The sequence below is a fragment of the Pezoporus wallicus genome, unplaced genomic scaffold, assembly GCF_028554395.1.
Source record: "Pezoporus wallicus isolate ANWC-B61680 ecotype Strahan unplaced genomic scaffold, APGP_CSIRO_Pwel_v1 contig_6846, whole genome shotgun sequence".
NCBI classification, from domain to species: domain Eukaryota; kingdom Metazoa; phylum Chordata; class Aves; order Psittaciformes; family Psittacidae; genus Pezoporus; species Pezoporus wallicus.
In genome coordinates, this window is record NW_026636461.1 from 1,983,136 (window position 1) to 2,127,314 (window position 144,179).

Below are 144,179 nucleotides of genomic sequence, written 5' to 3' on the forward strand. Positions count from 1 at the left end.
AATTTTGCTGATAATTCCTGTGTCAAAGTTAAAGTTTAAAATACATAATTTATAGTTTCAAAAAAGTAACTTTGGGAACACTTCAAAAGTTAAAAAAATAAAGTTTTTAATTTTTCTTAAATAAGATTTATTTTTTGGAAGGGTAAAACTTGTTTTTATTTCACCATGGAACTAAAAACTAATTTTAAAATAGCTTCTCCCAAGAAGTGATAATTCTACTTCTCAGCATCTTGCTCATAAGTAGCCAGCTGAGCAAAAATAATGTTTTAATTCTTTGCACATTTTTGGCCAAGACATTTTTCTTCTAACCTGACATCATGATGTAGGTTATATCTGAAATTCGTTTTACTAATTTGCACTGAGTCAAAGCAGTGGAATCTGTCAACTAAAAAGTAAAAGGTCCTCCATGCACATCTCATTTAAGATCACGTTAACTCCTTTGTTTTGCAGCTTTGCCGCATTGCATATAGCATTCATCAGCAAATTCACTGTAGTTCTGTGTGTACTCTGTAATGGGAAATTTGGCCCTAGGGAAAATCATAAGGGGTAATTAAACTAACAAAGAAACGTTGGGGTAGCTGCTATCTTTAAAAAGTGGGTTGTTTTTTTTTTTTCTTGTTTCAATCTTTCTGTTGGAACTAACATTGAAGCTGGAGGCTTCCACCTTAAAATAGGAGTATTTGGATCATTTCACATAGCTGATCTCTGTTCAAGTAACAATTTGAAACACTTTAAGGTTAGGTCTATTAAAAGACTAAGGCAGATTTTAGACCTTGCTGACTAATTTGGGTGTCCAAGACAAGCTTTTAAGAACCTTAAGAATATGTTTTCTGTATCTCAGTGCTTGAGGGGCCAAAATAGACAGGCGTCTGTCTGTGATGCTTCTTAAAACCCTGGCCCTTTCTGTGCATGTATTTAGCTACATCTTGATGTTGTCTAACATTTAAACAGCAGCTTAATGCCCAAACTCTGTCACCTCAGAGTAATCTGTAGCCTTATGACTAAATATATTCAGAAGCCTCCAGTTGGTGTTATATACTCTATACAAGACATCTAATTTAAATTGACTCAGGGTGGTGGGCCTTAGTGAGAGACAAAGTGTCTGAAAGATGTGACTTGCATTTCTCACCATTGCCTGAGTCCTTGTGCGAGTATAACCTGTAAAATAGCTTGATGAAAACATAAAACCGATCTTTTCCTGGAGCTGGAACCCTTCTTTTTCCAGAAGGGAGACAAATAGAACTGAAATGCACTATTTTCTGAACAAAATTAATTAGATTGCACAATTTTGAATAACTTAAAGATATCAGATTTTGTTATAATGAAATGAGAGTCAATAACTGCAGAAATTCTGAAAGTACCCTTACTTTTTATATCAGTGGCCATTTCAAGGGGAAAATGACAGGGTAAAATTTTTTTACATCACAGCATAAAAATACCAGGACTATCAACTGTAACCCAAGGCTGCCCTTTGACCCAGCTGTAATGCACATTTAGAAGATATATGGTCAGGTCTAAGAAACTACAAGAGACAGGAGGGTTACTGAAGAGGTAAACGTTATGACACAGACAAGAACCAAGCTTCCTGGCACTTTTGACAGCCATAGGCATTCATGAGGATTTGGCAAATTGGTAGTCACTTTAAAATAGCCCATGTCAGTGAATAATACCACATGATTGTGGACCATGGGCTTTTGAGACTATTAGCAGGGACCATGGGCCCTGCTAATAAAAGCAGGGCACTGTTAAAAAAAATACAATCAGACTAGGAAGGGATTCCAAAAAGTAACTGGAGAGACCTCAGAACATGTATTCCCTTAAGTGCATGCAGGGATTAAGCTGCTGTGGGAGCTTGCATCTGTGGTTCCTGTGAAGATCTGTAGCTCAGATATGCTCTGAAGTCAGGGAGATGCGAGATGCTCTGAGACAGCTCCATGCTCTCTGAAGAAGTTCACACAAGGAGCCTTTCACAAAATGACTTCAGGGTCTAAGCCATTCTTCAGTATTACCTTCTCTAGCACTGAACAATCCTGTATTGCACATTTCAAGCACTCTCAAACTTTCTGTTGCTTTCCTTTCCTTCCCTTTCAGTCAAACAATGCAATACAGTGTATTCAGATGTTAATAGGACCATTTATGTATTTCTTGAAATAGGAACAGACTGCTTTAAAAGTTTTTACTTTTATATATAGACAGGAGTATAGAGATATTTATACTTTTGTTATGTTTTCTGCCTTCCCTTTGTATTGTCTTGCAAACATGTCACGAACTTGATCCTTCATTTCTGAAAACAATAGGAGCTGGATGCTGACTTCAGGGGAAGCAAACGAAAGACCCATCTCTCTATTGTTGCAGCTTTCTTAAAAAAAAGAGTTGAGACTTTCAAAACTTGTGTTTGAAATGAATATGTATACTGCAAATGAAATCAGAGCAGAAGGACATATTTCAGAGACAAAACTGTCCTTGCTATCCTGTCCAGTGTTTGTAATGCAAGGTAAGGCAAGGCAGCAGGAAGAGAGGTATGACAGAGCCCAGCTGAGTGTGGGAACAAAAATATGCAAGAGATTAAAAGCTCATAGCTATTCAACTCTACCTCCACCTCACCATTATCTTGTCTGTAGATGCTCAGCAGCAAAACAACTGGCAATAAACCACTGTGTGTTTGGGAACTGAATGGCTGGTTAGGAAATTGGTCCTACTGCTGCAGAGACTGGACAATCTATTTCTACCAGTTTACACTCTTCTGTTGGACTTGGTCTTTTTATCTCTCAGGAGATGCAAAGCCAGTCAGTTCAAAGTTAACAGCTGTTCAAATTGCCATACACTTTTAGAGGAGATGCGAAAATGAATGTGTGCCATGATTTTGGCAAGACTATGATGAAGGTTTAACTCATTTTGACAAAGAGATCCTCCCCCTAAACTTCTTTTACATGCTAAGACTTGGTAATATGGGAAAAACACTGCTGATAGCGGTAGAATTACTATCCTGTCATCTTAACAAAGGAGTTTTGGAAATGCGTTCCCTTCTTGAGAAAGGGATTCTCCAGCATGAGGGCTTGTCCCAGAAAACTTACAAAAGACATTTATAACAAGAAAGTACATAGCCAATAATGTTCTAAGCTCTGTAATATTAATATTAAAATTAATTATTCTATATTATTTAATAAATTATCATTCCTAAGTGAAGAAGCTTTTTTCAGCAGTTAGAAAATCAGGTGACACAGGCCTTATAACAATGTCTCTAATTAAAACTGTCTGAAACTCATGTACAGGTATACATCTGTATTATACCTAAAACCATACACCTCTGTCTATAAACACCAAGTATAATTTCAAATAAATTTTGCTTAATTAAAATGCCATTCAGGCTAAGAAAATGTCTATTACTTTTGCTACAGGAGCAAGCTCTTTTTCTTTCTTTGTGTTTGTCTGAGTTGGAATAAAGTGAACTACGACACCCCAAATCACTTGCTCTGCAAATACATGGTTTATAGGACCCATAGAAACCACACACAGGTAAATTTTGGGTTTAATCTGCTGAAAATCTAATGCCACGAAGCATCAAAAAAAAAAGAACAGCCTAGCCATGTTATGGTAAAGGAAGCAGTGATCTTCATAATACAGCTCCACAATGCAAATAACTGAATGATTTTCAGCCAAAGTATATTTAAACAAACAAACAAACAAGCCAAGCTCAAACTCTCAGTCCGTCAGGTATTTGTTACAAGGAATGTCAGAAGCCATGTCAGCCAAAGCATAAGAAGATTCAAGAGACTTATTTTGGAATGCTGTCAAAAGCAAACATGAAAGTCTGTTCAAAGGCAAACATTATCTGCTCACTGTAATGCATTAGAATACTGGCTATTGAATTTTTTGTTCAAGTTCAATGGTCCTAAAATAAACCCCCAAACTTTCAATACAGATTTCTTGGCCCACATGCATACAAATAACTTTGTATATACATATATATATTTAGTTTTTTTTTCCTTATCCAAGCATTTTGCATGTATATTTTCATTCTTTAAACACTACCATTTAATTGCTAAATTCCTTGAGTGTGATGAATCTGGGTGACGAAAGTTTGCAAAACAAGGGAAACTTCTATAGAAAAACTGTCCACTTTTCCAATGAAAAACATAAATAGTAAGAAAAAGACTTTTAACAACCTCTAATGATAAGTCCCTGTAACACAAATGTTAATGAACAATGAACAGTAGCACTTTTAGGACATTTGAATGAAACTATTGGATAGTACCCACGGATCCTTTTTTTTTTTTTTGCCTTTCTTTATGGTAAGAATAGCTTTTCAATATCTTCTTATTGTGTAGAAGAGATTTATAGTTTGTCTTATGCTTTTCGGTTCCAAAAGAAAACACAAGGCAAAACAAGCTCAAAATTCAAAGAAAAAGTGTAGTGTGTTTTCTCTCCTATATCAAGAAAGGATGAATAACTGTTGTGTACCTAATATGCAGAGACATCTTAGTATAACAAGATACAGCTTAAGTCCTAGAGTCCTTGTTATTTAATCCATTTAGTTCTGCCCAGGGATCACATGAATTTATGGAAACCCCCTGCTACCCTCTTTGTTGACTTCCATCCCTGCTGGGAGATCCCCATCTGCTGGGAAATGAAACTCTGTCCTGAACTTTACCTCATTTAACAGAGTGCCACATGTATATTCAACTTCTTCATTTATTACTTTGACAGAGCAGATGGCAATGGGCTTTTAAAAGACTGTAATGTTGCTTAAAACCAGCTATATTTGTAGAAATAATAGTTTTAGCTGCTTGGATTCTAGTGCTTGATTTTTTAGGAAAAGAGTCTGACACAGACAATTAAATTTTTGAGCCATTAGTACTTACTGATGCATCATAATTTAGCTGTTTTCAGAAAATCATATTGTGACCAAATAATCATTCATTAAGACAGAAAATACTTTCTTAATGGAGATTTGAGACTCATGTTTGGTGGCTGATATGACTGACTAGTTTTCTAATAGCCTTAATCACTGGAGTATTTCTTTACTTGTTCATTTAAGCCCATTAATGAAAATGTATGATGTTAAGTCGAATATCTACTAACCCTTGATGACTGTTTTGACTTCCAGCATTGTCCTATAAATAACTGTGAATGACATGCACTGAAAATCAAAGAGTATTATTTCACTGTGATTAAAGAGAACAGGTTCACCCAAGATTTCCTTTTCATCCAGTAAGACCACTGAGAAATTCATTGTTAGCTTGAGTCAGATGTAACGTACTTCGAAATGTCTTGTCCTTAAAAATCTTACCCTAAATGCATAATGCAGGTTTTAAAAATAAGTCAACCTCAGCCACTGAGTTTGCTTATGGAAGGCACATAATAACATAGTGAACACCAAGCACAATCACAGCATCCTGGGCTTGAAGACTACAAATACCATAAATTACTTGTCCTCAAGATCCAGTCTAATGGTTTGTTCGTCTGTTTATGTTCAGTGACATCTGAAAGGATTTTTAGCCCTGAAGAAGGAAAGGAAACCTTAATAGGCAGTGCTGACTGTGCTTTTCTAACTTAAAATATCAGCTAGCTTGATGCTTCGTAAAATTCAAAGGGCATGTGACACAAATGGGAACTTTGGTTATGTTCATCTTGGCCATGAACCTTCTGATCATAAGTACTATGGCCAAAGGGCACTGGCTGTTCGCGTGACATTTGTGCTCTGTCATGCAATCATGTCAACTTGTACGGCATCTTCAGGGTGAGACCTCATATGAAATGAACAATCTGTGTTCTTTGTTGTAAATTAAACAAAGACCTCTAACACGCACTTCCTTAGTTTTAAATCACGTGTTTTAAGGTATTTCAATCTTGTGCCTATGCAGGTGTCCTGGTGTCAGATACTGAGTTTCATAACAGGTTTTTGCCCTCCTGATCATAAATAACACTGTTTAGAAATGACAATGTCTGTCCCCAAAGGTCTTTTATTATGAATTGTGCAGGCCTCCTCTGCAACTACATTGGTCAGACTTCTGTGATACAAAACCCTGCTTTTATCAGTCATCTGGAGAACATTATACCATGAAGGGTTTGTCTCTCCATTGCATTATATTTAAGATTTTTCTTCATATATTGGAACTTTCTTAAGCTTTAATGTCACGCTCATTTTCCTTGATTTTAGTTTCAGATAATTTTTAAGATTATTGAGTTAAAAAATAAACCTAAGGCTATCTCCTGCATGAAAAGACCCAGGATGACAATCCTGGTGGCAAATTCCTTTGCAACAATTTCTTGCAGTGATGTGGAGGAAAGTAATGCACCGCAGTGAAAGCCAGAGAGCCTCTGTTCTTATTTTATAAACTCACTAAGGAAAACCTAAGGAAAATTGGAGGTGGCCATGGTTATTCCTGCTTTGACTATAACCTCAGGAACACACCCTTTTCAAGGCAGCTCTGAATGCAAAAGGTAGTAGTGATCTCTTGCCTGTAAAAGTGATAGGAAATCAGTGGATAATTAGTGAGTATGTATAACAACCCAGCTGAGAATCTGGACTGCAGTGAGAGGCAGTTCAAGTAGTGTAGGAAGCTGAGAAGTCTGGGGGGAGGAAGACAGCTGAGTCTTGCTGGTACAGGGATGTGCTGGCATTCATGTACACGTGGCTCTTGCTCATGCAATCTAACCATGGTTGGTTTATGATGAAATAAAAGTGCTTGCACTTTCTTGTGTTTCAGAGCCTATGGACTGAACTTTGTTAGGGAAGGCATTATGAATCAGTATGAAGAAATATGGTGGAATCAGGACCTTAATTTTTTTCTAAAGTTGTCTAGGATTAGAATTGTCTCCTTTTTTGTATTATACTTAAAACAAATGTAAAAAATGCAGCACATGTTATTTACACAAAAAGAGAAACTTAATCACTAATGAATGTTAACACCCTGTGAATTTTAAAGAAAAAGAAAAGAAAATCCCCAGTGCACAAGGATTTAACCCCCCCCCCCCCCGTGTCAGTAAGTAAGCTAGCCACTTCCTTTTCTCAATGGTTGCTTGTGTAGGCAGTTTATGGTATTTCTGTAATTCTGACCTTTGTTTAACTACAAGGCTTAGTGTCAATAAAACAAGAAGTCTAAACAAGTAAAGCAATCGTTCTGAGTACAGCTAGTTAAAATTCACGGCTAGCACAGGGAACAGATTGCCACAGGAAAGCCCTCAGCCTGTCCATCTACTGGTACCATACCACCAGCAGAGCTCCTTTCATTAAAGCTTCTCTCCATGGTTGCCTCCAATTCTTTTGCAAATCTTCCTCTCCCCTCACAAATTTATAGCCCATTGAGGACTTTCTGTGGGTGGCTTGAAACATCTGGGTAGCAATCCTTCAGTCTATGTCCTGCACCCTTTCGTTAAACAATGACGCACAGGCTGCAGGCAGCCGCCAGGAAAACCAGGAGGAAGAATGGTGCTGTTTAACATGTATATTCATTACCAGCCCTCAATTAGGGGGTGAGCAAAGGTGGAGAAGCTCAGGATCTTACTTTGTCAGCCTCAGAAAAACATTTCTGCAATTGTTACATCATGTTTCATTAGACTAATTCAGTCCAGGTGATGCTAATTTCTTCCTGGGTGTCAGGCCTATCACTACCAGCTGCCACTTTTACAAGAGGTTTTGCAGTAGTTTCAGGCTGAGCTAGTTGAACTCATATATCCTGGTCCATTGACATGACTGAGGGGAAGATGTCTCAGAGCACACACAACTAATTTACAAGAGTTTTACATTTCAATTAATTTAATGGATTTTAATAGAGAGGCCAAGTTTCCCCCAGAGTTTTAAAAGCATTAGGTAGCTAGGATAAAGCTCCTTATTGAACTCTAAATTAAATATTTTATACAAAATGTCTGTGTTTCTAGGGATTTATCTGATAAGCTATGTCTTTTAGTAGATACTTTTTTTGCTTTGGGATAACCAGGATGTGTGAGAGAAGGAAGAGAGGAAGGAACCTTTTCCCCTTGTATTTATGTTATTCAGTGTGTTACAGTGTTTGTGAATGACGCATGCTAAGGCAGTTACTTATTTTATTGAGATCTGCTGGACTGAACTAATGTTTGTTTAACTTTCTCGTTGGACCAGCCAAGTGCTGCATGTCATGTTCCTCACTGCAAACTGTGAATGCAGGAGATATCACATCTTAGAGATCTTAGTAAATTCTGGGCAAAATTTTGTTCCAGACCTAGGCTTATAGTCCCATTTAGTATGTCATGATTAGGTACTTAAATTCTATAAATGATGTTTTTATTATCATGTTTTATTACAAAGCTGCTATATAAATTTTAGTCATTGATAGAGTTGAGCCTTTTTTTGGAGACTGAAACATGTTGAGTAGCTTATCAAAATATGTTCATGCAGATGGGTTCTCTGATACCCAAGAAGGAGGAATGGCCAAAAGCAGCATCATTCACTGTAACTTGGACTGTATCACGCCTGGCAGAAATTTCTTCCTGGCTTAATAACATATCTATATCAGGGTAATCTGCTTTGTGCTGTTCTGGGACAATAGATCTGTGATCTGAAAAAGATGACTCCAGATCCACCCAAGTGGCAAAGCAGAGGTATGATGATATACCAATCTATTATTACGTGCAGAACAATAAATATGTCAGGAGATGAGGCTGATTCACAGTTGATATTGATGGGACATGAACTTGTGCGATAACATACAAACATGTCTGACCTGTTAAGCTATAACTGTTTTTCTTCAGTGTGTGCTGAAGAGCAATGATAGCTATTAGTCTATTTTTATAGAGAAGACTACTGGCAAGTGCTGTAAGTCTCTCCAGAGAGCCTTGGTACAAAAATGATTGACTGAGACAGGCATTTGAGCACACACACAATTACTGTGTGCCACTGCAGAGAAGATCGTATATGTAATATTAGTTGGGATGGGGAACTGCCTCAGTATTATCAAATACTTAGAACAAATCACTAAGACTCAGTCTACACTGCAGGAAAAGTCCTTTCTTTAGAAAAGAATAAGCAGTTTGCAGTCATTCTCAGAATAGAAAAGCTAGCTAAATTTATTGAGAAAACTGTCTGTCTCTAAAGAAAATGTGCATACACAAATGTTATGCCGTACATTACTTATTGAAGAGTAGGATGAGGTTATTACTGAACAAAATATAAGTAATATTCAAAAACATGATAGAAATCCTGGCTTTTTAAAATACTTTTTGCAGAAATGTGTTTTAGCACTTCACTATTGTAATTATTTTGTCAGAAAAAACATGACAGACATTTATATTAGAAAAAGAAGTATCAATTTGCAGCCAAAACAACTCTTGTAAAAACTTGCTAGTAGTATATTTTTAGTGATAACCGATTAACAAAAAATATTTTTAAGGAAATTAATTTATTTAGTAGCATCTGTATATTACACATTAATTGATCCATCTATGAAGAGAAAGCAGAGTGTATGTTTTAATCCCTTATGGAAATCCTTCAGTAAATCCATGCAGGATACATATTTCATTGATTGGCATCTGTCTACACTTAAAACAAAGGGAAAAACAAAGGCAAAAGGATTCCCTGTGGCACATCCCCTGAGGACTGGGGAATTTCTTTCTTTTATCTATTGTGGGTGTGAACACGACATCTCACCCTTCCAAACATAAGCTTTTGCTCCTGAAATTAGAGATACTTTGCGCTTCTTGTCACATCCCAGCTCTCTGTGAAGAAAAGTCCTCTAAGGAGTTTCTGCTTATCTTGTTTTACTTTGAAACCTGTTCAAAGGAAAGAAAAAAGATCCCACTTAGCCTAGTTAGCCTGAGACTAGATCGTTTGGTTTGCTTATGGAAAGGCTTCCCTTTAAAGATAAGAGCCCTTAGAATGTATCAGATAATTTGAGTTAAACTTTTGGTTGTATGTCTAAGTACTTCCTGGCTGTCTGCTCTAGCATGTGAGCACATCACAGTTACTCTGTTTTGTCATTATAGCATCCCAGTGAGATAAGAAAATGTCTTTATTTTATGCCTGGAGAACAGAATCACAGGGTAGGTGAAGAATCTCGCCTGAAGTCAAATGGAAATTCTGAGAAGTTCTGTGGTTGATCCAGGGTACTAAAACTAGGTCTGATGTCCCAGAGCAGTACTGTCTCCAGAAAACCAGCTTTTCTCTTACTTTTGTCAGCTGTACTAATACCTAGTAAATACTTTCTGTTGAGAATTATGTTCAAATCATGCACAGACCTGAATCAGCAGCGGTGCTTATTAGGTAGAAGTACATTTTAAGATACTACTCACACCACGTATGTGCATATTTTTGTAAGATGTTGAGTGCTGTGCCTCCTTTAATGACGTGACTACATGCTAAGGATTTAGCCTTATGAATAAATTTATGTGGCTTTCAAGGCAAAGTAGAAGAATGTATTCCTTTAAAGTTCAGATTAAAAAAATTAAGTGAGCATGTTTTGTCAGATCTTTTTGAGATAGGAGTATGCAATGATTTATTATGATTCAGCTGGTTCACCTACCCTAAATTGCAATAATATGATAAATTTATCACTGAATTTACACTGTTGTAATTTGACTATTCTGGGATCAAAATGAAAGTGTCTTCTCCAGTGAACAGGAGCAGGATCCTGAGTGATGACCCTCTCTACCCGGAAATGACTGCAATAATGTGATTCTGGACTAAATTTTCCTGTATACTAACAGTAGCTTGTGAGAGCTAGGACTGATTCTACAATGGTGCAGATTTTTGTTCAGTTTACATAGGGCTTGGAAATCTATGACAATCCATTAAGTCAGGTAAGAGAAGGTATCTGAAACAAATTCTTTGTTTCCCCATTACTGCTGCAGCAACGAGAAAGGCAACAACAGGATTTGAACTGAGCTAGGTTACAGTAGAGCAACATCTGGTGCAGAAGTCCATCCCTGCTCAGTGACCTGTGTGAATGACATGGGGAGGAAGAAGGTACAGTCTGTGTTCTGTCCTAGGCTGCAGCTAGGGAGGTCATCAAGTGTCTCGGTATGTAGTGGCTGTGGCTCCTGATGATGCCTTTCCTTGTCACTCTACTTATACTAGGGGTCCGTACAGTAGAATACACCTAAGCGTGCACACCTGTGAAAGTGTAATGCCATTGGAGGATAGGCTCAGAAGCAAAATGAAGTACTGCATTTCTGTTCCAGTTTGTGGAATGATTTTAAATCCTCCTCATCAGCAATGTTTGTGCATATACGCTCCTAAGCATATATAAAAATATACATATATATATGCTCAACTGTACTTGCATTTTTTTTTCTTGCACTGTTCTTCCACAATTAGAAAAACAAATGTCAAATTGATAGAACATCATATTGTCCTACACTGCCTTCGGAGTCTCATTCAGGTAGTTAGATGAAAGTTATTTCAAGTGTAAGTAAAGTATCGTAAACCATCTTCTCCCATTGTTTTTTTCTGTCAGAAGCAAAATGTTTCTTTGTGCTAGTAGAAGTTCCTCTTTTTTTTTTAACTGACTTTTGGCTATCATTGACTCCTAGGCTGACAATGAGCATTGTAAATTTTTGATTAATGAAAGGTTGCTATCCTAGGCTATTTGTCTAACATTAGGCACTGGACTGAGTAGCCACATTGTTTTGTTTCTATCCTTGCCTGACTGCCTGGTTAATTTCTTGATTTTAGGATTTCAGTGTCCAGTGTCTTATGTCTCATGTATAATGGCTCCTGTACATTTCCATTACCTTTCTGTGACAGTTTAGATGACACAAGTTTTAGATGACACACTGAGTTTCCTAACATGGTTCTGAACATGGCTGTCCTGGTTTAACCCCAGCTGGCAGCTAAGCACCACACAAATCCTCAGTCACTTCCCCCCTCAGTGGGATGGGGGAGAGAATTGAAAGGGTAAAAGAGAGAACACCTGTGGGTGAAGATAAAAACAGTTTAATAATGAAAAAGAAATAATAATAATTATTAATATCAACAACAATAATAAGAATACTAGGGAAAAAGAGGAAAAATAACAGAAAAATAGAACCAATGAAAGACAAGTGATGCAAAAGAAAAAAATTGCTCACCACCAACTGACTGATGCCCACACAGTCCAGGAGAGGTACCTTCACCCTTCCCAAGCTTCCCCCCAGTTTTATTTCTGAGCATAATGTCATAGGGTTTGGAATATCCCTTGGGTCAGCTGGGGTCAATTGTTCTGGCTGTGTCCCCTCCCAATCTCCTGTGCACCCCCAGCCTGCTCACTGATGGGGTGAGGGGCAGAAAAGGCCTTGACTCTGTTCAAGCACTCCTCAGCAACAGCTGAACCCTGTGTTTCCAGCACAAACATGAAACATAGCCCCATACCAGCTACTATGAAGATAATTAACTCCATCCCAGCCAAAACCAGTGCAGTGACCTTGTATGCAATCCAGATACTCAGCATGCAAAGCAGAGATGTTATGACTGTTGCATTAATAAGCTTTAACTTTTGACACCATTATACTTTTCTCCACAGTCTCACTCAGATTCTTCAAAAGCACCACTGGCTTCACATAGTTTGTTGTTACATCATCATCTCCCAGCACATTAATTCCCAGGTAAATGAACTAACCCGCTATAGACAGTGAATACCTGTAATGGGTGCTACATAAAGTTTAGCAAAATCAAATACTGTACCAGCAAGGCTGTAATAGTTCTGTGTACCCTCAGGCTTCAGTTCTGAATTACAGCATTTTTTCAGGTTACATATATGACAGTGGTAATTTATTTACTGAATTAACTCTGCTTTGGTTGACTGATTTTTGGTGATGTGGAGAAATTTACAGTGATGTCAGTGAATGCAGGAGATACTTATCATTTCTAAACATGGAACATTTGTGTTAGACTTCATATTTGTAAAACTACAGTTACTGCTTTCACTCTCCCCCTCAACATTCCTACTATCAACATAGATACTTGCCTATTTTTCTATATTGACTTGATAAATTAGACGTGAAAATACAATTGAAATATGCCAATTTTGCAGTAATTAAGGATCTGATTCAGCAAACAAAATAGAAAACAATCTGGAGCTAATACTCAGAATGAGATCACTCTGCAGAGATATTTCTGAGTGAATTTGTTAAGTCTATTTTGTGCCTGCAAACTTTGCATATAATTCAAATATGTGGGATTTTGGAAGGGAAAAAGGTAGAAGGGAGGCTTACCTTGTACAAAAGCAAAATATCATGAGAATTCCATGCCATTAGACACCAGAACCTCTCCTGCAATAGTGATTTATTGTGGGAACGAATAAGAAAGACTGTGTGTATAAATCAGAGTTTTGGCTGAGTTGAGGCTCAACTTCAAAGCCTTCACACTTCCTTCCCTCTATTTTTTACTCTGTTCTACAATTTCTTTTCCCAGTGAAAACTACCTTTCTCCTTCTCAAGGTCTGCCTTCTTGGGTGCTTTTTAAACACTCCCGATTATAGCAGGGGTTTTGACCTTCTGCTTTAGATTCTGTGTAACTATCGATGTCTCACTTGGGAGCATTACAGATACTCTGCTGCACTGGGCTGAGAAGTGCTGAGCTGATTTCAGAGGGTGATCTTCATTGCTTTGAAAATACTAAGGGTCATATGGTAGGGTAGGCATTAAAAAAACCCAAACCAAAACAAAACAAAATGAAACAACTTTAAAATGAGGCAAAATAAATAACATAGCTTCGTGAGATGTCTCTGCCCATGGCAGGGGGGTTGGAACTAAATGATCTCAAGGTCTTTTCCAACCCTAACTATTCTATGATTCTATGATTCTGTGTAGTGCCTGATATGCAGCTGGTTTTGCTTCTGCAGATGAACTTGGCAGAATGCCTGAGCGATAATTACCAAAAATATTTTCCTAACTTTTCTTAAGTTAAATGAACCAACTACTGAAAGAAAATTGTTCACTTGTTATAGAACAACTTCAGAATATTAAAGTGGGTAGTATCACAATAAATACTGATTTTGTTTTTCTTTACCTCTTATTAGACTTCAGTGACTTCAAGGTTAGCCTTGGGGTCTTTTTTTTCGGTGAGGGGAGGAAGTGAGCTGAGAAAGAGGGAAGGTCCTGTGGAGATGGAGGAGTATTTTCTGTCTTTTACCAGTGATTTTTAGCAAAGGACAAGCTAATGAATGTGCAAGCATGCAACCATGACAGCAGGGCAGGAAGAAAAAGCCTCATTACCCACAAAATTGCTGAAATTACTGTTCTCATACGTTTCTACTGAAGAGATGTTGTTTTCACCAGACTGAGTTTCTGTTATTTGTCCTGACTGTGGACTTTTTACAACTTTTGTTCACTTTTCATCTCTCTAATAAACACTTACACAAACAGTTGTACCCATCTTGAAACTCAAAGGTGTGATTGCAAGTCATGGAAACCTACATGTCAAAATTTAAGTTCTGCAGCTGCTAAGCCTGGGTTTTGGCAGCATCTGCAAAACTCACGCAGGATGCTGTGCCAACCTGGGAACCATACTGATGTCAGTCCATCTTTATTAATCATCAGCCTAGCTTGGATAGAAATGTTTCAGGTAAGCCTGCATGAATTTTGACATAATCTCTGAGCTTCACTGTAGGTAGGTACTTTGACACAGATTCTTCCTGTTCACTAACAACTTCCCTTTGGTATGTATGTGGTACCCTGTACTCCAATATAGACTGTAGAATATAGACTTCAAATATTTTTAAATAGTCCATGACTTAGGGGGCTGTCAAAAGTCCTCACATACTGAAGGAACCAATCTAACTTTTCATTTGTTTTTGCAAGGTAGAGGGCAGTTATGGGTAGATGATATTCTATGTGTGCACTTTTACATTTAGTCAAGCCTTTTGTAGAGCAAATGCTGTTTTATCCTTCTAGAGAAGAGTGCATAACTTGGTCTTTCTGAAGACTCTAATTTTGTAGATCCTGCTTTGTTTCTGTGCCATCACAGAATAGATTGAGTTCAGTGATATGGTTCCTAACCAGGGGAAGAATCATAGTAGTATTGAAGGGATTCTGGACCACAGAAATGAAATGGCTTGTTCAAAACCACACAGCAAGGATGTGGATGGGACAGAACAGAGAAGGGTTTTTTTGCACTTTCTTTGCCCTTTATCACTTGTAGGAAATTTCATAAGAAGATGTTTCAGAGAAAATCTGTTCTCTGCCTTTAAAAAAAAAAAAAAAAATCTTACTTATTTGTCTTTTCTGTCTCCACTCTCTCTCCATATTCTCATCCTGCTGCACTGATGTCAGAATTTGGTATACCTTGGTGCTATTCTAGTCTAATAGTTCTTAGACTGCCTTTATGCTATACCTGTGAGCTGAATTAAGCATGCCATCCTCCAGCTCATAATTTAAAACCTTAAATAAAACTCAGTGTAACAGTGATCCCTGCTGTAAGCCACTGGGCAGGTCTCTACAGACTAACACATTGTCATTTATCATTAAACTTTGTTTACTGTATTTGCTCTCCCCTCACTGTTACCATAAAAATCGTATGGTTCAGACACTAGCTGTCAGTAATCAGAGTTAAGACATTTACCTCATTGCTGGTCAGTTCAGTACCTTCATGTTCCTGGAAATGGTTGCCAAAAGAAAAAGTTAACAGTTGCACAGTAATAAGGTCATAAGATTCATAAGAACAGCAATACAGGGGGGGAGGAAAACAATAGCAAAGGCATCTGGGAGATCTGAAATAGTAGACGTTTGCTTGAGAGAATAACATCAGTGGCAATGACATCAAGAGGAAATGGGAACAGTTATGAAAAAAGCAGATCATTAGAAGGAAAAGGAAGTGCTGGGCATGGAAAGAATCCAATATCATGTTCAATTAAACTTGTATTACACATCTAGTCAAGTCAACTCTTCAGAGGTTAAAAAGAAAATTGGCTTGATATCGGTATTTCACATCTGACATATTTTAGCTAAAATAAAAAACTAAAAGAAGGATACAGAAAATCTCTTGTATTACTTGATTGTTTTATAGGTTCTGATTTACAGAGGTTCAGTGGATCTCAAATGGAAGAGTACCACTCTATGTTGCTGCAGGCCTGAGCTGGGGATGTTATCGCTTAATATAGGTAATTTAATATTGTGAACTACATTAAAGATATCTTGAGACAATCGTTTAAGGAGAAGTTTGTGTAATAACATTTATCAATGTATTCTGCAATATTAAAGAAGAGGCGTATTTTGAATTATTAAGCTATATTTCTCTTTTGAGATGGAAATCAAGTGAATTTTCAGTTCAAATAAATCTCCAAAACCTCAAGGGCTTCTTTCTTCCTCCTGTACTTCTCCCAATTCAATTGCATTCTTGATTACCCTCCAAAATCTATTCATTTATGCTGATTGTTAAATATCCTCTCCCCATTTCTACTAACTACATCATTATCAGCCTTACGGCAGCAGGACCATTTATCCTGTCCTTTACTGTGCTCTCATATTACCATCCCTCCTCTCTTCTGAACACTGACCTTCACCTTCTCCACAAGTCCTCTGTCTTTTCTACTGTCAAAACCTCCTTCCCTGTTTATTTCTACCTGATCTGATTTTAACTGGATTTAACCAAACCTCTGCTAGGTGTCAGGTGCTGAACAGTAAACCTGAAAATTTCATTTTAATTAACCTTCAAAAGTTCTTTAGTCCTTTGAAAGTGTATTTTGTGGGGATGATGTGAGAAAGTGAGAATGGTTGTTTGGATTTTTTTTTTTCCAATTTTTGTATATGGCTTTATATAGAATTTGGAATAAAAAATGTTAAGAGGGGAAAATGTGATCAATTTTCTAAGGTAAAGAAGTGAAAGCAGAAGGACTTTCATTTAATTGGACACATTTTTATTATTTTATCTTCTTTCACTTTTCTGTCTTTTTCCCATGTCCACTCAGTCTTTCCACACCATTTTTTTTTTTTTTTTTTTTTCCCTGCCACAGAAAATATGTATGACGTGATGTATCACTTTTTGGTAGGCTATAAGGTTAGGAATCCAGATCTTATCAGGTAAGTGCATTGCACTGCTCCCAGAATTGAACAACAGAGTTTTTCCATGCAGCAAAGGGATTTTGGGTTATCTCTTTGGCATGTGGTGATCAACTTTCTCTTCCAAATAACCATCTGAAGCTTTAACTATTCTTGAAAATTTAAGGATTGTTTTGTTTAGGAATAAAAATGTAGAACAGATGTTTGGGAGTTTTTCTTCTTCCTTCCTTCTGTCTCTGGACATAAAACAGAGGAGCAACTGAGATTTCTGTATATGCAGGGCAGCACAAAATCAGTATGAACCCCTAAACCAGCAAGATGTTGGATATATGTGCAACAGGCTGGTATGACCATGCAGACTCCTGCTTCCTCACGACTCCCAGGGTTGGAGTAGGCAGCTGGATGGTGCAGGAAAGCACAGGGAACAGTTGTGCCACCCTTACAACAAGAATGGAAAAGAAAGAACTTTTATCATCCCCTTCACCTCAAAAAGAATGGGCAGCAGTTTTGCTTTATGTTTTTTAGGCTCTTAACAGTGCATGTGCCCCCCTTTCTGCTTAAATCAAAAAGCCAGGCAAAGGTCATCAGTTTTATGAACTGTATAATGCTAAGAGGGCAGGCCTCTTAGGTGAAAGGAAAAAAAAAGATCGAAAGTGAACAGGTGAAAATAATCAAGATTTAAATTCTCTCTTAATGTGGTAAATTATGTTGGTCAAGCTAGCGCAGCACTGAAATGGGCAGGAATGGAAGCTCACATTTCCCCAGGGTGTGTCTAATGCAACTCTAAAACAACACACATAATCCCAAGCTATTAAAGCACTCGTAAAAGAACACTCCTCAAGTATATTAATACTGTGTGAAGTGTGTGTCTGCTTTATGGGATGCTTTTTCTTAGTCAGACTACCCCAGTGTGGAATATCCTGTTGCTAATGCACCTCTCTCTTTTTCTCTGTTTTGCTGTTCAAGTTTACTAACATTAGTGGATTACCCCCTAGCATTTCTAGATCTACGGGAAAATATTATATTCATTTTTTTTTTTCCATGGCAATAGTGGAAAATGCTATCTGAGTGCTCCTTATTTAAGCATCATCTAAGTGCTGGCAGTTCAGCAATGTACTGCACTTTACGAATGTTTGTGGTAGGAACTTCTGGTAGTTTTTCTAGGTAGGTATACAATATTTAATTGCCATGGTATTTGACAGCATCTTGTAGTTACCAGTGAGATTTGCTTTTGACCCATGCACTGATGTTCCAGGTCTTTCTTTCAGGAACAGTGGAGCTGTGTCTTTAAATTAAACAGAATTGGCAGTGTGTGCATTAAATACAAACAGCAGTCTTTCATGTTAGATCTGAAAGAAAGAGCACAGGTTGGTGGGAATTTTGTGTATCAAGAAAAAAAAAAAAGCCCAACAAAACAAAGCCTGGCCCTCCTGTATAAAATTCCACTTCAAAAAAGAAAACCCAGAAAGTATTTTTTTTTACAATCAAGCGGAAAGTCAAAGAGACTCTTGAACTTTTCCTGTTTTTGTTGTGTCTAATGTCCAGCAATTGGTTAAGACTAATAGCCATTTTCTCAGGGTTACATTAATACTTCAAAGAATTTGACCAAACCACAACTGGGGTTTCCTTTTGAAAATGTTGATGGCAAGTTTGATTAAAACCTTTTACTCCCATAAACAACTTATGCAGTTAAATAACCCTTTTATTTTAGACTTAATTTATTAAAGTCTCATCTCACCCATTGGCTTAGTGAAGCCATTACTTTGCAAACATCTGATAGAAGAGGGAGTCTGAGGTGCTTAAGTGCAAATAAATATCTGTAGAATTTAAACCTTTACCTCTACTTAAGAACAAACTATTATTTTGAGCTGAACATCTGCAAGAAGTTTAAAGGAAGACAGGATTCTTCTATCTTGGTCTATAATGTTTCTATGTATCTACTGGAGCTGGAGATTATTCTTGTATAATGAATGATACATACTCCTAGCATGATGTCTTCTCTGGGGAAGACTGAGGTTTTTAGCCCTGCCTCCAGACTTCCTATTCCTACTCTAGCTCCTAACAGCCTTAATATATAAATATGAGATTCCAGTACTCATCAAGGCATTAAGTTCTGTCTTCTAGCAGATGACTTGTGGACTGTGACAGAAATTATTTTGAAAAGTGCCTGTAAAATTGAATACCACAGTACTAAATCAATCTATTTCTTATAATTTGCATTATTCCAAAAGCACTGGGAAACAGAAAACCACCTGATAATCTTAGCAGAGAATTTTTCCACTGTGCAGAGTTTTACAACAAATAAAATACATCTCTCATCAATAGTTTATCTCCGTACCAGCAGGTTTCATGTTAGGTGGATTGTCTGCCTGCACCACTCAAACAGGATTGCTCTAAATTCATGCAGTTAGCCCTGCACTCTCCACCTGCTCGTCCCCTTCTTTACACCCTCTCTTCTTTAAGGAAGAACATTAGGAACTCACCTATGTGAAAACCAGTACAGTTGAAAGAAAGAAAGAAAGAAAAAGTTAATTTAGCCTAGGACTTAATGGCTGTCTGAATAAACATGGTGTTGCCACAAGGAATAAAACTGTGGGAGTGAGAAGTGGTGACTGCAGTGATGGGAAGTGGGAACTACTTAATTTGGTGGAAATGCTGGCTGAAAATGATAGTTGAATTACAATGTAGCTTTATTCTGGATTGAATATTGGCTGTCCTCCCACAGTCACTGCAAATCTGGTATAATAAAGCCCTGTATAAACATATGCTAGCTAATTTAACAGAACTGCGTTCACGTATCTACTCCTGATAGCAATTGCTATCAGGATCTGCCAATGCACAGGGCTGGTATAGGTGGGTTTGCAGCCTCAGACTTCTTTTGCAGCCAGTGTGCTGAGAGATCAGGAGCTACAACTGTCCACCTGGCAGTAACCTCTGTCTCACGTACTGCATGCGCTGGACATTGGATGAGCTAAGTATCCAGCCTGCAGTTTCGTCTATGCATCTCATGCTGTTGCTCTAGAGCCCCATTGATTCAGACAGTGTGTTAATGACACCTGATACACATATTCAATACAGAACATGGGTATTCAAGTTCAGTTTCCTTGTGCAAATACTGGCCACAGTATTTAAGTCTTTGAGTAAGCTATAGAAAGAGAAATATAAAATCAAAATATGAATCTCCATATAATAATAGAGCTGCCAGAATGATTTTCTAGACATATCTTTCACTCTGATTAGTTCTCTTTTTCATTCTTGTGCCACTACAAGGTTTCTGCAACACTGAGGAAAAAGTGCAGCTTATCTGAACTACAAGCATCTTAGTTAGATCCCTTATAGCTTATAAAACGGACATAAATATATGTCCAGTGGCAAATAGCTTTGGGACATTTAAATCACATTTGCTGCTTGAATTTAAATAAATTCTAGTGACCTAGCACTCTGTTGACCTCTGGAGAGAAAATACCTCTGAATGCACCGTATTCCCAATATTGTGAACAATCACTTCGCTGTTTCTTACAATTTTGCTTTCACCATATTGCTTTGCTTTGATTTCCTCTTATTTTTCATCCTGACATACACACACACTAATGGTTGTTAATATCCTTGCTAGAGACTGAGTCTTGGTTGCATTGCTCTTCAGGTAATAGCTAGGGGTAAGCAGGCATGGGACCATAAAAATACAATCTTTAATCTTAAGGACTTCCTGTTCAGGAAGGGCTAAGTGCAGACCAAATGGCACCGAGCAAACAATGTGACCTGCACTGACTTTTAATGTGAATAAACAATCTGATTAAGAGTTATTCATTGCTAGATATTCTCAGCAATTCTGAAAGAAAAACAGTACCTCTGCTGATGCTGAAATTTCAGTTGTTTCCACTAGAATCAAATAAGCCTTGCTCACTGGGGAGTTAGACTGTTAGATTCCTTTCCTCAGTTAAAGAAACAGAATAGTACCTTTCCACTCCCTAGTACCTACATCTTGCTTTCACACTTAGAGACATGCATCTAGCAGCATGTTGCTTTTTGGCCGTATTATTAGATTTACTCAGAATCGGAATACTACAGTAGCCACCACTGGAAGACCCTTCTTTGGAAGCCCCTTCTCTACATGTCACATCTGAAGAATTGGATCTTTAGGCTTAAAGACATATGTTTCAAAATCACTGAACCTTACCACATATAATGATAGGTGTTTTGTCTGGAAATCGGCTGAAGTCAAGTTAGTGCTGGTTCCCAGTGCTCTGTTGACATGGTGAGCACCAGGCTTCATGCCAAGGGAAAGCTAGTTTGAGTGGCATGGAGAGAAATCTCTACTTTCTTCCTGAAAAATGTACAGGCTACCTTAATTTCTACTACTAAAATTATAAATTCCATCTCTATGACTATTGTATTTTAAGCAGGTTTTTTTTGTATCTAGGATTGCAAAGAAGGAAATAAAAAGTGGGCAAATCTTAATCACAACACAAAATTTATGCCTTACTGACAGTTAAGGACAGGTAGAAAGGTCAAAAAAGAATTTTACCTCATAATTTAATTTTGTAGAGCTGAGATTTTTTTTTCCACTCAATTGCTGGTTAACCTATTGGTTAAAATATTAATTTGCTTGGTATTAGATTAAAACATTCAAATACTGTTTTATTATTCATATTGTCAATGATGTAGGATTTCATATTTGAAATAGAATAGAATTTCTCTTCCCTTTTTTAGCTGGAGTCTCTCCTGACAATGTGACGCGTCATGGAGAGATGGTGTAACTATATTTTTGATACAGATTATTCATATCCACAGCCTCAACCCCATTCCTCTCTTCCTCCTCCTCCTCACCCCCTCCCCCCACTTTTCTTTGTAAATTACATGGTTTGTCAGTTCAAAGCTTGGACTACAGAATTTCTGATATTCCTCTGTGCAAGTGTTATGCCAGCGTTATTCCTCCAGCTATCTTGCCGTCTCTCAGGCTACAAAATAAATAACCAGGATGAACTATTACAGCACTTACTTCCCTGTCTCTAATGGGTTTCATTAGAAAATAAAATCAGCTAGTTTTCAACAGGAAAAGAAAACCCACAACAAGCCCACCTGAGCAAGTAAGGAGTAAACCCCTCAGAACTAAAGTTAGTCAGAAGTCATTAAGGCTGCTGCAGCCTTAACACCAATTTGCAGGTGTACTGCAGGTATGGTTTTGGTCATTCAGGGCTGTACACATACCTTTGAATGAAGGACTGGACTCACAGTTGCTTTAAGTTCCTTTGGCTTTTATGGGATTAAACTGAACCTAATCTCCATATAAATATTTTCCCAAATCTCACTGCTCTCAGCCACTCCATTGTACAGAATTGAGCTCCATATTATTTGACTTTCTTTATTTTGGGGTTTTGTATTTTTTTTTTTTTAAAGTCCTAAACCTGAATACTCTCAGGTAAATACACAGTCCATATGTACTCTAGTCTTAGTGGAAACAGATATAGTTTCTTGGATTTAAGTAGAATCTGTGATTTTTATATTTCATGGGTTTTAAATATTGTCAGACTTACTATATGCTTTCAAATTTGATTAATATCTCAGTGAGGTGGAAGGATATTAGTAGAGAAAAGGATAAGAAGTGCCTTACAGCTTTCAAAATTAGGTTTCCAGTACTGTTATTTAAGGTATTTTTTTAATGTGCATTTAATGTTAGACAAAAACAGCTTCTTACTAAAATAGATTGTCCTTGATCAAGTGTCCTCTGATACACTGAAAGCAGCTTCCTCTCAATCTGGGAAAGCCAAGCCTACACTTATCAGAAAGGAGTAAAGCTCTGTGTTTTCTTGTGGTAGGTTTTTTTTGATTGTTTGGGTTTGGTTTTGTTGTTGCTGTTGTTTCTGTTTTGGGGGTTTTGTTTTTTTTTTCATTTTCTTTCTTTCTTTCTTCCTTTCTTTAGATACCTTCCTGTAAAGAAGAGGTATCTGTAATGCCTCTGATTTGGGAACAAGTATTCACAGAGCAGAAAAGATTTGTTCAAATTTAACAAGATACGTGGGAGTTTTAAAACTTTGAAATTAACTCAGTGGGTAAGTTTTATTTTATGTAACCAGAGGTAGCCTCTGCCATGCAAACCACTGTCCTGGTACTTTAGAGAAACAGGAAGCAATTTTCACAGCTCATTCACACAACCAATGAAATGTGAAATAGGTTGCATGGTTAGGTGAGAATCTTGGATGTTTCTTCTATCTCTGGGTAAGGCAATCTTATTCCCGGGGCATTAGGGTAAGGAGATAAACACAGAGCAAAAGGTATTTATTAAGACCAATGTTACTGTCTGAATAATAGAGGAAAAATGAAGGACTACCCAGTGCTTTATATTCTTATTTACATCCAAGAAGTGTTACTGAACATCTGTATGGATGAACAAAAAACCCCAATTGTTTTGTTTCATCCAGACTCCAAACAGTAGTTTGATGTAAAATCAGTGGATATGTATATAGCACTGCAGATTATAACAGTTAGCACATTCTGTATAGAAGACGCTGTCAGAAGACTATAAATCTTCATGCAAAAGCAGAGATTGTTGCTAGCACTACTATATGAATAAGCTGCTAAGGTGGAAAAATACATCTCTCCTCATCAGAATTTCATTGACTTAAATGAAGCAATCTGAACCATGCACAGAACTATCATAGGATGAAAGCTAATTAAATTTTTTAAATTGTTTTCTCCCGACCTTATAGTCAATTTGGTTAACACTTAATAGTTAAGCCAGGCCATTTGTTTCTTAAGAGTGAAGTTGCCACAGCAAAAAAAAAGTACAACACAATAGTCTGTGCTGGAGTCTTGTGGGCAAGTGCAGTGAGCATGGAAAAGCTCTGATGAGTCTATTGAAAAAGCAGCTGTTTCTGACTTCACTTCTGACCTGATAGTGCACTCCAGTATAGCTGTGTTCAGCACCCTTTCATTCTTTCCTTGGTGCTGCTTGCCATTCAGTGGGACAGAAGAAAGATCTTTACACTGGTTCAAAATTACATCAAGAAGCAGATGCAGCAATTACCTTTAAAAGTAATAGCTAGATGGGCCCTGAATGGTGGCCTGTTTTTATTACTGCTGTCTGTCCAGGGAGCACACTTTCATTGCTAGAAATCAGTGTTACATCTTCAATAGCAGTTGATCATTTTTGCTTCAGGCTTTTGTGTGTCCATATGGTCATGTGTGGGGAATGCAAAGCTGTATTTGGTTTGCATGGCAAGGTTTTGGGGAGGGGGCCTACAGGGGTGGTTTCTGTGAGAAGTTTCTAGAAACTTCCCCTATGTCCAACAGAGGCAACGGCAGCCTGTACTGTAGCCTATGGGAAGAACTCATATTGGAGAAGTTAATGGAGAACTGCCTCCCATGGGAGGGACCCCATCCTTGAGCAGGGGAAGAGTGTGAGGGTCTTCCCTTTGCCTTGAGGGGGAAGGAGCAGCAGCGACAACGTGTGATCAACTGACCACAACTGCCATTCCCCTTCCCCCTGTGCCACTGGATGGCAGGAGGTAGAGAAAATCAGGAGCGAAGTTGAACCTGGGAAGAAAGGGGGGGGGAGGTGTTTTTAAGGTTTGGTTTTGCTTCCATTATCCCACTCTGATTTGATTTGTAATAAATTAAACTAATTTCTCTGATTTGAGTCTGATTTGCCCAGGTGGGTAATTGGTGACTGATCTGTCTCTGTCCTTATCTTGACCCATGAGCTTTCCATCATATTTTCTCTCCCCTGTCTAGCTGAGAAGGGGAGTGACAGAGTGGTTTTGCTGGGCACCTGGCATCCATTCAGGGTCAACCATCACAGTCCTTCTTGTCACCCAGTGTGGGGCATTCATATTATCTTCTGGAGAAATTGCTATGTGTATGGAAGCCCTACTTCCTGGGAAGCAGCTGGACATTGCCTGCTGATGGGAAGTAGAGAAGAAATATTTTGGTTTCCTTTGCTTCTGTGTGTGTGGCATTTGTTTTTCATTATTAACCTGTCTTTTTCTTGACCCCACAAGGTTTTTTCCATCTTAATTTCTCCCCCTCGTGGCCTGCTGAGGAGCTGGGTAATAGGGCGGATTGGTGGGCACCTGGTGTCCAGCCAAGATTAACCCACCACAAAAGAAGTACAAATTTTACTACTGGATTAGCAGTTCTTGTCTCACCTTTAAATTTTACATTATAGTCCTTTGTATGCATACCACAAAAGGAGGAAGCAATGTGACTCTGTGATAAATGATAGCCAAAGAGGAGGAATGCTTCAATCAAATACTGCATCTCTGGACTCAAAATTATTAACATGGTAATTACAGAAGGTACGTACAATTGCTGACACAGATAGCTTGGGAAATAATGTGTACTTACCAAGTATAAAATGTTCCCAAAGAGTTATACTAAGGGTGGTGCAGATTTCTTCACTTGTTAAATTTGTAATATACAATTGGTAGAGCTCAAAATGACAGGGTCAGAAAAATCGGACAGGTATTAATAAGTGTACAACCTCTTTCTTTTTGCAGTATAACAATTACAGTCTTTTGGGTTCTCAGGTATTTGCTGAAGATACAGCATACTCATCTTAAGTGATGATTTCTTTTCAAAGATTTCATAGGTAAAAAATTGCCATGGCCATGATCTGTTTTTCAGATTCAAACATTTTGACAGTTCGTTAGTTTTGCAAGTGGCAATGAGCAGCCAAGGACTGAAAAATTCAGGACTACTGATAATAAATGCAGAATTCTGTGGTAATTAAATCCATTTAATTTCATTAATTTAAGTGAGATTTCTCAGATATACCAAAGGCTGGGTGTGCTGCACTGTAATTAGCTCTGTCAATGGTTATTGATGAGAACAATTATATATCTTATTTATTTTAATACGAAAGTTTTGGGGGGTTATAGAGTTTTTGTGTGGAAGAGAGTTGTTGTGTTTTGAGGTATTATGATAAAATAAATTAATTTGTGTATTTTTAATCAAATCCCCAGTCTCTTTTTTATTCCTCTGAAATTCCAGAAACAAAATTTTTTAAAAATCAAAACAAACTAAACTCTGACGTTTATTCTGACTAATCCTACAAACTGCAAGTCATAAAATACCTACGCCAAAGAAGTGAGCATCATAACAATTTTATTGTTTTCCTTACTCTCAGCTGCAAATCTAAAACTAGTGTTGTATGATGTAGTGACCAGTAAACAGCAACTAGATATTAATAATGTTCTATTTATCTGTGTAGAAACAATAACGACAAATTAGTATTTGTGAAAACACATTATATTTTGTATATTCAAACTGACCACAGGCATAGCATTATGTTACCTGTGACTGCGAAAGATATCTATCCATACCCAGAAAAACATATTTTGCTTTCAGCAAATAGTAGCTTTGGCAATGAACTCTCAGAAAATATTTACTGAGGAACATATGGGATCTCCACAGATATATACCATAGCTTTATATATATACTACCCAAATTGTAGATAACTTTCCTCCTTCAGAAGTGCTGTTCCTTGAATTCAAATCTTCAATCACCACAGTCTGGTGAAACAGTAGTGTAAGAAATTACTGGGAACAAGGTGTGAAGATTCAGATAATGTAAAGCTGTTGGACAAAAAGAAACTTGTGGGGTGTACTTTTCCATGCAGGAGTGTAACATGAATTTGAGACCGAATCAAGTTATCTTTGCAAATAACCCACAGTTTCTAGATGTTAAAATACAATAATTGATTTTGCAGTGTGGGGAAAGACAAATAACTTGATAGTGGTCCACATATTGCATGTCCAGCAAAACATCCTTGTCTCTAAACTGGAGAGATGTAAATCTGATGGATGAACCACTCGGTGAATATAGAATTGGGCATATGGCTGCACGCAGAGAGTTGCAGTCAATGGCTCAATGTCCAAATGGAAACCTGTAATAAGCAGTGTCCCTCAGGGGTCACTGTTGGGACTGATACTGTTCAACATCATTGTTGGCAACATGGACAGTAGGATTCAGTCAGCACTCAGCAAGTTTACTGGTGACACCAAGCTGTGTGGTTTGGCTGGTACGCTGGAGGGAAGGAATGCCATCCAGAGGGACTTTGACACACTTGAAAGGTGGGCCAATGCCAAGCTCATGAAGTTCAACCAAGCCAAGTGCAAGGTCTTACACCTTCATCAGGGCAATTCCAGGCATAGCTGCAGGTTGGGTGGAGAAGTAATTCAGCGCAGCCCTGTGGAGAAGGACTTGGGGGCATTGGTTGTTGGTTGATGGGAAACTGAACATGAGCTTCAGTGTCTACTCACAGCCCAGAAAGCCAACTGCATCCTGGACTGCATCAAAAGAAGCATAAGCAGCAGGTCAAAGGAGGTGATCCTGCCCTTTGCACTGGTGAGACCCTGCTTGGAGTACTGTGTACAGTTCTGGTGTCCTCAACATAAAAAGGATATGGAACTGTTAGAACAAATCCAGAGGAGGGCCACAAGGATGATCAGGGGAGGGGGGCACCTCCCATATGAAGACAGGCTGAGAAAGTTGGGGCTTTTCAGCCTGGAGAAGACTGCATGCAGACCTCATAGCAGCCTTCCAGTGTCTGAAGGGGACCTATACGGATGCTGGACTCTTCATTAGGGACTATAGCAATAGGACAAGGGGTAATGGGTTTAAACTTAAATAGGGGAAGTTAAGGTTAGATATAAGGAAGAAGTTCTTTAGTGTGAGGGTGGTGAGGCACTGGAACAGGTTGCCCAAAGAAGTGGTAAATGCTCCATCCCTGGCAATGTTCAAGGCCAGGTTGAACAGAACCTTGGCTTTAGTGTGAGGCGTCCCTGCCCATGGCAGGGGCATTGGAACTAGATGATCTTAAGGTCCTTTCCAGACCAAACCATTCTATGATTCTATGATTCTTTGTATTTAAAGAGAAGGAACTGGAAACACCAGTCTGTGATCTTCTCTATTGTTGATCATATCCCAAACAAGACATAAGATTTTAGACCAATGACTGCTTTTTTGTACATCTTTGAATTATGTGTGTCCAGAGATATTGGGACTAGGCTGATCTGAAGCAAATCCCCTGAGTAGATGGAGTGGCCTCAGCAACAACAGACTCGAATTACCAATTGTTCTTTTATTGCACCAAATTGATAACTAAGAGACATACCTTTAGTCAGCATTAATTCAGCATTAAATTTACTGTGCAAATATTTTATAGAGTCAAAGAAAGGTATCTGAAGAGTGAGGGAACATCTAAGGTTTCAATGGCTTGGTGTTGCAGTACTGTCTTTGAGTTTCTAAGCGTTAAATTTCAAAATACTTTTCACCTGTAAGTTTCTAAGATTTTGTATTTTTTAATATCTGATGCCAGGCAGTAAGCTTTCTCCAGTTTATTTGGTTTGATGTGTAACTTTATTTTGTAGTGAAAGACTGGACTTGAGCTCTGAGTCTACATGACTGCTTTTGAAGGAGAGGAGGTTGGAAGTAGGTGCAAACTTGCATTATAATTTAACTATAATAAAATAAAGAAGAAATTAGTGATAATGCATAATTTTCAGTGTTTTGAAAATCAGGACCCTGTTGCTTAGCTAGTAGATGTTGGTGAGTACTGATTGTTTTTAATGAAGCTGTATTTGTTTAACCTGCTAGAGGTCTGGTCTGTGTTTTTTTTCTTGTATTGTAATAATGTCTGCTGGCTCAAGCAAGTGCCAGTTGTGTGAGAACAGCTCAAAACAATTGGTTATATAATGTTCCTGCCTTAAAAATCTGTACATCTAGATAAGCAAGAAAGATTTAAAAAGTACAAAACCTAAGCATCTGGATTTTACACCCACTAGAGTACAGGCCGTGGCTTTGCTAAGAAAATTAAATTCCCAGCATAAAAAGGTAATTTTGGAAACTAATAAATCAGATTTTTTTTTCTTGGAGGTTGCTTTCAGTGGAATATTAATTTCTCTGCAACATGCAACTCCATTTCTTTCCTCTCAGAAAATACATTGGCAAGAAGACCCTTTCTTCTCCTGCGGAGTTTGATTGACAGGGTGTTGCCAAGGAGGGGAAAATGATTTTCAAAGTCTGACCTAAGAAAAAACATTTCTTGTGCTCTCATTAGGCTTTTGTTACTTCAGGTGCTACAGGAAAAACAACTCAGCTCAACTGCTCTGGTTCTTAATAAGAGTATTATTAAGATCCCAAAGCATTGTTGATACTGTTCTTCGAAACAGACCAAGGAACTCCATTCATTTATTGATGCACTCTCCATGAAGGGATTATGTTTCACTTTGTTTGAAGGACCTGAGAGCCCTTATTATTTTTGTTTGCAGAAACACTGTGGTGCACATGAAAGAGACAGAAAAAAAACCTTTTTTTTTGGTTGGGGGAGAATGGCTGGCAGTTGATTGCCTCTTTTTTTTTCTTTCTTTTCCATTTGAAAAAGCTTCTTGGATGATTGATTTCTGATTTAGATTACCACATCCTCCCTGTTGTTCCCTGTTCTGTTTACTGAAATTTTCTAGCTGCCTTGTTCGGCTGACATTCAGGATATTGATAAGGTTAAAGATAATGACTGAGTTGCTTTAGTGTCCAGGTAAAACTAAAAGTTTAGCTTATTTTGATAAAGTCTTTCCTCCCTTCCATCCAGTAAAGACAAAAATTTACTTAGGGTGATAAAAAAGAAAAACAAATACAAAAAATATGAAAGAAAAAGAAAACCTCTCTCTTTTAGATTACCTTTCTCTGCAGCTGTTGCAAGTCCTTGCACAACAATACTTATCATGGAAAGCAAATGCAGCAGTTGGTGGGAAGACCATGCTCAGAGCAGAAAACCAACAAGCTAGCCATCACATTTGTCTCTTTGCAAGCAAATATGCAGCTCCTGGGGGGCAGCAAGTATGGACAGCAACTGTGCCCAGGTCTTGCAGCTCTGCAGAGGCTGCTCAGGAAGCTGACCTTGGCAGTCAAATACCGTGTAAAATCTTTGGGAAAGGGGTGAGGAAAGGCTCACAGGAGGTTTATGGGATCTCAGAGATCACAGTAATTCTCCAGATAGGGCCCACTGTGCTTTCAGGAAGCCTGGTTGAGCTACTAAGCTTGAAAAATTGTGTTTTCCTTATATCTGTATGTCTGTGTCATACTTTTTCATCCCATTTTGAAAGTAACCAAACAGAATATTTCTGCCTAATCCCATTCTCTGCACTTAAGACTTGAAAAATACAAATTAGGGCCTCTATTTATTTGGGATTGTTAGAAAACCACTATGATAAGGACAATATTTTTCACACTAGGACTGCTGAAGTACAGTAGTTCAACTCATCTTATACGTAGTTTAAATTGTAATTGCTCTTGTACTTTCACTTATCCTGCCTTCTTTTTCAGTGCGAGTAGGCCCTTGATAAACAGTTAATGACAGCTGAACAGGATTTAACGTAACTGGAGAATGGCATGAGTTGCACAAGAAATCATAACCTTTGCACTGTTCCACCTCTGTGTCTGGCTGAAAGGGGGATTTACATTTTTGCTGCATGCCAGCAAAAGCTGTATGCTGCTAACAACTAGAGAAGGCCAGGATGCTCCTGCATCCCTGTTGTATGTCCCTTTCAAATGTATCCAATAGTTACATCTAGCTGTGGATACCTCTGTGGATAACTTCATGCTTAACTTTGTTTATGGTGTAATTTACCTCTGCAAGTAAAACAATCTGCAAGCATGTTACAGATCTGCACAGTAAAGCAGATCCTTATACTTCGAAAAGTAAAGGAGATATTAATTTTGTCAGCTTTACAAGATCCCCTGCAAAAGTGAGGTGGTGTGTGAATTTTGCAGTCTCTACCACATATCTACAGTGACTGATCAAACCAGAAAGAATATATGTTCTTTCCCAAGGAGATTGAAGCAATTTGACACAACTTATAAGACTTTACTGAAAAATAAAATTTGTGTATTCCACTTTATTAATAGTACAAAATGAAAGCCATTAAAATATTACTCAGCCTGGTTTTTCATTTATTTACTGTAAAATAGTAAATAGTAAAAACTATTTTTACAGACATATTTTCATAGATTATGATAGCTTTCTTCTGCATTTACAGAGGGTAATATAGTATAGGGTCATGACTTTTACTGTAAAGAGTATATTTGCATTTAAAGGAAGTTTTTACAGACAGCTATTAAGCTAAAGGTTATAGAGAAAAAAAATTGTGACTGTTGCTTAAGCTATAATAGGACCACAACAAAGTGGAAGAGGAAAGATATTTTTAGGCACTGAACTGCTGGCTTTCTTCCTGTGTCATGATTCCTGTTGCTCAGACATGATGTTTTAGACTGTGTTACAAAGAGTTTTGACTTCTTTTCACTCCCAGTTTTAAAGTTTTTGCAAGATAAGGTCAGCATATTCCTGCAGTTATCTATTTTGATAGCAGTGTAGAGAAAAATAGTAAGATATAGAAACATTATAACCTAGCTGAGATTTTGGAAGATTCTTATAAACATAGAAAGGTATAATTTGTTCTTCTTTATACTTTGTGCAACTATAAATCCAAATGTGTGATGCTACCTTCAGTTTGGAGAGTGGAGGTCTTTTGTTGTCTTTAAAAGATAATAAGAATAATACAAAATACATTAACAGCGACAAAGTTTCTGCATTTCAGCTCAAGTTCTGCAGTGCTGGGTTTCCTTAGAAATATGTTGAAAGTTTCTAAGTTTTTATTGATATCTAATGGAATTTAGGGTGTTTAAGCAAGCTCTGTCTTTTACACCTCTAAAGACCATTGTAGAGTGATACTGATTCAGAAGTGCTAACATTCTGCTTCAGTTCTTTATTCTTGATGGCAACAAAAATATCAGGGAGACCTGAGGCAAATTAAAGAGCAAATAAGGATTTAAAAACAATACATGAAGTAGGAAATGTCTTTTATGTGAACATTGTAATGAAAAATATCAACTGTCTCAGCTAGATGTCTGGAATCTACTCTTCAAAGCTGTGAAAACCATCTTAGATCCTCTCATATCAACAGTACGAGGCTAATATACACCAGGTGAGAATCTCCTATGAAATACAAAAGAAAAACCCACTACAAAATTAAGTTTTCCACAGAACAATGTGGAATGATAGACAAAACCCTTTGTTTGAATCATATGCTGACTTCCAATGGATAATATGCTGTGCAAATTAACTTCCATATTTATAAGCACTTAAAAGAAGGTTCTCATTACTTGAACAAGAATGAATCCTTTTTCGATCTATCTCTCCCTTTTTTCAAGACCAGTTGTGTTCAGACTTTAGTTTTCAGACATAATTCATTTGATTTGGTTGGTATCCTGTACAGCAGAATTTAATATAATATAATTAAAGAATTATAATTTAATCACAGACTCTTTCATTATGAACAATTTGCCATCTAATGGTTCCAGCTGATGCACTTATCCATGGGTTTTTTTTGCACAGCCAGTATTGATTGTTTGTTGCATTAAGCTTAACTTTCATAGATTTGGTTTTGAATTTTTTTTCTTCATTAAGCCTTAACACAAAGAAAGAATTCATTACAAACACACAAAATAAGTAGGGGAAAAGCCCTATAAATTGTGACCATGTTATACAAACATTCAAATTTCTTATTGAAAAAAGGGGCCGTTATTTCTATTTTCTTTAGAAATAATGTTAGGTCTCTTGATTAAAGTCCTAGTGCAATCAGTTATTCATACAGAAAACTTTGTTTGTTAGTAAGGTGGTGCTTGATAGGCATGTGTAATCAGTCTGATGTTTTTTGCTTCAGATCCACTCAAAAATTTAGATGTGTTGTGCCCACTGACTTTGAGAACCACTGAATACCTTAAAGACAAGAATAGTCCAAAAGACAACTTTTGTAATGAAAGAAATATTATTACCCACAAAAAATATTCTATAACTAATTACTATTTGTAGCATTTTCATTAAGGAAAAAACTATTTTCTATTAAAAAACTGTAATAAGGAACAGTTTTTGGTAGAATATCATTTGTTTTCGATGGGCACTCAGAATATTTGGGTCTCCTGAAGAGGTTTAGTCCTCTTGGGAAGAAAGTTTCATAACTTTTTACATTGGGAAATAAAAAATCCAAACATTTTGCCTCTCATAACTCTATGCTGTATTTTAGCAACAAAGTTAGTGGCTAATACTGGTGCAGTGGTGGCAACACAGAAGAGATTCCTCTATATGTCAAAGCAGGTCTTCAAAAGAAAAACGTGTCTTCTTCCTTTCACATAACAAGCAGTGTACAAATCAGTGAAAGGGGGCTGCGGCCATCATATTTCAGTCTTTTTGCTGCAATGCTTTTTTTAGCTGCACTTAGGAAAACCAGTTTATAGGCTTCCTAAATTAGGTGAAAGAAGGTAGTCTGACCCCATGCACAGAGGATGTGATAGAACAGCATAAACCAAAACTTGAGTAATGGATAAGACTTAGAAAAAGTCCTCTTGCATTTCACATTTAAAAACAGTAAAGTGCACTGTCAAAGAGATGGGTTAGATGGATCACTAGTTTAATCCAGAAACTTCCAAATAGCTTGCACTACCACTCTGCCAGAGCCGATGTTACAAGTTACTACGTCAAATTCACCTACTGATGGCATGGCATAGAACCTGCACATCCTTGCAAATTACTTCTGTTATAAAGACTTTTAAGACTAAATAAGATTGATAACTAGAATGAGTCATAACAAAGTAACAAACTGTATGTCTAAAATTATTTTCCAAATATATATATTATGGCAATTGTTATACAGATGTCTGATGAGTATTTCTGTGAGGATGAGAGAACCTGCAAACACAGGGAAAAATCCTAAAAGGCAGAAAGTGGGAGAATTTGGATGTCTTTGGTCAGCAACTCAGACAGAACCAGGTCATCTGGGACCTACCATGGGGAGACTGTACTTGTAAAAAAGTAATTTTAAAGGATTGGACTAAAGTGCATAGCAAAATAGGAAAATTCTGTAGACCTTTGCAAAATCTGAGGGATTCCTCACAAAATGAATTATAAAAAAAAAAAATAAAAGTCTTACCTCATAAATTTTTTAATTTCTAACCACTTTATGTCTGTAATCTTTACTCCAGCCTTTCAGGGAGGCTAGAAGGTGAAACCAAAGATGTAAAAATTATAATACCTGTGTTTAAGGGACATTTTTGACTCACAGCGCTTATTATATTTCTGCCCTTTTTTTTTTTTTTTAATCCTGCTATGTCTGCCCAAAGGAGAAGCAGTAATCTGCCTGCTTTGTCACAACTGCACTCCAAACACTGCAATGGACCATTCGATTACCAACTATGTGCTCAGGGAAAGAAGAGTTCCTATGTGATGGATCTGAATGAACAGCCTACCCCTCCCCATCTGTATCTTTGATGGGAGGTAGTAAGTGCTGTAGAGTGTGCTTTTGCTGTCCAATACAGGCATAAATAACACAAGTAGTCCCTTAGCCACCCACCCAGCCAACTCAAATGTCCTCTGATGGAAACTAAATGATGAAAGAATTTCTGTAGGAAAAAAATGTCAATAGGTGAATTTGATTCCTTTTAAAGGAACATATTAAAGAAATCCACTCTTGGCCAAATGCAAGAAAAAATTGACTTCTCTCTTGAAGAGTTTATCTATTCATTTGATTGCCTTTTCTAAGTGAGCTGTAATTAGAGCTAGTCCTCTTCTAACCCTTGTGCTAATGAGGCTTTGCTCACTTCTATTAGTGACAATGCATTGTATTTTAATAAGGATCCCCTGGCCTGGCACGGCAGGGCCCAAAGATAAGGGGAAGGAGAGCAAAAGGAAGTGTAAAGAAGTGGGATCAGCAGGAGGTCCCCTTCTTGGCACTGGGCTCCACAGGAAGGCAATGGCTAACTTTGCCTTAGAACTGTCATTTGTATTAACTTCTAACCCATCACCTTCCCTGATAGGCTAGCTTTACTCAATGAAGCGGGATAGATCCTTGGTTTGGCCTCTCTATCCCCTGTTTCAGCAAACTGAATACAACACAAAAAGTTCACAGGGGAAGCATTTGGGAGATGGTGTTAAGGATAGGGTCAAAAAGAGCTTTTAACTCATCTTAACATTACTGTCCTTTTCCATTTCAACTTTTATCTGCCCATCAAGGCTTTTGGTTTGCTCACTCATGCATTGCTAAAAAAAACCCCACAAAACACAATAAACCTCCAAATGGAAATTATATGTTTTGAGATAGATATGCAACACTCTGGTCTGCTCACTTGTTTGTGTTTTTTCTCTCTGTATGTTTTGTTGATGTTTTTTTTCTGCTGATTGACTCCTGGTCAGATTAGAATTCTTTGATTCCACGTTTGTGTATGCTGATGCAAATTGGGGTAATTTCTTTGACATTCGGTAAAGTTAGCAGGCAAAATAGAATCAAGCCTTTTGTATCTTTTGTATAACAGTCTTACATCTCAACCAGAAAAATCTTTTCTAACCAAGCCTTTGTAGAGATACTGGAGGCTGCTAGAACGTGACAGATAAACAGCTCCCTGACTGGCAGAAGGTAGAAAAGCTTTATGCCTTTTTGCTAAGTTCCTATCGATAACTTCCCAGAAGCCCTAAGCAGAATATATTTCTTACTATTGGTCCTTTCAGAGCCTGCCTTGGGATCTCTAGGGACACGATTCTGTTCTGCTTCAAATTCCAGAAGATTGTTCACATGTCAGTGAAGTGAATGCAATACTTTACCATTTTCACTGTTTGTTATCCACCTTCTATGCATATCTGTAAATGCCTTAACCAAAATATAAAGCATGAAGTAATCAAGCCAAAAGCCCTCCATGAAACACTGAGACATGTATCAGATGTTATTTAACCCTTTAAATAACATGGCATGCTCAGTCAGTGTCCTTTCTGGTGGGACATACATTACTGAGCACCTTCCTGAAGCAGATACTGTATGGTGATGGAGTTGAACAAAAGGCATGGCACCTATTTAGTCTACTGATATTGCAGACAAGTAGGATTTATAAAGATACGAGATATGAGTTTGCTTATGTTACAACTCAAGCTCACAGAAAGGTCATTAGTTGAAAGAAAACTGGTATTTTAGTTCTGCCCCTACCTTGTGTGGACATGACAGGGACCAGTATGTCTGTAGGTACATTTATCACAGGCCTCCAAGGTATTCCAGTAAGCTTTGTGAGTTCATCTACACAATGAACCTGCTTTATCTGCCCTGGCATTGGTTGTGTCACCACAGAAACCTATGCTCACTTTAGAAACTGGGATTTTTTGTGTGTGTGTGGATGGTTTCCTTAGGTATGATTTCAGATGGCTGGAACAAAGCTTCTTTAGTGACCAAGTAACTGGGTTGTCTTTCTAAATATCACCTGGCTGCCAGGATCAAAGGCTGTTGCAAAACATGCTCCTTAAGATGAAGCGTATTTTCAATCCTAGAATCTTTTCCTTGCCCATCTGACTAGCAAGCAATTCAGGGCCTTCACCATTACCTAGCACAACCCTTTACTGTTGTCTCAGCATACTGTCCTTCCCTGAGCACCAGTATGAGTCTTCCAAGAGGAGTTTCAGGGTTGGTATTTGTGTAGGGCATGAGAAAAAGCAGACAATCTTGGGCTAGAGAATTTCCACAGGCAAAAAATATGTATTTTACTGGCTCATCCGAACATGTTGAGGTCTTTTGAACTTCTCCTGTTGTCAGTAGCCAGCTCACAGAGTGTTCCTTTTCCTTGGTTGTGCTAGCAACCTGTTGTGCCAGCAACCTGAATCCGGTAGTGTGTGCTCTCTGACTGGAAGGTGGGCATGCTGTAGGATCGTAAATGCCTTAACAGAAGTGTTAGTATGTAACATAGACCTGATGCTGGTGTGCACAGCTCTCCTGTCCATTCTGATACCTCCCCAATTCTCTATCACATTTTCCATCTCCATTCCTCTAGACACCACTAAGTCTATCCTGGAAGACAAACCACTATATCTCTGGCTGTACCATGGCCATTTTTCCCATAGAGTCCAGGTTCCATAAGGAATAGAGGGTGCAATGGATACTGGACAGATGGCAATGTCATGAAGGAGGTTTGTAGAGGAAGAAGGTAAAGAAAAATAGAGAGAAAATGAGACAACAGATTGTACAACAAACTGTATTTTATCCATGGCTGTAATAGAAAACTCTTTTATGTTACTTGCACATAAACAAAACACCAGTATTTCATGTGGTTTTATTTTCTGTTGTTGTTTAATTGTCTTTAAATTATTTTTTCTACTGTATCTAGGCCAGTTACACAGAAGTCAGAAGTAATCAGAAGTGGCAAAATATTATGGCTATATAGTAGCAGTGAATCTATAATAATGCTGCACTCTTCATTACTGTGGACTCTGTTTTTTACATCCTTGCCCCCAGTGATTTTCTTTAACATTGTCTTGCAGCTGAGGAAGACATAAGAATTTCCAAAAATATTTAGATGTTGGTCTAATGGCAGAACAAAGTTTAACTCATTTAACATCTTAGTGAAATTATCAGACCTCACTTAATCTGGCTCATTGGTCACATAGGTGTCTCTTAAGTAAACAGGGAAAGCAAGTGTCTAAAAAGGGGTCAGAATTAGCTATCCAAGCACTGAGATAAATAGAGGACATAGTTAACACACTGAAGCAATTGTTCTGACCACTTACTGATTCACAAAATAATTCTGTATGTACTTTTACTTCACTGACTTGCAAGACTGAATATCTTCTGCAATTGCAGGTGCAATGAAATCTTGCCTTTTGGTGGAAAGCTGGGCAGATAAATTAAAAAGTAAGGAAATAATTATTTATTTCTTTTTATGGCTTTATCAACTGATCTTTCCAACAGGCTAGAAATAGGTTCCTATCCCCTTCATGCCCCTCCACCCTGCTTCCTCCACTCCCATTCCACCAGGCTCTTGAACTATGAACTTAATGCTAGAGCTGGATACCCAAGACATACCAGCTATTTTTTTCTTTGCTATCTGCTTTAGACCATATCTTTTTGCTCTGGTGAGTTATTTAAAGTCCTTGATACAGCTCAGTTTACTACCTTTGTGTTTAGAGATTATATCAATGTTAATGTCCATGTGTGGTGTCTCAGTTACCGACTGGTTGAAAGCACAGTTCAGACATAAAGTCTCACAGTTCAGGATCATAAAGTGACTGTAGAGAATGAGAATTTCATTAACTATAGAAAAAACAGCACAGTCATAGTCAGGCTATAGTCCTCATCCTTTATTGTCTTTGTCCCAAAAAAGAGGACTCATGAGTTGAGGAGAAGACTGCCTGTAGCATTGGCATAGGGGTATCGCAAGGAGGGCTCTTTCCCTACCTCTTGCTGTATTAGGGACATTCCTGTTAGTGAGTGTGACATGCTTAATTCTATCAAGATTTCTATAAAATGTCTTTTTGTTAAGAAAAAATGCTTTCTGATTTCTAGCAAGATAAAATACCCCAACTACTTACATAGGAGCAAGACTAACTAACCCTGATGATTCTTTCTTTACTTTTTGTTACATACCTGAATGCTGATCATGTCCTAAATATTATACAATATTTTCTAAAGATTTTCAGTTCTTTAAAAAAATGGATTTTGTGTTGAAGACAAGATAATGCTTTGTAATTACAAAATATACTTTTATACTCCTGTACTCAAAAGACTTGCCAAAAGATAGAAGTGTTTATCTTTGTGACAACTACTGCCCAAATTGGGAAGAGTGTGTTACTCATATATGTATATTTAGATCAAGAATAATCAACCATTTGCTCTTTTGAAGTCCTTTACACTTTTCATGCTGCTTACAAAATCAGAGATTTCAGTCCCCAGAACTCATATTTTATGAGTACATGAAATCTCAATTCTTTATTCTCATTAGCTAAGTACAGGATAAGAAGTATTTTTAGAAAATAATATCCTAATTAATGTCTGATTGCAAAAGCACAAAAATATGTTACACACAAAAGTCTATTAATTTTAGACTAATATCTCTAAGACTTTTTTCAATTAAAGTGCCACAGCTGTACTTTTGTATTACCATCTGTGTAACATTGTATTAAAAAGTTACAACATATGAAAATGTTAATTATTTACGTGATAAAAAATACAGTGTGACTGTGTTTCTTAGTTTGTTCTTAATCAGTGAGGACATATGTTAATTTTGATGATCCTTCATATACCACTGAGTTTAAAGTACTGTAGAAGATTCTCTAATGAAAAGATTGTGGGGATATATTTTTTTTTTATCCTTTAACTTCTATTTTAGAATTTGCCTCCTCAGTGGCTAATATATGCTATAGTCTAATGTATCTGCTTACCACATTTTCATTTTGGAGTATCACTAAAACCTGAATCTGCTAAATGCATAATTATCAAGTTATGAGAATTTATCATTTTACTTTGTTTTCTGTTGTTGAAATAAACAAGATAATTACTGTTGTTTAATTCAAAAACTGGCAAGCAAGCTGCAAAGTCTTTATTATCAAAGGCTTCTTGCCCTTAGGTCAAAATTGTGTGCTTTCTTAAGTATGTTTTTTGTAACACTTGTTCTTTTTCAGAAAGAAGGAATAAGGTAATAATGAAGATGTCTGAAAAATCATTTATCAGACTACAAGTCTCCTGGTGTGTTGAACAAGGAAGAAATCATGGAGGTAACTTCTGCTCCAATGGATCCCAGATCCAAAATCTTCTTTGTAAACAAAGCCTTTCATTTAGTACAACTGGATCATAAAGTGACAAGTTTTCCCCTAGAATTTAGCCTAAAGCTTCTTCTGGTCAGATTAACTCTGTTGTATTCAGCTGCAGACCTGGATTAACCCCTAAGAAGCTCTGTATTGTTTCTCTTCATTGCATATATCCCTATGTCTCCTATTATCTCTTTTTTACATCAGACAAAGTGATACAAACGTTAATCCATGATAAGCTTTTTTTTTTTTTTTAGTTTTGCATCTCTGTTAAGACTTCTTCTTTGACAGTTGTTTCCCCTTTAATGTAAACAGCCCATCCAAATAGAAAACTTTGTCAATAGACTTTGCTAACCTGAAACACAGAGGAGATAGTTAGCAGAAGTGTCCTTTTTGCAAGGACAAAGATGTCAGTGCTAAATCCATTGTCCCTTATTGTTGTCACTGTTGAGTGCAAATTGAAAACACACACATATATGTATGTGATACATGCATAAGACACACAGTTCTTGTGATAAACCTACTACCAGGCTGTATTTTTTCAGTGAAAAACTGACTGTTGTGAAGTTTTCTCAATGTAAAAGTATTGTTATTGTTACTTTTTAAAAGCTTTTTCAAAGCTGCATTTAAAAACTGCTATTTCTCTGGTGCAACTGACAGGAGGAACTAGACAGGAGCCCTGATGAAAGTGGAATCTAGAGTAAGGAAGAGAATGGCATCACTTACATACCTACCTATCTACCTGCTTACTATGAAAACCAGAAATAATATAACATAGATCATATATTTGATTGGGATATTACAGCTCTGGTCAGTGATGATTTATATAACAACTTGCTCCCATATTGCTAATATTCTATGGTGCTATAATATGACATATTAGCAAATCTATCACTTTTTCAAAAACTAGCAAAGATCCAAGGAGGCTTCACTGGTCTCATCACATGAGTTTTGCTGAGGTCTCTACAAAGCTGTGTTCTACATGGGGTAGGGTTAGGGCTAAACAGAGATAATCCTGTCAGGACTTTAAGATGTTTTGAGAAACTCAAACCAGGGCACAGTACAGAAGATTATCCCCTGGCCTTTCACCTCCAAGGCAAGTAGACATGGTATTGAGAGATGTAGCTTTTAAAAGGCATATATTAAAAGTTTCTAAACTGACTTGTATTAGCCCTACTCTTGCAAATTTTCTTCAACCTTTGGATGGCAACATTATGCACCTGGCACAGACAGCCTGTACTTTTTTACCCCACATAACTTTGTACCATCACTTGTCACAGTGGTTTATTTTTTCTGATATTTTCAAAATGGCTTTGTTTAGCACTGTTTTGCTTTTACATTAAAATTCTTTCACATTTTCTTTTCTTTTTTTTTTTCTTTAAAAGAAAGGAAAAAGGGGGAACTATTTCGTTTTTCAGATTTTGTATTTTAGAAATGAAAATAAACTGTTTGGGAGCACTGGGAGGAGTAGACTTTCCGTTTTTTGCTGATTTTTTTTTTTTTCCCAGAACTCTGGTTTTGACCAAAAGTATTTTGTCAGAAATTTTTAAACTATCAGAAGTTCTTAGTTTGAGTATATTAAAAGTCTTCAGAAAGAATATCTCTAAACATCAATCCCAGGATGGTTCTTCTGAAGTCCAAAATGCAAGATTGTAATGTCTCCTGCTCTTGTCAACTCAAATTCTATATATTGTCATTAGGTCTTTTTTATTATTTCTAAACCACTTCCAGAAACTCTGGAACTCAATAAGTACATGACATAGATGAGTGAACACACAACTTACATAAGCAGGGCATGTTAAACAGGGACAAAATTCCTATTTTCTATCGGACTTGTGAATTCTGCCTTGACTAGTCCTCCAACGTAGTCCACTCTCTTAACCAGTTCTATTCAGGGACATCAGAAGACCTTGGTGTCTTCAATTAGAGTTTATGCATGGAGAAGTCTAACTATGAAGCATATTTCTGTCTGAGGTCTGGAAAGATCATCCTGAATAGCAAGGAGGGTAGACTGGACACATCCAGAAAACAGATAGTGACAAGGTGAAGTTGTTATCATTGACAGACCAGTGGAGAATAAGATGAAGGTAGATCAGTAGGGAGAGGTAAAATTGTACAAGCTTTTGATAGTGCATTGTAACAGTGTTAAGTCTAACATAGTGGAAAGAAAAAACTGTAACACCCTTTCAAGGAGATGGGTGTGCTGCTCAGCTGATAACCTGATCTCAGCATGGACTGAGTTGAGAAATACTTACCTTAGGAAGAACATGGTGCTGCAGACATCAAGGTGTGACATGGTGATTGCTTCAACTGCAAATGGCAGGGTGGAAGAAATCATTATAGAGATGCTGAGAAAAAGAAAAAGTAGCTGTATTTGGCTGACACATGTAATCCTTTCAGGTGTGACATTCTTATAACAAAAATGTGTGAAAAATCGTGTCTTTCCTTCAAAGAAATTTTTTTGTTTGGCAACAAGCTCTCCTGTCATTTTCATGTGAACTACAAAGGAATTAAATAACTATGCAAATTTATGAAGCTGCCTCAAAGGAATGAATGTTTCTGTGCTGCAGCTTGCACCTCTTTACAGAAATTACAGTACTGCTGTACTTAATTTCTTTTCAAGTGTTGTGCTAATCATCTCGATAATAGGGTTTTCCTGAACTGCTTTGATAACAATATCAATGCAGCTGTCAAAATTTAATATGTCAAAAATAAATAAAAATAAATTGATGAAAAGAAACACCCAAAATTAAAGGCTGCCAGATACAATTCTATAGAGACTGCCTCAAAAAATTCCTAACCCTTGGACTGTTAGAAACTGTGATGAAAGGGAAAGGATTTTGTTATCCTAAACACGATATTTTCTACTAGTGGTCAGTATTGGAGACAGAATAACTAAGCCATTGATATGATCCAGTTTTGTTGCTCTTACTTTCTTACTCAAAAATGTGGCATTAAATGCATGTCATAAATCATCCAACAGCTGGTTTGGTCACCTAAAGCAGTATATGTATTGACTGAATTCATTTTGCAATATGCCTGTGTTCTACAGTCTCTTACTTCTGTTATTGATTGCTGTATTTGTAAAATGATCATGTGCGACTGTAAAATTAACATTGATAATTTTACAAGTTGAATATTAAACTAATTTTCCAATGTGTCCAGCACTTTTGACCTGATCCACTTTGATTTATGTTCAACCTGGAGTATGTGCAAGTTATATTGCTTTTCCACAATAGGACTTCTCAAGATCTCAGTGTTCTAAAAGACCTTGCTTTGTTGAACCAGCGGCCCAGGTCGTCTTTGTTTACAAGTCAAATTAAATTGTAAAGATTAAGCATTTTGTTGGATTAGTGACTAGAATGCAACCATTTTACACGATAAATCTTCCAGTTAGCATGGTATGTGTGGTAAACAAGCTTTCAAAACTAGATGTATTAAAGATATAATTATTCCCAAGCTTGTTACTGACATCACCAAACATCCAGATCCTTCTGAATTTCAATGTTGTGAAACATACACATGGAACAGCATTCAGAAATGTCCCACAGGGCTAAAAGCACCATTTTTGGAAATGAAGGTTCCTATCACTAGGTCAGTTACATAAAATTAAAGTCACATACATGTGACTTGGAGAAAATCTATGGAAAATTAAAGGAAATGTATGTTCATCCTCTCAAGTGAATTAATGTTTCTGGAAGATTTCTCTGAGACACTGAGAGCACTTAGTTCCCACTGAAATTACTGCTGAAGAAGGAACAATTTCTTTAATAAATTACTGAATGAAATTCTATTTTAAAGACATACGTTGTGGAGGCCTTTGAAGATCCTTTGGAAATGTGTGAAAATCAACTGTAATAGTTGTTATAGTAAAGGGCATAGAATTGTATATATAATATTATATATATATAATATTATATATATATACTTCTATAGTATAAAAGCACTGATCTTTTTTCTTGTCAATCTCATTAAAATATGGAACATATTGCTCATAATGATGGAGTAGTTCCCAGTGAAGTTTTTTTTATGACACGATGTTTCTTGTAATGTTATTTAAAACTATACAGTTTCCTTTAAACAGTTCAGGATTTGTCTATAAAGTGAAAGTTTGTCCCCAAGTTAATTGCTATTTTCTCAGCTGTATTCCTATCTGTGTGTAGCTTTCCTTAGCCCTTTGTGAATTTCATAATTATTTACATGTGAAAAGTAACAGAAACAATACACTTGATCTTATCTGCTATTCATCTTGCCTTCCACCCTTTTCCTTCTCCTTCACCCAGAAAAGTGACTCCAGAAAGAAAGCTTCTGTTCGCTTATACCATCATTAACTGCGCTCATAATTAGATGAAAAATAGTGTCCTTCAGGAAGAAGTGTAGATGTTTCCACACAAGAAACAGAGCACTTTCATGACCTATAAAAGACTAAAAAGCAGATTTCTGTTAGAGCTCATCATTTAGTAGTTTGACAGATATTAGCAGGGAGTTGTTCTTTGCACACATCTTTCGTTGGATGCATTATATCCAGGCAGTGGACGTTAATCTGTAGTATGCACTTCTGGTCTTTGCAGTAGTTACTGCTTTGTAAATTTACAGTAAACATAAATAGCAGACCCTAAGCAAACATGAAAGGTGTCTTACTCAATTCAGTGGTGGACATTAAAAGCAGAAGAATTCAACATCTCTCATCCAGTTGGTAACAAAAGAGGAATTCCAGGGCCACTAAGGGAAAATTAATCTGAATTATTTTAGTTTTACAAAAAGACTTGCTGCCTGTGCCAGTCTCCTATTTTGAAATTCCTAAAGCTCATCTACATTGAAAAAAGTCTCACAAGAGATGCAATAGATGAGAAAAAGACCCACTATTTTGGGTAGAAGAAACGGTTCAGAGAAGATTACTCTTGATTGTGAAAATTACATGGTAACATGTTTCTTGTCTGTAAATCAGCACAGAAAAGTAAAATCATGTGAATAGCAGAACACCATACCATTCTCCCATATTGTGGTAAATAGGTCACATAAATATGGTATTTTCAGAGGTGATCACTGATGTAGCTGGGTGAGTCAGAGGAAGGAGTGAGGACATATCCATCTTTAGGTAAATCATATATCAATAAATTCTGTGCATTAGTAAAGGTGCACAATTGTAAATAGTACCATGAAGTGGTAAAAGTTTTTGCATGATAACATAAGCAAACCACTGAGCTTTGATTTTACATTTTGGTTTTACAGCCATTTTTACAGAAGAAAATCGCCTTAATGGAAGAATGACAAACACTAGTTTTACACCACTATCATTACTGGGATAAGACTTTATACTGCTACAGCTAAAGTTTAAAAAAACATAGATTATAATGTGCATGTGTATACTCATCTGTTATGTTGTCCCTTCACCATTTTAGTAAGGATTTTTTTTGGAGTACAGACCTGTTAGGCCTTTTGATTCCTTGTGAACAGTTCAGAGCTAAGCCAGGATGTAAGGGAAATTTAGCCTTGAGGAAGTCAAACTTGTGGGACAGTGTAGCACAAGCTGTTGTTATCAAACAAAAGATTTCTATAGCAGCATAGATTGCTGGAAGTGAAAGCAGGAAAGCATTTGTTAAGGGAAATATTTCTCAAGACATATTTTGTATGGTCAATCCTTTGCCTTGGGTACCAATCCCCCACATTTAGGATTTCTCTGATGCTGAGCATGATCTTTCTTCCTTTTCTTTGTCCAAGGAACAAAACCTATCCACGTGCCTGCTCAAAGGGAGCACTATTATGCACCTTACATGCAGCCTACTTATCTCCCCCAGTCCAACCTTATTTTCATAACACACTGTGACAGATTACATCATTATGTCATTTTCTACTGGTCCATTCCTCTTGCTTTTGAAGTGATTTAGCTTAGATGGAAGTTTAGCAATAAATTGTTCATTCCCCCCTTTATTATACGACTGTTTCCTTGAGAGTTCCTTATCACCATATGTATCTGTCTCTGACCATATGCTACAGAGAGAGCAAAGAGTGTTGATTTCATAAAAGGACAGGGGTGACTGGGAAAATGAAGAAATCAAGTTCCACAAGCAGTGACTGAAAGAATGGAAAAGCAAAAGAAGTCATTAAGAAAAAAACAAAAGATGAAAATGTGCAGAATGTAAAATGAGAGAACAAAAAAAGCTAGTCTATCTTTTCCTCGTCTCCTTCCAGCTCTATGCAAATCTCCCTCAAGCCTCTGGATAATACCTGACAGATCTGTATATCTGCCAAGACAGACGGAAATTATCTGATGCAAAATTATTAAAAAAAGAAAAAAAAAAGAAAAAAAAGGAAAAAAAAGTTATAAGTAATCTAAGTGAAGTGCAAAAATAAACACAAAGGTAACCATGAATGTTACTAGTTTAGTCTCTAAGCCTGAAAAGGACTGTGCATTTGCATATCTATGCACACCATGAATAAAACCTTTGACATTTATGGACCTAATAGTAAGCATGCAGACCTCTTCTTTGCAGGGTCATGGTTTTACATTGTAGGCAGAGCAAAGATCAGTCTTGCAAAACCATAAGCTGAGTTGGATTCTATTCTTATTTTGGTAAACATCCCAAATATAAGACATGTTACAGAAAATTCAACTTCACTGATTTTTTGTTTTATTATTTTTTATTAATTATTTTTATTTTTATTCAGCAGGGTATTAGTTTAGAAATCTTGCGCACAGAATCTGTGTATTTCAAAAGAACCAAAACATTTTCTCATATGTTACAGTAATCCACAGGTTGCTTCCACAACAGCTGTGAAGATGAATTAGTTCTCACACAGTGTACTTCACTGCTGATGGTTTGGTTAGTATGCTGGGGTGCATGCTCAAACCTTTTTCAAGTTGTTTTCCTCTTCTCTGGGTAAATGCTGTAATCACGAAGATAACACACAAAAGGCACCACAACTGTATGAACGTAATGTTATATAAGCGAGTATAAGCTCATACCTACATTGTAAGAACACTTTGTAGGTGACTTTCTGTAGACCTCTGATTTCCAGCAAAGCTTAGGCATCTCTTTCATCTGGCCACTTTGTTTCTGATCATATTTAGGAGCACTAGGAGCTTTGTAATCCAAAATCAAAAAATAAATTTCAGGAGTTCATTTGAATGAAAATGTTTGATTTACTCCATAAGAAGGGGCTTGGAAAGGTTTTAGCTGGACTCACTGCTACTCTATATGTCATTGTGAATGACATGAGAAATTAACTGCCAGGAGACATGACATCTCCTGTCTCCTGCAGGCAGTTTCATAGTTTTTGTTATGATAAATTTTTTGATGGACATGTGTGTTCCAGTTAAGGCTGGATTGTTAAAACACATTTGCACCAGGAAGGAATAGGTTGCTGTAGCCATGAACACTGCCTGGGTAAGACTTATGCAGAGAGGTAATATATTCTCTTAAGTAATATTGTGATATTGTGTAATTGGAAAAATTAGGCAAGCTTTTAGGCAAAAGCGCTACTTCAGGTCCAAACAACTTAAACAAAATTAAAAAAATATGTAACTAAATACATTATTTAATTTACCATATTCCCCACATACGTTTAGTACATTTCTTGCATTTACAATACTTGTATTTAACTCCACTCATATACTTCGTCCTGACTGAATGGAGGAAAATAAGGCAAATTTTCCTCAGTTTTATTCACCAAAATATTAGCTAAATGAAAGGAAATGCAGCAACATGCTTAGTAGTGTCAAACAAAAGAGCTGTTCCTCTTTTTATCTATTATTAGAGGAAATAATATGAGGGTAAAGTGCCAGCAATCCTAAGGTGAGTACTTATTAAGCTGTGGCTCAGCAAAGCACTAATAACATATGCAAGCTTGCTAAATACTACCTTGGCTGTACATCCATTTGCCCTGTGATTTAAACAGAAGAGTGTACAGGCATGAGTCTAGCAATATTCTGTAATGTTCAAATTTCTTAGATGTTTTTGGGTGGGGTAAGGGTTTTGGGTTGCTTCATTTAACCGTACAATTCATTACTGTTGGTGATTTTAGATTATGAGTTGTTGCATAACCACACCATAAAACCCAAACAATGGAATCAGGTAGAAATGGACACAGTTATTACATTCTTTCAGAGATCCCAAGAGCTTCCCAAATTTATTCCCATTTGTCATAAGCAAGTCTATTTTATTTTGAAATATATTTTATACGCTGATTTGAAAAGTCCTTGAGCTCCTTTGGCCAGCAAAAGTGAAAATTAGATCAAGAAGAGTTATGAATGTATTTTTCATTTAAAGTAACTCTATATCATACACAAGGGATCCACCATTTTTTCATAAATCCCAGTGTTTCTGTGGAAGTTTCTTTCTTTACCTAATGTTGTATTTAAAAGGATGAAAAATGGAGCTCTTTGTCCATAAAAATACTTAGATTATATATTCTTAGACTATATTTAATGTATTCTTATTAAAGAATTATAGCTACTCTCAAATTCTTTAGCTAAACTTAGCTGATCCTTTCGGGGCATCAAATCTGTCATGTGAGCTTCCACAGAAAGAGGCAAGTCTGGGCCCACAGATAGCTGCAAATCCAGGTAGGATACAACCCCTCCACTATATGGACAGGGGACCTATTTTTCACATTGGGGCACTGTAATAAATCATGTGAATTTTACAGCTGTTGAATATATGAACCCCCACACTGAGTTCAATGTCTCAGTCCCTTCAAGACCACAACCTATGCCTAGAGAAGTCAAAGCTTTTCATTAATTTCAGACAGATTTGTCTAATCCTTAATTAGCAAAAAATGTATCCATTCACAACTGTTGTAGCCTGGAAATATGTTTTTTTACATTAACAAATTTGAGTAACAGTAAAATTGGGGATCAAGACTCTTTCCTCCCCCCCCTTTCTTTTTTCAATGCAGCAGAAACCTTGAATCCCTGCTAGCATACTGAGTAAACCATCTCATTCTTTGTATTTTGACCATCATTTTTCATCTTTTTTTCTTCCTGGGACTTTTATTATCTATTTTGCAGAATAATATTATTTCTTTATTTCATGCCCATCTGTCCACCCATCTGCTTATTTTAGCTACATTTCCTTTCACTCTGCTGGCTCCTGTGTATCTTCACCACACCCCAGGCATGTATCCTTCAACAAGATTTATTATGTGAATCATTTTGAATACCTTCAGAATAGTGGTATAAGAAAATTGGATTCCTACCTTTTGGTGAGTAACATAAAATTATTTATAAGGTTAAAAATGAACACAGTTGCCCTAAAAGAGGCTTCAGGCTTCAGGTAGGATTTCAAAGAGTAAAAGATAAAGTATCATTTATATCTAGAAGTTTAAGTACCAGCCAAAGCTGTTCTAACTGGTAGGTGCAAAGTGTGTCCTCCTCCTTGGCCACTGGGAAAAAAAGGAGGCTGCACATGGGCCAGATGGGGCCTGGGGACTTCACACCACACACCTCTTCTGCCTGAAAGGGTGACCAGAAGCTGGGGGCACATGCATGCACAAGATAAGTGAGAGTACACATACAAGTGCAGCAACTTTCCTCTGGCATGTGTTAGTTGATTCTCTAAGTAGATTCTCAGAGGAAAAAAAAAGTAATTCAAAGAACATTTTCCCACTGTAAGATGTTACTGCACACGCACAGTGGTGGAAATCGGCGTTAAACCTAGGGAAGTGAGAGAGAGAGAGAGAGAGAGAGTGCAATCTGACCTTTGCTTCTTCCCTTAAATAATTTTATCTTTGCTTGTGTTAACTTACTAGATGGAGAGCCATAACAATACTTCTGGTTATTGCCTATTTCTCGCTTAAAGAGCTCCTGGAGGAGCAGCTTTTGGTATGGTACCTGCCTTAGGAAAAGCCATGTGGGTGGAAGAAAGAACCAGCAGCGTGAAGAGGGCTGCACTCCTCAGCTCCCCATGCTCCTATTTAGCTTGGCTTGGTTTCTTTGAGTTGTTTTGACAGCCTCACTGGGACAATAACATCCAATTTGCTGGTGCTGAGGAGCTCTGCATGGTTCCTTCTACCAGGGCTCAGCAAAAGAGTGGCCAAGGACCTGCCACCGTGCCACCTGCTCCGGGAGGGCTGGCCAACACAAGAGCCTGGCACAAAGCCAGGCACAAAGGCAGGCAAAGAGCTGTCTGTAGATGCTGAATGAGGAGGAAAAGCCATGCTGGAGCTCTAGATGATGAGCCTTTTTACTACATACAGCTGGTGCTGCCTCTCCTCTTTCCAGCACATGTCTCTGTGGTGGGTAGTGCTGCCTGCTGGGGTGACAGTAAAGGAGGCTGGTGGCTGGTCTCTAGGTTTCTCTTTGGGGCAGCATGCTCCATCCCAAGCCTTTAGCTCATGGAAATGCCTGGGTGCCACATTTTTTACTTTTGTGCTTCTTATGGCTACCAGTAGCTGCTTCCAGGAAGTACTGATGTTGATATAAAGTTAATTATATTGGAGGTACAACAGATACTCTGTGTTGTAGACACATATGATTTTTTGTCTCTACCCAAGAAAAAGTATGTATTTTCTTTACACAAAGGTAGACTTTTCTTTCTCCACAATTGCTGATATAGCTCTGTTTATTTATACTTATAATTCATATTTAAAATATATTAGTCAATATAGAGCTGTTTAACTTCCAGTATTGATCTCTATCAGTGAGAAAAATATCCTTACAGTATAAAGACATCTTATCTTTGCCTTACCAGAACAGTCTGCCAAAGTATTTAGATACTTTGATCAGACTTCAGATTCAGGAGTATGACTACAAAAAAATGAATGACAATACATCCACTTTATGTGCTGGAGAAAATGGAAACTAACTTAAAACAACTAAAATCTCCTCTGAAAAGGAATTGCCAATGACCATTTAAGAGCAGTGGTTGAGTGTGTAACAGTATGTGATGTAACTGCCTTGTATTTTAAAAACTACAGTAATTTTCACAAAGATGATTTTGTTTCCTCCCCTTAGTAAAAATGTTCTTTTATTAAAGTTTATTGACCTCACTTGTGTCAAAACACCACAATCTCCCTTGCTAAGTCATAGTCTGATTTAGTAACCACTACATGTTCTTTTTTCACACAATTGAAAGTATCTATAATCTATTTTGGAACAGGCTTCAGTCCAGAAATATGTTTTACTTTATTATTTTCTCCTCTCTCTGGGGATGCCTTCACAAAATGGTAAAGCCCAAAGACTTCCTGAAGGCTAATCCTTTTCTGGGTCATATGATTCTTTTCAGATTCCATCTTGAGAGAGTTTTCTTATAACAATAGGTTCTGCTGTCTGCAAACTGGAGAAAATCCTGTTGCTTTAGTGCTAACAATGAGTGGAATTTTAGTGCAGGAGGAGTGTTTGCTTAATACAATAGAAGTTGGTACAGACTGGACTCACAAGTGTCAAGTAAACGGTGTGGGAAAATCTATACTACTGCAACTGAGTCAACAAGGTGCTGAACACCTAAATGTGACTGAACTGTAACTGCAATAACTATCTGGTTGACTTCACCCTTTCCTCTAAGATAGGACTTGACACATATCTTATTGGGAAAGAGTTAACAACAAAACAGGCTGCTAACAGGGAAAAGATGAACAAAGCAGGCATTCAGTCATGCGTTAGAAACACCACACCATGTGCAATCAGAACAGCCGTGTTTCAGGATCAGATACAAGTCTGACCCACTAAGCAAATATGATGGAAGATGACTGTTTAGTCCTTGCCACAATCGCACACATTCACCCAGAAACGTAAAGGAAACCATGCCTAGGTCACAAAACAGCAGCTAATCTTTTCTTTTCTTTATTCTTTTCTTTATTCTTTTCTTTCCTTTTCTCTTTTCTTTTTTGCTTTTTCTTTTTTCCTTTCCTTTCCTTTCCTTTCCTTTCCTTTCCTTTCCTTTCCTTTCCCTTTCCCTTTCCTTTTTTTCTTTCTTTTTTTAATGCTAAAACTCCTCAAATTTATATCAATTCAGATGAGCCAAAGAAATTTGAGTTCATTTGGCAGTAATGTGAATGGCAGTATCCTAATCATGTTTGGACTGAGAACACAGGTTGACTCAGCCCTTACTGAAGGCAGGACAAATGAGGCAACATACATTTGTGTTCAATACAGCAAATAGATAAAGTGATATAAATTTATTCAAGTCTGAATCTACAGTTCAACCTAGCCTACTCCCTCATTTGCAATGCAGAAGTAGTTTTTGTAAGTTTTAAGCTAGGGAGAATTCTAAAAAAAGGCTTATATCATGTATTTGGCTTTTCAAAGCAGGAAGGTTTCCAGGTACTTTGTCCATACTTTTGTTTTCTGATTTGTATTCCTTTGCTTTCATTTGAAGCCTTATTCATATTTAAAGATTTATTTGTCTTCAGGTCACACTGCTATAAAACTCCTGTCTTAAGAATAAAGATAAAACCTGTCTTTTTATTCATGTCTTTCAAACTGCTTTAGATCAGACACTGAGGTAGAAAGATGTGGCATAGGTCCTGCCTCACTGCATATTTGCCCCATACAGGAAGCACTCCTTGCAACACTGCAACATCCCTCCACTGGAATCATCAGTGAAGTGCTTTGGCATCACCAGTGTTGGTTTAACCACTAAACCAAGAGCTTTTCTGAGAGCTGGGCTGCTGAATTTACTTTTAACCCATATAAAAATATCTGTGGACTCCAGTACTGGAGTATATCCATGGTGTATGCACATGCTAAACCAGTTCAGGGTTAGAAAACTGTAGCTGTTTCATGACAACTACCTTTGGGGTAGGAGTTCCTGTGACTCATAGTCAGCTCAGCCTAGGAAAATCACTGCAGCAAAATTACTACCCTGTTTCTCAAACACAGGCTAACATCCCTGTAGAGTCTCACTACTGGCTCTATGCCATGTACTGTCCTTGCTGAGGTATATGTACATAGTGCTGCTTTGTCCCATGCATACCTGCTCTAAATGCAGAACTGATTCAATTTTCTGTAACGAATTCACATGAATTTACAGTTGTTGTTTTTTTTTTTAAATTCACTTTCCCCATACATGTATATGTATTCTATATCTGTCTAAATCTATATAATCTATAAATTTGAATCTATGTGAAGTATGCATGTATTTTTACCTGAATCAATAAACTACATTTTTTGGATGTATATATTAGCACATGCATACACCAATACAATACAAAATATTTCTTCTAATTAAGCCATTTCTCTTACTGCCTGCTGCAGAAAAAGAAAAAGGGATAAAGAGAGTAAACAATAGACTCTTATTTGTAGTTTGAAATATTTAGGAAATAATCAGATGGCAGGGGTAGAGTAGATAGAGATAAATGCCTTGTAGCACCAGAGGTGTTCATTACATGTGTGCAGATTTGTGAGTCAGAGGAAATAGGTTTGGGAATCTCTTACCTTTGGCATGATTCTGGATGTGTCTGTAATTTACAGAGTTTATTGTTCAGTGTTTCTTGAGGAAATGTCAAGAATGTAAAAAAAGTAGAAGATTGTGCCTTTCAACAAATACTCTGTATGGCACGTAGCACTAACTCCTGGCTTTTTGTAAGGAGCTGGATTGGTGTGTTTCTCAATGCACCAGCCACCCATAAGCTCTTCAGTGTCCAGGGCAGCATGCGTCCTGTTCTCCTCTGCAGCTGGCCAGCGGAGACAGCAATACTGTGGTCCATGCTCCTTCCCACTGCTTCTTGTCTAGCTCAAGATGGATTTAAGACTTTAAGTTCTACAGCTGGTGGAGAAGAAACAATGCGTGGACCCACACATGGGGTTTTCCTATATTCTTATTTGCTCCTCAGACATGTTCATATACCCAAGAAGGATCCAGAAACAAACTTGTTTTTAACAAATTAAAGGGCCAGTAATGGCAAACAGACATGTTAAGAACAGCATTCTTTTCCTGTAGATCTCATTATGGACTCTCTGCCTCTTCTTCTTAGCACATATTGTAAGCAGCTGAGCAGCCCTACAATTAGTAAAGATTAAAGCAGGTATATGGAGAGTTTTTTCTATAAATCCTGTAGAGCTTCAGTGACCTTGACAGGAATTGCAAACATCACTTTATTCTGATGTTACACATTACTGGAGTTTGGTTATTGGCCAAATCAAGCAGCTGCCAAACTGTCATAAGTATTTTTAAGTACCAACACAGAATAATTTAGTCTCACAAATCTAGATTGCTGCAAGAGACTTATCAACACTTTTGTTATGGAATACTAACAGTCTTCACTTACTCCTGGGTGCAAAAATGAAGCACTGTTTCTGAGATATGCTGAGACAAACTGGTTCCTTCTTCTGCTTCATAATAAGACAAATGGCAGACAGGGATAAAAAAAAAAAAAAAGAGAAAGATAGTGAATTTTTGTGCACAAATGGGTATGCATGTAACTATATTTAAAGTAACCTTTCCATACCTTGAAAAAAGTAAGATAGTAGTCAGAAACTTATGGAAGATCAAATAAATTAAAATACACAACAGTAAAATGCGCAACAGATAAACCTTAAGGGACCCTGGATAAATTTGTTTCTCATACTCATCTTCTTTACTCTAGCATCCAGAATTGGCTAGGAGAATGTATTTTATTGAAAACATTTTTTATTTGTTTGTGGTCTCCAAAGTCTGCCAGCCAACCGAGAATTAAAAATACTAATTATGTTTTCTGTGTGTGCCAAGGACCAGGCAGACATGAGATTTGAAAAAAGTTATCAAACTTCAGAGGGGCCAACTCTCCATCTTGCTGAAAATAATTGTAGCTGCAAACAAATAGAGAATTTGGCCCTGTAGTAGGCAGTAGCTTAAGATGTTTCAACAACCTTTCCATGGAATATTGAAACACCCGTTTCTAACAACAAAAATAGTTGCTACTGTTGAGCTGTTGAGTACTTTGCTATGTTAATTTAATAATACCACTATTCATACTTTATACTGCCTGGTTTCATAAAGCATTGAAGGAAAGTATCTCATTTGAATTCACCTCTGTAAGGATGCATTATAACATGTAAAGGGGTTCAATCTCTCTTAAGCCACGGCATTGTGGTATCTATGCTACAGTTTGCTTCATGGATGGAGGATTTGTAATGTTCTATCAAGCACTAATCTTTTAATGCTCTTTATTCACTGTGAAGACAGGACTACATGGTTTTGTCATAAGAATGCAGTTTTATCACACCTACGTTCCACTTCTATTCCCTTTGTTACAGTCTTTTGGTGAAAATCGGGTCTAAGATTTCTTCACAGTTAGAACAAAACAGCAATTTTGAATCCTTTTCTCTTTGAAAGGCTATTCTCTGTCCCCAGACCTCTAATTCTGTAATTTGAAGAGAGCATCAAAAGGACCATCACTGTCTTGTGATAAGCATTTCAAGTGCTTGTAATTGTTTTTTAATATAAGCAGTTTGCAGAATGAACTTAATTTGTATTTAGTTTGAATACAATAATTTTTTCAAGAATTTATAATTCCTTGTATTACATCTCAATTCTAAGGACACTGTGTTGAAGTTTACCTACCTGGGTGATTTAAATCTCTTCTCTGGGGGTGATATATGTTTGTATCCTACGAGTTTATTCTGTTATTCTTTCCCTTTATCTCTGTGCACTTCCTGGTAGCAAGACAAATGATCAATGAGATTGCATTCCTTTTAGCTTTCAAGGTAAGGGTAGATACCAACAATTATGGAATAAAATTAACATTTGGGGAGGGAGAAAAGAGACTGGTGAAGGGTAGAGAAGTCGCTGCGTAGCTTTATTTTAATCATGGATTAAATTGTGAAAGTGAAAGGTTAAGCAAAGGTCTTTGCTCTCCTTAGCAGGAAATCTGAAAAGAGTAGCTAATTAGATTATTCAAATCAGCAGATACTCCAATTACAGTTGATAGGCCCAGTGGACATTTCCACATGGAGGAAAGGGGCGAATGGCTCCTTGATCAGCAAGTACAATGCAACTAGCTGAATGCCCTCCCTGCATGCTGTCCCAGCCCCTTCCATCTGGGCTATGGGAGATGAGTGGATAAAGACTGAGAGGCAGATGTTCTCCAGAGTCTGTCCATCCCAAAAAAAGCCCATCTGATGGACCTTGTTTGCCTTTTCCACAGAAGGAAGGACTTGGTCCAGGTATCACTTAGAAATCAGGTGCAACCTCTTTCCCCTTGTGGGCCTTTTGTTGTAGTGTAGAAAGTGTTCTCTGCTCCGTGTTTTGGTGACTTAAGTGTAAACATATGTCTACATTGTGAGGTTTAGAAAAATATCCTAATGTCAAGTTTTGGTTTTACAGCCTAACCGTGTCCTGGCATTATATTAGGATGACAGCTATTGCCTAAAATCCAGTAGTTAATACCTAGCATCTTGTTGACTTTACTTAGGCAGTTATGGACCACAGGTTTTTAGATTCAGCTGAGAGATTGAGTTTTTCTGTAGAGGGGGGAAGATTTTCCAAACTTTACTGTTTCACCAAATAATTTCATGATGGTTTGATTTTTGGACAGATTAAAGAACTCTGCATAGATCTTTGATATTATTCTATCTCAGTAATGCTGATTTTATCAATATAAACCGCTTTCCACTTTGTGAACTTGTGTATGTACTCATACATCATCTCATTTTAAAATTTAATATTTAATCAAAGAAGTAACTCAAAGTTTCTGCAGGCTAGAGAAGAGTTAGTGGATCACAGTGTGGTTACAGCTACTGCTTCTTTTCCTTAAAAAGGAAGGGAGAAGGAAAAAGAGATAGCATATATAGCACATATATGTATGTAGTATATATTTATGACAAATACAAAGAACTCTAAGTTGGTTTCTTTCATTTCAGTATAAGCATGTTACATTTAAACCAGTCTGAAGAGCTGCTGTTTTTTCAGATTGCACTAAGTATTACACTTCATGTGTTTATGAGTCATCCTCAATGAGTATATTGCTCGTGGAATAAGCCGGCTCAACCATATGTTTCATTTGCATATGCTAATTTGGATAACTTTTCATTCCTTCTTCTTCCCCTCTTCTCTCCTTTTTCTTCCTACCAGTTCGGGTTGTTGTTGTTTTTTTTTAGCACTCATCTACATTTTTGAATCCTTGTGACTTTGTGCAGAGTTGGTTCATGAATAAGAGCAACATGTTTTATATATTTAGCAGTAATACCAGATTAAAATAGTAAAATTTTAGCAAACTATGCCAGAGCTGATAAGATAGAAGGCAAGAAATGTGTCTCTGTAGATGTAAATCATATCATGTAATTTTGTTGTTTTTTCGGTTTTTTTTTGGTCAATACATTATATTCTTCCACGGCTGAATCCAGCCACAGTCTGAAAATCTGGCTCTTTTATTTTGTTAACACCATGAATCATTGTGTAGCCAGAAAGTCCTACTTTTATAAATGAATTAGTTGAGATAGGGTTTTTTTGTTTGTTTTGTGTTGTTTTCCAGAGGGAACAAAACAGAGAAATTTTTTTGTTTATTTTTGTTTCTGTCTGCCACATATATCAGCACACAACATGAAGCTATTAAATTGTGAAGAGGGAGGATGATACAATATGCAAATTCTGAAAGAGTGGAGGACTGAGGAAAAACATGCACTGTTGACACATACCATACAGATTGCCTACATTGAAGATGGTTAATTTGCTGAAAGCTGCATGCCATAGAGACACTGCTTTACAGTGTCCTAGATATCACGTATTCCCTTTCAGCTGGCAGTCTTACAGGGGTAACAGCTTCAAAAGAATGTCTGCTCTTGACTATTTCTTTCTTAGTTTTGGCATAAATGTGGCTTCTGTCAGCAGTCAATATGCCTGTTATTTTCCTCCCACCATCGTTAGTTCTTGGAAATTCACATTCCTTGCACCAACACGCAGAAACCCACATTCTCCAGCTGTGTTTGAATTCCCTTGTCTTAAGCTCATATCAGGCCCTGACAGTTAGAGGTCCATGACCCACACCTGGGCTGGGAAAGATAATCCTCAGAAGACTCAGAGCATACTGAGTATTCGTATGACCAGTCACCTGAAACTAGGCTGCCTCCTCCTTCTTTGGCAGGACATGAAAGTGCCTGGATGCATACAGGGCCATTGGCGGCAGTGGGTTATAACACCAGGATTTGAGGGTTCAAGCATTTTAGGGAAAAGTAGAGGATGCAGCTCTAAAACAGACTATAACACACTCATGAATAGAGTGAGTGCAGATATCTGTGTAGTTCTCCTGAACAAGTGAATGCATATAAAACTAAAAGCATTGTAATTTTGCTATGTGCTGAGTAGTCCCATTTACTCCAGTAGTTGCCTATGTAATGACATTCGTGCTATGGACAGTCAGCTAAGTAGACCCGATGGCAGAGAAGAAAAACTCTAATTTTTGATGCAATTTACCTCATGCATTTTAACAGCTGCTTCATAAATACTAGTTCATGAATGTAATACATTTACAATGTACATTTGTGAGGGAGTGTTGCAATATAAATATATGATCTGAAAACTAACTGAAGTTGAAATTCTTCTTGGCCAATGGGTTTCCATTAACAACAGCAATAAAATGGTACTTTGATTTGTGTGAAATTCATCCTGTAAGTCCACTTTGTTTAAAAGTGCACTAAGTGGAAACAACTTGAGAAGCTGAATGTATGTTTGTATTTTCAAGGTTCTGAAACAATTTTTGTCATCTGGCTGATAGTTGTCTGTATCCAGTTCAAATTCAGTTCAAGGTAGAGAATCTACACCAAAATATTGTTCCAAGTTTGAACAGCACCTAAACTTAAACTTTTAATTTGTAATTTATCTTGACTTAAACTTCTGATACTTTAAAGAGAATTTTTTTTTCACTTCCAAGCTGTGAGCAGTGCTGAAGAGATATTGTCTAAACTCCTGTGGAAAGTTAGTTTTCATAAGTACTTTGGTTCAATCAGAAGTAAGAAATGAAGTCAGGTCTTACTGTTATTTTGATTACAGTTTAATGAGTTCAAGAGGTTCAGATAAAGATGGATATGTATCTTACTGAATGAATCTTTCATTATTATTCTTATTTAATGCTGGTATTTGGATGAAACCCAGTGACTTTGAACTCCTTTGTGCTAATCAATGCACAAATATGACCTTATCCATTAATTCTCCAATATTCAGCCATTATTGCAGTGCAGTATTTCACAATAATTTCTCTGTACTTCATTTTTAAAATGCTGGTAACCGGCTCACTCCCAGTTACATCCTGGGCATGACGTGCTGTGGTATGGAATACCTCTTTGGTCAGTTTGGGTCAGGTGTCCTGTCTCTGCTTCCTCCTGGCTTCCCCTCCTCCCTGGCAGAGCATGAGGCTCACAAAGTCCTTGGCCAAACCAAAACATCGCTATCAGCTCTGTTCCCGAGCTGAAAGTCAAAACACAGCACTGCACCAGCTACCAAGAAGGAGAAACATGACTGCTGCTGCTGAACCCAGGACATTTTCTTTGTTTAAAATCTTAGTAAGAAGAAGAGTTTTTGCTCATTGTTAACTAAGGTTAATGTATGCTTCTCAAACAGGACTTAATATCCTTTACAGGACTAGCTCAAACTAATGACTGCTTTTGCCAGCACAGACGTAATTGCAGAAGATGTGTTTGCCCCTTTTTTCATGCTCCGTTTAAAACAGAGTTTTACTTTCAGATACACTTTCAGAGTTAAAAAAGTGAATTACTTTCTTGGACAGAATAGTTAAAATACATAGAAGTTGTCTTTCTTAATTAAGCATATAAATAATAAGTAAAACAAGTAACTGAAAATGGAGTCGAAACTGACATATTGCACAATATCCATCCTGGCAGTAAAGCACAGTGACAAGTTACTCACTTCTGCAGCTGATGGGAATGCACACTTAGCAACTTAGTGTTAGAAGCATATTTAGCAGTTTGTAATAAAAGTTAGGAGATGACAAAGTGGAAAAGACATTTAAAAATATGCTTGAGCTATGAAAGTAGAAACAGGGTCCAATGAAAATGCATGAGATTTTATAGTACAGTGTTTGAAATAGCTTTGTGACTGGAGGCTAACTTCTAATATGCAACGCATAGTACAACAAGAATTGGTCCTGCTTGATGTCATTACAAGCACCACAAGAAATAGTTATTGGTGGATGATAAATAAGCTTGAAGAAAATAAGTCAAATTTTTATGGCATGTGAGCACCTTATGACACTGGGGAGAAGGATTACTCTCTTCCAGCCAGTTGACGTCTTTGTTCAAGCATTAACCAGTAAATATTTGTAGAGTTCTGAGGAGCTTTGGTTTAAAAAAAAAAAATCTAAAAATAATCCCCAGCAGACTATGATGTGTTTTGAGGAGGGATCTCCCAGGGGGTCAGAATATCTGCAAGGATTTACACCTTTACTGAGAACAGAGGAAAGTATAATTTCAACCTTCAAGTTCCGCATAGATTAACTCTGCATTACAGAACAACATAGCCAGAGGCTACGGAAAGTTCAGCTTGATCTTTTATGACATCAAACAAAATACAATCATCTTCTTGATGCCTGGTAGCAGCAGCAGCAGCTTTCAGTTAGTGTGAGAACAGAGATAAAGAAGCAAATTAAGGCTTAACACTAACTTGCATGCAGTTAACCATTTGCTTTTACCACACCATAGTTAACTCACAGTCTTTCACTGTCTGTCATTCTTTTAAAATGTAGAAGGGAAGGATATTATTTTCTTTCCTGTGTTTAATTCAGGAGAGATGATGAAAGCTCCCTACTGATCTAACTTCTTTGGTTTATTCCCTCCATCACCACCACCGGAGGCTGAAGGCCTGCTTGCTGTTGAAAAAGAAATACAGAGTTTAAAATACTGTTACCCTGTCCCTTTCACTTAACTCCTGTGAGGGTTATATCTTGTTAGCATCTTAACTGAATGATAGAAAATGTGAAAGCTGTTCCTCTTTCAATTTTATTAGACACTTCATACCTGATTCCTTTGAATATCTGTAAAGAAATCCCTGGTGTCTTGCTTCCTTACTAAAAAAAAAAAAAAAAAAAAAAAAAAAAAAAAGCCATTGTATATGCCTTCATTATGTTGTATATAACAAATTTGTCTTTGCATGCTTTGATTAGAACCTAGTAGTATTTCTCTGAAGGGAGGAACTTTGCAGTAGCAATTACAGATAATAGGGTTGTTTTCTAAACCCCAGTGTGGTGTGAAAATCAAAGTAGTGTGGATTATAATAATCCAAACAAATAACCTTCTATAAACTCATAAGAAAGAAGAAGCTGGATGTTTTCATTAAGAGAGAGGCAATGCATTTAAGAGTTGTTGCCTGTTTCTATGTGGTGAGCAGTCTGCTAATTTGCATAAGAAAATGATCACCGAAGTAAATGATTGTAAATGATTGAACTAGGATCTCATTAGCAAAGCCTCTCTAGCTACCTGAAGGACCTGCCTCTGCTGGTAGTCGATCGAGTTTCAAGTACCTGCTTACTATTTAGGCATTTCTATCAGGTCAGGCAGAGAGAAGGGAACACAGCAATGGAGCAATGGTCTTGGCAACAGATCTTATAATTGCCAAAATAAGCTTTTGAATGACCTGTGGTTTCTTTTTTTTTTTAAGAAAAAAAAACTTTTCTTGAAAATCTGTCCTTTAAACAACTACCTCTAAAACTTACATGATTTTTACTGTGGCAAGGAAGGAGTATATACTTTTCTGGGCAAAAAATGCAATCAATTCCAATCAAATGTTCCAATTTGGAAGGAGAGGATAGATGACCTTTGAAATTTTTTCAGTCACTAACTGAGCATATATGTTTAAGTAGGGGGAAAAAATGGTTGGTAATTATTTAAGTGGGTGAAGAGGAAATCGCTGTTCCACAGTACTGCTGGTGACATACACAGGGCCTTAACTCCCATAATGTATAAAATACAATAAAAATATCTTGAGGAAAATTGATTTAGTTCTACTGGAGTCAATGGATGTTTGCTTGCCTGTGTCAAATGAGAATATGTTTTACAGTATTCTCTCTCAACCCAACATGTGTAGTCTATAGACATTTTACACATGTACAATTTCTAGGAGACAGGTCATTCAGTGCATAAACATGGTAACATTTCACCTCTGGAGTCCTGAGCTTAGCCAGGGCTAGTCAGGTTTCAGGCAGCAGGAGTTTTATAAACTCTTTGCCTGCTAATGGAGGTTGGCAGTTTATGCAAGAGTCATTCATTTCTGAATTCTGTCTCAACCAAGTGCTTTATAGGGGGTTGGAAGAGAGGCTGGAAGTATGGCACACCGAAGTAGGGAGAGGTTTTCAGGCATTCAGGCAAAGGTGTGCTGGCAGATTAGCAAGTGCTTCCAGGGTCAAGGCAGAGACCATGGTTTTGAGGCCACAGGCAAGGATTTGCCTGTCTGAGCAGGAGCAAATATGGAAAAGAATAAAGAGGAGCTTTACCCTGAGTGCAGTGTGTTAATGATAAGACTCTGTAACTTTCAAAAAAAGACTGTACTAAGCAAAGTGAGTGCAATTTTGTCTTGCATCAAAATAAATTTCTCCTGAAACCTTTACATGAGTTTGTGGTTGAGGTCCTTTGTCCATTTTTGCTTCAGCTGGCCTGGCTGAAGACATTGTACTCTCCTCCACTGCCCCTCACCATTTCCCCACCACGCGCAGCTTCCCAATCAGCTCTGATGATTGTGATGCTTATGCTGCTGGCTCCTGCCTCAGTGCAATCAAGATGAACTGAGCGAGGAAAAAATACCTCTCTGTATTTCAAGTTATTAGAGAACCTGTATTTCTTTTACAGAATGAGTAAGAGAAGTGAGTCGTATTGTTGTATTTATGCAAGTGGACATGTCACCAGAGGGTGAAATTGCACTGCACTTACACTGCATCATTTGTTCTGCCACAACTCTCTCTATTGAAGTTTTCTTTCATCATATCCTTTCACTGGGGCCAATGTGCAAAACGATAGCCAAACAGATAGCTACCAAACCAAAATAACAAATTTAATTTATCTTTGCAACTTTACTTACCCTGTGGTAATTTTTTCACTTGACACTGATAATTTCCTACACCAGTATTGTTGAATCATTATAAAGCACATATAAATGAACTTCTCATTAAGCAAGACATCTCCTGGCAGACAAGCATCTGTAGGTACACAAACATGCAGGACAAGTGAAGATGTCTGTGGGGCAAGGAAGTGTCTGTACTCAAACTAATAATGATTGTTCCAAATAAGCAGTAGTGTAAACGTAATTACAAGCTAGACCTTTTACTATAAGGTCACTATGAATTGCTAGGGGGAAGTATGATCTCTGCCATGCGTTGTAAAGATCATTCACTGTCCAGTTCAGTTCCATAGGAACTGATAGGCTATTTGCCCACAAGCCAGAATTTCTGGGATGTGGTTTTTGTTGTTTTTTTTTTCCCTCTTCTTTTTTCATGCCACTTCCAGCATTCTGTTCCCAAAAAACATATCAGTAATCCTTTTGACTTCAGTCACATGCAACTGTTGGATATTTCATTGTCTTTAACTGCAGAATCATGACATAGAGGTCATTGGGCAGAAATAATATCAGAGCATTGTGTTGAAGAAAATACTTGGAAGATGCCGAAGTGAGACTGGGTATTTTAGTGTTGGCCTAGCTCCATCTGCAGTTCCCCATTCATCAGTGAAATTTCAATCTGCTGTAAAATTATAAATGAGTCTTGGGAAGATGAGCTATTTTTGGAAGTTTATCTCTTCTGAAAGAAAGATCAGAACATAACAGGTCAAAATCATTGTAACAGAGACTGGACATAAAATGGAACATCAAGCAAAGGCCAAAATAATATTTGAAAGCAAAATATTACTGTTATTTAGAGGCACTGTGTTAAATATGGTGAAATTGAACTGTTTATAGAAGGTGCTGGATTCCCTCCAAACAGACTCTGGCTGCATCACTTCAGTGTTATGTTTTTCAGAGACAAGGAATTTTCTTTATAGAAGCCATAAATGAGAAAAGAAAAGGGGAGCACAAAGGAAAGTGTACTTCTAGATGCTATCCAGATTACAGCATTGCTAAATGTCAGGGGGTGAGGTTTGGAAAGGTGGGCAACCAGCAGAAGGGCATGCAAAATTAAATATGCTGTTCACGCATTCCAGTTTCACACTACAGCAGCACAGAGGGTTTAGGCCGAAAATGTAGGATGGAAAGATGTCTTGTATGGAAGTCCAGCATTTGTACGCTCCAAGTGGTGGGGAGAGGCACATTTCAAAAATGTCATTACTGCCTACATGCAGCTTTCAGAATTCCTCCAAAAGAGTGCTCTAGCTCTTCGGTACAATTCACGCTGCAGGGGAAGGGGGCGTTAAGATTCTGCAAGTTTAGCTCTTTGATCCAGATCACTGCCAGATAAATACCAGAGCCTGCGCAAGAGCGAGGAGAGGGCAGTGGGAGGGAGCCGGCCCTCCCTTCAGCAACAGCTGGCAAGGGCTCACAGAGCTACATTGCTCATCCACACCCTCAGGTTCTCCACCAAGCGCTGAATCCGTCTCACGATCGTGTGAGTCAGTATTTAGGGATTTCATGACTTGACTCCAGGTATTGCCCATGGCTAAATCAGAAAGCAACACCTGTTCATCTTAACAGGTTTTACTGCTGACTTCAAAATCCATGCAAACTTCTCATGTTCTGAGTTAATCTTTCATTTTCAGTATGTTGTCTGTCATTTCCCTCTTTCTACCTCTCTGATTTCAAGCCTCATATGATCTAAAAGACTTCAATAAGTTAGCTTAGCAAGTCAATACCTTGCTATTACTCTTAATTTACCTTAAATTTCTTCCTGTTCCTCCTTGTAGGTCTAGTAGGGAGGGGAAAAAATAGCTTTAGCATGTGGCCTTAAATACTTCCCAGCTGAAAAAATACAGTTAAGCAGCATGAGGCTGATGGGCTGATGTACAAACTGATGATCCACACCAGTTGCCCTGCAGCCAAATAACATCCTCTGGCCCGTACACACAGCAGCTGATTTTATCCTGGATGTTCTAGTTTCTCTTTTTTCCTGCATTTCTGATCTCTCAGTCCAGAGCTCTAATGTTAATTCAGGCTCTCTTAGACCATTAACTGAATGATGCAGCACCATGATTCCTGGCTTGTAGAATCCTGTTTTTTTATTTCTCTGCAGCTGATAGCTCCTCATTATTTACCTTGCCCTTTCCTTAATGATGTCCTTCTCCATGAACATCATTCAAAACAGACAATATAACGATTTAAACTGCTTCTGTGGGTTTAGTAGCTTGTTTTTTGTTATTGTTCGTATCTAAACAGCCCTTTCTAACAAAATGTGTTTGAAATTAGGGTCTTTTGAAAGATCTTTAACTCAGAAAAGCTGCTTAAAATGAAAGTTAATAGCTAGTATTTTTGTGTGCACTAGTAGTAATACTACACTGGCTAAGTTTTCCTTTGGTATTGTTTTCTTTTTTTTTCCCCTGTTTTCACTTTGGTTTTGGTATTTGGGGAATTTGAAGAAAAATTAAATTTAAAAGAGGCAGAAATTTTGGAGTTTTTTAGCTTGCTTTCCTAAATGCTAAAGAGTTATTATATTTTTAGATACTGGAAAAAGTGTCAAAATGCAAGAGAGCTCATGGGAATTAACAGAGAATTCAAATCTATTGGAAGTTAATGTACAGACAGAGAAAACTCCAACTCTCTAGACCTCTTATAATACTGAACAACTTGTAAGATGTCTGTATATGAAGTCCATAAGAGTAAAGTTAGATGTTCATAATTTGCAACTAAAATAAAGTGAGAGAAGAAGAGAAAGTGTATGTTCTTTAAAAAGCAGATGGCCCAACTCTGCTCTCAAATGTCTTCGAATTAGAAATAACTGTTATTATTGTCATTTAAGTGATGTAAAAGAGAGAGGATAAAATAATTCCCTGGAGATTCTTTGGACCAATACAGGATAAAAATGACATAGCTATTCAAAACATGTAGTTTAATTATGATGAACAAAAATATTTCCATACATTTTTTAAACTATTGTTTGGACAGCAGTAATTTGCAGCTGGTGGCCTACAAAACCTCCTGGATCTGTGGGGCAGTTCTAAAAGGTCTCTGAAATGTATATCAGAAAAGCAAACATATTTCAGCAGCCTAAATTCATAAGGATGTAGGCACATCTGAAAGGGTTGAACATAATCACAAAGTGGAAGCAATACTATTTCCCACTTCTACCTATCAACAAGAGAAAATGTCCAGCCTCCCTGTTAGCTGAACTGCTTGATCTCAAATCAGAGCTATGTACTGAATTTTAATCAACTTGAGAAGTGGAAACTTAAATGGAAGTCATTTGAACTTAGAGCTGAGTCTCCTAGGGGTTTTCAAGGATCTTTTTTATGGTGATGCCCTGGCTGTCAGAGTTTAAATGCTCTAGAGGCTCAATAGCTGTGATATTTATTAACCAAGTGGTTATGATCAGAACTTTCTCACTCAGACTTGCTTGGTATCAGCTGACATATGGTATCATGTTTGAAATACCACTCAGTAAATCACTGATAATGTCAATGTAATTGCTGAAAGCTAACACAGGGTATAATTCTTTTCCCATTGAAGTTGATGGCAAGAGTCTTATTGATGGCAGTGGTACATGACTGAATCTGCTAACCAGAAAAGTCTTTCCCTTTTCCTAATTGCACAGAAAGAATCAATAATTTTTTAAAAACCTGATTTTTATGCAAGCTTACATTTATAAATAGTAGCATGTGAAAAATTTCATGATGGACTTTTTTGGTAGATAATGTTGCTGTGACTATTTCAATATGTTTTATTTGTGAGTCAGATGCTAATATATTCATAAGTAGATGAATATATGAATGTAAGAACTCTGCATATATCTCTGTTCCATCTGTTATTTTTTACCCTAAATTTAAATACTCTGTTTAGTGCTAGCATTGTTATTAGCTTTTAATCAATTTTCTCCATATAGTAATTAGATGGTGTCCATGGAATAATTTTTTTCTGCTATTTGGGTTTAATTTTTAACTGGTCATTTTCTCACAAAAATGCTAAATTGCCAAAAATAAAATCTTCCTGTAAAAACACATTTCTCCAACCCAAAATTTTCCATGACAGGGACTTCTCATGTTCTGGGCAGATTGTCTGGTGGAGAGACACTGCCACCACCAAGATGTGAGAGATTCAGAGTCAGCTCTCCATTCCATCTGATTTGGAACAGAGTCTTAACTCTGGGCCTCCTGCACCCAGGAGGTTCCAGGGCGCAATCTCAGGCTCTCTCTAGCCAAACACGTGACAAGTCTGTTTTCTGGGTGATCAGATTTCCTGCAAATTTATTTCTCTGTCTTGTGTGTTTGCCTAGAATGCTTAGAAAGGTCTTTGTTCCAATGTTGGGCAACATTCAAAACCCCAAAGAGTTTAATAACATAATTACAATGTGTTTACAGCCCCTGACCAAAACCAGCCATTGTAAGCAGGGGTTACTTGATTGCTGAGGGTTTCTGCAGTTATACTTCAGAATTACCATTTTCACTATCACTTACCATATTTGGTTCTCTTAATAAAATGTGGACATTAAAATGTATTTTAAACTTGAATTTTACAAACTCCAATTTATTGGAAATTCCTTTGTATTTGCCAGCTAGCTTTTGTGAAAATTTCAAATGTTTTGGTGCATTTCAACACCTTCATAAAATTGACGTTTGTCTATTACTGACATTTTTGACAAGTCTGAAAATGAATTTCATTTGGTAAAGATTTTATAAGCTAGGATGGCAGTGCACAGATGAAGGATAGGTAAAGTGGAGGAGTAACTAGCAGAATAACTGTGGTTTGATTACATCAAATGTCATGTCTTGTCTTGTTATGTCTGTTCCATGATTTTATTTCTTTCACATTTTTTCCTTTTAATTGTCTATCTGATCATCCTATCTACTTTATTACTCGAATGTGGGAGATGCTTTTTATCTTTTAAGAAAGGCGGCTGCTGTAGGAGGGAATTATGGCAGCAAAAGTAACGTCCATTGAAAATCAAGAACTTTTCCTTCGCACTATCATTGCAGTCAAAGTTTAGTGCAAACAGCTCTGCAGATAAGCTATATATGTAATTTCAGTTTTATTTTTCTCTTTCTCTGAAAGCTATCCAAATAATGTGTATGTGGACTTATAGACAGCAGGGTTATTACTGTGTTTGCCTGATGCTTTTGAACTTCAATGTGGCATTTGACTCTTTCAGCTGTCAGATATAATTGTACTCTTTTTCTTATTTTGTAAAAATTATTGCTTTGATCTCTGGTATCTTCAGTGTCATGTGGTATCCCTCAGGGACACATTCTGGGTTCTATAGTGTTTCTTTGTTATATGTATATTGTTTGGTATTACTTGTACTCACAGGCCAAACTGTCAGACAAATAGACCTTAGCTGTATTTATCACTCCTTGAAGACCTTGTAATAGCATCTACAGTGTTGCTTGATTGTCTTTCCATTATCAAGGTTTGGATAGTACTAATTTTCTTAAGTGTAATGTTGGAAGGATGGTATGTAAGTGGAATAATGTCAGCTGAAAGTGGAGCCTCTTGGGTTTTAGCGATTCCTCTTTCCAGCCTTTGCAGTGTCTCAACTTTGGCTGAGATTCTAGGCCACTTTGAACAGCCATTGCAATCTAGGAGAAATGGATGCCTGTTTTAAACACAGGATATTCTTCTCATGCAGTAACAGGAAATGCAAAATGCTTGCCTCGGGTCATTTACTTCTTCAGACTCTTTCCGCAGTGGAAGAGTCCAGGATCCCATAATCTACCACTTCTAGATAGTGTCCTCAGGCCTTTGGTCTTTAAGGGTAACTCACCCTCAGAAAAACATCAGTAACAACTAAAGCTCAGACCAAAGCATAGTTTTGGGGAGAAGGGGAAGGAAGTATGTGTAATGCTTCCTCAGAATCCTTCCCTTAGCTAAATTCTAGCTCAGCCAGAAAACTTTGAAGGTATTAGGAAGGTACTCATGTCATCTGCTCAAACATCCTTGAGTAGCAAGAGGCTTCTTTTCTTCAGGTGGTGACTGATAGGTAAGCTACATTTAGCTTTATTCACAGGCAGTAGCTGAAATTGGCGGCTGTGCTGTGCTTGAGGCAGTTTCTTGGGATCTGGGGGAGGAGGTGGAGACTGTATCACATCAGGTTTACCATCTGTGTTTGAGGAACATCTTCATACACATGGTAACTATTTTTGCTCTTCCTGACATCTGTCTACCTGAACTCTAAAATTCTTCAGCATGGCCTTTTTACCCTGAAACTTGTGGCTCCCAAATAATTCAGATCAATGGAGTTCTGCCCGTCTTCAACACTCTACAGAAACTGCTGTGTACTCTTCTCAGCAGAATTTGAATTGCCACTACTGTTCATTTATTACTCAACAAGGTTCTGCAGATTTACTACATGTGCTACAAGAGAGATTGGATCACAGCAGAGTGGTGATGTAAGAGGAAAGAGGGTGGCAGACTTATTTTGCGCATTTCCCTTACATGTGTACCTATAGACACACGTACATATACATATGCAATTGATCACTCTTACCTCTGCTGAAAAAGTCATGGATTTTCTTCAGCTTTGCAGAAAAAAATGGACTAACAAATATGCCATTTTCAGACTTTCAAGCTTTCCTCGTGAACCTAAGAATAAGTGGTGATTCATTGCTTTAGATACGGCTGTAGGCACTTTTGTTGCCTTGATACTGAATTCCTTCCTCCTAAAGAATCAGAATAAAAGGTCAGGACTTCTTCTGTAGTTGGGTTGTTGTTGTTTTGGGGGTAGTGTTGGTTGTGTTTTTTTTGTTTTGGTTGTTTTTTCTTTTGTGTGTGTGTTTTGGTTTTTTGTTTTTACTTTTAAGGATCTTCAATTATGTTGTAAAAGAAAAAAAAAGATTTAGTGTATCTGAGACTTCTGTTTTCAGAAATTTTTGGGCTTGTACTTTTGGCTTTTTGGGCTTCCTTTCTTAAAAATACATTTTTGCATCTTTGTATTAGGGATATTGAATGAATTAATGCTGAAAAGGAAGTCTGAATTTTGCAGAATGATTAGACTCCGTTATGACTTGTTAACAGTCCAAGTATCTGAAACAATATTGCTAAATAACTCACAATGTTAAAATCAAAATTTGCTTTTAATTCATATTTGAATATGCACAGTGGTGATGGGTACAGAACAAAGCAAAAAATGAAAAGGAAGAATTTTTCCTTATCCTATGCGCTACAGCTAGGAAAAGGTGACTACTAAAGGTCATTATTTTTAATTATCTCTATAAAGATTAAACTACAGAATGTTGAAAGAACAGCCAGCCTTGCTGAGCACTGGTCTTGGAGTAGAGAGATCTTCTTTCTATTCCTGTGTTGCTAACTTCTTTTATGTTACTCATTTATGCCTCTGGGTTTCCTTGTTTCCTCTGTTAGAGCATATGAGGTTGACAGCAGAGACCTGTTCACTTTTACTGTGTGCAGTTATCCACACTTTACAAAAAAAGCAAATAAACAGTTCCGCTCGTACTTCACAATACACTGTTATGGTAAGTTTTTTCAGTTTTGGAACAGGGGGATAGTTAGCTTTGCATGTGCTTTTAAAGGTCCTAGTGAACTATGGTTCTAGTTCATGACAAATCTTCCAGTTGATATACCAATGCAAATAATAATAATTATTTTTTTTTGTTTCTATGTTTTCTGAACATAGCTAAGTTCATAGAAAATACGTAGTCAGCCTGAGATCACTTTCACCCTGTAACCCTAGGAAAATGTTTATGTTAAACTCTTTCATTGTATGTGTGCATGTTTGTGCATGTATGTGCAGAGAGCATAACATAACAATAGAAGAATGAAGTTTAGGATAGAGGACTGCAAAACATTTTGTAGAAATAATGTCCTCTTAAAACCTGTGTTTGCTTCAGTTTTAGAAGGAAAAGAAAAATATTATAAAGGGAAAACTGCAAATGACTGAAAACCAGCCAGATGGAGTGGGAAGAAAAGAGTTGAAGGCCATAGGACACAGACTGTGTTCTGAGCCAAAAGCATTATAGAAGATAAAACAAAAGGTAGGCAAAAATCAGGCCCTGGCCATCAAAGGAAAAATATCGGAGACAAGATGGCACGAGGATACAGCTACTGAGGTAAGATTTTGGTGCAGTTCCAGAGGGGACATTTTCCAGATCTTGTGTCTTTAGTCTGTGGAAAGACTTGGAACAGAAGGAAGGATCACATAAAAAAATGCAACTGCACAATTGCACTAGACTGTCACCAAATAAACTATTTTTTTTTTCTTCTTTTTTTAATTCCACATTTTTCTTGACCTTTTACACAGGAAAAGAGTTTTTCATATTTTACCCCAGTAAATCCTGCCTAAGATATTTTTAGCTAAATATTATGTTCAGGAGGACGGTAGGGAGGGAGGCCTGGGGTGCAAAAGGAAGGTGACCTGAGAAGCTATGAGGTACGTATATGCTGCAATCCTTGCAGTGCAAACATTAGCTGCAACATCAAGTGAGGTCACCTTGGAAAAGGTGACCACAGATTGGCCACAGATTGGCCATGAGAGAGGCTGGGGGGACTCTTTGATGAAGGGCTGGTAACAACTTCCTGTGGTTTCAAATATACTGAGCATCACCCGTAAGACAGATCAGCGTGCATTTAGTCTTAAAGATCCCCCTCTCCACCTCCTTCAAATCCATAGTACTTTCTGGACTTTGTATGTCTGCAGTTACTATTAGTCTATGCTGCCCTCTTCAGCTCAGTCTGACAGCCGCAACGGCTGCCTTTGTATTTACAGTTGATTGTTGTTTAGATGGTATCATATTTGCTTCATATAGTTTAATATAAGAAGCACTTAGAGATGAATGAACTATTTAGGATGATGCTTAATATGAAGCTGGCATGTAGCGCAACAACTTTTCAGCTCTTATAGCAATTTATTCATACATAGTGAACAAGTGAAGATTTATGCTAAAATGAGGAATTCTCAGAAATATTGTATTAAGTTAATAACTTTACCGTTCATAAGGTAAAAGGTAGGTGATGTGTTTTGTTTATCCTGATGTTTATCTGCTTTGAAGAAATGGAAAACGTGAAGGCATCAAGTACATTGAACTGTTAGCACAGAACAACTCTTTATTGTACTTATACCAGCATATTGTCCAATCTAACTTTGAATGTGCTTGCTGACAAGCTTTCTATCATTTATAGCCCAGATATTAATGGATCACTCTGTAAGAACACTTTTCTGTATCTTGTTGTTAATCTGGTTATTTCCCTTGTTGCTAAGTTTTAACTTGTTCAAATATTTAGGGGTTGCTATTGTGTTCTATAGCCTTAGCCAAGCTTAGGCATACTTAACTCTGATATTTTTTAAATCATTTCTTGCATGTTCTTAACTGTTTTCCATGCTTCTCTTAGAGTACGCTGCATGTATCAGTGATGAGGTACCCAGGTATGAACACAGCATTCTGCAATGACAAGAGCAGTGCAGTTCTCTTCCCACTGAAGACTGCCTCTCCGTATGAAATCAAACTTTATGCACCCTCTCACACTATTTGTTGTCTACAGTTTTTTATATTTTTTAAATTTAATTGAGACAATGAGTGTTCCTCCTTCCAGTCATTATTTAAATGACCATAGCACTGAATGCCTTCATAGTGCTGACTGCCTTCTCACAAGAAGCTATTCAACAGCCAAGTTACTGTCTAGCATTGCTTCCCATGTGCCAGTTAGCCAGTTTCCATTACACTGGGCAGTTTTACTGTCTGGAATAAAAGGTCCTAGTGTATCAATTTTCTTTCATTCTCTTCAGCAAGTCATTCTGGAGTACTAGAAAACAAGCCATCCAGTTCATTTTTCAAAATGCATATTCTGTAAAAACCTGTGCACGTTATTGCTCCTGTGTCATGGTCTTCTACTGATATATGATTCAGCTAAAATTAACTGAAATAAATTAACTCAGGAACAATTGCAGTGTTTTTACATACTCCCGCTGCTGGGTTGTTTTGGTTTTGTTGGTTTGGGGCTTTTTTTTTTTTGTCTTTCTTTTTTTCCCCAAGAGTAACTTTTCACTCTGCAGAGTTTACTCATGTCCCCTCAAAAATCTTTGGTTGGCTTCTGTCAGATCTTTCACTGTTGAAGAGATGTCTAATGCAAGCTAAACCTTGCTGCTTTATCCCAGCTAGGCATTTTTACTCAGGGCATGGCACCACGAGATCCTGAGCTTTCTGGAGACTGGACTTAATTTTGCCTCTGGTGGGACTGCTCTCCTAAGCTGAAGTTAAGCGTTTTCTTAAGCTCTTTTGCAAAGCCTGAATATCACACGGGCAGTAAATGAAAAGTGCTTAATGCTGCAGTTTGCTTGTGCTTGCAAGGTGTTCCAGTGTCTCCGCTGAAGTACTGCATGCTCCCACCCATTTCAGCTCGTACTGATCACTTCTTTGAATTCAGTAAGGTAGCATATGTGCCAAGTTGAACAGTGATTGATCCTCAGAGTGTTCCAGCTCTTCTTCACTGGACAGCAAGTTTGTTCCAGTATTTTTTTCTCAGCTTTTGTTGCTATTTTTTATAACTTTTCAGAAGGAAGGGGCTGGCTCATGTTTCAGATGTGATAATTTCATGGAGGCTGAGTAGCAGACTGGGATAGATGATGCTAGAAGGTGGCTGTTTGTTCAGACTGTGCTGCTGCTTTCAGGGCCAAGCAAAGGAATCAGAATCTGGAGTTTTGTGCAGCTTTCTAAATCACCTTTCCAGCACTGAAAATCTCAGCCAAGGTCCTTTAGTGGTGGTTATTTTTTGCATGTATTTAGTTAGCAGAAAATGAGACTTTCAGTGCAGATAAACCCCCATTCTTTTAAAACCCAATGCTTTTTGTTGTATTTATTCATTTATCAATGCTGTGAAAGTCTCATGAGCTCCAGCCATTGATTTCAGGAGCCAATGCTATTTTTCCTGTTTATTATAATTTATTGTCTCATTGTTGCCAGTAGTTTGCACTTAGTTGAGTTTCCCACACAATATACAGGAAACATCTCTATAGCATCAAGCTTCCTCAGATTGATTCCCACAGGGGCTGGGAGGGACAAGTCACTCCCAGGCACTTTGTGATGTGGCTGTGGAGAGTCATGTTAAATCCACCATTTGGAGACTTCCTTCCTTCCATGTACGGTAGCACACACGGTAGCCAAATTATGTCAGATCTCACTACACACTCTCCCACTATACAGGCTCCCACGCAGCCTTTGGGAAAATTTTACCTGTCTGTGTGCTTTCATAATTCTGTTGCTTTCTTTTCATGCAGTTAACACTTTTACTGCCAGTCTCCAGTGAGAATGTACGTCTCCGAGGGCGTCTGTTTGTATTGGAGCAAAGCTAATAAAATTATTCAGTTAGGATAGGATATTTATGTCAATTTACCTTTCCTCACTGTTGATTTACTGATGACTTGCAAATGTTGACCGATGTATTAAGCTGTCTAGGTGGAGGTGTTGTGGTAGTAAAGATGGGCAGTATGCTTATGTTCCTTTGAAAACACCCCTTAAATAATACCTGCAAGAGTCTCCTGGGAAAGCTGGGAAATTAAATGAACATTGTGTCTGCCTCATGAGCAATACTTCCCTAGTAACAAACAATGACTTCAAGGGTTTAGAACAGAGACAACTTTATTAGGAGTGGGGGAGCAGCAGAGGGAAAGTTGAATATAGAATTAACTTCACAAAGTCAGTGATTCATAAATCAATTCTATCAAACTATGTCATCACCCTTTCCTGCTGCCTTCCCTCTGCACTCCCTCTGCCTCACCTCCTCCAGGATATGCTGCACAATAGTTGTGAGCCTACCCACCTCCCTTGGTCCAGGTGGTTAGTCACCATTCTACCTCAGAATGTATTGCTCATGGGTTTTGTTTTTTTTTTTTGTTTTTGTTTTTTTTGTTTGTTTTTTTTTTGGTTTGTCAAGGTTGACTGAATCTGTTTTTGGCAGGTTCTAGTTCTTGGCCTTACAAGGTCACACTATGTGTGAGGGCTTTGCCATTTCTAATGCATGCTGATTCCATCTCAGATGCTGGGAAAGCTGCTGTTGGTAGCCCCAGTTTGAGGACCCCCAGTTCTGCCTAACACACTGACAGCATTTAAACACAGGAAAACACCTTTTTACCATGAAGGTGATCAAACACAGGTTGCCCAGAGAGACTGGGGAATCTTCATCCATGGAAATATTATAGTCTGACTGGAGATGGCCCTGAACAACTCTGAGCAGGTGGGTTGGACTACACAATCTCTAGAGTTTGCTTCCCACCTCTACCATGCTGTGATTCTGTAAGTAGTATGGTGCTTTCATTTGTCAGCCAAGATAGTTGCAATAGCAGTGCCAGCGCAACAAATGCTATTTTATATAAATCAAGAAAGTATTAAAAGTTCAGTAGTGGGTTCCTTTTAAAAGAAATTGCCAGAAGAATATATCTGGAAATATTTTGAGACTTTAAGTGTTTATGTGGGTAACACAAACTTTGGCAAAGTTTATGGTCAAATGCCATAAATTAAGCTGTTAAACTGTAATGTTCATGCCAGACTCATGACTGCTCAATACAAATTATTTCTAAATGAAAGTTAACTGATTTTTTTGATTTGCTAATAATTCCCTGCTGCCAAAACCCAACATTGCACAGCTTTCCATTTTCCTGTTATTGCTTCTATAGAAGTCAGACTATTGTTTTGTCTAATATATGACTCCCATGACAAGAACACCATAATAGGTAGGTCTCCCTCAATAAAAAGCCATGTGTTTAGTTAGATCATGCTCAGCCTGACAAAGACATTGCTTTCTAAATTCTCATTTCAAAGCACAGCAAGGACAAACCATCCGGCTTCAGGCTGCCTCATGTGTCAGAATTAATTTTAACTGACCATATTAGAGAAAGAAATTTAATTGGCCTATTTTTTTATATATATATTTGTTTGTTCGTTGGCATACATTTGCATGTGTGTTTTAAAGCAAGCTCAGCTAATTCTCTGTTTGTCTAGCAAATGCAACCTTTAGGAGTGGTTGCATTTCTTCTCTTTTTTAGGAAGTATAGTGAAAATCTATATCATGGGAAGATTATCAGTTCAAGAAATAGAAAGCTGGATGAGGTTTTTTTTTTCTCCCAGGACCTTCTGGAGATTTACAGATATATTGACCAAGGTGGCTAGTGCTCATCAGTGCTTTCTGTCTTGGCATCTAGTTTGCTCTTTTTATCCTCTGGCAGTTACCTCCTGCTCAGAGATGCTGCTAAGCATCTCTAGAAACATGGTTTTTTGGTTTTTTTTTTTCTGACTGTCCTTCTGTCTGTTCTTCTGCTGAGCTTTGTCACTATGTTTCTTTTCTTTCCTCCTACCCTCTCTTTTAACTTATAATCTTGTCCTGGTAAGCTTAGAATGATGAAACATGCAAAGTGACTCTGCTTCCTTCTTTGTCTTTCTTCTTGATTCTTTTCAGACAGAACCTCCTCTAATTACCTGGCTGTGTTTATGGGATCTCTAGCAAGGTTATTACCTGTTACTAATCATAAGGGTAATGACTATAAAGTCATCCCTATAAAACCCCTATATATCCTGAAAATGTATAGAAAATTTGGAATATCTGGAATCCAAAACACTCGTTTGCACACTTTTTTCCCTGTAAGTCCTGTTAAGTTCACAGAATGCTTTTCTTTACTTTACAGGGCTGAGATGACCACACGAAATTGCTCAGATGCCTGAGGCAACAGACTGAGTTGTCTGGAATGATAATGATTATTCAAACTATTATTATCCAAATGACACAGAATTTTTCCTTGCTATATCTTGAAAAATTGTTAGGCAATAACACCTCTGCTGTCTGTGGTTCTGTGGTTAGACACGTTTGGATATCCATGTAAGTAAGCTGTATAGATCAACAATGCCAATAAGGCATATCAGGGGTAGGTGTCTAAGTTACAGTGCCTTTAGTGCAGTTTTCAAGATTGTTACTGTAACTGCTTTTTTTTTTTTAAATTTCTATTGTACTTCATTGTCCTTATCTTACAAGTTCATGCTTGTATTGTGCAAATTCAGAATATGCAATCTGTTTGCAATCAGTTGTTGCCAATTTAGTTGAACTAATTTTATTTTGTCTAAGTGTTTGTCCTGAGCCATGCACAGACCAGGACCACGCTGATAGCTTGTTTAGCTTACAGACTTTATAGTTGCATGCTTACATTTTAGGTGGGATAAAATATGATTTATACTGAAAACCTCTCCAATGGCATACCCCTGCATCCCTGAACTCCCTGATTATGCTATGGGGAAATTTCCATCTAGGTTGGAGATATGAAATTTATGGTGACTTCTGCTAAACAGATTAGACTTCGAAAGTAACAGTACTATAACAAGGAAATTATGAAAGGCAGAACTCCTGTTTTATATATTTCTAGACCTTAGTACATTTAGCCTTTCTTTACACTCTGTGTTTTACACACCATTCTCAAGTAGTCCTTTGATGTTACTTGGATTTTTAATTTTTATATTTTGGGGGTGGGGTTTTTTTGATTTTTTTTGTTTTCCATAGATAACTTCTCTCCTTCTCCTCTTTCACTTTGCCAGCTTACTGTGGATTCATTTTCCACTCTTGCTTCTACCTCTGTAGGTTTCAGAAGTTCAAGTGCTCAGAACAGGGTGTCTAACCATAACAGGCACAGCAGTGTACCTGTGAAAAAGACTAGCCTCTGGGTCATCTTTAATCATTGAATGGAGAAGGAATAGGCTTCCTTGTGGAAGAGAGCTAAAAAACAGCATTGCTGCAGAATCAGCTAAAAAGTAAATAGGCAAGAAAATCTTAATCATCTAAAAAGGATGCTCATATTTGTGAAACATGAGGGAGTGCCATGACTCTTCTGGCTTTATAGTATTTACTCTAGGAGTCTTTCTTCCATATGATCATGGTTAGATATAATAATCTGTACCAGTCCTCTCACCTGTTATTTAGTTATCTGCAATATCTTTTTCTCTACAGACCAAAATAATAAAATAAAAAGGTCCTCCTCTGTCTCTCTGCAACAAACCTGATGCCGTTAGAAGGCACTGACAGATACTGAAAGAAATAAGCTTGAACATAAACAGTCAAAACATAGCATTTCTTTTAATATCTTGCAGAAAATCAGCTTAGGCTGACGCTTTCAGAAATCCACAGCTTCCAAGAGAAGCACGTCAGTGACCTCCCAGCTTTCTACACCAGTAGAGTACTGTTTGCAGAATACATTCCAGCACTTGTGGAATTTTGATGAAGCACTGGTCTGCACAAGATATTGTCAGCACATTTTTATTCTAACTGTTGCACTTGGAATGAAGTGCTATGGACATAAGGAGCATGTGCATCATTAGTTACTCCAGCCTGCAGATCATACTAATTTTGATTCCCCACCTTTCTGGCTTTAAAAACTGTGCTTATCCTAACGAGCCAAATAATGTAAGAAAATGAGAAACTCTGAATGGGCCATATGCTTTGAAAAGCTTTGATAGTTTGACCATAATACTGTTTGACATAGATGCACAGCTTTTAATTTGAAACTGGCCTGTATCCAACTGGTTAGAAGAAGAAGCAGCAAGAACGCCTATCTATCTACCTATCTATCTATCTATCTATCTATCTATCTATCTATCTATCTATCTATCTATCTATCTGTAAAAACACCACTGACTACTTGGAGAGACTTCCCTGATTTGGACTCCTATGTTGCTTATCATTCTGCATGCCACTGTATCCAAATTAATATATTACATAAGAACTTCAGGAAAGGAGGAAATGGACTCAGTTGCACCAGGGGAGGTTTAGGTTGGGTATTAGGAAAAATTACTTCCCCAAAGGATTGTCAAGCATTGGAACAGGCTGCCCATGGAAGTGGTGGAGTCATTATCCATGGAGGTACTTAAAAATCGTGTCCCTGTGGCACTTAGTGACACATGGTGGATTTGGCAGTGTTAGGTTAATGGTTGGACTTGATGATCTTAAAGTTCTCTTCCAACCTAAATGATTCTGTGATTCTGTGAAATTTAAGTTGAAGAAGCAGATGGCTGCAGAGATTCTATGATTCGGTACCAAATGGCTGTGATACTGTTCTTCTGCAGAGTACTAAGAACCTGCAAGTGGCCTGACAGCAACACAATTTGACATTGGTGGTCACTTTAGATTGAACTCTAAAATTTTATGTCATTGTATAAAGTGTATCACAGTAAATTGGAGGGTAGAAGCCCTGAAACACAAATTAAAATGAGGTGAGGTAATTTGAACTAGACGTTTAAAATATTTCCATGCACTGTACTGAATTTATTAGGAAAACATGTTGTGTCTATAAAACAGCATAATTCCTCTTCCTCCCTGCCAGTAAAGCCTGGTTTAACCTTGGAATCTTGGGAAAGATTAAAATAAAACACCTACGTATCCCTGACTGATAACTTGCTAAAAAAAATCTCTCAGAACTATCAAAAGATAAATTGCTGTAATTATTGTATCTTACTGCAAGGTATGTTCTACACCAAGTAAGTGACATTATTTGTTTCAGAATCATCATGTAACCTGTAGTGCTGGTCACCCATATAGCATTTTTGTTTATTTTCTGTGCATAAACATATGCTTCATTAAGAGCTAGTACATCTGTTATTGCAGACAGAGCTCTTTAATAGTCAAATGACAGTTATTTTTAACCTTTTTTTTTTTTTTTCCCAGCTTGAAGTTTGCAAAAACTTTGACCTACATGCAAAATATGACTTTCCTTTTTTAGTACAGTTAAGTGGTAGATAAACTGGGCTGGAATTTCTGAAAACAGGAAGTCTCCAAAGAGTATATAAAATTGGTAATGACCTCGAGGAAACTAACTTGCATGTAGCAAGCAAAAATGTCATTTTATACTGACATATCTGTCTTAAAACAGGTGCTGCACATATGCTGCTGTTTGATTCAGTGTAACAAGAGTCCTGTAAGGTTTATGTTAAGAAGTAGCTGTTAGGCTTAGTAGTTAAATGGGAAAACTGAAAACCTTCCTCCAGCCCTGGCTGTGTAATGTAGGTCAAGTTAAGAAAAAAAAATATGTCTATTTCTGTGAATGACATTTGTAGTTCCTTAAATCAGGGCATCAAAGACACTCGATCAGGCCTATCATTAAGTGCATCATGTTACACTCAGACAACGCTCTTTCCCATCAACCTGCTATGTACTAGTTGTTCTTCAGACACAGTCAGGGTATGTGGGCATGGGGGAAGATGAGAAACAGAAGGAAGAATCGATTTGTGAAAGTGGAGTTACATGACAAGAGAATGGAAAAAATAAGGACCTTGGTGTTGAAGCTCAGTCTTTGGACCTTCAGTCTTGAGGTTGAATTGAAGTGTCATGAGGAGGTGCTCAGCAAGTTCTCCTTCCATTTAAGACTGGTAAAGGTCTCAATCTCTAAATATCACAAGTGGCCCTACTTTCTTCAAGGCAGTGAAGGCACTCTTTTCCTACCATAAATACAGGAGATGTGCTGAAAACTGAATGTTGCAGATGAAACATCCCAGATACCTGTTGAAAGTTCCTCTCCACAAGGAACAGATGGTTGTATGAGAGAATTTGTATTTTTGCCAACAGAATCATTCCAAAACCTCACATCGTGAAGGTCATCAAGTGCAGAATTAGCACAGACACCAGCTTCAGGGTGATGATTGCCAAGTCCTAGCTACACCTGGCCAAAACAGAAACATAATCATCCTGGGGGTGAGTCATGTTTTGTAACTGTATCCCAAGTAAACTAACCCAGCGCATATCAAGCTGAAATAAAACATTACTGGTTCATTAAATTACTTTTAAAAAGCAATTTAAAGACTCTGGACCAGTAGCACAAAAAGAGGAGCCAAAGACTGAATTCCTAGAATGACCTTGCCTGCAGAAGTACAATGTCTAAGTCTTAGGTTTTCTGCCAACTGACAGAATCTTTTACATGAGAAGCTGCAAGAAGCAGACCCTTCTAGCAAGAAACACTAAACACTAGAAAACACTTGCTAGAAAGCACTAGCAGGAAAATGCTCCTCTGAACATAGCAGTATAGTTGAAAGAAAATTGACTGGAAATTTAAGATTTAGCAAAATGAGGAATTAGGCTTATTAAAAATTGTCTTCAAGTGCTTAAAAATAAGTTAATTGTGTCCTTCTACTGGTCATAAGCTTCTCCAGATGTCATCTACTTCACCCTGTCCAAGAGAAATGGCTAAAGTTTAGTTTTGAGACAAAACCTTGCAGTGCTTTGGAGTGGATACATCGAGCAGAAATCACTTTCCCCCAATATTTTTGAGTAGGGTAGGGTTCTATTCTGACTTAAATAAGCCTGTCTTAATTTTTGGATAGGGCTTTGTATATAGCTCTTTGTAATTCTTTCTTTATACTTCTGTATTGATTATCCACATTGTTCTTCAAAGAAGCCAAGGCTAAAAGTTTTCCAAAGGTAGAGTTTCATCTTTTATTTTTACAAGAAATTTCTTGGTCCTTATGGCTATGTCAATGATAGCCATATTCCATTAAAGATCGAGGAAGTTTCTCAAGAGGCTGAACATCTATTAAGTCTTGGCACACTGAGCCTGAGTAGGAGGGCCCTATCTTTACCAAAGAGCTATGCAGACATTCCAAGATCTTTTTGTACACCTTCCCTTTCAGCTTTTGTTCTGACCATGCTATTTGTCTATCTTCATTTTCATGTCTTTTTCATACCTGTTCTTCAGATTTGCTTGCTTAGTATTGAATTTTTGTCTTTCTTTTCATGAACAATGCGTACTTAGCATACTTAATCTGATTAGTTTCTTATTTTCTGACACTAAACCTTCTACGTAGTTCTGTGTAGTCTGTTTCCTACCCCTTTTTTAATAATTCCCAAATAATTACTTTTGTTCTAATTCCCAAATAATTTCTAATTCCCTTCCAGATAAAGCTTCTACCCTACTCAGCTGCTTTCTTCTGTTCATGTTCCTCATGCCTAGCTCCGAGACCAGCCTCTTCCAGCCCTAAGCTGTTTTTTTCATGTGGGGCACTTTGTCTCAGATTTGGATTCAGTATTATTGTTACAAATTTTCCTGGCAAGTTTCCCTGATGCCATCATTTTAAAGAAGGAAAACAAATGTGAAGGACGTTTATGTCAAAACCAGGTTATGTTCTGGGCCTAAGAATTCCAAACAAAGAATTATTTATATGTATGTTAAAAATAAGGTTGATTGATAGAGAATATATGATTTGTAGTTAAATAACCCAGAATTCTCTCCATACCCTCTCCTTTTCCCAATAATCATTGCTATAAACCCTCTTTATATTTTAAATATCCCAACAAAATGTCAGTCACGTCTTAACATCCGCAAAACAAGCTTTATTCTGCTAGGGTATACATGCTGTTGAATCAACCTGTGAGACTCTGAAGTCCTTAAAACAGATGAAATAATAAACATTACTCTCATATTCCAGGAATCATATTCTCCACTTAAATCTTTACATTTAGTTAATGATGCAATTTAATAATTAAATAATTACATAAAGAAAACCATATTCAGGGATTCCTGAAACTCCTGGTCTCCGCAGAGATACTATCTACTGGAAATTATCTGTTTCCTAGCATCCTATTGCCTGGACCGTTTCGCTTAACTGTATCTCCAGCCTACTGATCTTACAGCTCTAGTTTCATTTTCTCCTCTCTTAAATGAAGTCCTGGTCCTGAAAGTTGCTCAGTACTTGAGGTGCAGTCACCTCTATTTCCATTTGAAGTCAATAGGAAAGGATGATGCTCAGCCTTTTATGTTTCTGATTCTCCCTGTGAGAGAGCAGTCAAAGGTTTGAAATATTGATCTTTCAGATGATTGAATGTCAACCTCATCAAATTGAAATTCAGGCATTCTTGACTTCTGGCTAATGTTCTTGACTTCATTTAACATTCTATATTAAAAAAAAAAGAATTCAATGCTGTCTCCTTAGAGTTTCCTACCTAGAGTGAGCTGGGAAATATTAATATATTTTGCTTTATTTATGCTATCTCAAAAACCTTTCTTTCAGTGATATTTTTCTAGACAAATCTAATCTTTGTTCAGTCTGCTAAATTGCAAGTATGAGAGTCCATTCCTGTTTCGAAGTAAGGAAATGCAGGAGAATATATTCTATGATTATACCTGAAGCCACATCTCTTTTCTTTGAGATTTGCCATACTAGTAAGAGCTAGCCATATGCTAGACAGAAGGTTGAAGTTTTCATTTTAAATGAAAATTTTAAACTCATTTTAAATTTGAAATAAAAGGAATATAACAATATTTCAGGAACACAGGAAACAGAAAAGAAAGTAACACCCACTGTTCCCATTATTAGAAGGATGTATCACTGAGGATAGGCTGCCCTCTCTGCGAGTGAGATGGGTAGATTCTTCTCTAGTCAATGAACAGGGCAATCCACCCCACTTATTTTAAACACTTATTTTGGACTACAGAGGGAGCCTGAGCAACAAATTTAGACTGGACACATAGGGAATAATTCAGGTGCCTAAATGTAGATATGTGGTGTCAATTTAGATACTTAAAGGAATTTTCTCGCACAGATCTTTCAGAGATTCTGCATCATTTCTATCAGTCCTGTGCAAGATGTTTTGGACCATTATAAGCAGCTAAATGTTATAGTGTAAGAAATGCTGAAATGCTGCCTAAATAAGATGTCTAAAATTTCCAAGCTTAGCCCTACAGCAAGGATATAAAACTGGTGGACTAGATGAGGATGGATGAACAAAGTGAGCTGTAGTGGGGCAGACAAGGAGAAGCTTCTTAGAGAACTTAACACCTAAGAAGACTATTTATAGTACAGCACAGATATTAGAAAAGGAATGTGGCATTTTATTTTCACTTGTTGGTATGAACTAGTCTGGGTTCAAGACACAATACTCAAGTGAGATGACATATTGGGAAAATTATAAATAAAGCAACAGGAAAACTGGAAAGGACTTAAACAAAAAGAAAACTTTCAAGAGTAATAAAGTAAAAGTAAAGATAAACCCTGGTGATAATTTGTAGTTACATGGCAATAAAACAGACAGGAAAGATTTGGGATAGAGGAAGGGGGAGGTCATTAAAGATTATTATGTGCTTTAGGAGTACGATAAGTTCTCAGATGAGGGGAATAATAGCCTGCATTTGAGAGTAAAAAGGCATATTCTTCAAGAAGGAAGGTTTTATGACCTTGTACTGAAATATTTAGCAGAAATTCAGTCAAAACTGGTCTGACAATATCAAGAAAACACAAGCAAAATAATGGGATGTTGAGAAATCTTTCATAAGACTCTGAGACTGCAGATAGGGCAGAATTTAACAAGTAAGGAGGGTTTATTTTATTATACTATTTTATCCTGAGAGCAGAGACAAAAGTTGGACAACAAAACTCATCCTTGTTAGTGGAAGGGCAGTAGAAACTGCAGATGGCAAAAGCAACTTTGAAGGAAGATTCATAGAGAAGTTTCTGTGAAGAAAGTAGTGACTATTCAAAGCACTGTGTTAAACAGATAAGATTAAGAACTAAAAATTTGAGAAGAATCCCTTTAAAAATTAAAACAACTGCTCTGAAACCATGACGAACTAATTGCAAAGCCGTGATGCCAAACTCTGAAAGGTATTTTTTTTTTGGCAGTAGAGTATGTTTTTTTGGCTGACTTCAAAGACAGCTCTACTGGCAACAACTGAATTGTTTCGTGGTCAGTCACATGGCTGCATGTAGCTTGTTTCAGTGTGAGTATTCTCTTATTTCTCTGTTTCCCTCTCACAGGTTTTCCATAGGTCTATTCTTTGAGTCAGATGGGTATAAATAACAACATATTTAATGAAAACACGATGTAAATACTTCATGAAACCTCTGCAAATGATTTTTGTGGCTGAAATGAAGTTGTAAATGTAATGGATATGTTGTGTAAAAATTCATTCTGATTTTTAGAAGAAAGCATTCATTCTGTCAATTTCATTCAACTATAGATAAGGTTTAGTGACAGAAATGCGCTGAAAGAATTTTTTAATGTTATGGGCTTTTTTATTGTGCTGTATCAACGCACAAATGCATGTCTGAAATTGTTCTTCCCAAGAACACCATGTAGTCTTGAAATGTGGGTAGCATTTCAGAGACATAGAAGATGGTAAGTGAGGATTTAATGGTCAATGTGCTGCCCTCTGAAATGAATTGTGTCTCTTATAACGCTATCCTAAATTTATATAGAAGTCTATGCAGTTTAATTGTCAGAACTGTATACTGCTGGGAAACAGAAAGGACCCTAGGGAAATCATTTGGAAAAGACCTGATAATCCCTGGATGTAATCTGTGCCTGAGCAGGTAAGGAGCAAGTCAGAGTCATATCCTGCAAATTCTAGGGAACTTAAGGGACATCCAGTCCTCAGCTTATCTTTTGTGGACTAGGAGCCATGGCCCTGCCTCCCTTTGACCTGCTGGGTCAGAAACCTAATTTTATGGTTGGAGGACATGTGGACAATATCAGCTATGATTTGATTCGGAGAAAACTCCAGGCACAAACTTGCCAACAAATTTTCAAGCTGACAAGCAGGTATTCTTTATTGTGGCGCGGGGAGACATGGGGTATAGCTCCTCGTAACGTGCATCTCCCCATTGCCACACAAGCCATCCTTTTATAGCCACTGGGCATACATACATATTCATGAGGCTACGTATGGATTACATCATTTTCCAGAAAGTTCCCCGCATGCATACAGAATTGTGGTGATGGTCTCTGAGGGTCATTTACTTCTTCCAACAATCTTCATCACTTCTGGCAGCCTTTGAAGCACGCCCAGTAGATGCTCATACCAGTTTAATTGGTTCGTTAGCACCAGAGACATAATAATCCTCCTATCCTCCTACTTATCAGTTAGTTTAACTGTAGCCCATCCTGGACACCTGCGGTTCCCAGATACTCCTTATCCCTGTGTCCTGTTCTTCTAGACTGTTTTTCTTAAACTATGTCAACTATAACACTTTATCTTGTGAGAATTCTCAGTATGTTCTCTAGCTGTACTCTATTTTTTTTCTCTATGTGTCATGCACCTCAGTAATTTTCCATCGCTACTGTTACAAAGCCATCAAACTTAATATTACTTAAATCTAATTCTAAAGGTTTCTATATTCCATTTTGTGATTTTGTGCCCCCTTGTTTCAGATCCCAGAAGGGCTATAAAGGCTGCCGTTTTTGTTGAAGCTACTGTTGTTTGATGGTTTTTGTGTGGTTTGTTTTTGTTTTTTTTTTTTTTTTTTTTTTTGTGGTTTGTTTGTTTGGTGTTGTTTTCTTTTTTTATTTTATGCTGTTTCTAATCAAATAGATACTTGTTTCTAAAATGAATGAGTTTGTGCAATTAGAATATGTGTCTGTCTTGTCTTAGTTCCTTAGGAACTTTTGCACCTTTTAGGTGCTTTTCACTGCATTTAACAGAAGCATAGACCAAAATTTGTGATTTTTTTTTTTTTTGTGGATTTGTTTTCTGTGAAAATGTTTAAGTTATTAAAAAAAGCACATTTTGACAAGAAGGAAACAAACACTTTTATCATTCATGTAGTGCCAAGAAACCCAGGAAGTAACCCCATGTCAGAAAGTGATTCTCCTGCTTCTGATATGATGTCTTCTAAATCTTCTAAGTTTGAATTATGGAGATATAGCCTTATGGATGCTTTCTTCCCACTGAATGGGAAGCTTTATGTCCTTTCAAATGGGAGCTTAGTATAAGCCAAAGCTCTTTCTCTTTTTTTAAATCCCTATCACAAAGATCCATGTTTTCCTCATTTTGTAGTACAACATTGTACTAGGTTGTGTTATAGAATCATAGAATAGTTAGGGTTGGAAAGGACCTTAAGATCATCAAGTTCCAAACCCCCTGCCATGGTAACGGACATCTCACACTAAACCATATCACCCAGGGCCTCGTCCAACCTGGCCTTGAACAACGCCAGGGATGGAGAATTCACAACCTCCCTGGGCAACCCATTCCAGTGCCTCACAACCCTCACAGTAAAGAATTTCCTTCTTATATCCAATCTAAACTTCCCCTGTTTAAGTTTTAACCCGTTACCCCTTGTCCTGTCACTACAGTCTCTAATGAAGAGTCCCTCACCAACATCCCTATAGGCCCCCTTCAGATACTGGAAGGCTGCTATGAGTTCTCCACACAGCCTTCTCTTCTCCAGGCTGAACAGCCCCAACTTCCTCAGCCTGTCTTCATACAGGAGGTGCTCCAGTCCCCTGATCATCCTCGTGGCCCTTCTCTGGACTTGTTCCAACAGTTCCATGTCCTTTTTATGTTGAGGACACCAGAACTGTACACAATACTCCAAGTGAGGTCTCACAACAGCAGAGTAGAGGGGCAGGATCAGCTCTTTTGACCTGCTGGTCACACTGCTTTTGATGCAGCCCAGGATACGGTTGGCTTTCTGGGCTGCAAGTGCACACTGAAGCCAGCTCATGTTCATTTTCTCATCAACCAGCAACCCCACGTGTTAATCATCACTGTTTATATTCATTTGTATAATGGCTGTAAAACTCCTATTTTAGTCATTATTTCAAACCCTGTCTTCTGCACCCAGACTTTTTATCAGGCATGATTATAGGGTTGGGAACAATCTGTTTAAAAAGCCAAAAACTGAATGGAGTATGGATAAAGATATTTAGCTACAAATATTAATGACAAACACTAGTGTGAAGATCCATGGAAATCCAGTCATTGTGGTATTTAATTTCTACTTATTGGCTTTTCAAGTAAAAAAGGATGAACTTTGCTTTCAACTTAAGGGAGGAAAAAAATTGAGGTTTTAAATAGAAGAGTTGAGAACTGATCCAGCTGACTTTTAAATCCATTAGAAGCTGTTTAGTGTTCTATTATATTTGATTATCACATTAGTGTTAAATGATTTGCAGTTTCTCAGCATCTAAAACATATTTTATGAACTCCAACTTATCAATTTACACCTGTCTTGCAATATTGAATCATGTTGTGTGAATAATCAATGAAACAACTTTGTATTTGCTTTTGCTGATCATGTTTCCTTACAGGAATTGCTGTCTTCCTTTAACAGGTAGTCAATGCTTTATAAGATGATTTAAGTGTTAAAATAATTATTTTTACATTAGTAATAGAGTTGTCATAGTCTGTGAGCTTGAGCAAGACCAGTAGTAAGGAGCAATATGTGAGATTAATAAATACATTAAAAATGCTCAGTGGCCTCCCCCCCCCTCAAAAACCACCCCCAAAATAAACTTCTGAACTTCCCAGCTCATGGCACCTAAACTGTTATTGTGCCGATGCTATTTTTCATGAATGGCAAAGGCAGTCATTTTAAACTGAAATCAGAAATTTAAAATATTCATTCAGCAAACAAGTGTGTTTGGAACAAAGGATATTTGACACAGCTTGAACTGAGGGTGACCTGGCAGTGCCAATCTGCAGATAGTATTTAGTTATATAATTTAATGGCCTTCACATTTTTCTATCTAGGTGTCTGAGGCAGGTTTCCTCTTTCATACAAATCTTGTGGTAACCTTTGCTCCCCAGCAGTTTAAATCACATTCTTAAGGGATTAAACTGTTATGACAAAAGAGGAATGTTTAGATATTCTGCTTTGCAGCTAAAAATTTGTCAGATTAGAAATTGTGTATTTTATAATCTCAAGATCAAAGAAGCTTTCCATCAAAGCTTTATGTCCGCTGTAATATTTTCCCAACCTTTCTTGAACCTGAATTGTTTTGGATTATCTCACATTGGGTTCACTGAGTATGCCTAGCCAAATGTGGGAAAAAGCTTCCTGCCAAACATTTTAAACATTTCACATGTGTAGGGCAGAAGCGGTAAACCACAGGTATTAGTTTACTGCAGTGGTGAAGCTTGCTTTAACAGTCTTTATACTCTTACAAGAGACGCTTTTTGAGATTACTATGACAGATAAAACCCCACAGGGCAATCGTTTATCTTCCATTAGGAATAGCATTCACTTTCTTTAACCTGGTGACCTAAGTGTTCCTGTAAAGAGTCTCTTTTATAGAGTTTTTACATCTCAGTGGATTAAGTATCATTTCTCTGCTGAGGAAAAAAAAAAAAAAAACAACAAAAAAACCACAACACAATTAAATTTCTTTAGAAGAATGGTTTGTCAGAGGAGAATAGTTTTTGTCTTTATCCATCTTTAAATCAAGCAGTCATGTTTCCCGAATAGTCACAAAAGAGTGATCACTCAAAGTTCAAATTGTCAGTTAATTTAAAATCCAGTCACCAAGTCCCTTTATTATAGTTTCACTGTGTATTTGGAAAGGCAAACAGCATACCAAGAGGATAGAAGGTTTAGCTATACTTTGTGCTGCATAGTACCTTAATAGTATTTAATGTTGGCATAATCTTTGTGGAAAATGCATATTCACAGTAATACCTTTTTTGTCAAATAACATTATTGAGAGTTAAATATGTCTATATAGAAAAACATACACGATTAATTAATAGAAACATAAGTAGATTAGAAGAGCCTCCATAAAGAAATAATAAAAAACATTGCTCAGACATTTCTAAATAAAAGCTTGGAATTTACCTTATGGAGACATATGCATTTTCTGGTTTCCTGTCAGTATCTTTTGGGAAAGCCAGACAGGTTGAGCTTTTAATGACTATAATGAACAACAATATGCCCAAACATACAAAAATCTTAAGTGTCCTTTTTGCATTTGCTCTGTTTGGTATGTAATGCAATGCTTTTGCCAAACTGTTTGGTATTCTCACCTGTGTTAGCTTTTAGAAAGACCACTCTATGATGGGAGACCAGGCCCTATTCTCAGATGCTGCACTGCATCACATTTTAGATTGATGCTCAGGAACAATTTATTTTTGGTGGCACTTGATTGAAATAAAACTTTTCCCCCACCAATTAAATTCTTAAATATAAATTGTTGTCTCCTGACTTTTTCTTCATTATTTTTGTCTAATTACTGCACTGTAATAACTGGCTGTTTTCTGTTCTTCAGCATGTTTTTATTTCATTTCCTTTTCTGCAGTCAGTGACCTGTTTTCTTGATTGATTTAGGTACCATACCTATATGTGCAGGGTTTAGAAGTCATTTTGGATTCCCTATTCTCCCTGCACTGTTTTAGTCCCAATCTTTCAATTGCAACATGAAATGGCCTCCTGCAAATGAGGAGTAGCTCACACTGCAAGCTGAAGTGCATTCCTGATTTTATTCATGCTCAACTTCTTTTGATTTAGTCAGAGTTTACAAAAAGTACTGGATGTAGCCTATATTCCAAAGGTTTTAATTTTGAAATTATTATTTAATAGCATTTTTATTGATGCACTTGAAACACCTTATGGGTGTTATCAGCTGTGGAAAAAAGTCCACCCAAAGTATAGTACTTACATATGCGTCATTTGTTTTTCAAGGGTTGTGCAGATATTAAAAGAAGCACAATATCAATGTCTTCAGCTATTCAAGTTTACACAGGTTAAACTTGTACTGCCCGTATTCCTTTTATTAAAAAAATATGAAAAACACTTTGAGACAAATGATCAGACTTTCATTGTATTCATATTAGGCGATAATTGAAATATGGATTCACTATATGTACATTGCTATCACACAAAACGCTGAAGAAGTCTTCATCTTCTTTTCCCATTTTGTACCCAATTCTACTTTCCTTTTCCTAGTCTACTGTCTGTAGACTGTCCCTGACATGTTTATGCCCAGATTGACATTTTAAAAGAAAAGATTATTACTTTTTTTTTATTTTAAGATTCAAACTGTACTTTTCAGCTCTGAATTTGAATCTAAGTCTACTACTTGTGGGCCACCTGTGCTAGATATCAATCCCCTATATCTAGTGTTTACAACCTATTATCCTGTGCTTATAGAGCCAGAATGAGATGTCTGGTCTTATAAGAGCACCATCTTAGTGTGCATCATCTTAGTGTGCATCTTCACACACTGGAGCTAGTAATTATAAGCTCCAATGTTAACGTTAGCCAGCTAATTTATTCCTAAGTGCCAGAATCTTGTGATTCTGTGATATGTGACAAATCTTTTGATCGTGGCGTGGAAATATATACTAAAAGGCTCTGCAATACTTACTAATTAGTAAAAAAACTAGCATTAGTCTGAGAAAGGCAAGTTGTGCCAAAAAAGATTGCCACTGCAGTAAAACAACCTTCCTATGCTTTTTTAACTACAGTAGCTCTGGATACATTTTTTACCATGTTCTATTGTCTTCATGTGTGATTTTCTCCAAACTTAACAGAGGAATTTTTAGATTGAAGAAATCATATGAATAAATATCTTATAGAGATACTACTATATTACTGGAATTGTGATTTTGTATATGGATGCAAAAAGTGAAACCTTGCAGACAAAAAAAATATTTATAATGTAGAGAAGAAAACATAACTTAAGCCTTCTGGGATACTTCATCAAACTGTTTTAAAAGACTGAGAAAAGATTGTACTTGCCCATGGTCAAGGGATTTCTGAAATAGAATATTAAAGGTTTGTTAGTATTAGGTTTCAAACAATGTTGGGCATTTCATGCTTGAGTGATGAAAAGACAATTATTTCTCAGTGTCTTTTCTGCCTCTGGGCATGATTAAATAATGGAATTGTATTCTCAGAAAGATGTGGTTTATTACTTTTAACAGCTTTCCAAGCTGAAGTCTTTATAAATAAAAAGAGCTATAATTAAAAAAAAAAAAAAGATAAAAGCCCTGTGCCATTTCATCCTCTCTAAATGTGGAAGAGAAGGAAATGTGTATAGTAATATCTATAACTTTTAGCAGTGGTTTTCCTGAGGTATGTATTCTCGAGGGAAAGAAAATGTGATGTTCCCAGGGCTGAGGGGCTCTGCCCATGTTGCTTGGTTGTTTCATTTTTCTCATAGGAATGGTTTATGCAAAAAAAGCTGAGTGAACTGATTAGGATTTGCTGAATTTTGATGGTGTTTCCACAAGTGGAGAATAAATTTAAAAACCCCAACCACCATATTCAGATACTTTACTTAGCTTTGCCATTCCTGAATGTCTCCAAGCCAGGCTGCAGCATTTGGAAAGGCAACCACTCCTTAGCAGGGTTAGTCCTGGAGTACTAGAAATATTCTGTGCCTGTATACTGCTTGTAATTAGGTCATTGTCAGGTATCATTTCTGGCCACATCAGCAAACTGGAGTACTGGGCTCCTTAGCAGCATTACGCTTTGGGCTTCAGCCCACAGAAGAGTTTGTGACCTTTCCTGTCCCCACACAGGTTCTGGCAGGCTGACTGGTCTCGCAAGCAAGGTCTGTGATATTGTAGGTGCAGTCAGAACCACAGCTGAGACCAGCCAGCAGAAATCAGTGGCTTTTAATCTATTAAAATTGGAATTTCCATGTAACAATTCCAGTGAAGGTGAAGACTTGCATATGAAAAACTAGTAAAACTAGAATGACCTTTTTTTTTTTTGTTGACTATTTCTTGAAACCAGTTTAGCTACGGTTACTTTATCTTTTTGAAGTGGAAAAAAAAAAGCAGCATGATATCTGTTTTGCCCTTGTCTGTCGTTGATCATCAGTGCTTGTCCCTATCTCCTCTCTAGTGTTAGATCTAGCCTCCTAGCCACCACATAATGAAACTGTTGGGAACAGTCTTCTCCAAGAATAAGCTTCCTGCTCCTCCTGGTCCCCTCTCTGAGAGAAATTTAGCTGAATCAACTTCTCCTCTGAGCTACTGTGTCTCCACAAACTCTGGAACTGGCAAAGGTGAAGGGGAAAAAACAGCTGAGAAGAGGGAAGAGATAATCACATCCCTGGTGTTCAGATGGATTTGCATACAATACAAGCAGGAGAGTCATATGTAAAATTAAAATGTCTGATCTGTCCTGTTGCTTGACTGAAGTAAGTCAGGATAACCATGCTCTATTTACATGACATCTTAAATATTCTGTATACTTGTTATGTTCTTAGGATTTTGAATCTCTTTCAACAGGTTACAAAATCTTTGTGGACTACCAGCTTTTCTTTATAGTAAGCAAGATCAAGCTTTGTGACAGCAGCTCAAAAAGCAATACTTTTGTGTCCACACTGACACGTCATTATTCTATGATATGTATCAAAGTTCCCCTCTTTTTATCAGGTTGCAGAATCGTCCCATTTGTGTAACTGCTCAAAGTAAATAAATAATCTAGACAATACTAAGTGCAAATGCAATTGAAGCAATTCATTGTCTGGTCTCACATCAAGGAGAAAACATGTCAAAGAACTTGTCCAACCAGAGCAAGGTGCCAGAATCCCTAGATCTAGCCTTGGTATATGGTATTGAACAAATGTACTGGATATGAAAAATCACAGCTGCCAGCTAGCTGATAGTTACCTAAGAGTCAGTGCTAATTTGGTATTCCAATGCCAGATAAGATCTATGTGGTGTGTCTGTGGGTAACTAAAGCTCTGTTTACATTAGGTTGATAAGAATGGATGCCATACAGAGTGTTTTAGGAAAGATGTATTCATTTGTGACTGCAATCCACGTGACAGCTAATTATTTAAACTGAAATCTCCTGTTACTGCATCAGAAAACTGCATCTATAAAACCAGGACAGAAATGGCATCTTCTTCCTGAGATCCTATGGGAGTTAGGAGCAAGCAATTGTACTTTGAGTCTTTAAAAAGGTCTTTAACTTTGTTGTGAAGCGCAAACAATCTTTAAAGTGAGTTAAGTTGGTCAGGGGAGCAGAACATTTTATTAAAATTGAAAGCAGGGTCCACAATTATTAGGTACAGTAGGAACATCCCTGGTGTAATTTCCCTAATTTCCCCCTATATTTTTCCTTCATCTCTTCACATTCCTTTCAATGAAACTGTTAGGCATAAGCAGGTTAGAATTTTGCCCCATTTATTGTATTACAAAAAATATTGGTTCCATGCCACTTGAAAAGTTTCCAGTAAACATTTTTTCCATTGTGACCAAAATACCTCTTGTTTCTAGCACCTCCAGATGAAATTAGTGCTGTCTTATCAGTGGTATAAAATAAATAAATAAATAACACCCCCCTAAAAAAAACAAAACATCTATCAACTTCCGAACACTACTATTTTGAGTCTGACATCTTCCTCAGTGCCTCCTATCTATTAATTTGCAAGATTTCAGTGCCTCCCTTTCCTATATCTTACCCTTGCAAAAAGCAACGTTTCCCAAGTGTCTTAGAAAAAGGAGACAAAGTCTATCAAATTCAGACTTCCTTTTTAGTGTTCTTTCTAATGTCTACATTAATTAAATAAATGCATTTTTAATTGAAATACATGAATCTTTCAAATCAAACTGAGTTCATGTCCTCAGGCACCCTATTAATGGAATTTTGGAGTGACAGTGCGTGCCAACCAGCTGGGTCAGGGCCACATTAATGCATCATTGAAGTTTTTTCTCTGATGGCTCAAACCATTCATTCATTCTAGAATGGAAAATTCTATCCTTTCACAGTCCTTGGAGAAGTAACATTTCATGAAGTCTCAACAGATTCCACATGCAGTTTGGAAGATATTTGAACCTGTCTAGTCCTTTTCAAATGTTTTATTTTGTAGGCTGTCAAGTTTTAACAGCAGTTAATGCTCTTCATCATGAAATTTTGTCTTCCCTTCCAAGGAGAGAAGATCATTTATTGTTCAAAAGAGCTATGCACAAGTGCATTAAGTACATAGAACAATAAATAGTTTCCGGGATTGATTGATGTTATTCTCAAAGGACCAAAGCATTTTCTTCCTTTAAAAGGGAATAAGAAGAAAACAGCACAAATAGACCTGAATAGATATACATTACAATGGGTTATCCTTATGCAAATAGAAGCCACAGTCACCATCAGCAATATGCATGCCAAAAAAAAAAAAAAAAAAACAAAGGAAAAAAAAAGGGAAAAAGGGTGGATGATTCCCTTGCATTGTTGACTAATGAAGCTTTCCAGGTTATGTACATGCTGCAGCTGCACTTCCTTTGTGTTTTGTATTGGCCAGGGATGCTGGAGCCTGTTCCGCACCTTATCTGTGTAAGACCTTCCAGAGTCCCCCTGAGCAGGGGCACTCAGCCACCAGTGCATGCTGGTTTCCCAAGAATCATCTACATTAGTAAGCAAAAAAGACCGTAGACTCTTACCTGGTCAAGAGGCAAACTGATGCAGACTTATACTTTTATGCCCGTGTTATTTCTTCCCTCAAAATAGAGTGACTATACCCTTACAATGTCTGTAGGAAACTGGCGGATATGTTGTAGCCTGAATTTTCACCTGTACCATTTGAGAGGGCGTTAGTTGACATGGATCTAAATTATATGAGGGAATGTATTTATAGCTAAACATTACAAGTGATCCTTGACCAGTAAACAAACTCATGATTTTATAAATATCAACACAGGCTAAGGGCATAGTTCTCCCTGTAGGCATCACCATAGCAGAAAGATACTTGAGGGACAAATTACCTCCTTGTAACAAGACATGTAGACCTGAGTGAAAGCTCAGAAGCCTAAGTTTGCTTAAAATATAGCCATAAAAGGAAGTAAATGCTGCTCTTATGCAAAGCCTACACCATTTTAATAAGAAAAAAAGCTATACACCAACTACAAAGTCTAGCAGCTTCTACATCTGGTCACTTCCTTCTTAGCAGAGTCCATTTTCAAGGGGACACTTTCAGCCTTGCCTACTAAAGAGTCTGGTTACACACTTATTCACAGCATGAATACGGAAATATCTACCTGTACAACAGCTTGGTGCAAATCTCTAAGTTTCTGGATTCCAGAGTCCATCTTATCCTCTACCTCTCTGGCCTTATGAAAAATTAATGTAAGAGGGACAAAAAAGCTTTTTGTACTTGCTGTGAAAGACATCTGCTTCAGCACTTGTAAGTCTGTATTCCAGACCAAGTAAGAATGTTTTTTTCCTAAACACTGGCTATACAGGCAGAGAAGGACCTCGGGGTTTTTTACAAGAGAAAAAAATACTTTCGGCTTGTGAAGAAGAGTTGCTCTTACAAACCCCAAATTGAAGATGGCTGTGGAGCAGCATGCAGGACAACCCCATTGCCTACTGCTGCTACTGTTTGTCCCTCCCTACTTAGCTTACTCATCTCTCTAAAATATAGTTTTAGCTTTCTGTCTAGCATCACAGAGGAATAAATATTAGATTGTGAGCTCCAATAAATGGCCTTTTGTCTCCCCAAAACATTCCTTAAGCATCTCTTGTAATAACAAGATATGAATACCTTTCTTAATACTTTTTAATATAAATGTTTGTTACCTTGTTGGAGAATTGTTCAGGCAGTCATGATACAATTCATAACATAAGAGGTTCGTAATAGGAATGAAAGAGCAGCCACACAATTCAGATACATCAGCAGCACTGGCATTCAAGTTTATACTTAGGGAGAAGGAGAAAAAGAGCAACAGCATGTGACACTTCTTCCTAATGCATTCCTAGTCTTCAGTTATTTTCAGGTCAAGCATTTTCCTCGATGTCTGTGGCTTGTCTCTTAGTAACCATTTACAAATCTGCCTTTCAAGTACCCCCTTAAGTCTACTTATACCTCTTGTATTGACTAGGTTCTTTGGCAGGTTAACTTTGGCAAGGTTAACTGCATGTTGCATGAAAAGCTAATTTTTTCTGTCTTCTTTAAATCTAGCTTCTTGCACTAGAAAAGCAGTGAGTATGAGTCTTCGATTCTGTAGACCACTGTGCCATTTGTAGTTCTGTAGACCTTTGTCTTATGATCCAAGCCCATTTCTTTTCTGAGCTGAAGATTTCAGCCTATTAAGTCATGCCTTGTAAGGTACCACTTCTATACAACCATCCTAGTAGTCTTTGAACCTGTTGATACATTTTCTGAGATGAAATGACTAGAATACGGAATTAAAAGTCAATGTGAATAATAGACATATATTCCAGAATAATATTTTCTGGTTTATTCTCTTACTTATTTTCTAATAATTTCTAGGATTTTTTTTAATATTTTTTTTACTGCCTCTGAATGATAAGTTTATGCTTATGTGGAACTACTTACCATGCCCTCAAGGTCCTTTATCTGCAGAGTAATGGACAGATCAAAGCTCATCTTGTACACCTGAAGACAGAGGTTTTGTTCCTCAAGACCTTGCATTTGACTTAAGTTCCAGAAAAAAAGGTTTTATTTATCTTTCTCTTAAAAAAATATTTGTTGTCGACGCACACAGTTGTGTCAGAGTGAATTTTCCCTAATAGAACTATGAACAAAAGATTTCCTTAGTTCACAAAAAAGTACTTCAATGTACTTTGTGTATTCACAGGGCATCAGACAAGAATCCCCATCTTGCAAGATACTCACTTATTTTTACAGTATGTGTAAATAACCAATTCCAAAGTTGCCCAGTCCTATCAAGACCTAAAACTTACATTCGCACATAATTCAAACGAAAGGCTTGCAGATGGAGAAAGTTGCTGCCTGGCTTATTGTAGTTGTCAGGGTTGAAACCTGCCTCTGTGCTGTAAGCAAGAATCAGTCAGCTATGACTCCCTCCCTCTCTGAAACACCTCCTTCTCCTCACCTCCCCTGACCTCACGCTTTGTACGACAGCTGTGGAAAATCAAATCATCCTGTAAACCTGCTTTCTGCTGGCCAGCTGGCAGCGTAGGCCAGGACCTGGAGTGCCAGAACCTTACAGCTGTATGTGCATTGCTGCCTATCCATCTGTAGCATATGCCATATGCCAGTCCCTGAAGTGAGCTGAGAAGAGGATCCATCTGAAATGAAACTCTTTCATCAGAACCTAAAAGTGTTCCTTCTCACTATCTCACCTTGCTCCTCTGATCTTTTCTGCTAGCCATTTATTCTCTTCTCCCTTCCTCTAGGAATCATATGCAGTGAATTAATTCAAGTTTGTGGCCCACTGCTTTTTTTTTTAGCAAGCATAAAAAATTCTGTGTGACTTTTTGAGTGGAAGGTACGGCGAGTCCAATTTGTCTTGAGTAAGTAATGTAAATGTAGGATTTACTGCTCCATGAGTTCAGACAAATCTGTTCAGGCAATTTACAGTTGATTCGATTTTCTTTCCCATGAGGTCAGTACAGTGAGTACTTGTAGGGTATAAGGGACAAGAGGTTAATTCAAAGCTATGGTCTGTTCTGCCTTACTCAAATAAGAGTGTCTGTTGAAGAACACATACGTTTTCAAGTCTAAGTTATTTAAAATGTTTGCTTACTTAAATAATGCTTTTCCCCTTAAAAACCAAAAGCAGACATTTCTTTAGTTCCCAGATTTTTGAACAATTTAAAATAGAGGTGGCAAAAAGCCAACATGCTTAGTTATGTGCAGTGGCACTCTGAAGGCAAATACAAACAGTAAAAATATCCTTCTGCACTGGCAGAGCTGATCACATTTGACTGGAATGTGGATTTCATTATTTGTTAAAAGGTGAAGCCTTCTGCCATTCCAAAAGCACACCCCTCACCACAAGAGGAAGGAAATTATTTAAACAGAGAATTCAGGGCAGATGTGCTTTTCTTTTCTTCCCTTTTCTTTTTTTCTTTTCTTTTCTTTTTTCTTTTCTCTTTTCTTTTCTTTTCTTTTCTTTTCTTTTCTTTTCTTTTCTTTTCTTTTCTTTTTTTTCTTTTCTTTTTTCTTTTCTTTTCTTTTCTTTTCTTTTCTTTTCTTTCCTTTTCTTTTCTTTTCTTTTCTTCTTTTTTTTTCTTTTTTTTAATGCTAAATGTAGTTGAGAAAAGGATTGTCACAGCGGGGTAACGTTTTTAGAGCTTTCTTAGTACTCTAACCTGCATACATACCTCTTCTTATTTAGCTTTTTCATGTAAAATTTAAAAAAAAAAAGTCTTCTGAGTACAGCAATATTAAATTTTTATTGCTCATGTCATTTTTCTAAATAGATCCAAAGTTAATTGCAAAGAAAAAAGGGAATCCTTCTGTTGTTTGTACTGTATTAATTTTCTCTCTCTTCTGAGTGTTACTTGATTTAAGACAAAACATAATGCACCTAAAAGTGCAGCAACAGTGCTCTTCTTGAATTCTTGACCTGCCTGTTCTCTTGGCTGTTATCTTCTGAGTGAATCTGGATGGTTAGCCATATGTTGAAGATTACACTTGCGAATTATGGGACTACTCTACTCATAGTGCCTAACTTCAAATATCCAACTTGAAAGCTCAAAAGTCCCTCTCAGGGTGTCTCCTTCTCTCTTTAGGTTGTATAGAGAACATGTGCTCCACAAGTGGGAGTCTACCAATTAGTCCAAAACTGCCTTCCCGAGTAACAGTGTGAATTCCTTCCTTCCCCAATATTGTTATTTTTCTTCATTCACCCCAGACTATATTTGTAGTAGTATAAACTGTCATTGAAAGCTAAGCTCAGCTTTATAAAACAATAATTTAACAGTGTTGGTAGAACTTATTTTTTTCTTGGAACCAAGTTAAAATTTAAAACACTCAAATCTGACCCTTTGGTAACTGAGAATTATCCTCTTCTTTCTATTTTCTTCAAATATTTGTACTGAGTAAACCAAATTTGTTTACATAACTCTGAAAAGTTGCCATCTGGCAATCTGCTGTCTTGATTCATGGCAGAGTGTTTTGTTCCTGCCAATTTTAAGCCTTTGTTTTAAAATGTGTGCTGAAAATGACCCAATTCTTCTTTCCCCTGAAGTCAGTGGCAGAATTCCCACTAGTTTCTGATGGAACAGGATCAAGCTCAGACAATAATGGAAGGTAATTAAAAAAAAAATAAATTCAAAATATCATTAAAGGAACTGCACTACCAATTCTGTTTGTTGTTTCTTTGAAAACATAATGGTAAGGTTTTGCATATATCAGTCAATAGCTCTAGGCAACTTGAAACTGTCTGAATTAACTACTGTACTTCTCAGTGAGGTCTTCTTTTCTTTTCTTTTTTTTTTTCTTTTAGAATATATCCCCATGAGAAAATAAAGGAAAACATTTGAAACAGTGCATACAGTACTGTGTTCTCTTCTCTGAAGGCCAAAAGAAGCTGCTAAGCAATTCTATTATTCATCACTCAATAAATACAGATTTCTTAGAGCAGGTTGAGCTGTAGGACACAAGATCATAGCCATACTATTTACTTAGGCTGAAATACCATCAGATCTCACAACTGAAAATAAGGTGACCTTAGTCCCTAGAGTAAAGCAGGGTGTTCAAGAAATAAACAGTGATTCACTGTGCTCTAAGATGTACAGAAGAGCTGGATCACTTTTCCCTAACGTTGTCTTCAGGGTCAAATTTGAGCTATGCCGTATTTGTTGGCCCCTATGGCCAAGAAAAAGGCTGAAGCCTTGATAACCTATGGTGCACATCACCCCTTTCCCAGAGTGAGATGTTGGCCTCCCTGTTCTGGGCCAATTACAGGTGAATTCCACTCTGCATCCCTGGAATTGCCCTATAGTTTTAGCTATACATAAATATATGTTTAATTTTATTTCTTTAAAACTGTTGCTGTTGTGCAGTGTTACTCGTACAAAACAGCTGTGATAGTCTCATCTGAGAGAGCTGCGTGTCACTGGGAAGGAAAGTGATACCTGTTAAGGTCCCTGGGCTTGATAGGTAGCTGTTACTAGAAATCATAATGCTCTTTCCTTCCCTCCTGCAGACTGCCAGTTTCAGCCTAACCCCAACATTACACCCCCCACCCCCCCACCCAGATATAGATATTATTTGAAAAGTAAATTTAGAGCAGATGTCCAGAAGGACTTCCTACCAGCAATCAAAAGTCACCTGCCCCAAGCTGAGTTCAGGCATTAAGATGTGGTTGGTACATAGGCCTTTTTTTAAACTTTCACACTTGCTGTGCCAGCAGGAGATGAGGAGTTTTGCCATCACTATTATTTTAACTAATGGACTAATTTTCTGTTTAAGTGATGGAATGTCAGCCATACTGGGTCCCTGCAGGCAGAAGGAAAAGACTACTGGTCCTACTTATATGCTAGTTAAACATCTGGAATCATTGTGTATGGAATAAAAGAAAATTTAAATGTGAGACTGGGAGTTAGGTTTTTGAAAAATAGGGATCTGAAGGTTTGAAATTTTGCTTTTCATTGTTTGGGGTTTTTTAGTTAGTGATCCCCCTTCTTGCTGCCCATATAAAACTAATTGTTTCATTTTAAGTATGTGTAGACTGACTCCATAAAGATATGTGACATACAGATCCTACCATTTTAATCAGGTAAGTAGTTTCTTCTACTTTTTTTTTGGTGTCTTTGATTCTAGGAGGCCTTACAGAGCCTAGCTAGCCACCGGGCTGTAGCTGCATGCTATTCACCCCAAACTTTCTGTGTGAAGGGTGTGTAGCAAATTCAGGACATTGCACCTGACACTATGTTGTTTTTTACTTGTGAAATCTTTGTAGAATTCCTCTGAAATTTATGGAGTTACATGCTTGACATGGGGCTCGCTATCTCTGGCCCAGAGAGTTAACTCTGTTAACTGTAAGACGCTGTTCAGTAGGATCCACTGTGAGTCTAACAAATACGATGATGTCTTCTCTTTGAAAGAAAATTAAAGTGTCTCAAACTATCTTTGTTGTGGAAATGCCTAAAACAAAACTTTCAAATTTAATCCATTCAAAGAAAAGGCAAACATCTGAGAACCACAAAAGTGGAATCTTGAATTGTGATATGAAGCTGTATGTATTTGGACATGGGTTTGTATTTTTTTCACATCTTTTCTCAGGATGTGAGGATATCCTGAAGTGTAGGAATGGAAGTAATGTTATTGGTATAACACTAAAAAAAACCCTGTTTTGTTCCCACTGTAAGCAAGCTCTTACAGCAGCTCGAATGTAAACTTTACTTTCCTGTGGCAGTAGGAAATGTATATATTCAGTGGGGATCAACAGACAGAATTATTCGAGGGAGACAGTGTGCTTCAGTAGTTGCAGCAGGGAACTTGAAAAGGTCCTGGCCTGGTTTCAGCATCTTTCCGAGTCACTCATTCACTCTGTGACCTCAGATGACTCACTTGACCTCAGTCAAACCAGCTGCAAAGGCAGGTAAAGACACTCTCTGGGGAGGAGATACAGGGTCTAAATTGAGTCTACCTGGGGAAACAACTACAGTATTTTGAACTGGAAGCATTCAAGTTTTATGCATGTAAAAAGTGTAGAAAGCTAAATCACTTTTAGTATCTGATGGTAAAGCAGTGGCCATATATTCTCCTTCATGGATCATTTCAAAGCCCACATGACAGCATTGGCTGTTGTGTCCTTCCTGTGTATGGACTTAAGCTGCCTGAATGATGATGAGTTAGCTAACAAAGATAACAAGTATTTAAGTAAGATAAATTCTCTCCTAGCTGAACTCTGATGGTCAACAAATATAGAGCCTGCAACATTCTAGTACAGCTTTGCTTAAGCCGGGCGACGTGACAGACTGTGCACAGTCAGATTCAGTAGGCCACTGGTGCATTGCCAGACAGAAGGTGCAATAAGCCAAGTGTGTCCTTCAAACTGAGTCCACATCTATCGGAGAATGTGCTCAGGAATGTCTTATTGCAAATAACATAGCAAAAGTCATTGCTAGTGTGAATGAGCATGACTGTTTGGAGGTTAATGCTGCTGTGTGTTCACTATCCCCACCATGATATTTTCACTATCATGTAGATGTATTCATTAAAATATTCTGCAATATTTATAGCCAAATATTCAATAAATATTAATTATTTATTAAAAGAGATCTATATTTTCCAGTCCTTGCTGCTGCCTCATGTCATTTGAAGCACAACTGGAAATTGTCAGTTTTAAGAATGAGATGTGGAATATTCAGGAATAATTTTAAATTGACCTGAAGTGAGCCTTAAATTGATACTATGACAATCTTTATCTCAACTGACATAGGGTGTTGCTAGGAAAAGAGAGTGAGTGACATTTGTCTGGTTTCTCGTGTTCAAAATGCCACTGAAAGTGCTGGAACGATCACCTCTGGTGAGATTAAATATTCAAATTACATTTCTGAAATGTAGAGTCATTATTCTATACTTAGTGCAGACATATTGAGAGGTTTGTAAGGTTTGCTGTGAACTTTTTCCCACCCTTCTTTGTGGCTTTCCCCTTTGTCTTCCCTCTCTTCTTTTCCCCCTTTTCTTCTCCTTCTCCTTAATCTCTTCCTCCCTCCTCCTCTTCTCCTTTTGCCTCTTTCTTCCTAAACCAGCTCTCTTTTCTTTGTTTCCCCTTCTTCCTCTGCCTACCGCCTCTCCTTTTTTGCTTTTCCTCTCAAGGAGGGAGGGACGATGGTGGTGGTAGAGAAATGTGTATTTTCATTTCTTTATTTCTCCTCCTTTTCTTTGTTTTCTCAGGCAGGTTTCTTCTTTGTGATCTAATATCAGCTTTGCTGGTGTAGGCTTGAACTGAAACCACATATAGTCAGAGATCACACCATGCACCACTGGTTCTTATTTTGGGTTTCTAGTCTAAAAGAGTCTCACAAAATCAAGCTTCAAAGACGAATTTGGATTTGAATTATGGAAGGTCAAATCTTGGGAAATCTACAGGGGTTTAAGTTGTTCTGTGTTGCTGTGTTATTTTTGAAAAGTACCAGTTAAAGCACCTCTTAATAATTCTGGGAATGTTTAAATGTGATTATTGCACACATAAAACTTCTTGTCAGATTTTAATCCCAGGTATAGGCTTTTGTTGCTTATCTCTTCTTTAAAATTACATTCGCATGCAACATTAACTTTACAGTGTTTTATATGGAGAAAATCTTAAGTTTATAAATTTAATGAAGTTTCTTGTTTGTTCATTTTACGACTACTTCTTATAAAACTAAACCTTAAGTTATTATCTTTGACAACAAAGAACAAGCTGACTGGTGGAATTTACCTTCTGTGAAGCCAATGTTTAATCCTGGAGGGGAAGCCTATGAGGTATTATTACACATTAGACTAAATGCTTTCTTATCATATATTGAAAGATTTTCATGGCTGATGTACTGAATTTTAAAAAATACCCAGGTATAAATTATTCTAGAGGAGTACTCTGAAGTGTACTACTTTAACCAGGTATCATGAAATGCAGCTTCCATGGGACAGTAAAATCAAGAGATACAGAAAGTGTTTCCTCCATATTGAGAGTCACAGGGTTCAAGCCTTTTGTATAAACATCGCATCCAGAAGAGATTAAAAATGCTCATCCATATTTGATATGACCTTGATTTGATTTAATTTTTTCCTTTTCTTGTCCCCTTCTCCCACCTCCCATTTAATTTCTCGTAGAAGGAAGGCATTCTGAAACATATTTTGTGCCTCCAGCCATAATGGTTGGCAATACTATATGAAATTACTTTTATTCTTGAAATGAGATAATATTGCTTCATGTGATACATTCGCTCATGGGACATTTATAAAAATATGTTTTAATATGACTAAGTATACTAATTTTTGTTGTGCTTAGTGTTGAACTCTTGCATACTTGTGGAAACAGGAAATATCAGTAATGTTTATTGCCACCAAATGCTATTGTATTTTGTGAAAAATATGCCAAATAAAGATAATTTATTGTAAAATTTGTAGTAAGGGTTATGATTTTGCTGTTTGAGGAAAATATAATTTTGATATTTCTTCTAAACAAGAAAGGTCTTTTTAGTGAGGAATTATATAGAACTGACATTATGCATGTGTTAAAATATGTAACCGTGATGTATCAGATTAGTATTTAAAGAGGGCTAATTTTCATTACCTTGTTTCGTCTCATTTCATCTCACTTCATCTGACCTCATGTTATTCTTTTGAATAAGAAACTTCTTTCTGAGCCTTTCAGGTGATAAAATAAAAAAAAAAAAATTGAGAATAAAACTACTGTAAACATGTATGTCTGAGGAAGAACCACATGCTTCAAATCTTACAAATTAGTATGAAGAAGGTTAAAGGCACATCTTTTGGATATGTTGTAAAATACAGACAGAATGCCTCTGTTCCCAGGATATCACTTTCCTGCAAAAAGTGTCTTCTTAACTTCCTGAGAAGCAGAGGTGCATATTTCTGAAGTTCTGAACAATACTGTAACTGTTGCTAATAATCTGTGCTTTTCTAGTACCCTTACTCTCCATCTGCTCTGGAACAAGAAATGTAAATTGCAGCTAATATTATCTACAGCAAATCAGTTCTCACTGTGTCTTGCAACATCAGCTATGTTCTATTTTCTCCATGTACGTTATATCTTATTATTTCGTATTTTCTTAGCAAAATTATTTCTATAATATAATATTGTTACTTAATGTGTTAAAATTTTTAAAAAGCCTAATAACTTCAGTGAATTCTCTAGATCTGTGAATTCCTATTCATTATAATCAAATAGCACTAAGAAGCACAAAAATGTTTTTATAATTATATGAGAAGTTTTTAGGGAGGTATTTTGCAATTGTTAGTTATTTTTAATAATAAAATAATTTTGTTGACTTTGTATAAAGATATTTTGGCATGAAAAGTAATTTAGTGTCAAAAAATTCTGATTAAAATCAAGTTTTATGAGAAATAGGAAGAAGCAATTTCCTGCTGGTGCCAGAAACATTTTTTTTTTCAAAAAGTAGGTTCAAGCACAGTGTTTAACTGACTTCTTGTTTAACTGACTTTTTGTTTAACCTTTTCTACTCCTTTCAAATCTATTGTTGTTGGTGGAGAACAAGGAGATAACGGCAGAATGTTAGATATGGTACTTACAAACTAGACCTCCAGAAAATACTTTGTAGACATTTTGAGGGTCCCATATTAGAGTCTAAAATTCCTTACACTAAATATTTTTTAATTCTAAGTGGAATAAAATTGTCTGGCTCTGCATATTTTCAATAAACCAAGCCAAATAAAAACTTATTTGCTGTGTGTTAGGTCCTGGGAAAACACAGAAAGAAAAGGAATTTCAAGCCACTAATAAATGATATTTAAAGAAAAAAAGATTCCTACTGACATCGTTAAGTGCTTTGAATTGTTTTTATAAGGGTACATACCTATGTCCTATCAATTTTTCCCAAGAAATAAGTAAACAAATTAAAACATCAAGAGTTGGAGCCTGTCTTGAGAAAATGACCAGCTATTTAAATACACTGTTGCATTTTCAGCATAGCTGCCTGCTCTAAACCAGCAAATCCATGTGGGTATATGATAGTTTACTGGAGTTACTAGTTATCAGCTTCAAAGGAAAGTTTATTCTAAAATCAGTGAGAAAATTTGTATATAGTAGGGGAAAGAAGAGAAAGTTATTTGTGATATGAAAAGGTGTATTCATCTAGTTAATGAAAGTTTAACTCAAAAATTATTTCACAGCCATAGGGTTTGGTAAAGAGCTATTTTAAATAATTAATTAATTAGGTTTTAGGTTGGTCAAAATACCTAATTCATTATCATTCAAAAACTACGTTTCATCAGCTATTGTTTAATTGTAATTCTAAAAATAATTTCTATTTTCAATTCTTGAATTAGAATGTGAGTATATATAAATAGTGTAAGTATTCACAAATATATATTTTAAAATTGAATAAATAGAAGGTGGATATAACTATTTGTGGAAGCACAGTATCAGGAAATGAAAGACTTATTCTAAGTGTATTCTGTGTATCCATGCTTCAGTTACCCCTTCTGTAATATAGCTTTTATTTCTTAGGTGTCTTATTGTGAAATTGAGTGAGATCCAGTTTCACCTTGAATGGTATTGTGTAAATTGTGAACCCACTGTTGTATAAAAATATTGAAGGAGCTTGTAAAGCAAGCTGCAATAATTTCCAACTGTGTGTAACTGTAAGGTCACATTTGCTTCAATTTTTAAAATTCTAGAGTTGTTTTGATTTTTTACAATGAATACAAATAATGAACATAAAGCAACTCTCTATGTATACCTAGATATCTAACAGTTATTGAAAATGGTTGTGTAGAGACAGAAAAAAAGTAGCATGGGTGTACATTCTGTAATATTCTTGTAATAGGGTAGCTGTAGATCTAATCTTATTGCTGATTACATTTTGAAGGGTTTTGTCCAAGAACACAAGAAACAGGAACTGATTGGGAACTTCTTAATGAGATGTTTCCTTAATCAGAATATTTATGAGCTGAGAAAACTAAAAGCCTTCTATTTGGACGCCTTCTCAGGTGAAGGAGAGAATTTATGTTGACAAGAAACAGTAATGGCCAAGACAATCTTCTTTGCTTCTGCTACAATACATTTCAGTGGAGAACATAAATAGTATCTACCACTGTGGGCTGCTTTAATCTCTCTCAAAAACATCTATTTGTGTTTTTTTTAATAAATGATAGTAAATGGAAACCTGCCTGTTTCAGCAGGTGTTTTACATTGGAAGTGGAGACATGAAGTAATTCCAAATTATAGATGAAGATTCCAGTCACTGGACTCCTGGTTTTGCCTGTGAGTCTTTCTTGCACATCTCTGGGATTGCACATGGAAAAAGAATGAAAATTTAAAAATGCAAAATTGAATACTCTATTCCGCTTAGCCCTAATAGGAACTTGCTTCTCCATAGAAGTTTTGAAACCATTAAAGCATAAGGGAAACTAACATGATCATCAGGAAACAGTTGACTCCTTGAAACGTGTTGATTTTGTAGCTACACAGATTTCCAGCTGGAATGTCCCTGATAGTAATTAATTTCCCCCTACAGCACTGTTTTCATTCCCTTTCTGGGAAGAGAACTACAAAGCCTGGCTCTGCTGTAGTGTCTGGGAACAAAGACAAGGCACTCCCACTTCTCACTGCCTCTTTCTCAAAACTAAACTCAGGTGGAAATTTCACTCCCAGTGTATTGCTTTGATTAATGAGATTATATCAGGTCCAGGGCTAAATATGCTGTAGTGTTCATAAAATGTTCAATTTACTGGAACTCTTTTCTCCTGATGGTTTATACAAGTGTAATGGGCTATCATTCCCAGCTGTTTTGTCACATACTTGCTACTCAACCTGAGCATACATAGGAACTGAGTCTCACTTTAATTATTGAATTAACACAATTTCATGGTTGATATGCTTCTTTCTCACCTCTGGGCTTTATATTTACTGGTCTGCTGTGATTTTTTTCCCTATTGGTGCAAGGATAAATTAATGTATTCGCTTGGTGCTCATGCATAACTATCCGCAACAATCCCAAATTAAATTTTACCTGAAGAAACAGTCTTGCATCAAAACTTTTCCCTACAGCTCCTTATAGACTTAAAAATAAGGAAGACATCTTTCTTTTCACAGTTAAAGGCATACATTTCCATTGCAGGATACTTGTATCTAAACTATCTATTATATATTTCAGTTTTATATTCATATCTTGAAATGTGTGGCCCAAATTCCTGAGTCATAGTAATTATGAACCTGAGTCCTGTCCTGTCCCTGAATATCACTCTAGCTTGTTCAAGTGAAATAACTTCCAAAGTTTAGATTTCAGAGTATTTGGAATTTTTAGATATCTAGAAATTTTAAGTCTTCATCTAAAGCAGGTTCTTTATCATTAGGCCAACATTCAGATATATCTGTGCAGCATTTGAAATAGGGCATTGTCATCTGTGGTGGCAGGGTTCCCCATTATCTGCAGTAAAAGGACTTGGGGGGTGCTGTTCCTTTCTTTTGGAATGATGCCCACTGTTTTCTAAGCACTCACAGTGGGACAGTGTCATGGTTTAAACCCAGTCAGGCAACTTGTTCACTCACTCCCCCCCTTCTTTCCCTCCCCCTACTCCCGGAGGGACGGAGAGGAGAATCAAAAAGAATGCAACTCCCACGGATTGAGATAAAAACAGTTTAGTAACTAAGGTATAACACAGATCACTGCTGCTACTACCAATAATAACAATGATAAAGGAAATAACAAGGGAAGAGAATATATCACCTCACCACCAGCCAACCGATAACTCTCCCCCCCCAGCCTGACCAAGCACCAACCCATACGTGCTGTGTTATGGAATACCTCTTTGGTCAGTTTGGGTCAGGTGTCCTGTCTCTGCTTCCTCCTGGCTTCCCCTCCTCCCTGGCAGAGCATGAGGCTCACGAAGTCCTTGGTCAAACCAAAACATCAGGCCGAAAGTCAAAACACAGCACTGCACTGGCTACCAAGAAGGAGAAAAATGACTGCTACTGCTGAACCCAGGACAGACAGTCTTAGATTTAACAAAGAGAATCTTGTGCCAAATGAGTGACAGATATCACATTCATCTCTTCCTTTCACTCTGCCACCTATAAGCCATATGAAGTAATCTCCTATCATGGTGATAAGCTTGGCTAAGAAGGCAATACAGTGCAGAAAAGATAAAGTCATACTTATGGAAAACTGAAAATGAGTGATTATAAAAACATACATTTTAGCCATGGAAAATAAAGTGTTGAATCAAAAGCCTCTTCACTAGCTTTTCTTCCTTTGCTCTCACTTACTTTCTTTTTCCCTATTACATTGCAATTGTTGTTCTCTCATTTCATTCTCATAATTTTTTTCTCCCCAAGGAGAAGATGAGTGACAGCTGCTGCTTTGTCAGCTCACCTGGAAAAGCATATAAATAGTATGACAATTAGCCAATACCATAATATATGTGAGAACTGGGATATGCTCCTTCCAGTAACTGTTTCTTTTAATAAGTAATGATTTTTCAGAAAGACCACTGTCATCAACAGGACCTTAAACTACCTGCGTCTTGCATGAATCTGTCACTAGTAGGCCATTGGAGGCAGTAAGGGTAGTGAAGAGGTGACATCCCTCCACTACCCTTTCTTCCATTTTACAAACCAATTTTTCCTGTCTAAAACTGTTCAGTAGGACATAATTCCATTTTGTTAGTAATTGTAGTGAAACTACAAATACCTTTTTAGCAAGAAAAGTATTTAGTCTGCGAATAATTTGCCGTTCATCTAACAGATCAAGGAAATAAAAGGAAAGAGATTTATTATGGTAGTCTCTTGCTTCAAAAAGTTTCTCCCCAATCTTTTATTCTCCAAAATACCAAATTCAGACAAATTTTGGTGACTTCAAGAGCTTTATGCTCATTTACTTACTACTAGAATTATTATACAGATGGAAATGTTCAGGGTTACGTGCTGTCTTCTACAGCATATACTCAGGGGAATGTTGAATTTTTCATAGAAGTTATCTTTTGGAGTTATATGTCACTGAAATTTCTCCAGGAAGAGGGATTGCACACTTGAGAAACAGTTGCCAAGTTTGGTTCTGTGTTTGTCTTGTACTTGTTGAACTTAATACAAAAGAGACACACTACACTGCTTAAGTACAACTGAACTTTAGGTAGCCTTGTTGAAACAGGAAATCCACATTTTGTATACTCTTTTTTTCAGAGTATATATTGAAAGTACATTTTTATAAACAGATATTATACAATAGCAGGTACTTTCAGAGTTGACAAAGACCTTGGGAAACTTAATGTTTTGTTATTATTGACCAATCAAGAAACGGTACTCCCTGCTCATTTTTCTATGCAATGAGCCATAATTCTTTTACTGTTGTGCAACCTTTAATTTTTATGGAACATTACCTGATGAATTAAAAGGAATTGCAATGGAAGACCAGAGAGAATCTGCATGCATAGTATTTTAAGGTTTTTAATTGCAATTATTTGTTAAACTTTCCAGCCTTTATTTTTTTTTATATCACATCAGTCCAGTCATATTCTAGACTCTTAGAATAATGACAAGAATGTTCTACACTAGAAATGCTAAAAGGCTACAGTGTTATACAGTTCTTGTATATCCACCTCAAAACTCTTGCATTTCCAAAATACGGATTTTTCTGGTAAACAGTAAAAGAAAACCCATGCAACTAAGAAATTAAACCAAGAAAATCCAAATCCAGCTGGAAAAGTGTTGAAATGAGGATGAGAAATGGGAAAACAGTCTTAGGACAAAACCATCACATTTATTGCCTGTATTTCAACTAAGAAAGGGTTTCTCTCCTGTCCCAGTTCAAACCTTTTAGTTGAACAATTTCATGAAACTGTCTCAATTAGACCAAGTTTCTTCTCAATTGTCATCTACTGCACCTTGTCCTTTATTAGCCTAGCCTTGTAAAACATCCTATCAAATAATTTTAAAGTCCTGTGTGTCTAATAGGATATTGTAAAGTCTATCTGCATATTAGCTGCATTAGGAAGAATCAGCAGCCTAAGAGAGGAGCTAATTAACTTCTACTTGGCATGCCTGCAATGTTCTATTCAGTTCTGGGACAGAACAGATATCAACAACCTGGACAGAGTCTGGAGAAGGGATACTTACGGACAGTTAGGGTGCCAGAGCACAAAATAAGAGAAGCTGAAGGAATGTTTTTTTTTAGCCTGGAGTACAGAAGCAAAAGGAGAGTCAAACTGCAGTCTTCTGCTACTTAAATTCTGTTTATAGAGAACAATAAGCCAAACTCCTTTCCACAGAGAAAAGACAAAAAGCAAGTGTCACAAACTGTAGCAAGCAAAAGTCTGATTACATGTAGCTGCTGTCCAGAGGCCACCTTCTAGTGATGAAACTCCAAAGGAAGGAATTAATTTTCTTTCTCAACTGTGCCTTTGCAACTCTTCATTTTTATCTAACAGGCAAATGGCTATTAGCCTCACATTCATCTACAGCAAACCTGAACACAGATGACTGCTATCACCTCCTCAATTCTCATGGGGGGTGAAGTCATGTCATTTTTACCTTTTAATATAAACAAAATCTTAAATTTCTCATCTTAAGGTGACTCAGCACTCTACTATAAATCACTCATCTACAAGCAATCCATGTCAAACTTATAGCTCCTGCTACTTTTAGCTTTCCATAGTAACTGCAGATGGCACGGTAAAACTTCAGAGGTAAGGAACAAGATAGAGTGCTTCGACTAAGCACACCTTCTACTCTCACCCCCACCACACACTGACTGACATACACATCCTTTGTCAGTTTCTGGTGGCACGTTTTTACATTGCAGAACTGCATGACAGGGAATAAGAGGGCAGGGGAAGTGACAGCTGACATGAATGACCTCTTCCATGTTTTGACCACCATGAACACACCACACCTACTTCCTGTACACTGGTTGAGGTAATCCCATTATTTCGCAATAATTTGCATGGGTATTGTGTCTTATTTCTGCAAAAAAAGTCTAACTGGAATGAATTGCTGCTATAGTATATGCACAGAAGCTATTCAGATGTTAATGAGGAATTGAAGTTATGTAAAATTAAATGCTTTAAAATAGATTGAATAATAATAACCATCAATAGGCTGGCAGACCTACATCACTTTGTAAGACTTATTTCTATTTCCTCAGTATTGTCTCATTCATTAAATACAACTTCTAGTTGCATTTTTTTTTCTTTTTCCTTTTTTGTTATTACTTTTAGGATATCTTTCTCTTTTAGTACTTTTGTTTGTTTGTTTGTTTGCTTTAGCATTTCTGGACCAGAATCTTGAGGTTTTTGCTGGTGATCTTATTCTTTTTCCCTCTGAATAATTTTCAACACTTTCTACTTAAAAAGCAAGAATGCATTTGTATCATTATTGTCTTAAAAAAGCAAGAACTGGAAGGATGGAATGTTAAAGAGGATCCAGGAACTGATTCAGTTTGGTCCCTGTGAATTACCAACACATCTGAATCCAAATGAATGATCCCCATAACTCAGCTCTCTTTCTCTCTATTTTCACCAGATAAGCCTCTTTGGACCTTAAATCTTCCAGGCACATGCAATTCTGTATGCAAGCATACAGACAAAACTTTAGTTCAAATATCCTGTTGACTAAGCTTAGTCAAGATCAGGAAATGATTTCTCTGCCTAAATCCCCTGCTTCATTTGTCATGCTTTAAGCATAACCCCAGGAGCATTTTGTTCACAAGATAAATTTCATTCCCCTTTTAACTTTTCCACGGTAGCACAGCACACTGACACAACCAGCAGGTGACCTAGCTTCAACTCCCTTCCAGTGTGAATGAATTTTGACCCAGCATTCCCTCTCTTTGGCAAAATCCCACTCACTCCTGGAAAAAAAAAAGTGATGATATTGTGTTCATCTATAGAAAATGTATGAAGTCTAATTCCAGCCTAGTTGTAAGGACCCTTCAGTAGAAAAATTGAGGACCTAGTGGCATTTTCTCCTCTGTGGACTGTTTCTATATTTCATCCAGTTGTGCTTTCATTTCAGGTGCTCAAGTGAACCAGTCACTTTGGATTCTCTTCTGAAGTTATAAGGAATCCTGCACACCATGACACAAATTTCAAGCTTTCCACCTAATGACCTTGGGAGCTAAAATGTATTCCTGCCCATGTTTTTGAAAGAGCCCAGCTCTGTTGTGGGTTCTAGCTTCTACACTTGAACCACGAGGCTAGGTGACAAATGACAACGCAGGCTGAGGTTTCTCTGAATTCCCTCTTTGCCTTTTCCGCATTTGAAAATGCACTTCAGTACTCTTCATACACATGTTCCCTGTATTTTGGGATGTAATCTTATGCTGACAGCTGTGGCCAAAGATCAGCATCTTTTTCAAGGTTTTCTGAAATTCTCAAATTAAGTTTCTTTAAAATCAGAATACCTGCACAAAGAGCAATTTTCTCTGCTTGTAATAATCTACACTGTACTAGATATTGCTAAAAATGCTAGTGTCTGAATAGGATTGTTCTCCCTCATTACCCCACATCTCAGCTTGGTAGTGCAATGCATTCACAATCCTGTATTTATGGCTACACAGTCCTAACCATGGAAACAATCTGTAGTAGCACAGATTCAGTGCTGTGGCTTTACTTAAGATCAAACTGGCAAAGCAGAGAAGGACTGAAGAGAAAGGTTGCTATTTCAGCAGAAATAATTTGAAAAAGAAAAATGAATATGTGATTTGATAACAAAAAGCCATTCTAAATATTGCTAAATTATTTAAGTCTTTCTTATTCTTTGACACATATAAAGTCATATACTTCATTTGCGTTACTTTGGGTAGCACTAGACCAGGGCTTATTTTAACAGCATTTTAAGGCATTGTCTGCGATACCCTTCCATTTAAATAGGAAAGAGAAGGGGAAAAAAAGGTGTGCTGTGGTGTGAAGGGAAATCAGATCCTTGTATGAAGCTGTCACCTGGCCAAATTCTCAGCTCTGTATGAAGTTCATTAGCTTTAGCGCATATAGTGATACCACTACATCTGGTCCATCTGCCCTAGATAGAATGAAAAATCAAGCCTCAAAGATGAGGGAGAAAAGTGAGGCAGTTGTTAACCAGAGGTATAATTTTGCTTTTGCAGCTATTGGCAAAGAGTACATGGGCTGTCCACCAGGAGGACTGGCTGAAGTTATTTCCTGTTTCCCACTCCTGACTGTAAAAGAAGCCAAGCTCCTCTGGAGCTGTAACTATCATTTTTCCATCTGGAAAAAACACTCTCTGATGGGAACAGGAGCATTTCCACTGTTCTGAATGGAGCTTTAACTAAGACTCAGTGATAGGACTCACTATATGCTGTGCTGGTGAATTTGCCAACACTTGTGTTACATTTTGTTTGATCTCTACCCAAATTTTCTTACACACTGTCTGAAAAAGTTACCCTCAAAATCTGGTCCAAACTTAGCAGATGCAGTGGCTGGCTCCCAGTGTTGTGATCTAGTGGGGTGTAGCTGCCTGTACATGACTGCAACCAGACTGCAGTAACCTGTAAAGGCATTAACCAAAGCAGGAAATGTTTCATCTCATTCTCTTCTTGCCAAAAATGTGGATGTGGCAACAAGCTGGAATGGGAATACTGCTTACAGCTCCTTCCTCCTGTCCCCTTTCCGTATCCTGCAGAAAAGATGTCTCTTCTTTCCCAAAAGCTTCCATAGGCATTGGGACAGGCAATCAGAGAAATATGACAGATGTTGTCAAGCCATGCATGACAGAGCATGTCTCCTTCCTCCCAACTTACATGTTCTTAAGGCCAAGAGTTCCCTTTGTCCTTGAGGAGATCCTTAGCAGTAGGAGGTAACTGCCAAGGAAGAGGCAACTTGGGGTGGATGAATCTTAAGATGAACATCTACATAAACTGTGCACTGGATCACATTAGTATAGACATTTCAGAAAATATTCTTAATGTATAAAGTTTTTCTTTCTTACATTCCTTCAGCCATGCTCAAAATTATGAACTTTGAAGTTTTCCAAGATTTTGACACCTATGGGAAGAGTTTGTGTTTGTGCTAAGACTTATTTTAAAGCTGATTATGACTTTTTGCAGACAAGATGTTTTGGGGAAGACTTGGTCAGAAAGTTTGTTACACCTACAATTACAATATTGGAATATTTAAAACTAAAACAAAATGGGTTTCACATAACACTGAATAGTCCACATTTAAGTAATTATTCGAAGGCTACCTAACCCCTCAAACTGTTGATTCTACCTTGATGGCATCCTTGATTATTGGCATGTTGCAAAGGCTGCTTCTAGCCTACATGCTTTTGATTTATAGTGATATTATGAACGCCATGTGAATTAGCACCAAGCAGGGAATAAGAAACTATTGCTGACAGAAACTGATCTCAGGCACTGAAGGAAAATAAAACATTATTTTCCCCTTCAAGCAGCACTCCTTCCTTTTGCTTTCTATGCTGTGATTATTCATTGTGTAAATACAAGTATAAGAAATGCTACACAAGGTGTATTACATTTGCTAAACCCTAAACCACGTTGGTACATTCTTGAAACACTGCAGCATGGACTGAAAGATACTGCTCCAACAACTCTCATTATTCATGGATCATTGACATGATAGACCCTAATGGCTCCCTCAAAGCTATTACAGTGTGCTATATAAATGTGATCCCTTAATCCATGGATCATTGGCACGATAGAATGCAACACTCTTTCAAATCCCTTGCAGTCTATCAAGTAAAGGCATACTGTTAGAGAACTTTAATTTGTGGATTATTGTCACAATTGATCATTATACTTCCTTTTGGGCTGCTATGGTCTATGCCACTAATGTCTATTCAGCGAGCAATAATCAGTAGATAATTGATACAAGTATTTCCATCTGTTTTGTCAAAAGAACTTGCACAGTTGAGAGATCTCTCATCATCTCTTCTAGACTCTATAATTCTTTAGTTCAATAACTTGTGTTTTCATTTCTTTCTTTTACTGCATTATCAATTGCTTATGCAAACAAACAAGTTCACGTGTTCAAATGGCATTTTACATTCATCTTAGTAAAATGGGATTTCAGCTTTTACTTCTGTTACTCGTGAGATTAGGCACAAAATGACATAGGCAAAAAATATGTGTTGTGGCTTGCAACTGTAGCCCTGAGACTCCTTTACGCTGTGAACACAGATATTACTACATTTTGAGTGTCAGAGATGGTAAAAACGTTCATGAAAACCCCATGTTTAATTTCTTTTATGCATACTAGTAATAAATGCTTTTAAATGGACTTTCTCACACAATTTCTCTATTAAAATTCCTAAAGTTATCAACCTAGACCCTATGGATTTGTAGTCTTGTGATTAACCTTTTAATGTTTAACTATTAGAAAAGTTCTTATTGTAGCCCAGTGGCATTCAGCTATTTCTGACCTCTAAGTAATAAAAGGGCTAAATCTCACCTCATAAATCCCCATAGCTTACATTCTTGCCTATCCCTGGTAGTATTGTAGTGATAGGTGGTTGGGGTGGGAAACTGATGGACTGAAGAGTGGCTAAAAGCACCACATCTCCCAGGCTGCTAGGTAGCAAAAGGGCTGAATCCAAAGCTCTAACATTGCTTGGATTCCCAGCTGGAACACAGCTGCAGTGAGCTGTCTGCTTATCTCCCTGTGAAAACTTGTCTTGCATTTTCAGCAAATAATCATTTCTCAACAAAAGAAAAATAAAATTTCCAATCATCTGTTTTTCCTCTTGCTGAGTTTCCTCTCACCATGGTTTATCCAAGACCCTTGGATGGATCCAAATCATACCGATAAGTTATAAGTCTAGTACTGTTGCAATGACTGCAGAATCTCAGTTTTCATTAGAAGATTTTCTTTTTAGCCTTAGTGGCTGCTAAATAAAACTTGGAATGTGAACTGAATGCAGCGGCTTTACTTACAGCTGCTTGGAGACACGAAAGAAGAGCAGCAGGTGGTGAAGCAGCAGTGGTTACTAGAGCACAAAGCTAGCGAGAAAGCCGCTTGCTCCCACACCTGCAGAAATAGGCATGGTTTTCATTTTCTACGGGGTGTAGGGACTGTGAAAGGCTGGTTAAGAGGAGAAATCTTCCTGGGGCATGGACATGGGAAGTGAGCAGAGATGGCTGTGGCAACAACAGCATGGAATTGGATCAAGAGGAAAGTTTACTCACTCTTCTCTGCCTCATCACCTGTCTCAGAGACTCAGACATCTGCTGCTATCAGCCAGGGTATTTGGTTTCCTATCTAAGAAGTTCTTATCTAGTCTAAAACTGCTCATCTTGGTTTTTTTTAAGAGAGAACTTCCATTGTAGCTAAGACTTCTGATTTTGTAAAGCCTGCATCCTTTCACAATGAAGGATTGCCATATAAACTGTGTTGCAGCATAGTGTAAGATATTTGAATTCCCTTAGTCTTTTTTTAGCCTTCTTTGAAGAAAAAGATAGCAAAATCAATTTAAACCAGATAGGCCTAATAAATAAAGGGGGGACGAAAGGGGGAAAGCGTCTTAGCTGTGAGCATATATGGTTTTTCAGCTAAGAGCATGTATTTTCAGAAACTGTGATGACCTCTCAGTGGGACAGCAGTAGGTAGTTTAGGCTCCAGAATTGACTTATGTTAAAATGATCACAATCTGATAGAGATAACCTTAGCAAGTTAATTTGCCTTCCCTCTGTGTTTTTAGAAGAGAAAATCTTAAATTCTCATTGATTTTAGAGAATGTAAACAAATTATTTTAACTAATGCTCTACTATTTGCCTCACAGCAGTGTTCAATGTAACTTCATGAAATTACTTTCCAGGATGCAGTTCCTCGTTAGAATTGCTCTGAAGGCAAATCTGTAGTGAAAAGTCCCCACCACAGCCTTTTGCCTCACCACAGGTTGCTGCCTTCTCAGATGTACTCATTCAGCTGTTTGTACGTCTGTACTCTAAAGCAGACCAATGAAATGACCTTTGGTGTGCACAGTAGTTTTTTTTTCAACCCTGCTGGTTTGACTGGTCCCATTTAAAGAACAGGCTGTGTGGTGCTGTATAGTAAGGTAATGCATAGCAGGAGGTGAGCTTGCCTGAGCAAGTGAGGGACAAGGACCTCTAAAATAGTTTCCATGGAATAATAGAATATTTTGAGCTGGGAAAGACCTTCCAAGATCATCTACAACCTTTCTGCCACAGGCAGGGACACCTTCCGTTAAACCAGGTTGCTCAAAACCCATCCAACTAGGCCTGGAAAGCTTCCAGAAATGGGACAGCCATTTCTGGGTACCTGTTCCTACCTGTTCCAGTGCCTTACAACCCACACAGTGAAGAATTTCGTTCTCATAGCTAATCTAGATCTACCCTTTTGCATTTTAAAGCCATTCACCCTTGCCCTACCACTACATGCCCTTGTAAAAAGTGCCTCTCCATATTTCTTATAGGCCCCCTTGAAGTACTGGAAGGCTGCTTTAAGATTTTTCTGGAGCCTTCTCTTCTCCAGGCTGAACAAGCCCTACTCCTTTAGCCTGTCTTCGTAGGAGAGGTTCTCCAGCCCTCAGATCATCTTTATGGCCTTCCTCTGTATGCACTCTAACAGGTCCATGTCCTTCTTGTGTTGGGGGCCCAGAGCTGGCCACAGCACTCCAAGTGGAGTTTCATAAGAGCTTAGTAGGAGAGAATCACCTCCCTGGACCTTCTGGCTGCACTCATTTTGATGCAACCCAGCATATGGCTAACTTTCTGGGCTGCAAGTGCCCATTGCTGGGTCATGCTGAGCTGCTTGCTCACTATCACTCCCAAGTACTTCTCCTCAGGGCTGCTCTCAATCCAGTCTCTATCCAGCCCGTATTTGTGTTTGGTTTTGCCCTGACCCAAGTGTAGGACCTTGCACTTGGCTTGCTTGAACTTCATGAGCCTGGCATTGGCCCACCTCTCAAGCATATCAAGGTCCTGGATGGCATCCTTTTCCTCCAGCATGTTGTCTGCATCACACAGCTTGGTATCATCTGCAAACATGCTGAGGGCTCACTCAATCCTGTTATCTAGGTTGCCAGTAAAGATGTTGAACAGCACCAGTTGCCTCCTCCACTACGTAATACCACTTGTCACTGGTCTGCACTGATTTTGTTGAGACAGCTCATAATGTATAAATTCTGGAGGTTTTACTTCTACTTCTGGTATTAGAATGAAGCATGTGTATTGTTGTGTATATTCTGGCAGACATATTTTGTGGTGATGTGTGTGTATGAACAAGGATGATAAAAATGTTCAATTGACATTTTCCAGAAATGAAATATGGAAATTATTTAAAAAGACTGTATTAGTTTTCCTTTTTCCCATGGCCTTTAGGAGATGTCTGTGAATGAAAAATGTAATAAAAATCAATATTTAAAAACAGCCTGGAATTTCCCTTTAAATTATAGCAGTGCTGTTTGCTGCTGCTACATTAACTGCTCTCATGAAGTTGCTTAATGATATCTTGTTAGTGATGGAAGATAATGAGATGATAAGGGCAAAATTCATTGACCTTTCAAAGCTTTTGATTCACTAAATGACACTGTTAGATAAGCTAATTAAATTTTGCTTTTTCTGCTGGAATGATAACTTGGTTCTGATCTTATTTGATTAACAGGAAAAGCCAGTGGCTCTTTTATGCTATCATTCTGATTTATTAGTATTATTATTGAAAGGTGCCTTAAGGCTCAAGAACTGATTTACTTCTTTTTATTTAGTCCTAAATTATATCTGAGATATTTGTGACAAGACCTAAATTCACTTACATGGTATTTGACAATACTCTTTTGTACAACAGTTCTGTAATATCTCTGTCTTAATATGCTTACTCCCAAAATCACTATAATAAAAGCATTTGAAAAGATAGACTTGAGATAATGATGAAAAACTAACTTCATCTCAGCTTCCCAGGAGACTTGTCAAGAGGAAAAAGACATTCAGCTAACAGTAAGGCTATAATGAATTGTCAGAGAATAACATGATTAGTCAGAATATTTTACTCATGGCAGTCATACCCAAATGCTCCAAGATAAAAGTGTGCAGGCCCCCGGTTCTGCAAAACTCTTAATCGTGCATTTACTTCTAATAATTTGAACAGTTTAAATGTTAAGTGCTTTAGCCTATCATTGGGAATCCAATTGGGTTTGATGAGACTTCTCATGCTCTTTAACTCAGCATATATTTCTGAATCAGACTCATGGTGCACAAGAAGGAAAGTAAATAATATACACTACTAACGCTACTTAAGAAAAGCATGAAGCTTGTTACCACATGCATGTGCAATATAAAACTTTCCTGGACTGATGACAGCTTACTATTGCTAGCTACTTTATGGTAAATATGTTAGTTGACTGACATCTCACTATTTTTAGTCAGGCTATTTTATGAAGTACAGTATCTCAAACTGTACACTTTCAAATGTCTTACAAAACCACGTATATTACCTCCATTCATCTAACTTCATTTCTCAAACTTTCAATCTCTCTAAAACCTGACACCAAGACTCACAGTGTTTTTTTTTTCAAAATCTTGTTGACAGCTATTATTAATACATCTTGTCTTAATTTGTATCAGTTAATAGTTAAATAGACCAGTAAATCAGTTAAATAGATATTTTTTTTTCCTCACTACTTGGCCTGGGATGTTGCCAGAATGACTGAGCTGTAGCTGGTTAGGCAATTCCAAAGACGTTGGTGCTGCATTAGTATTCTTCTACTCCTCTGGAATTTCCTGAACTTATTAAAAATGATGCCCCATAAACCAGCAGGGTTTCTGAAAGCCTTCATGAAACCCAGTTTAGGTGAGAGGTTCCAGCACTTCCAGACTTTCTGCTGCAAAACTAGGGCTCAGAACCTGGAAATTTTGCAATGGGTTTGGGATCTGTAGCTCCAGCCAGGCTACAGGCACTGTAATTCTCTTTGTCTGTCTCTGAGGCAGACTGCAGGAGTCCATCTTATTAACTCTATCCAGAGCTGGGGATTATGTAACATCAGCTAAGGGCATACCAAAATGATCAGTACAGAACCCTGTATGTATTTTGCAGATGAGATCTCTGAAAATAATTTTTTGCAAAGGAACAAGAAGCTGCCAAAATCCACAAAAGCTATGAGAGGGGTATAAACAGAGAGAGGCTGACGGGTACACATAAGGAATAGTAGCATCTTACAGTAGATCAGTAGACTTCTGTAGCAAAGGTAGGAGAGAATGACTTTTGTGCAAGATCAGAGAAGACAAGCTAATGCAGAAAGACTCTGAGTTGTAGAGGAAATCAAAGTGGAAGGTCATGATTCTTTCCAGAAGGAAAGGGCTCTTTCCCCAGCATCACAGTGCTTCAGACTGACTACAGAAAAGAGAAAGTGGAGCACAAGCAGATTTTATTATTTTGATGATGCTCAAACCATGTAGAATCCATAAAGTAAGGAATGCTGAAGTGCTTTTCAGGTTCAGGGTCTTGAAATGTGTGGTGAATTTAGCAGTGCATCCCCATGACCAGTTAGTTGTTGCCAAGAGGAGAAACTCAGCCAGATTCCTTAACAAAACTTGTCTAAAATAAAAATTATTTTATCATTTGACTTCTGAAACGATGTTAGTAATTTTGAATAATTTGGATTCTGCCTCTGCCAGATGCACTTAAGTGTGTGGATTGCTGCAGATGACACCTTTCAGATCGAGCAAGGGATATGTCAAGAATTAATAGTCTAGAGAGTATTCTGTTTTGCTTTTGAAAACACAAACATGTATGTACAGTCCTTCTCAAAGTTCTTTTGGAACCTGTAGGGAAATAAATAATGTTTTACAATCAGAGTTTTAATAAATAATGAGACTGCAATTTCTTGGCATTGGTGATAGAGTGAGGAACATTGTAAAAAAAGGTACTTTAATGGTTAAAGTTTTTTTTTGGAGTTCAGGCAATGCAAAATTTTACCATTATTCCCGTGAATTTAGTTGATCTGTACTTATTATTTTCTGGTTCCTTATTGTAAGAAAACACAGTTACATCTGTATTAGAGCTAAGGCCACTTAACTTTCACAGACTCTGGAATGTTAGTGTCTATGTGGTTAAATTTTTTTAATTTGGCATTGCTGTGGTTCATGCCATCCAGAATTCTCCAAAACAAATCTCCAACAAAGGTCTGGAGCACAGAGGCCTAAGGTCCCATTAGGCACATTCCTAGTGTAGACACCTTGTTTTGGAGAGCAAGTAGTTTAGCAGCATGGGTGCAGCTGTTTTGCTCCATTTGGCATCATTGTGAGACTGGATTCCTGGGTGTAATTATTTAACTAGTTTAGGCATAACAATATAGACACAGGTTTGAAGAACATTGCAGCTTAAATCTAGTGTATCGTCTTCTACAAAACATACAGGACCTTCATGGACATTCAGTGTATCATTCTTTCAAGATGCCATTTTGCTTGTTATAGTGTGGCTTTGTATATATATATATAGCACAGCCTGATGAAGTACAATAGCCAAAACAGATCTGGGGACAGCTAGGGCTGTCGATTCTTCTTTCACACGTCCAAGAATGTGAATGCTACACCATGCAGTGCTAAATGGCATGACTACTGAAATACAATACTGCTCACACAAAAAAATGTTACAAGCCTACAGGGTAAGAGGAAATATTACTCTACAGTTCAACCCGTTACAAAATGCATCACTTAAATGTAGAACACTAGATTCACCAGTTTTGAAGAACTTGAACAAATTTTTGAATAATGCTGCAAACTCTCTATGCCCAGAATTCCTACTGGCTTCCCAGAGAGACCAGTATGTGGCAGATTTATAGAAACAGTTCATAGGCAGTTTGATCATTCAATAAGCAAAACTGTGTAAGGCACATTTTTCTATAGAAAGTCATGTCTGCTTTATTCTCCAAACTTCTATTTTCCTGTTTCTAATTTCGTTTCCAAGTCATGCCAAACAGTATGGTGTAACCCAAAAAGGGATACTGAGTAAAATGTAAAAGGACAGCATACACTGTAGCCTGCAAAATGCAGCACCACAGTGGTGCTGAATGCTAATGAGTAATTATTTGGTCTCACCCCAATCAGTCTTGATCAAATAATTAATTCAGGGGCTGACCATATGACCTGAATTTCTGAAGGCAATTGCTGCATAATATCTTTTTCAATGTGTGAACAGGTGGTTCACAAAATGCAATCCTTTTTAACAAAATAAATTCTGTTCATTTCAGTTTTTCAAAAGCTTAACAGCATAATGTGGACTTACAAAAATCTGTAAATGTAGCTTAATAATTCTTTGTACCCAAAGACCCTTTTTTCAAGATTACTGCTCATGTGGAGTCTGTTGTATTAGGCTTTAAGCACAGTAGAATTACCAAATATTTGCTTAGAACCTCCAGGTTAACTTAAATTTCCACCACTAAGCATCTATTTGTTAACTAAAATGCTATTCAAAGAAAAATTTAGATCTGTATCTTCTACTTGGCAAACTCTGAAAATGTAGATTCTTCCTACATGCAGAAAAATAAATGAGTACTAGACTATACGAGTGTATTATTTTAATTATTCCATTTTGTCCTCTTTTTTCCTTACTTTGAAACTGCTTTAAATCCTGAGAGACAATGATGGATAAGGGATACTGAAGAGAGAAGATAGATTGTGTTTCCTTTGAATATGTACATAAATATTTTCAATTCATGAATATAAGCAAATTTGGAATAAAGGCAAATGGAGTTTCTGATGAAATCACATTCCTTCTCTGAAGAAATCACACAGACATGCCATGTGAGGATCTGAATTACTGAGTGCTGTCTTGAAGAAATGAAGATGGTGTGTGGCATTACTTCGGAAACTTGATATTTAAAGTCTAATATCCGGGATCACCATTCAAGCTATCAAGAAGTTCAAGGTATCATTTCCTTATGCTTCTGAAATACCTACAAATTCAGGAAGTGAGTCAGGAGAAAAAAAGAAAAAAGATTTAACTGAGCACCTTCGATGTGAATTATTAAAATTTATATAGAACATTTGAACTGAGTGGCTCTGGAATCAAGGTTACGAATCTTGTTCCTGTGGTACTTTGGATTTGGGGGGGGGGTGGTTGTGTCAGGAAAGATTTAACATAGGATCTTTAGCACGATCACAGAAAACATCGCGTTGGAAGACTTAGCATAAGGTGTCCCTGCCCACGGCAGGGGGGTTGGAACTAGATGATCTTAAGGTCCTTTCCAACCCTAACTATTCTATGATTCTATGATTCATAGCAGTTTCAGTTAGACTAGTGGTGGTCACATTTTGAGTGGACTAACTATAAATCAGTAAGACAGGTTCTGGAGTTTCTTAGTTAGAAGAATAGGGAAATGGGAAATGACAATGCTCCAGGATGGAGCATGACCACTTCTAGTGAATTCCTGAGCATGCGTACTCAGATAGCTACTGCATTAAAATCAAAGGAAAATTGGAAATGAAAGAAAGAAATTAATATAGGAAATGTTAATTAATACAGTTTAACAGCCATCAATCAGCATGACAGACTATCCAGTTGAAGAGGAGGACAACTTGCAAAAATGGAAGAAAACTCTGGTCTGTGGGGTAATAACAGTGGAAGGTAACTGTCAAATCTTTGACTAACATGGGACATATTTGAACTTCCTTCCTATCCTGATGTAGACCTCTACAGATTGTTTCATTTTCTGGCAGGAAAGAATTAAGATCCAGTGGAATTAAGAATTGGCAGGAAAGAATTAAGATCCAGTGGAATCATGCGATAGTACTCCTTTTGGGGATTCAAGGGATCTTTTATTATGTTTTATACCATTTGGTATTTATTATGGGTCTTTGAAAACTGGTTTATAAGTAAAATGTATAAATTTCTCTAATACATCAATTCAAAAGTACATTTGCGTGAACATTCTGTCTCCAATACTTTTCAGTTTCTTGTGCTGAAAGAAAAGAATTTAGAACAGGTATAGAGTGATCCTTTTCCCATTAAAAACTCCCAGTTTCCTGGAACTTGGGGAGGCAGATTGCATTTCATTCACTGCGCTTAACGGCTACTGATGTGCCTGATGTCCATAACTTTTCCTAATCCTCTCTCTATATTTTTTTTTTTTTTTGGCTCTCATTAACACATTATATTTCTTTCTGAGGCAGCAAGTTCTTTATGTATGAAGCAAAACTGCATACCTTTATGAACTGTGGGCCTGAAAAAGAAGGTATCTGTGCCCAAGTGTCATGTGTCAGTTGTGTAGGCAAGGAGGTGGCTGGAATATTCTCTAATGGGTCTGGGTAATGGTAGGTGTATAATATGGAATGTGCGGTGGACTGCACCAAATATGCATGTTTAAAAAGGCTTTTGTCTTACCATTTAAATTGCACACCTGGAGAAGCTGTTTTCTTTTTACTGACAGTTGTTGATTGCGGTTTTGTGTGTTTAACATGTGTTTTTTTAACATGGATTTTAATTGTTTATCTGTTGTGACCAACAGACAGCATCTATCCCATATTTGTATATTGACACTTATTTAAAAAGAAAAGGTGATTTTTTGAGACATTCCAGTCTCAGAAGAAGATTCTACATTTTGAGGGTTGAATCAGACATTTAATCATTTTAGATAAGAAATGTTTATGTGCTGTTAACCTAGGGGGCTTGTTAACATTTGTTTGAGACCAAGAAACTTGTGTTACAGGAAATGTGATTTAGGGCTGGCATAGTCTGAATTTATTTTTTTTTTTTTCCCACTGTCTAAGCTCGTTAGAAAAGTTAAAGGCATTTTCAGAATGAGAAAGAGTTTGGAAGTGTTGCAAAACCACACAGACAAAGTAAAAGTTCTCAAAGTAAAAATTCTTTTTGTGTGTTTTTTTGCATGACACAAGTATGTATCTGATTGTTAAAATTGTCTAAAACTGTGGTTGTTGGAGATAACTACGTTTGTTAAACTGTAGAACTCATGAGCACTGTCATCCTAAGGAAAGTGCTTATAGAAGAAATCTGGAGTTAGCTGGTTTTGTAAAGCACTATAGATGGCACCTATAAACCTCCTTTAATGTATTAAGAAACTGAAAGTAGAAGAGGGTACACACAGGTATGATTATGAAGGACTAAGCATACTGGTCGAGTATAGAAAGAAAATGCTGATAATTCAAGAGTATTGCAGTAAATTATTTCAAGGACAACCTATTCTTTCTTTACTGCAGAGACATTTACCAATAAGTTTTTCAAGTTTTCTCATTTTAGTGGTTAGAGATGGAATGGATGAACCCTGCAGCTGGCAGAAGTGGCAGAAAGGATGGTGTTAATTAAAATGTTTGTAACCACTTGCTGTTCTGTATCACAAAGAAAAGTGTTGCTTATCTTGACAAATATTTTTCTGATGTTCAGAGACAGTGAATGTAATTTATAAAGCATCTGCTAACCACATAAAGAAAGGATTTAGGAATGTCCAACAGCCTTTTTTTAGTTTGCCTGACTGAGAGTATAGCAGAGCAGTTCATTTTCCAGGGTCACTAGGAAACATCAGGAGCTTCCCATTGCTTCTGATGGAGGTGTATTGAGGTAGCATTTCAGGACATGTTTGTGTTTTCTAGTACTCTAAATCTTGTAATTATTATTTTAAAGCTTTTATTTTACAAATAAAAGCACTCAATCTGAAGTGTAAACTTCTTGGTTCAGAAAACTGTAGTTGATATAATCTAGAATTGAGGCATACTTGTGTCTTATCTTGGGGCATCCTTTCAAGGATATTCATAAACGAAAAGGATTGCACATAGCTATACAATATGCATTTCATTTTCCCTTGCTGCAGGTGGCACTGCTCATCAACTGGGGCTATTTAGCCTGGAGAAGAGAAGGCTGCGTGGAGACATCATAGCAGCCTTCTCGTATCTGAAAGGGACCTACAAGGATGCTGGAGAGGGTCTCTTCATCAGGGAATGTAGTGATAGGACAAGAGGGAATGGGTATAAACTTAAACAGGGGAAGTTTAGGTTAGGTATAAGAAAGTTCTTTGTTGTGAGGGTTGTAAGGCACTGGCACAGATTGCCCAAAGAAGTAGTAAATGCTCCATCCCTGGCAGCGTTCAAGACCAGGTTGGACAGAACCTTGGGAGACATGGTCTAGTACAAGACTTTCCTAGCATGGGACATAGGGTGTTGGAACTAGATGATCTTAAGGTCCTTTCCAACCCTAACCATTCTATGATTCTATAGCATTGAACATTTTTGTTTGAAGTGTTTGTACTTTCACAGTCAGAACTGGTCTTAGGATAGCATGAATGTGATCTAAATGCTCATTCAAATTCTTTTTTTTATATTTGATTATATCCCACTTTTTTTAGCAGTTCTGACAAATTATGTAGTGATGATGTAGTTAAATATACACAGAATGATCAATAAATAAAAATAGTTTAAAGCTTAAAATTATACACATAAAATCCAAACAGCTAATAATATACCAGGACTTCATTGTGCCTTGTTTATGAGGGACATCAACTGAAAAACTTAGATAAACATTATTTAAATTCTCAGATCTTTTTTTCATCAATGGTAGAAGCAGTGAAATGCCTCTAAATGATGACTGAAAGAATCACTGATGAAAAGGCAATACCACACTGACATTACAGCCCAGGTATCTATGAAGTTTCTCTGTTTCGAACTATCTATTTTTAGCAAGATACAGCTACATTATGAAATAATCTTTCTATGAGAGCTTCTGCCTTTCCAGAGCAGAGGACCCACTAAATGTGTGTTCCCTTCTTTCTGAGGTGGGTAGGTAAAGAAGGAATGATCCTATGTCCCATGGATGAGGCATAGCTACAAAGCCATTTAAGATGAATCAATGCAGAAATGTCTGCTTCATCCAAACCTTTCCCACCAATGTATCTGCTTTACATATAATTGTTTGCTCAAAGCAGTTTGCAAGCTGACATGGGACTACAGCAATCCATAGCAGCATCTCTCTGTGACTCTCCCCATATGTCTTCATATGTGGTCAGCTAAAAGGAGGTGTTGCAAGGGACCCTTCCGCTTCTGTGAACTCAAAAATGTGGATGAACATTTCAGAGAGCTGACAAGTGTGCTTATTTTACAATAATTATTCATCCTCTTATAGTTTACATGGAGCTATAGTTGACATGAGGCATTCTGAGAATGAAGGAGTAAAAAGTCACAAAATTTTTTAGGAATATTTCATTAGTTGTTTAGTTCTCCATGGCTTCCCCAAGCTCAGATAGGGACATCAATTTATTGTGTGAAAATTTCTGCAGGCATAGAGTTCAAGGGATACCCTGGCTGAAAATAACCTACTCACATAAATAAATAAATAAGTCTTTGCTCGTTATTTGCATTTATTTTATTCTATAAAAACTAAAAGAAAAAGAAAATGCATAGCTGTTACACACTGGAAATGAACACAGAAAAAAGGAATGTTGAACGGTATATATTGCTTGTTTAATTTTAGTTCTGCTCCCTGTATATTTAAAAAGTGGTCTTAAAGACTATCATATTTTGAAGGTTTGTTCAGAATAAACATAAGGTATCTGAGAATACAAGAATATATCTGAGAAATTTTACTTAAAATCTTAAAATTTATTATAAAAACTTCAGACAAGACCATAGACTTATAACGTAGCAGAGGCCTTAAGGAATGTATCTAGAAATAGTTTAGACAGTCTTAGAAATATAGCAATAGCATAAAATAAGTCTTTTACATTGATGTAAACAATATCTTGCTGTGTAATTGTTAAATTGTCTAGAAGTTCTCAAGAAATTATTGAAGCAGATGAGCACATGTGAATTCTGAACTATGGACCCCTAGGGAAAGAAGGCAGTTAGTTGGCCTTGCTTGGAGTACTGCTGTAGAATACAGGCATGAAAAGATGACCTGAAGAGAAAGATCAGTTTTGCTGTAAGCTGGCAGATCCTTAGACACTGATCAAAGCTGATACATACACATAGTGCATTGGCTCTCAATTTATTGAGGTACCAGAAAGGTTGGGAAATCCTCAGTATTGGAACCACTTTGAGAGTTGGATTTCTAGAAAAGAAGAAGGTATTATGAACAGATATTTTTGTTTAGAAACTAGAATTTACTGAGCTCTGAAAAGCCCTTCTATGAATCCTAGAACTTGTGCTGATGGTGGAGGCTAGAAATAAGATTGTTGACTCAAACTGGCTCATCTGAGCTGTGTTGTCACCTATCAGATTATTCAGCAGCATACATGCGCTCTGCTACCACTCACCTTTTGGATTATTTACACAAAATCACTGAAACACAGAATTGCTCAGGTCAGAAAGAACCTCTTGAGATCACTTAGTTCACTCCTGTCCCTGCTCAAGCAGGGTCAGATATAGTAGGCTACTCAGCACCATGTCCAGCCAGCCTTTGAATATCTCCAAGGATGTAGATTCCACTACCACTCTGAGCAACCTATTCCTGGTTTTGATGTCTCACACAGTAAAAATGTGTTTTCCTGTGTTCATATTGAACCTTGTGTGCTTTGATTTGTGTCATTTGCCTCTTGTTCTGTCACATGATACTACTGAGAAGACTCTGGCTCCACCACCTTCATTCCAGCACATCAGGTAAATGTGCTGTTCCCAATTCTCTCAGTTCCAGACTCCCAGAAGAACTCAAGCTTGCTTTGCAAAGAATGGCTATACTGCATTAAGATGCAAACACACCTTTAAGAAACCTAACTAGCTTTGAATGGTGCTGTAGTAATAAATATTGTCAGACCTGAACCAATTTTCAGTGCCTACATCCATTGTTCTGCTGACACAATACACAGATAATCCAACCCAAATGAGATATCTTTTATATTTATAATCATTAGCAAGATAGCTATTGGCTGAGAATTTTAATTGCCATTTAGCTTTAATATGTTGTACATCAGGATAAATATAAACACAGAAGCTAGTGTTGAATCATTTTGATCCATTGCATTAGGTAGCTTAACAATGTGACATGCTGAAATGACAAAATACCAGATCTCTGCTGAAGATGTGAAGTGCTTAAAATTACTTTTCATTCAGAAAGAACATATTTTAGAAGAGGACTTGTGGAACAGAAATAGCATGGTGGAGGATAAGACAAGCATCTTTCAAGGTCATAGGCTGTCAAAGCCAACAAATTCAATCACAATCTCTAGAAGTGGGAGTTTTTGAAGCATAAATGCTTCAGATTTTTTTCAAAAGCTTTGTTATGTAACAGAGGTCTTGGGAAAACAAATCTTTTCAGTCTAAATGCATAATTTCCCACTTTTTAGTGGTATCATGATATATCATGTTTCAAAATGGTTAAATAAACTCTAATTTAATGCATGGGCGACCGGGAGAAGAAAACCTGTTTTTCACCCCATTAATCTGTGACTTTACAAAGACAGAACAAAACTTTCTTTTAGGGCATATGGTCATAGAATCATAGAATGATTAATTATATTTCTTTTTCTCCATGTTTGCCCAAAATTTCATCTTTAATTACGTATCTTAGAATCGTAGAATCATAGAGTTATCTAGGTTGGAAAAGACCTTTAAGATTTTAAGTAGGATTATGAAAATATATGGGTTTCTTTACACTTTTTCTTTTATTATATAGATATATATTAATAAAGGCATCTATTTTATCTGAAATGGCAAATACTGACATTAGACTTGGTTTAGAAAGTTCACAACAACTTCAGTAAAACACCTGAAACAAATTTCAATGCAAAGATTTTTTTTAAACTAACAATGAGGTAGATGTACTTTCCTCATGCATAGTATCCCTATAAACATCTCCATGTAAACTAATGGCTCACACAACATATTCCAGTGCACAGATTTCCACGTTTTAATAAAAAAATGACTATGTCTGCGTAACATCGCAGACATTGCAAGCAGAGGAAATTATATACCTGTAAGTGTGGGGAGACTGTTATGAAGAAGGCAGAGTGAAGACTAAACTGAAGAATGAATCCACCTTATGAACCATCCTCTAGTTCCTTCAAGTTGAGCTGATGCAATTTACACTTAGTAAACCGTATTACATATTGAAATGTAGGGAAAACATGTTAAAATATTTGTTAGCAAGCATTTTTAATGAGGCTTCATCAAGGACCCATAAGGGCTATGTGGTCAAGAGGAACCTTGAGAGTTCAGGTGAAAAAAAATTCCAGATAGATAGTTTTCTACAGGAAGATCTCAACTATTGGATTAATTCCCACAGGAATAAATTGGCCCACATCCTTAACATGTCTGAACAAAAATACAAAATGTACTCATTTTTAGAAGGCATTCCTGTAACAAAGCAAAAATAAACAGAACACACAAGAACAGGCTAACACGTTGGAACAGAAAGGAAAAAGAGAACTCTGCAGGCAATTAATATGTAATATGAACTGAAGGCAGTTAGATATAGTACTCAGATTTTATGTTTGCCAAAATTTTTTTTTTACTTGAGAAAGCATCTAGGTATTGTTTTCTAAAGAAATCCAGAGTCTATTTTTCCTAGTTTGTTTCCTTTCTACCCTTCAGGGACGTTACCTTTCCTTAAGGAATCAAATCTCTGCCAGATTTTTCTAAAATCCTCTAAAAGAGTAATGTCTCCATATTAGCTTACCTGCCAAAAGTGTAGCAGAGGCAAAAAAAACCAACAAAAACTGCCTGCTAACCAAAGTTTTAGAATTCATCTTCAAGGTGACTGTGCCAGAGTAACTTTAAGGTCACTGTGAATGAAACAATTGATGGATGAGAAGTAATAACACAGACAATCTTTACTTTCAAATATCAGAATAACTCAAAATGTCCACACTTTAATTACTTTTGTCAAAACACATATTTTAGAATCAATCACTTAGCAGTATTGTCAAATGTCATAAAAAATTGAAAACTCAAATACATTATTTTAAAGGATATAACACTATTACACTTTTGAGTGCTGTATTTCTAAGGTGGTTGCCAAAATTTTATGTTAACTCTTCCTTAGTACAATTTAACTTTGTTCTGGTTTGTTAAACATTTATGTTCATATGAGGAAAAAGACAGTGAAAATTAGGTTGACTAAAAAAAATTAAGTAAAACAGAATGAAAAGATGGTTAAACTCTCATGAGTATTGGAATGCATAGTTTAGTCTAAAATATTATTTTTCACATACATAATCTGTAATTTTTGTAATGTTACTATTATTCAATTTAGCTTAAATAAAGTTGCATTGCATAGTTACCAGGGAGGTGGGCTTTGATCTGGAGGCAAAGAATTTAATAGTCTGCCAGTTTGGAACAACAAAGAAGAACTGGGGTGAAAAGATACGAGAAAGTAACAAATAAGCTATCTTTTGTTTAAAGTACAGTTTAAATAATTGCATGGAGTGGGAAACAATGCTAGTTTTTCAAGTCTGAGCTAGTCATTTAGGTTCCATTATCAACACAAGCAGAGACACATTTAAAGGTGAAAGATTTGCTCCATTCAATAATAAGTGCCTAAGATTGCTGGGATGAATCTATGGTGGGAAGCAATTTCTCTTTCTGCTGGCAGAAGAAGGAGCTTTGATTACTAACATGGACTAGGTGCCTTACTTTTAGCAGAGAGAAGTAGTCTAACTGCCAGCCCAAATCATATATCAATATGCCAACCAGGGGAGTAATGTTTTGTAGCTTTACAAAAGCTCAGAAAATAAATGAAAATTAAACAGTTAACAAAAAGACACATTGCAATGATTTTACTTGACGTTACTGAAAGTGATCAAAGGTGGAACACTCAAGCTGTGACTTGGAAGTGTGATTACAGACTTCTAGTGAAGTTCATGCTCTAAATCAGTCAAAGAAGTATCATCAGGACAGAAGAACATTTCTGATACTCTGACATTTTGTACAGCTCACTAGAAAATACTAAGACAAAATTAAAGCATAAAGTTAGTTATTAAAAAAATATATAAAAAGCTCAAATCTGAGTTATGGTATGTGGCTATATGAAATTAATTGAATTAGTGGATCTAAAGATGCACCATCTGCATTAGTGTTTTGGCCTGTCTGTGAAGGCAGTGTAAGTCATTAATTCTGTGCACACAGGGTTTTTTTTTCTGAAACAGTCTCTATTTAAATACATGCTACTGAATGGTTATCTCAGACTGAGGATCAAATATGTGTTTATTATATGCTGAATAAAGATTACTTTCATTAAGAATAGCATTTGTTAGTATGAAAGTTGAAAAGATTTAGAGCAAAAAGCAGTAACTTACAGAATGCAGATCATGTAACAACAGACTGATATTTTCTTTTTTTCTTACTTTGCTTTCATATTATACATAAAAATTTACATGCATATCTCATATTCCATCATTAAATACTTTTTTGATGATAGTTTCAGAATCCAAATCCTCTTTAACTAAAATAAACTTTATTTTCTTATATACAGGTCTCCTTTTTCTCAGAATTACCCCATGGAGGAAAGAAATTATTTGTCCACTCTCTAATGTTATCAGACTTCTAGTGTGTATTTAAGTTGGTATATTTCTAGGGATCTACGGTTTAAATGTCAACACCTAAGCTAGTTGTCTGAGCATCCCCTATAGCCAAAGAAAATGAAGAAGCATTTTTAGGGCACGATCTACGTGATATATTTTAAATATTTACCTGTAAGTGCAATGAATAATTATCTCAAAGCAGAGAAAATTATTGTTTGGTTTCGTTTGGTTTAGTTTTTTGTTTTGTCTGTTCTTTATCAGTTTTAAAGAGAGTCTGGATGACTTGTTCGGAAGTATCTGTCTACTTTTTAGATACATAAGGTTCAGTGAGATGGATCACATCTTCAGTGACTCATCTGAAAACCTAACCATTGGGATGCTTGAAAATAGAAAATAAATTTGCTCAGGCTTGTGGGTTAACATTACTGCTATGACAATAAGTTGAGCTTTATACAGTCATTGTCTAAAATTCACCAAGATTCTACAGTAACTTCTTTGGATATAATCCAGAAGTCAATAATACTCTTCAATAGTTGTCCATTCAAACAAATTGTATTGTAAACATTCTGCAGATTTCTGATGATCAAAGAGAAGATAATATTCTAGACAGACTATCACAATCTGAAAGTTTCCCTCCTGGTAACTAAGTCATGGTATTTCCATTTTTTTTTTTAAAAAAAAAAGGGAAAAGAAAAAAGCACATAAGTTATATTTAATCATTTCACAGTCATTGATTAACTCCTCAAAGCCATCTTCCTGCATATCAGTGGTAGATAAGAAATGAAAGGCTGAGAGCAAAGGAAGCTAATAGCCAAATTGACCAACAGCCAGAGACAGTGATGGAGCTGCTGCAGTCTACTGAGAAAATAAGATGTGCATGTATAGTTAGTTACATGCACATGCATAGGTACACAAATAACTTCAAATATCTTCAGATGGAAGTACTGAAATAAATCTCTGATTTATCAATACAAATACCATACTATTAATCTAGTAACTACATTAATTTTGCTAAAAACACGTGGTCAGAATAAACTCCTGAAGTGAAATAACCAGCTCTAATACCATCTGCTTAGTATGCTATGTATAGGTTAGAATATAACTCTTATATTTTGCTTGACTAGAGTTTTTCTTCACAACCTTTTCCAAATATTGAAAAAATAAGTGTTTACCTGGTGAACCTTATGTTTTTTCTCATGCTAGAATTTTAAAATGCATTCAGAATGTCTCTTTTTCTGTTTTCAATGCACCAAAGCTGCTTTCCTTCAAAAGTGTTTCAACAATATAACTTTAAGACTAACAATCTCCAAGTCTTTAACCTTTCAGGTAAATGTGTTATTTCTAGTCCATCTCACTTTACTTTCACACAGCCAGTGTAGAATTTCCCTTTAAAGGCTATCTCAACACAGTTATCAACATCCAATAGACATTTGCACAAGTGCAATTTTGTAATTGGAAATCAGTTTCTTACACTCCTGAGTTGCTGTAACATTCTGTTAATTGATACTATTTGTTAAAACATCTGTAATGAAAAGCAGTGTATTTCCATCCAATAAACCGGATTCATTAGTTTGTTGTTAAACACTGTGGTTTTGAAGAATGGATAAGCAGCTGAAAGAACAAAGTACTTTCCCAGTTCTTTGCTTCATTAAACAGTCTGAAGGACTTCTCCAAAGGGCATAGCCTTGAATACGTGGGTTATCTCAACTAAACCTCTGCATTAAAGAGCCTACTTCATCAAGAGAGACCCCTCTGTGCCTGTATGTGAATGATAAAAAGGAACAAAAGAATCAGCTCATTCAAACAGTAGGCATTCACTGAATCCAGGTTCTGTGTGGAAGCAGACTTTAGGATGCTTGAAGCACAACAGAACAGTGAGGAAATAATTTACTCTAGTGCTACAAACCTGGACAGTGAAAGCTCCCTCAAGTGAGGGAGGATTGCTTTGAAAGCAGATGAATCAAGTTAATTAGTAGGGTGTATATCGCAGTTCATGAAATAGGCCTTGAGGATTTGAAAGTGTCAGCCTAATACTGTAAACATGCAGAATGCATTTTACATTTGCTTCTATTATAATAGTTTTTAATGAATGAAATAATGGAATAATGAAATTAAATGAAATAATGAAATGACATGAAATGAAATGGGACTGTGATTGAATGACAGCATAATAACATCTAAGAACAAATCCCTACACAGAAATCTTTTACTTTAATAAAATATTATTACTATGGTTTTTCAAAATGATGCCAAGGTTTTTTTTCAAGTAGCAAAAGCAAGATAAGCAAAAATACAGAGTCTTTGCAAATAATAAGCTTGACAAGTTCATCAGCAAGGTAATGCAGCTAATAAAGCCTTTGATCTCATCAGCACTAGAAAAGGGCAAATGGCAAACATGAGTAAGTCTCAACAACAGATACAGACATTACAGATGAGAACTTCCTCAAGTCTACCTCGTCAAGAAAAACTGTAGAATACAGCAAGGATTCATTTGTAGTTAATGGAAATGAACACTGAGAAATTTTCAGTAGATGCAATCAGTTCTTAAGAATTCCTTTTCCTCATTTGATATGTGTTTCGGCCGTGGGATTTTGCAATAGATTGGACTTATAACACCACATTTTGCCAGTAGTATTCCTTGTCTGCTTTCCTATGGAAATGAAGTTTATGTCCATGTTCAAGTGTGCTTGTGTGAGAGAGAGTTTCTTGCTCTCTGGCCCAAGAGCCTTTAAAATCAACTCTTTTCAGTGACATTTAAAAAAAGAGTAGAGGTCTCAGGCTATTAAATTATGCAGGTTTTCTGCAAATAGGCAAATTGGTAGCAATGAAGGTACCTTAGTTGAGAGTAAAACAGCAACATGAGCACACATTAGACACCTGAGTCTAGAACGTATCAAGACATAGAAGACATAAACACCCCAACAAAAGGAAGGGTTTTCATCAGACCTACCAGCTTTTTAGGCATCAAATATAATCAGTTGTGAGACAGGTAATGGCAAAAAAAACCAAACAACAGACTTCATTAGTTCCAGTGATTTGTGAGGAAACAAAATTTTCTTCAGAGTGGTTCCTCTTGATTTCCTTCCCATTCCTTTTCAGATTCTCATATTCATCAACAGGTCTCATCTAAGGTAAGAAAGAGTCTTCATCACCACATAAACTGGTGAAACTTTAAGGAGCAATTGTAATTTTGGTAAAATTGCATTATTCATAAAGAATGTATTTCATGGGGAAAATATTGACTTGTTCCCAGAAGACATGAAAAACCCCACATCTTTAAAATTTTACTTTTTGACATCACTTGAAAATTTATTGAGAATCATGCTTATACCTGAAAACTCATGACTGGCAGCCAATTCTTTCAACACACAGCTTAAACATAAAAGACCCTATTTCATCATAAGGAAGGTAGTCTTTTCCCAGAAAGAAAAGCACACAGCTCCAAGATGCCAGCCTTGGTTTGGTTTGTTGACAAAGATATTCATTTTTTAAATTCCTATCAAAGAATTAGAAGTCTCCACAGAGAAATAAAAATATTTACAGTGCACATGACAATCAACCTTAAGATACAACTAAAAAGAAGTTAAATACTGTAGTTATTTCTACAAAGAATATGATGAAATATGAATGTCTGATATAACCCAAAGAAATCTATTAAGTCAGTTTTTCACTTCTGACTTCAGCCTAGAGTATATGGATCAAATTAAGAAAAAAATTGCAGGTTTGTTTTTGGTTTTTTTTTTTTTTTACTTTTTTAACTTGCTAGGGTGAAATTGAGAATTCTCCAGGTGATGAATAAAATGTCATAGAGTTAAATCATGTCAGAAACGTCCACAAAATAATATGTAGGATAGGGGCAATAGGAACAGCACCTACACAACTGCTACAGTCATATCTCCCTATGACATCTGATGTGTATTTTGAGTAGAATATTGAGTTGCTGTTAATAAATATTTCCCTAAATACATATCTGAACTGGTTGTTGATTTTGGTGGAGCTGCATTTCCACCAGAATGCACATTTACATTCAAAATCCCCTATAATATACTTTACATTATGCATTTGTATCATATGTATAATGTATGAATATAGAATAGTCGTACTATGTGCACCAGTTTTGTTATTTTCTTTCCTGAAAATGACCAGAAGCCATGAAGCGATTGACAATCAATTGCTCCATTTGTCATACTAATGCAACACTACTTTTTCTTACTTTTATGGCAATAATCACTAAACAGCAAAACCTAGAAGTATTACAGGTTGGCAGACAAAACTGTATATATAGACAGAAAGATGCAAATAATTTAATGTGCAATATGGTTACCATGAAGACATTACTTTGGCCAAGAATAGATTGAACAGTTACAAGACTGGACACAAAAGGTTACCTGAAAAGACTTTGCCTGTGGAGTGAAGTTTGGTGTTTCACAAAATTTCCCTTCTTATATATGATGTTTAGACTCATCACTGAACATTTCACCCAGCCCACAAACACGATTTATACTGTGCTGTTCCTCACCATTTGTTAGAATAATGTTTGCCATATCTCTAAGGTCTTTCACCTCCTGAATGATCTTTCACAGGTGAAAGAGATGACTAATATAACTTACTGTGTCTAGAAAATAATACTGTAATAAATTACAGGCCTTACAGCATGCTCTGTAAAGAAAAGGTTATAGATGGGCAAGTATTGGAATACTTACCAGTGGATAAAGAAATATAGTGAAATAAAAACACCCTGCTTCTCACTTTTGAAACTGACCCAGTCTAGGAATAACTCCATGTTTGACCTGAAAGCTGGTAGACCCTCTATTTTAGCCAAGTTGATTGAACTGAAAACTCATATACAGGTATGTGTACGTACATGTATGTGTGTATATATGCACATCTATATGCATGGAATTAGCTGTAATCAGCATGTGCATTTGCATTTCTGCTAGAATTTATTCCCAAGTATAAGTCTGTAGATGACACTAAGCTGGGTGGGAGTGTTGATCTGCTGGAAGGTAGGAAGGCTGATTTGAACAGGCTGGACTGATGGGCCAAGGCCACCTGTACGAGGTTCAGCAAGGCAAAGTACCTGGTCCTGCACCTGGGCCCCACACAACAACCCCGTGCAATGCTCCAGGCTTTGGGAAGAGTGCCTGGAAAAAATATTCAGCGGAAAAGGACTTGAGGGTGCTGACTGATGGCTGGCTGAACATGAGCCAACAGTGTGCCTAGGCAGCCAAGAAAGACAATGGCACCCTGGCATGTGTCAGAAACAGTGTGGCTAGCAGGGCTAGGGAAGTAATAGTCCCCCTGTACTTTTCACTGGCTAGTCATCACCTCGAATACTGTGTTCAGTTCTGGGCTCCGCAGTACAAGAGAGACATTGAGGTGCTGGAGTAGGTCCAGAGAAGGACAACAAAGCTGGTGAAGGGTCTTGAGAACAAGCCTCATAAGGAGCAGCTGAGGGAACTGGGGTTGTCTAGTCTGGAGAAAAGAAGACTCAGGCAGACCTTGTCACTCTCTACAACTACCTCAAAGAAGACTGGAGCGAGGTGGCTGTCTTTCTCAAGTCTCTCTCAAGTAATGACCAATGAAAGAAGAGGAAATGGCTTCGAGTTGCATTAGGGGAAGTTTATATTAGGTACTAGAAAAAAATACTTCCCCACAAAGTTTGTCAAACATTGGAACAGGTTGCTCAGGGAAGTGGTTGAGTCACCATACCTGAAGGTATTTAAAATATGTGTATATGTGGGTCTTAGAGACATAGTTTAGTGGTGGACTTGTAGTGTTAGGTTGGACCCAAAGATCATAAAATTATTTTCCAACCTAAATGATTCTATGACTAAGCACAAAAGAAAAAAAAAAGACTTCTATTACTGATAATGTACTGAATTATTTTTTGGTGGTAATGTGGTATACCACTCATTCACAGAAATAAATAACTGGTTTCACTAAGATGGCTTTTATGCAAAGGTCTTCTTGTCTTAATTTCTTAAATACACACTAAAGGAATAATAATTCTTTCACTGAACCAAGAGATCTTTAGGGCAAATTCTATCTTGCTGTCACTTTCTTTTGCATTCTTTGACTGAAAACCTTCAATTTTTCCTCAAAAATTATGGTAACAGTGAAAAGAGAATTACTGAACCTGGTAAGTAAGTAGAAAGAAGACAATATCGCCTTTTTGCTCTAAACCATAGTTTTCCAGTTTAACTATCTAAATGATGCATACTACATAGGACTCAGTACTAGAAGATGGTACAGGATTTATTATCAAGGTAGCTAGCAGTGATAGCTATAATTGTTGTATATTCACGGAATAACTGAGTGTGCAATGTTGATTTCTGTTCTGTGACAATCGAGGGCAGTTTTCTTTTGCTTCATCATTCTTAATCATTTTCTTAAATGAGCCCTAGTATTTATGCCCAGAAAGCCAACCATATCCTGGGCTGCATCAAGAGGAGTGTGACCAGCAGGTTGAGGGAGGTGATCTTGCCCCTTACTCTGCTCTCGTGAGACCTCACTTGGAGCACTGTGCAGTTCTGGTGTCCTCAACATAAAAAGGACATGCAGTTGTTGGAACAAGCCCAGAGGAGGGCCACCAAGATGATCAGGGGACTGGAGCACCTCCCGTATGAAGACAGGCTGAGAAAGTTGGGACTGTTCAGCCTGGAGAAGAGAAGGCTGTGTGGAGACCTCATAGCAGCCTTCCAGTATCTGAAGGGGGTCTACAAGGCTGCTGGGAATGGACTCTTCACTAGGGACTGTAGTGATAGGACAAGGGGTAGTGGGTTAAAACTTAAACAGGGGAAGTTTAGATTGGATATAAGGAAGAAGTTCTTTATTGTTAGGGTGGTGAGGCACTGGAACGGGTTGCCTGGGGAAGTTGTGAATCCTCCATCCATGGCAGTGTTCAAGGCCAGGTTGGACAGAGCCTTGGGTGGCATGGTTTCCTCTGAGGTGTCCCTGCCTATGGCAGGGGGTTTGGAACTAGATGATCTTAAGGTCCTTTCCAACCCTAACTGTTCTATGATTCTATGATTCTATGCAGTCAGCCAGATAAGACAACCAATCCATCTGAAGATTATCAATATGAAACTAACCCATACACCTCCATATATGTGTGTGTGTGTGTTAAATTTGCCACTAGATCAGGTCCTTGTTCAGCTAACAGTGCTAGCACCAGTATAAGAAGTGCTGTAGGAGACAATAACCAAGGGCAGGAGGGTAAGACTACTTGCTCTTAAGCTGATTTAAAGCAACTGAGAAATTGCATCCCCCTCATATACCTTCACTGGCTGAGTGAAGTTCAATGTGAGAGATGAGGTTAGATTCCATTAACAAACCCAAAAGTCAGGTACTGCGAGATGTGGTATATTTTAACCCTCATTCATACTGGTTTGGAAGAAAGGTCTTAGCTTTTTTCTCCTTTATTTTTCTCCAATTTGCCGTAGTGTGTGAGTTAAGTGCTACACTGTTAGATGATTTCACTATCAAGAATATAAATATGAAACAGCTACTTGTGATGATCACTTACCTCAAAGTGGCATCAGATAGGAAATAGCTTCTTGTCTTGCAATCCATACTGGGCAATTCAAAATGGTAGTGAAAATTAACTGATCGAGGTTAAAAATTATATCCTATAATACCCGCAGAACTGTGCAGAAAGAGAATTTGAGTTTTTAAGTGTGGGTAACAGCTTAGTCAAGAAAACATTTTACAGAGCGCCAGAAATCCTTTTTCCATAATAAAGCAGTAATGATAATCACAGCATTTTTGTTGCTTGAAGCTCTAGTCAAGTTCACTGGAAAATCATGGGCAGGATAGAATAATGGATTCCATGCATTTCACATCATTCCTCAATTTTCCGCCATCTGGCACTAATAGTGTCTGTTTAGCAGCCTCTGTGGTAGGCAGCAGTTAGTAAAAATGCTCGAGTCAGAAGAAAAGTGAAAGCACAAGCAAAAGAAGTATGAATGATCTTTACAAAGAGCAAAGAAATGAAGGTAGTGAAACTGGGAGGAGATTGTTGCAAATAATTCAAAGGAAGAAGAGATGAAAAGTAGAAGTGAAACAAGCACTTAAAAACTGGAAGATAAGATGAGCATATCCCTTGTGATATTTAATAGCTGTATCTAAACTGCCGTAGTCACACAGGCATGCTTGTGCAATGTCTTTGCCATTTGAGGTAAATATTTTGAGAACATTCTTCTCTCTAACAGACTCCATGTAGCCTGAATGTGACAGAGAAGAAATCCAGAATGATTTTGTGGGAGGCTTAGCAGACACTAAATCAGGACCTCCAGGTGTACCCCAATGCACATTAGTCAGGCACGCAACCCTCCATCTCCCACTACCTAAGTGGAAAAGACCACTTTTATGAGAGCCTTCACACTTCTGAACCTCTCCACATTCAGAAACTTGGAAATCCAGAAATTCTCATGTGAAAAGCTTAGGGCTTGGCACACCTATAAAACATAAATATAGATATCAAAATAAATTAATTTGAAATAGTTTGCAAAAACATTTTTTCTTAGCTGAAAAATTAAATGGGAATTTTCTTTATGACTATATTTCTGGATTTAAACTTTTGATCTGCATTAGATGTTCACAGACTAGAATGAGCTCCAACCTGCCAAGAAGTCTTCAGAACCTCAAAATGTTGAGATGGTGAAAATTTTCATGTTCTCATCAAGTTTACGTACTTGATAAAATATACATTTTATTGGTTTATTCCTAATCCAAAGAACTTTATTTTCTAGGGTGGGGTCCTATCTCTTAATTTTATCCATCCAAATCCAAGGCTTCTAAACTGAGATATATTTGCTTCCTCTAGCTAGTGTAGGTAAATGAGTGCTTCCAGAAGACAATTCACCCTGCTTAATTTTGATGAAATTAATTACTGTTCTAGAGGGGCTTACCTACCTTTCCCCACTAATTGTGAAAAGTAAATGCCAACAATTTAACCAGCTAATGTTAGCTGCAGTGAATCCAAGCTTTAAACTAATTTGGTTGAAGAACTATGCATCAAAACCCAGACTGCAGATCCTGCAATATCTGTCTCAGCCCCTGCCTGATTGTGGAGGTACCTTATTTTTTACATTAAATTATTCAAGGTAAGTATGTGTAAACTACATGTATGCCTGTATTTGTAACACCTGCCTAAGACAGGAATCCAGAAACAAGATACCGTTCTGCCTTAGTGCCTTGTAGGGCTTTGCTGGGAATGCTGTACGGTGTGTGAGACTGAGTTCCACACAGAATCTGTTTGCAGTTGCCACAGTTTTTTAAACATCACCGAAAAGGTTGATTTATCCTGTTTAAGTACCAAGGGGTTACAATAGTCCCGTGGGAATGGGAAAAGAGAGTCTCAAGCCTGACACTTTCATGCTTCAGGAAACTGCCTTAACAGTCAGGCTGCAGGCTAATGCAGGCAGAGGGAGGAGGAAACATCCACACACCAAACAAAATATGTGACTGCGTAGCAAGGAAAGCAAGGTGGTGTTTGTTTTATCTTTCCTTTCCTCCTCCTTAACCTTTTCATGATTTCCCACTAGCCGTACAAAGAATTCATTCATTAACAGAAGATTGAACAATTTGTACAGAGTGACAAGGTGATGATGTGACAAACATTCCTAGAACATATTTAACCTTATTTGTAGGAATAATGCCAGAATTAGACGTGAAACAATTGGTGTATGATTTCTTGTTCAATAGACAATTGCAAACTGTAGAGTAAATATCTGCATCCAGGATCTCTTGATCCCAAACAAATGTGTCTGTCTGGTCTCTTATTATGTAGGAATGATGAGGTGCTCTTTGCTCTTTTTTTTTTTTTTACTGCCAAAATGTTGACAGATTGAGTCAATTAATCCTTCTTCAAACAATGTTTCCTGTGGCAAAAGCTATGTTATAGGCTTCCTCTTTCTGTACAGCAATAAACGTACTTTTATCATCATTTTACCTTGTGATAAAAACAGGGAAACCAAAGAAAATCAAAAGGTAGTTGGCACAAAGATACACAGAAATGGAAGCAAAACAAACTGCCTGCTTTTAGACTGCTAAGAAAATAAAACTAATATCAAAGCAATCAAATGTAGATGCAAGAGTTGCTAGCAAAGGAACAAAACTGAAAACAGTCCAATCTAACAAGGTAAAGGCCGCCAATCATCCTTCCTTCAAGTCCTAGCAACCCAAACTTGTAAAAACATTCCTCTTCCAAATCATTAGCAGTGGAGATAATTGTAAGGACATGAGTCTGAATTCCTCATGGTGTTGAATGGCAGTCTTAGAACTGCTGGTCTGTTTACTTTCTTGGCTCCAGGGTTAATGATGTAGACAGCTGAACAATTGGAAGAGAATTGAACTGTATATTGCAAGGTATTTCTCAAGTGCCAGGAGGATAGATGACCCTGCTGTGTTTTCATTTTCTGCCCACCCAAAATTATTTTTTCTGAGTTTCCAACTGATCTTATGTTTGCACTAGCTTAAAATTGTACAGTTTTCTTTCCTTGTGAGGGTGCCTTTTGAGGTGCCATTTCCCATCCAGTGTATGATACAGTACTAACTTGCTGTTGTGAAGACTTGTACTCCAGCCACACTCAAAATATTGCAACATATAACACAGAAATGACATTTGAAATTTAGGAGAAGACAAAAATGCTTTAAAATTTTTGGCATTGTCATATTAAGTAATTTTTTCTTCTTCTCTCTTAGGACCAGAAGAGACTCACACATATAAGTGGTCTGGGCTGAAAAGCAGAAAAACCTGAAAACACACTTAAAGGTTCACAGAAACCTTCCTCCTGAACAGTCTTCCTAATGCCCTGTTACATTTCATGGATCAAAGGATATGACATGCCAGAAAAAAGAGCAAAAATGAACTTTACACAGCTATTCCAAGGCAGAAATTTTGTGCATATGGGTCCCTTCAGGGAAAAAATATGTACAGTTTTATTTTTCCTCTCTTTCATATTTGCATACTACTAGATAAGAAGCTTCACTCTCTCAGACTGTTTAAAAAATCCTCCATCTTCTTCCAAAATTATATGAAGGACCTCAGAAATTAGTTTAATAGCTTTTAACCACTTCTTGTGAGAGTCAGGGATTAAATATCTCTCTGTGACCCTGAATCTATAAAAAGTCTATCTGGTAGACTATACAAGTTGCTTGGTAACCTAGCCCAAACAAGCTAAATACAAGCAGATAATAAATGTCTGGGAGACCAGGCAC

General features: G+C 37.2%; 1 long non-coding RNA gene across 1 annotated transcript; it reads left to right on the plus strand.

Moving 5' to 3' along the window:
- Positions 1-16,943: 16,943 nt before the first annotated feature.
- LOC130594454 (uncharacterized) lies at positions 16,944-70,744 on the plus strand. Its single transcript, XR_008971086.1, has 4 exons — positions 16,944-16,968; positions 39,423-39,515; positions 69,096-69,215; positions 70,384-70,744. It is a non-coding gene; the product is annotated as an uncharacterized LOC130594454 (long non-coding RNA).
- Positions 70,745-144,179: the final 73,435 nt, after the last annotated feature.